Here is a 123328-nt window from a genome sequence, read left to right as displayed (position 1 = left end):
TTACCAGATAAGATAATCACCATCACCAATGATGACAGTGCAGGTTGAGCAAAACATTAACAGTGGCGAATTTTCCTAAACAGACTTTATTTTCCTCTAATCTTTTCCCAATTCATTAGCATCCTACGATCAACACAGAACATGTTTGCTGACTTTTTTATTTTTCTTTCCCCCTCTTTTATGTGTTTGCACTGGTTCGATCACGCACGGTTGGATTGTGGTGCCGCGTGGCCCAGCTACGCACATGAAGTGGCTTTTCTTCTATTTCTTTTTTTTCAATTCACCTCTTCTATTTCTTTGTTTTTTTGAATTCACCATCCTAACTTGCGTGCTTGCCAGTTTTATAGAGAGGGTTTCTTACTCGGCGTTCTTTCTGCTACTTGTATCTCGCCATCCTAATTTGCGTGCTTGCCAATCGCCATCCTAATTTGCGTGCTTGCCAGTTTTATAGAGAGGGTTTCTTACTCGACGCTCTTTCTGCCACTTGTATCTCGCCACATGCAGCTCAACTAAAGGATGGTGAGGGCAACCAATCAGCTAGCATGAAACCAACCAGCATTAGATTTCACCATCGTACTTGCCAGTTTTATAGAGAGGTTTTCTTACTTAGCGCTATTGTTTTTTTGAATTCACCATCGTACTTGCCAGTTTTATAGAGAGGTTTTCTTACTCGGCGCTCTTTCTGCCACTTGTATCTCGCAACGTGTCGCTCAACTAAAGGACGGTGAGAGCAACCAATCAGCTAGTATGAAACAGTGAGGCCAACTAATGAGCTAACATGAAACCAACCAGCATTAGATAGATAGATAGATAGATCATTAGATAGATAGATAGATTGTAAAGGCGAAAAATATTTTGGGAAGCCTCTGGAATCTGGATGATGTGCCTTTTGTTTGCTTTCTCGGTATTTATTTTCTTATGGATATTCTCTAGATTTATCTCAAAGAGGATAGATAGTTGTGAAGTCTCTAGAATTTGTATTTGTCCTTTTCTTTTCTTTTGGCTATTTCTTATGTTTAATTTTCTTAAATTTATCTCAAAATTTAACATTGCCATATGGCTCAATAAGATGGCTCGAAACACAAGCTAGTTTTGGAAAGATAGAAACTCAGCATGTCTTTTGACGCACTTATGCTATAGCCTGTCCACAATGTTTCTGTAATTAGGAAGTAGAAATTTTGAAAATTGTTATAGAATAATTTTCTTTTGTTAAATTTTGAAAATCTTTTAAGTTTTCTCTCCTTTTTATCTGAACTATTTAGGGTTCCTTTGTAGAGTAAAATTATAATTGTATTGTCTATTAATTGACAAAATAGGTGACAATACTTTTAAAGGCATTTGTTTGCAAATGTATAGAATTTTTTTATGAGCTAAAGAATTTAATATAAGTATCTATGTCCGAAAAAATATACTTGTTGATAAAAATTATAGTCTAACCGGGCTCCACTGATCTATACCTAATATTTTGTTTCTTAGTAAAATTCTTTTTAAGCCCCATCAATCCTTCTAGATTATTCTCCACTTCTCCTTTGCATTTTATCTTCTCTCTGTGTGTAAGCTACAGCATCTAGTTCTATTTTTTTTCTTAGTCCTGTTTGATTATCTTTTTGCCCATGGATGCTTATTTCCTTTTTCTTTCGAGCCATGTAGGACTCTGGAGATGGTTCAGCACCTCAGCACCGTTACCATGTTTTTACGCTTATTTTTTTCTCTCATATAATTTCAAGATTTATTTGCAATGTGAAAGGTGCCACGTGACTTAATCATCGTTTGCATGCACAGCCAGCATTAGAAGATAAGATTATACCCCGTACAGATGTACAATAATTACCAGCGATCAACATTTACTGCTAAATAGATATTGCATATGGGCCATCTATATAGCGCCTTTATATGGGCCGAGCAAGTGACCTAGTAGGCCTCACGTTAGTGAGACTCCGAAGGAAAAAGTACACCGGAGGTTCCTCAACTTGTCATCGAGATACAAAATTGTCCCCCAACCGTAAAACATATTTGACGTCCCTTAACTGATCAAATCTGGTTACAATAAGTCCTTCGGTGGTTTTGACCTCGATTTTATCTTACATAGCGCATGAGTCAGCGTGGAACCCACGTGTCGCTCACATGTGAGCCTCTTATTCCCCTTCACTCTCCATGTCTCTTTCTCTTGTGTCTCCTCGACAGGAGCTAGGCAAGGCAGGCTGGTGCGGTGGGCGGCGGCGGCATCGTCACCGCGCTCGATCTCGACCAAGCGTCAACGCGTAAGGAAGAGCGGCGGCAGCAACCAAGTCTGCATTCGCCTTCCTCCCGACGGCGGGGAGCGGCTGAACCACGGGATGGTCATCGTCACGCCCCTTTTTCCACCACGACACCATCACCCCCACCTCGCCGGCGACGACAACGACGAACTCCCTCCACCCTTCCCCTTCCCCTTCTGCCATCTCCCTCCTTCGCCTCTCCCCACCTCCGCCGGGCTGCCGCCGTGCTTCCCCACCGCCGGCCGTCGCGACGCCGTCCTCCTCTTCTCCCGCCTCGCCCCATTGACGTCTGCGCCTCCCCGTCGACGCCCGACAGCTCGGTGCGGGGGAGGTCTTGGCGGTCGACGTCGAGGCCGCGGAGGGACTTGATATGGGAGCGTGGTCGACGGAAGCGCCGCTCTCCTCGAAGGCGGCTGCGCCGCCGCTGGAGTACGAGATGCCGTCGATGACGTGGGGTGTTGTGATCTAGGGGGGAAGGAGCAGCTCGTCTCCCGCGTGCTCGCGCTTGACTTCCTCCGACCCTGCCGGCGAGCTCAAGGCCGTCGAGCTCCCCTCCTCCCTCGTGGTGCTCCAGGAGTAGCTCGACTTAGTCCTCGCCTCGGCCTTTCCACCGACGGCCTCTCCTCCCCGCCTGCTCCCTCCGTAAGAACGCCTCAAGTTCCTCCGCGGCCTCGACGTTGACCGGACCTCCCCCGCGCCAGGCTGCCGCCAAGCTTCCCCATCTTTGGCCGGCTCCTCCTCTCCTGCCTAGCCCCGGTGGCCTCCTTCCCAACCACCGGCCGGCTTGCAGAAGAGTGAGAGAGAGAGAGGAGGAAAGGAGAGGGATAACGTGGCATCCTGACATGTGGGCTCCAGGTGGGTTCCATGCTAACTTAGCCACGTAGGATAAAACCGGGATCAAAACCATCGAATAAATTATTATGATCGGTTTTGATTAGTTAAAGAGACACCGTATATGGTTTTGTGGTTAGGGACCGATTTTATAAATCGATGATAAGTTGAGGGACCTTGGTGTACTATTTCGTCCTCCGAAACACCGCCCATTTTGTTAGGTTGACCACTTATTATGTGGGACCCACGTTACTCGGATTGACTGCTTTCACCTCAGCACACTGGGCCCTACCGCGCACAGAGCAGTGAGTGACCCAACAGAAGAAAACCACGCGATGATGCCACGTTGCCACGCACCCAGCTGGTCAGTCCTATCCGAAACCTGATTCCCACCCAAACCCCTAGCTAATCCCATCCCCACCACCACCACCACCACCACCACCACCATGGCCGCCGACGAGCTCGCCGCCGCCTCCCACTCCTCCTCCTCCCCCGCCGACGAGGACGACGAAGAGGGCACCGACAGCGACGGCTCCAACCCCGACCACGCCGCCGCCCCCCACGCCCCTCCGGAGCCCACCGCCGCGATTCCGCCTCCGCCGCCGCCGCAGCCGCAGCCTGGGGCGGGGGCGGAGGACTCGAGGCGGCTGTTCCAGCGGCTCTGGACGGACGAGGAGGAGCTCCTCATCCTGCGCGGGTTCCTCGATGTCGAAACATGAATTCGGCAATAATAAAAGGGGGTAGCGCACGAGACCTAAAAGTGGATGGATGCGAAGACAAAGGATTTAGACAGGTTCAGGCCCTCTCAATGAGAGGTAATACCCTACTCCTGTTAGGGGATTTGAATCCGCCGAGTGTGTATTGATCTGACGATCAGGTTGTGTCATGCCCCCTAGAGGGCCTCCTGCCCACCTTATATAGGATGGGGGGCAGGATTACAAGATAGAAACCTTAACCAATACGGTATCGGTTTCCTAAATCAGGACTTTAGGCCGTTCCGTAATATACAAGGAAACGTAACACCCAAGTCATGATCTGTTACATATTACATAGATATAAGTTATCCCCTATAACTAGTCGGATAACCATGCCGTGTGGGTATGGGGTACCCATAATCTCCACAGTAGCCCCTGAGACCTTCGCAGTCGAAAAGATAATCTTCTCTCGAACCAGATTACTCCAAAGCCGAGTGCTTCAATCATCTTTGTCATGGTCTCCCGAGTACTTTTACCAAATCTGAAGACTGTGGAGGGCTGAAAAATAAAGTCAGGTGCACCGACTAGATGCACCTAATAGGTGTAGCCCCCGACAATGTGGTTAATTGAACAAACCAAGCATATAGTCAAGGAATAAATAATCCAACCAACCGAGTGGTTTTGATAATCGTAATCAACCAAGTGACTTGATATCAATATATAGCATATGCGGTGTGAATCCTCCAAATAACATGATCCGGGTGATATACCAACTGCTTTGTAAAATATGATGAGTGATATAGCAAAATAGCTATAAAGAAGCTTGAATGCTGTGAATAAAGAAATTTCCAAAGTATTGGGCATACGCCATGCGCACACTGCTTTAACAGATGTGCTTAAGTCCCTAAAAGACACATGGTTTCACCACACCTGGAAATATATGGCATATGTGGTATAACATCCGAGTAAGTAAACTCATAAAGGATTTACCAACCGCCTGAAAAATGACCATAATATATAATCAGCCTAAGCCATAATATTGGTCAATAAAAATGCACACTTACGTGGCAAAAAGCAATGATATTGTATCCAATCAATTGCTTAAAAACCCAAACAGCACCATGACTATAAAAAAGTCAGCGGGCCAGCTATATAAAGCTTTACTGTTTGACACCTTTTAAGATGCATTGTACCAACTCCTAAAAAGTTAAGTAACTGCGGTATAAAAGGATTTTAAGGTATTGGGCACTTGATCACGCGCACTTTGGCCTAAGCAAAAAGTGCCTAAGTCCCTAAAAGAACGTGACAGGCCACACCTGAAAATATGGGCTGCAGACATATTAGGCCTAGGCCAAAACATATGCCTTCGACACCCTTTAAAGGATGACGCATATAACATGCTCCCGAGTAATAAATCTTCCGGGTAATATAGACCAAGCGTAGCTCATATGAATAGCTTCTGATCTGAGTGGTTATCCCTTATGGGATACTCCAAAATAGATGTAACAATTGAATCCCGACTGGCGCAAGTATTCAATTGATAACCCTTACGGGGAATAATAAATAGTCCAGTCTTTGAGCATATAAAATAGACCCATGATCATGAATTCATGTTGCATGTATCCGGAGCAAGTCCAAATTGAAGATATAATACTTGTATTTGAGCTAGTAAGCCCCTGAGCACGTAGTCACAATTGTTCATTGATGGTAGCTGACGCAGTTGGCATAGAGACAAGACAACCAATATAGAGAGAATATTGCCCACCAGAGGTGGCAAAAATATTGGTGGTAGTGAAGATAGTGATACCAATCAAAAGTAATGAAGTCGCATAGCCATGGAGGCGAAGAAACCAGTCGGCGGCAGACAGATCAACTAACAATGAAGATGAAGGAGCCCAGCGATAAAGTTGTGTAGCCATGGCAGCAAAATAATCAGTCGGTGACAGACGAGGTAGATCAAAGGTGATGACAAAATCCACCAATCATGAAGATGAAGAAAATAGTTGACGACGACAAACGCAACCGACATGATGAAGATGACGATGTCGGTGATCCAGCCAATAGCAGTGTAGCAACCAATGATAATGACAAAGACGCTCATCAGCATTTGCATAGTAGGTCAACCGTGAAGGTGAAATAATAAGTCGGCGAAAACATAATCATCCATTAGCAACAGCGGAGATGTCAGGGTCGATGAAGCAGAGGTGCTGGTGATGATGTCAGTGATAATAATCCATCAAATTAATGTTATAGCTGTTGTAGATGCTTTACTTGGAGGAGAGTTGATATTGTTGCCCAACTCGTCTAAACCGAAATATTTGAAGTTGTTGAAGTAGAATGTCTGCTCCGAAGCAAAGATGAAGATAATGACTCCTGGAGTTGACTCGTGGGTTGATGAATTGATTTCTTCAGCTTGACATAAAATTTGTCAAATTTTGAGCCTTGTATTTGTGTAGCCCCCGACTCTTTGATTAGTTGGGAAACAACTAAACATAGAGTCGAGAACTGTAGCTTCTTGTCATCTAATAGTCATTGCTTGATTGAAGATATGTGTTGAAGATGTCCAAGTAGAAATCCTGAATATTGGAGAGCCACTTGTTGTAGTAAAATAACACGGCATCGCATGCCGAGATGTCGAGGTTCACAAAGACGTCGTGGTTGGTGAAGTAGCAAAACTTGCGAAGTAGCAGCAATAGAGTTTGCCAGTGCCGAAGATAATAAAGATGAAGTCGCTCCACCATGATGACAAAGTTGTATTGCCGTAATGAAGTGAACACAAGTCGGCGGCAACAGAAGCAAACCGGTAGTGAAGACGCGCAGTTGTGAAGATAAAAGCACCAGTCGGCGGCGGCATAATCAGTCGGCGACGGAAGACGATGATGTCCATCAGTAGTGGTAGCTGTATAAACCAGACGTAGAGGTGAGGGCACTAGTCAGCAGCAGACGAGACGACCGGCGATGAAGATGGTAAGGCCAGTCAACACTGGCAGAATCATGCAGCCATGGAAGTGAAGAAACCAGTCGGCAGCCATGGCAAACGTAGGCAGCTTGTGTTGAAGATACTGATGCCTATTAGTAGTGACAGCGATGTAGCCAGCCGTGAAGAAGATAGCATCAGTTGGCGTTATAACAGGCCAGCCGTGTAGACGGAGGCACCAATCGGCGGCGGCGAAGGCAAGCCGGTCGGTGAAGACGTAGACGCCCAACAACGGCGGCATAATAGGCCAGCCGTACAGGCGGAAACACCAGTCGGCGGCGGCGAAGGCAAGCCGGTCGGTGAAGACGTAGACGCCCAACAACGGCGGCATAATAGGCCAGCCGTGCAGGCGGAAACACCAGTCGGCGGCGGACGAAGCGGCCGGTCGGTGAAGACGTAGACGCCCAACAACGGCGGCATAAAAGGCCAGCCGTGCAAGCGGAAGCACCAATCGGTAGCGGCGAAGGCAAGCCGGTCGGTGAAGACGTAGACGCCCAACAACGGCGGCATAAAGGCTAGCCGTGCAGGCGGAAACACCAGTTGGCGGCGGCGAAGGCAAGCCGGTCGGTGAAGACGTAGGCGCCCAACAACGGCGGCATAATAGGCCAGCCGTGCAGGCGAGGACACCAGTCGGCGGCGGCGAAGGCGAGCCGGTCGGTGAAGACGTAGGCGCCCAACAGCGGCGGCATAATAGGCCAGCCGTGCAGGCGTGGACACCAGTCGGCGGCGACGAAGGCGAGCCGGTCGGTGAAGACGTAGACGCCCAACAACGGCAGCATAATAAGTCTGCCGTGCAGGCGGAAGCACCAGTCGGCGGCGGCGAAGGCAAGCCGGTCGGTGAAGACGTAGACGCCCAACAACGGCGGCATAAAGGCCAGCCATGCAGGCGGAAACACCAGTCGGCGGCGGCGAAGGCAAGCCGGTCGGTGAAGACGTAGACGCCCAACAATGGCGGCATAAAGGCCAGCCGTGCAGGCGGAAACACCAGTCGGCGGCGGCGAAGGCAAGCCGGTCGGTGAAGACGTAGACGCCCAACAACGGCGGCATAAAAGACCAGCCGTGCAGGCGAAAACACCAGTCGGCGGCGGACGAGGCGGCCGGTGGTGATGTTTTGACTGATCCATTCCTAGAGCGTAAGAGATAAGCTTAAAGCCATGAATCCCTTTTATGCATATCTGGATCTGGATCCTGCAGAACAAACATATAGGATGAGTAGTATCTGATATAAATATAATACTCGAGAAAAAATCAAGTATTTTAAAATATTTATAAATATGTATTTCTCCTCTTGTCAATTTTGATTTCCCCGAGCAGATGACTCATTACGTTTAAACACTCTGCCCGACTAATCATAGCCACCAAGCACTGGGAGTCGGCCTAAGCACTTCCCAAACATGCATATGAGTGTCATGAGTTCGTCATTAATGGAACAAAGTTTCACGGATCGGAGTTTACTACTCGGGTACTTTTGCAATTATTAAGAGCAGAAAATAAATTTATCTCATCTCTATGCTTTTGATTTATTCCGAATAGTACTTAGCACCTTGCGTTACTCGGTCCATCCAACGAGCCCCCGGGTGCTAGGAATCGGCCCAAAGGCAACCATCCATTGGCAAACCAAACGGAAAGCATAGGAAGATAGAACTCCATAACTCGATAGGTACTTTTGTACTCAGATTATGTCGCAAGCAATCAAGATAAATATTATGAAAAATATGATATAACATCTGTAGCCCCCGACTCACTACTCAATGGAAGACCAATTGGTGTAGTGAGGCAGAGGAAAAGGAAAAAATATCATATAAAGAATAAAATAAATGATGACTTAGCTTTGTAATATTCCCCTTGGTGATGGCAGAAGTGGCCAATGTGGGAACAAAGTCGTCCATCAATAACAATGAAGACACCAGTTGGCGGCGACGAAGGCGGTCGACGGTGAAAGCGAAGATGCCCACTAATGGCGGCATGATAGGTCAGCCGTGTAAGCGGAAACACCAGTCGACGGCAACGAAGGTGAGCCAACGGTGAGGATGTAGACATCCAACAACGGCGGCATAATAGGCCAGCCGTGTAGGCGGAGGCACCACTCGGCGGCGACGGAGGCAGGCCGGCGGTGAAGTCGTAGACGCCCAACAGCGGCGGCATAATAGGCCAGCCGTGTAGACGGAGGCACCAATCGGCGGCGACGGAGGCAGGCCGGCGGTGAAGATGTAGACGCCCAACAACGGCGGCATAATAGGCCAGCCGTGTAGACGGAGGCACCAATCGGCGGCGACGGAGGCAGGCCGGCGGTGAAGATGTAGACGCCCAACAACGGAGGCATAATAGGCCAGCCGTGTAGGCGGAGGCACCAATCGGCGGCGACGGAGGCAGGCCGGCGGTGAAGATGTAGACGCCCAACAACGGTGGTGTGACCAACCAACCATATAGGCGAAGACACCAGTCGGCGGCGACGGAGGCAGGCCGGCGGTGAAGATGTAGACGCCCAACAACGGCGGCATAATAGGCCAGCCGTGTAGACGGAGGCACCAATCGGCGGCGACGGAGGCAGGCCGGCGGTGAAGATGTAGACGCCCAACAACGGTGGCATAATAGGCCAGCCGTGCAGGCGGAGGCACCACTCGGCGGCAACGGAGGCAGGCCGGCGGTGAAGTCGTAGACACCCAACAGCGGCGGCATAATAGGCCAGCCGTGTAGGCGGAGGCACCAATCGGCGGCGACGGAGGCAGGCCGGTGGTGAAGTCATAGACGCCCAACAGCGGCGGCATAATAGGCCAGCCGTGTAGGCGGAGGCACCACTCGGCGGCGACGGAGGCAAGCCGGCGGTGAAGTCGTAGACGCCCAACAGCGGCGGCATAATAGGCCAGCCGTGTAGGCGGAGGCACCACTCGGCGGCGACGGAGGCAGGCCGGCGGTGAAGTCGTAGACGCCCAACAGCGGCGGCATAATAATAGGCCAGCTGTGTAGGCGGAGGCACCACTCGGCGGCGACGGAGGCAGGCCGGTGGTGAAGTCGTAGACGCCTAACAGCGGCGGCATAATAGGCCAGCCGTGTAGGCGGAGGCACCACTCGGCGGCGACGGAGGCAGGCCGGCGGTGAAGTCGTAGACGCCCAACAGCGGCGGCATAATAGGCCAGCCGTGTAGGCAGAGACACCAGTCGGCGGCGGCGGAGGCAAGCCGGTCGGTGAAGACGTAGACGCCCAACAACGGCGGCTTGATATGCCAGCTGTATGTTGATCTGCTGAATCAACTCATGCATGCATGAAATTTCTCCGAGCAAGCTATAGGCGGCTGCTCCCATGTGCCCGTGGTGGCGTGGTGGCCGCAACGCATCCGTCGGCGCTGCTCCCGACTGAAGATTTGAGCCATCGAGATTAATCTCGCCGTTTCTTCTGTAGTCGATTCCATCACACTTTTCGATGGGTAATTCGACGCAGCCCCTACCTGGCGCGCCAACTGTCGAAACATGAATTCGGCAATAATAAAAGGGGGTAGCGCACGAGACCTAAAAGTGGATGGATGCGAAGACAAAGGATTTAGACAGGTTCAGGCCCTCTCAATGAGAGGTAATACCCTACTCCTGTTTGGGGATTTGAATCCGCCGAGTGTGTATTGATCTGACGATCAGGTTGTGTCATGCCCCCTAGAGGGCCTCCTGCCCACCTTATATAGGATGGGGGGCAGGATTACAAGATAGAAACCTTAACCAATACGGTATCGGTTTCCTAAATCAGGACTTTAGGCCGTTCCGTAATATACAAGGAAACGTAACACCCAAGTCATGATCTGTTACATATTACATAGATATAAGTTATCCCCTATAACTAGTCGGATAACCATGCCGTGTGGGTATGGGGTACCCATAATCTCCACACTCGACTTCACGGCGCGGCGGGGCACCACGTTCGCGTCGCACCAGTACGACACGGGGCCCTTCTACGACGAGATCCGGCGGCGCCTCTCCTTCGACTTCACCAAGAGCCAGCTCGTCGAGAAGCTCCGCCGCCTCAAGAAGAAGTACCGCCTCTGCGCCGCCCGCATGGCCTCCTCCCCCCACGCCGCCGCCGCCGGCTTCGCCTTCAGGACCCCCCACGAGGGCGCCATCTACGACCTCGCCCGCCACATCTGGCCCCCCGCCCTCAAGCGCGACGGCACCGCCTCCGACGACGACGACATCAACCCCGCCGCCGCAGCTGCCACTGCGGCAGTTATGACGCCTGTTGCGATGGAGGATGGTTTCGGCGGAAGCGCCCCTACGCCGACGCCGACGCCGAGGGGCAGGGGAGGGCGGCGCGTCCGGCGGAGAATGGCGCAAGAGCAGGAGGCCGCAGCATTGCCTTCCGCGCCGGCGCTGACCTCAACAGATGGAGCTCATCAGGAGCCGCTTGTCGCGGCCATGGAGAACACATTGCCGCAGATTGCGCAGCTGCCACCGGTGTCGGAGACGGAGCCAATGCCAGTGATTGCCAATGGTGCTAATGAGGAGGCTGTCCGGAGCGTTCTGTCACGTCTACTGAAGGAGTTCATCACCTCATTCGCTGTGGTTGGGCAGACTGGTCCAGGAATGGGCTTAAACATGGGATTTGGGGGTGCTGGATTAAACGCTGATATTGCTGGCCTTGGTTTCGGCATTGCCGGGCTGAACCCTGGGGTGCCCGGTGCTGATAGGTGGAGGCAGCATCAGATACTTGAGCTGGAGGTTTATCTGAAGAGGATTGAGCTTGTGCGTGAGCAAGTCACCGCCGCGCTAGATGAGCTCAGGTCATCGGAAGGTTGATTTGTTCTCTTGTTTCATAGTCCCGTCGATACTTTCTCTCATTAGCAGGGAGTACTTTCAACTTCTTCTGTTGTAGTGTGTGCCATTAGTTGATGCATGTATTATAAAGTTCTGATTGTATACTTGGATCTAGCTTAGCTGCAGGTAGTTGCCCATAAGGTTAGAGGTGAGAACATCGATGTGTAGATGAAATGAGGATCAAAGCTGATCAATACTTGTAGCTCTACTTTATCTTATAATTTGATAAAATGCAATGAAGAGTTTCGAGTCAGGAATTTTATGATCCATATTGTTTTGTTTTTACTTGATCAATCTTAATTGGTTGTTGGTTATGCATTTGTTGGTGTATTGTCAGTATTGACAGAAGGAATTGAAAATCAAATAAAATCACACAACACTATTCAATCTGCAATCATTATTCTATTGTTTTTTTTTACTTCATCAACACAGTTTGCTTCTCTGGATTCCTGAGATGGTACATCATTTTGCAAAAAAATCTTGTGTTTTCTGGAAAACAATAATGCTTTCAACCTTTGTGAAGGTTCGAAGTAAACAGCTTGTGATTTTTTTCTCTGTTTTTTAAGCAAAGGTTGTTGGTGCTTGTAATCTTTGGCAGCTTCTGTCGTTAAGTTTCAGTATCTTATATTGAGCACTTGGTGAAGTTTGCTGAACTTTTTGTGAACATTCCCTGTGACAGATAGTCTGCCTGTTCCATTGGATTGCATAGTGCAACCCAATGTTTTCTTGCAGAATAACTCTGGAAATTGCAACAATATCTTTGCTTGGTATACTGTGCACTATGATGATTGAAGAATCAAATATGAATCAACCATGGAGAATCCATTTTGTTTTCAGAGGAAAAGGAGGAACAAACTAACCAAATATAACATATGCATCATAAAAAAGGTTGGGATCAAATCTGTGAAGCAAGAACTGAAAAGTACATTTGGAATCCATATACAGTGACATAACTTTCTGTTATAAACCAATCATTCTCCTTCAGAGTTTGCTTGCAGGTCCTGGTTACTGGATGACACATTCTCCCCCGGGATATCTCTCCTCATAGTAGCAGCCATAGCCATACCCCCGTGGCGGGCAAGGTGGTGGGCAAGGTAGTGGGCAAGGTGGTGGGCAAGGTAGCGGGCAAGGTGGCGGGCAAGGTGGTGGGCAAATGCCGCGGTCGTGGCAGCCGATGGGAGGGAACGAGCAGGGGGTAGAGCAGGAGCAGGGGCAGCCTGGCTTGAGCTTGACGTTGCACTTCTCGCAGTACTCCTTCCAAGCCTTCTCCAATTTCTCCTTGGCCTCCTTGCAGGGGTCCTTCTTCTCCTCCTCCTTGGGCTTGTCGTCCTCCACAGAGACGATGCACGCGGAGAAGCACTTCTTCCTCAGCTTGCGCACGATGCGCACCGGGTCGACGATCCCGACCACCGTCAGCGTGCACTTCTCCGCATCAATGTCCATGGACTTGATCCCTGAAGAAGGTGGTGACAGCATGTAAGGCCAACAGAAATGCAATTTGCTCTGCAACCTCATGCAGATGACAGGTTGGCTGTGTATGAACAGCCTTCTTCTTCGCTGCTTCAGCTCCAATGCGGAACAGATTAAGGTATGGGTAAAGTGCTAGTAATATTTAGTGACATATCATGATTTTCAATTATTATAAACCATTTTTCATGATTTTCTTGTGCACGTAGGTCACAGCATTGCTGGAGAGACAGGAAGAAATACCCTTGATCGTGGCAACAATCGCCAAAATCTCACTCTTGCATGCTCTGCCAATGAGGTCAGCTTTGATAACAGTTTTCTGCAAGAAATTTACAACGATCAAATCACACGGGACAAATGATTCATGAAAACTAAAACCGATCAGTACGGCCAGCTAATGACTGCAGAACGAGATCTTTGTTTCAAACAAGAACTATCAACATGAAAGCCAACAAGGTCACCACTAACCTTCGACATTGTGGCCAACGCAATCAATCACTTATTGCCTATGCCTGTGTGATGGAGAACAGGAGGTTGTTGCAATGGAAGGGTTTGCAGTTTGCGGAGCCTGTCTAATCTCAAGGTGTTTATATAAGAGGAGCTCACTGCTGAAGTCAACTCGGCAACTGCCATGGCGCCATTGGCTGGGACTAAGTCATGGGGGAACATTTCCGCGTTTGTGTGTACAACATGTGTTGTAAACAAATCTAGTGGTTAACCCGCTGTCACAAAATTCTGCTCTGGAAAGTGCGAACAGGGGGGGCTGCATTTTGTTTGTTTCAGTGCCTAGTCAATCCATTCAGTTGATCATTTTTTAGATAATGATCCATTCGGTTGATAAAACTTTGCGAGATAGCAATGATTAGTGAAGAGGGATTGGGCAGTTCTTGTGCTGGTGAGCAACTATATTATAGCAGCCAGTTGTCAGGCTGGTCAGTCTGCGTTTTCAAGGTTTGATTTTTTTTTTCTTATGTGGAAGTTTCAAAGCAGCAATGTTTTATTCTCGCATATCACCTTCGTGTTCGTGTTCTAGTAGTAGCACACTACACTGACATCACATTGTCTTTATTTTGCTTGATTTGTCCAGGTTTAGCATAAACTACATTTACTTAAGAAAATGACAGGTCGTCAGAGTTCACCGGCTCTGCCTAACTTTTCTCTTCTTCTTTCCCCAGAAAACCAAGCATTTCAGGGATCAGGGTACAATTATCCTTTCTTTCAGCGGTGAAGATGATGCAATTCACTGGGCAACAAACCAACAAGAGGAATAATTTTACGGTACTTTAAAAAAATATGTTAAAGTATCTAAATTTTATACTAATTTTTTTTACCTGGTTAAAGTATCTAAATTTTATACTAATTTTTTTTACCTGAAGATATTTAGCATGTAAAGATACCGAATTTTACACTAGAAAATATAATAGTTACAAGTAATGTTAAAATTATCCAACCAACAATGTTTAGAGGTTCTATAATTGGTCGCACTCATCGTCTGCTTACGGAACGCATGTAAAACTGTTGTGCTGCTCGGAGTAATCAGCCTGATTAGCCGTAACAATAATCAAGAACGGCGTGGTTATTATTAAAAATTAGACACGACTCATTGAAACGATCGTTGCAATCATATCATTTTCTTTTCTTTTCTGCAGGGATCGATCATACTAGTGTTGTCAGTTTTGTCGGATGGCAGAAGAGGACACAGTAAAGTAGACCAGAAAATATTGAAGCCCGGACCAAACCCACGCCTACATAGGGCTCCTATGAAAAGCAGGATTTTGAAAACATAAAAAAAGGGTGTAATTTCAGGCTCAATCCTACCGAAAACAGAAACACAGGAATTTTAGATGAAAATGGAAAACATGAATTTTGATCGAATGTTTGGAATCTTCCAAACAGTGAAGGGATTGAAGAAAATACTATATGAATTTTAGAATCCATCTCTACGGGCCTGTACACTTTGATGCTATTTTCAATCTTTTGGTAAAGTTGTCAAAAAAGTGGCTACATTTAGTTTGTTACTAAATTTTGGTAAGGTTTTTTTTTTGGCATCAAAATGAATAGGCCCAGCAATCCAAAACAATCCAAAGGGCTCCAAAGAAAAATTCTCCATAAGAATTCAATCCTTTTGAATTCCCTACAAAATCCCTTGGTTCCAAAGGAGCTATAGGGATGCAAGTTACTAACCCGATTGAATTCCCTACAAAATCCCTTGGTTCCAAAGGATGCACTAAGTTACTTTTTTTTTTTAGAGAAGGGTATTTTTTACTTGATCTCTAATATCTAGTATGATCCTATGGATTGAGATCAAATGCAGTTGCTATTGTAACTGCACAATAGCAACTGCACACAATCATGGCCATTCGTTTTCAGATCCAACGGCTCTAGATGACTGCTACAGTGCAGGCATAATAGTACATACCTGCTACAGTGTTTTTGCTACAGTACCACTTCATATCCTGGCCTTCCGTTCTAGATCATGTGATGCACATGTAACTGCTTAAGTTACAGTTACAATAACAACTGCACAGGATGTTGATCCATGATCTATGAGTGGGTTAATTGGTCAACCTACTCACACAACTTCTAACCCTGTATTGTCCGACACCAACGGCATGGCTGCACTTGACCTAGTTGCCATGTGCTGGTGGCGAGCCCGTGCGTCTGCCTACTATCACCGGCCCCTGGCTAGTACACTCTAAGCATATACTGTTGCACACTAGGAAACCGAATTGGTGACCGAGCCCAACCTCCAAAGTCAGAACCAAAACACAGCAACCAGCCAAATACTTACTTCCGATCGATCTTGCATTCTTGCACATGTACGTACGTGCACAGGTCAATTAAGAAATAAAATAGGGGAAAAAAAAAGAAGAAGTTACTGCATGTGTACTATCCAAGGATGGACACGAACGAATTACAGAAACGCATATCAAAATCCAACTAGTGAAATTAAACTATTGTATGGAATTCGTAGGCCTGATCCGATCACGAGAGATTATCAAATCTTGGATCCATCCAATCCCAGCTACTTAGAATCAGGATACTCCAGCTTCAGAGTGTCACGGTTAACTTTCTCACCTATGTGTAAGTTACAAAGTTATTACCATGATTTTACATATGGAGAGAATCCTGATCTGGCTATCCAGACCCCGGACACCCTAAGGTCGACATAGCTCGATCGGTGCCTGGAGTTGAAAGTCCATAGGTTGAAACTTATTTTCACCATAATAGACCGAGATAATGAAAAATTAGTACATGCGTGAACAGTATAGATATGTTAGGGTATGTTTGGTAGAGCTCCAACTCTTAAATTTAGCTCCAGGAGTTAGGTTTGAAGGAACAACCTAAATCCAATTCCGCATCTCTAGTTCATTTTGTGAGAACGCTTCACCCAGCTCTACTTCTATTTTAGGTGGATCTGAAACTGTTCGACTGGGCTCTAGCCTTTAGCTTTAGAAGAGGTGGAGCTGGAGCTCAAGTTGAAGCTGTACCAAAGAGACCCTTGGCTACTGAATGATGCAGTGTCCTCCGGATTCTAGGTGATAGCCAAAGCCAAAGGAAGGCGACGGCTTGTAACTGTAACTGTAGGATTTGTAGAAGTAGCAGTCCGGCAGGGAGCACGGGCTGTGGTGGCAGCTCGCCGCGCACACCTTCACGCAGGCGCACTCCGCCTCCTTGCACTGGCACTGGCACGGATCATCGTCGTCCTCCTTCTTCTTCTCCGGCGCCGGCGGATCCGGCTCCTTGGGCTTGTCGTCCTCGACGCTGACGACCGCCGCCGCGAAGCACTTCTTCTTCAGCCGGTGCACGATCTTCACCGGGTCCACGGGGCCCAGCACCGTCAGCGTGCACTTCTCCTCGTCGATGTCCATCGACTTGATCCCTGCATGAATGAAGAAGACGGTGGCATGCCAGGTCACTGCCATATGGGTCCCACTCCTGTAGAATTTGTAGCTTCTTAATTAATTACCTTGTAGCGTGGAGACAGCATGCAAGATGTCTTTCTTGCAGCTTCTGCCGATGAGATCGGCTCTGATCACCGTCTTCTGCAAAAATTGTGTCAAATTGACAGGATACAGTTAATTAAGCATGATCTATATGCTACCTAGCTAGATCGACTTATTGTCATCACACCAGTTAGCTATAGTTTTCTTTTAGGCAAATAATTGATGCAGAGATCGATCGATGTGAAGACCAAACCTTGGACATTGTCTTGATCTGAGCTATGTCACCACCCTTGGGATTTTTGAGAGATGTCGACAGGTGGACAGAAATTCTGTGTAGCTAACCGGAGAGAAAGGGACGTTTGTTCTTGTGTCACTTGCTACTGGAATTTTATGCAGATACTATCTCTGCAAAGTCTGAATACCATTTTATACAATGGCGACCCAGCAAGTCAACTCGACTGGCAAACAATGTATAATGCAACTTGGGCTTAATTAGGACTAATTTGTGATTGTGGTCACTCTGTTCAGCAAGATAGCAACTATAGCCATATGCCTTTTTATTTTCCCTTTCTGAAAAATATGCTGCAAGTAGTCATTTTAAATTTGCTAATTATGGGCTAATTATAGGAGCAAAAATATGGCAAATTGGTGCAGGGATTCATGCATGCCTATGAATAATTAGCTAGCTAAGTGTGTGTATATATATATAGACTAATACACTTTGTTTATGGTCAGACGTATCCAGCCTAGCTATGGTCATTAGTCTGCTTGTTTTGTACAAAACAATTAATGGCAGAGCTACTGTGCTCTAGATGGGATCTAACACAGAAAACAAAGAGGATGCCAACGCAAAAACATGCTGAAAACACGCGCTTTGAACTTCAGGGCAGCATGTGATAAGAGTAAAAGAAAAGAGGAGAGGTGCCGTGTGATGAATTCGATCTCTGTATTAGTTGACTAAAGAAAATGTCAGCAACAGCAGGAGATCAAGTAGTTTCTCCATTCAGGGCCAATAATTTGATGAGATGTCTGCAGTGCCGACCTCTGAACCAAGTCAAATAACACTGTGGCTAGGGGACCATGGGTGTCAGGGTCAGCTCTAGCTAGGTCGTGTTAGTTCACCCCCAACTACTCCTAACTTTCAACTTTCTATCACATCACATCACATCCAAAATTTTTCTACACACGTAAACTTCTAACTTTTATTTTTTCCAAACTTTCAACTTTCCCTAAACTTCTAATTTTTTTCAGAAAGTAAACACAGCCCTAGTTTCCTTCAAGTTCGAGGACGATGAGCGGTACTGAAACCACCTGCGAGGTAGGTCGGGTGATCGCTCGGGCTCTACCGCTAGCGTCCTTCGTCAACAACACACATAAAATTATTGGTCACTAACAAACGTCTTTTATCAACCGATTTCATAGCGATGCCGATGGCATGGCTTCGAGCCAGCACGTTATACATTGCCAATAATGGGTCAGACTAGCTAGTTTAGAGGTTTGCTTTTCACATTAGTTTTATTGACTATGCATTTGTAAAATGAGTTTAGTAAAAGAACTACGATTAAAGAATTACGGTACCGTGTGGTTAGTGAAAAAAAAACAACTTCAAGAAATCATATATGAGGCTCGAAAAGGATACATTTGAAACCATCGTAAACCTTCTTTTTCTGACCAAGAATCATCAGAAGCTGCTTTTTTTGTGACGTAACAATAGTTAGAAGCCGTGATGCAAGCCTTTCGTTTTATTAAAAAACACTCGACCGCCATATAAAAACTAATCAACTTTGGATGCTTGCCAACGTTTTCATGGCTACGTGTCCATATTAATTATATTGTATTGTATGCAGGCCATGCATGAGAACCACAAGTTGGGAGGCAGGAGCTTAATTAGTCAATGGTACTCCGACATCAGTTGGTACTTTGCTGTACCTGCCAGAACAAACCCTTGATTAATACTCCCTCCGTATTTTAATGTACGACGCCGTTGACTTTTTAACCAACGTTTGACCATTCGTCTTATTCAAATTTTTTATGCAAATACAAAAATACTTATGTCATGCTTAAAAAACATTTGATGATAAATCAAGTCACAATAAAATAAATGGTAATTACATAAATTTTTTGAATAAGACGAAAGGTCAAACGTTTGTTAAAAAGTCAATGGCGTCATACATTAAAATACGGAGGGAGTATTTCATTAGAGAAATGCAAATGTATACTGGCTCACAAAAAAGAACATACTTGGGCCTATAAAAAAGAGGGAATATACTTGTGCACTTGACCCAATTTTATGTTTTAAGACCAAGGAGTATGATTTTTTTTTGGGGGGGGGGGGGGTTCCAGGAAAGGACTACATATGATGATTGAGCTGTTACTGAATAAAAAAGAAAACAGAAATTAAACCAGCTATACTTAGTTCAATCTTAGTAAGCAGGTTGATTATGGATGTGCTACCAGCTATCTCCAGTCTTTACAAGTCGGCGCATCGTTGTATTGATGTGTGCTGCTGATTTAAACCCTTCATTATGGTATTTCTTCTTGTGTTGATTTGTCCCAGTTTCCGGGGAAAAAAAGGGAAACATATGTGAGATCTTTCATTTGCATTGTTGCATTGATCATTAATTCCCCTGCATAGCTATGGGCAAATTTTCGGTCCAATTATTGAAGTCATCAAATACTCACCTTAAAAAGTATGGCTTGCCACGATATTTTAGGTAACAAATTTGTTAGCCATAGTTATGACAAACAAAGTTAGGCAAACTTTAAGAGTCTAATAATGTGCGCGCCAAATCTGTGATGAAACGTCCAGGCCGATGATGTTCCATGCAAACAACCGATCAAATCATTATTGCAACCCAAGTATCCATTAATTGGCTTGGCTCCTGATCCATATAAACATTCATTGTCGTATTCTAGGGCCATCAGTTGTTGCACTGGGGAGACATGAATATATCAATGAATCAAAGGGTAGGTTAAGAATGTATCTAATTTCTTTGAAGTAGGTAGGATGTGTTATCTTGGTTTTCAATCTAGTTTGTTTGTACCTTGTTGAGTTTGGAAAATCCAAATTGACATTCTTCTTTTGTCTGGGAGGAAGTAATAAACTCTCCTATAGCCTCTTACTTTTCTACTCATCCTACTGCTGCTCCCCTGAAGCGAGAGAAACAGAGTTCTTTTGCGCTTGTGTGAGATTAAGTGATACTACCTCTAGCATTACTTACATTCATATAAATGTTAATGAATCTAGACATACATATATATCTAAATTTATTAATATATATATGAATATGTGCAATGTTAGAAAGTCTTATAATATAAAACGTAGGAAGTACTGTATATCATGCAAATTTTAGATAATGTAAGCATTATAACTTCCTTCTTTGTTACTCTTTAGTATTCTCCACCAATTGGATATGCACACGAATATATGTATAACGCAAATGATAGGCTTCGAGTGAACTTTTAGTATATGTCTTGTCTTGCTTTCTACTACTACTCTAATTAAAATATCTCAACCAGGAAATTAATTGAATATGCATGCTCTAGTAGCAGCATGGTTTATTCTCGAAATTTAGTAACTTCTTCTCCTTGTTAATAAGCACCGACGTATATTCCTCTTGTTTTTGTTCGGTTTGTCGATCCAGGTTAAGCATTGAATAAATTAACTTACTTGAAAAGGTGAAAAGTGAGAGGCCACCAACACTGCAGAGGTTCCTTCCATACTCCTTTTTCCCTTTAAAAACCAAGCACTATTCAGCAATCATCAGGATGCAAGTTAATTAACTGACCAGTTTTCCTTGTTGAAGTGGGTGAGATCCTTTTGGCCCCAATCTTTGAAGATTCTAATTAGTGGTTACACTCATTATTTGCTTATGGATTGCATGCAAGACTACTGTGCTGCAGTGGACAAAAATAAATTTGATAGTAAGCCGTAACCATGATGAATGACGAGATGTCTGTTGTTAACTGAACAGCTGAGAAACAAGATGCATGAAACGACGATTTTTACAGTCAATATTATATATTTTTCACTCTACAATTTCATTTCAGCTGATAATTTCAAGACTGATGAATGATGAGTGGAGTTTATAACAACTAGGAAGGTAACCCGGGCAAATGCGCAGGTATGTATGTTAACCTTCATTTATAAGGATGAAAAATTAACCGGATTGTTTATACCACAATTTAAAAGTACGACATTGCTCAAATAATTTCTTTGGATAAGAAAGATATAAATAACTAAATACGGTTCTGTATGATATTTTTAATTAAAATATAGTTAATATAGGATGTACTCATAATCTCATTTGTATCTTATGTTTTTTCTTTGTAAAACTAAAGTACTGCAATGCAAATGTGGCGATGAGATCGTGGTGTTTTTCTATTTGTGACGGTAACAGTGTAGAAAATCACTCGGGATATGGGCTCTGAACTAAGAGCATGGCCAAGAGATGCCTAAAAATCTCTCTAAATCTCTTTTTGAGATTCTCTAATAAGGAAGGATTAAAAATATATTTTCTTTCAATAGAAAGTCTATATTTAACTTCTAAAATAAAAATATGGGCATTTCTAAATCTCTTTTTGAGATTCTCTAATAAGGAAGGATTAAAAATATATTTTCTTTCAATAGAAAGTCTATACTTAACTTCTAAAATAAAAAGATGGGCATTTCTAAATCTCTTTTCAGATTCTCTAATAAGGAAGGATTAAAAATATATTTTACTTCAATAGAAAATCTATATTTAACTTCTAAAATAAAAAGATGGGCCTCTCTCCACCCAGACCTTATCAGATAGTGCCATCTAGCTCCGCGATCGCCCATCTAGTGTCGCCCTCCCTATCACCTCTTTCCTTGGGCGACAGGCTGAAAAGATGGAAACTGGGAGTTAAAAGGAGAAGGGAATACCAATTTTGAAAGGAATGTCATGGGAACTGAATGGAGGAGGGACACTATTGGTGATGTTCTAATAGGATCAAACGTGATGAACCCTCACTAAGGATGACTACCGTTTCTAAAGAACGTTTAGAATGTTAAGTGTCTTCTAATCTGAGCCATTTATTTTCTTTTAAAATTCATGCAGTTTTTTCTTAGGAGGGTATAGAAGCACGTCTCACATAACTTACGTTTTTTTTTCACGTAAGTTATGTGAGACGTGCTTCTATACCCTCCTAAGAAAAAACTGCATGAATTTTAAAAGAAAATAAATGGCTCAGATTAGAAGACACTTACGTTTTTATTCGGTGAATACTACGTTCGAGTACACGGGAGATTTATTTTCAATGTTTTCTCATGTGAACGGTAATTCATATTTATACATACACGAAAGATTTTTTTTTTCCAATCTGGGAGGCATTATTTTTTCAATAGATCTAATCCAAATCCAAAACAATTGGTTCACCTATTTAAGTGAAAATAAACTGTTGGATGTTTTACAACTTTATTTTCTCTAATTTATTAAAACACCATGTGGTGGCATATAAGTATTTGTAGAGTGCATGTGATAGCTTGGAAGCGTTTGTAGAAAGTTTAATAGACTTTTAATATATAACAAATTATTTGAGGGCACCAATATATATCAAATTAAAGAAAGTTTATACCGAGAATGAAGCCTCAGAATATAAGTAAGGAAATGACACGGTCTTCGGATCTTCATCATAGAAAATAGATGAAGGAGACACACCAAAATATTTTTTAAAAAAAGATAATCAATCTAACCATTTTTAAAACAATGGATAATACGGCATTTCGTCAATAAAAGATATAACCACTTATTATAAAGTTTTGTCTCAAAAGGAGAAAATCATTTTATTCAACCCTAATTGTAAATATATATATCCGCAATTGACAATTAACTCGATATTTCATCATGTAATATATATTAGTTCCTTATCCTCGTCACACATTTTAGTTAATTCTAGAACCTCCGGCAGTACGTTGTCCTGAAAAAATACCTATACATAAGATTTTAGTTAGTTCTTTATCAAAAACATCATATCATTTTACCAGATTATTGCCATGGACTTTTGTTAAGTTATTTCTCAAAAATATTTAATTTATCCCTATAATCGAATAGATATAATCCGTGCCAATATTTAATTTGTTAATAGCTCCTGGATTTTCCGCAACAATAATAGTACTATTTTTGTACAATGGAGACCCAAGAAGTCAACTCAAGTGGCAACAGTATATAATGCACTATATGGCAACATGGGATATGTCGATCAGTCCATTTTGCAAGTAGCCATGTTTAATTAGTTATGAAAATATTGCAGATAGTCATGTTAAACTGCTGTAGTAGTACTTACTAGTAGTAGCTAAGTTTGGATTTTGCTTCTAGCCAGACGTAACTAGCTTAGCTAGTTAAGTACTCCTATGAGGCCTTTAGTCTGTTTGTTTTATACAAAACAATGCCAAATCTACAGTGTTCTAGATGGGATCGATCGTCCACTGCTTTGAGAAAACAAGAGGATATGCCCACTCAAAAACTTGATGAAAACACGCTCTTGATCTGCAGTTGACTAAGAAAATGTCAAGCAACAACAAGAACTAATAATTCGATGAGCACATATATCTGTGACATTTGTATGGTTACCAAAGAAACAATGCATTTGTGAAATCGTCACTGCAAGCTATGTTTCCCCTAAAAGATGTGTTCTTTTTTCTGACGCAAGAAATAGTCAGAAGCTGTGATGAATAGTACAGTACTTTCATTTCTTTGATGAAAAAAAAATGCAGGGTTGGTTGCCATGCCCATGGCGATGGAGCACGTATGATAGGATCAATAAGTTGGGAGGAAGGAGATTAATTAGTCAGGTAGTACATTAATTTGGTACTTGCATGCAAATGGTATACCGGAGGACAAGTTGGTGCACCTGCCAGATTAATAATTAAACCCTTATAGTATTTCATTAGAGAAATACAAATGTATAGCGGAGTACAAGGAAGAAAACACTTAATTAGGCCTTAAAAAGGACAATATACTTGGCACTTAGTCTCCATTAAGTCTTCAGATCAAGGGTTTCTTTTTTTTTTTTTTTGGTGCCAGGAAAGGAATATGCCATAATTGTGCTGGCTACTGGTATAGGGAAAAAAAAGAAAGAAGAAAACCAGCTATGTTCAGTCCAATTTCAGTAAACAAGTTGATATGTTTATGTTCTAAAAGAAAACAACAACCAACTTCGGTCCAATCTTAATAAGCAAAGTTAATTATTGATGCCATATGATGCGCGCTCGTGAGGAGAAACATACGTTATGAGATTTCTTCTGGGCCGGGCTGGCCTGGGCTACAGAATGTCACAGCCCCATTGTTTGGTTTGTACTTATCTATGACTCTATGTAGACCGCGTACGGAAAGTCTAATGCGCGATCGATCGCGGGTAGCGATCACCACCTCTCACACCTAAAGTCTATATAGCCAAAGTTTATAAATTAAAAGTTTATATGTCCGATTTAAATTTAAATTTGAATTCAAATATTTTTTATAATATTTTTATACATCTAAAGTTTATAGACCTAAAGTTTATAAGTCAAAAGTTATATACCCGTTTCAAATTTGAATTTGAATTATATCCGATTCAAATTTGAATTTGAATTCAAATATTTTCTATATATAGTATTTCTATACATCTAAAGTTTATACACCTAAAGTTTATAAATCCAAAGTTTATAAGTCAAAAGTTTACATACCCGATTCAAATTTGAATTTGAATTATATCCGATTCAAATTCAAATTTGAATTCAAATATTTTCTATATATAGTATTTCTATACATCTAAAGTTTATACACCTAAAATTTATAAACCCAAAGTTTATAAGTCAAAAGTTTACATACCCAATTCAAATTTAAATTTGAATTCAAATTTTTATATATAATATTTCTATACATAAATTTTTCTAACTTTTTGTTTTTTAATTTTTTTTTGTGGTTTACTGTAGTAAGAAGAGAAGAAGGGGAGGAGGAAGAGGGGAGAAAGAGGAGGAGTAGGGGGATGGATGGGTGATCGCTGGGAGCGATCACCCGCCCATTAGGCGTGCCCGACAGCGTACCCTATGTACGTAGGGGTATAGCTGCACTCATGTACATGTGCATATGTAGCCATTCGATTGACATCCCACGGCCAACTCTCCAAGCGTTGGCGATTTTATGAATACCCCCGGCCTCCTCGACTTCAATTTTGCAAAACGCTCCTTACAACCTTCGAATACCCACCCGCCTCCTCCACTTCAATTTTGCAAAAACACTCCTTACAACTTTTTGGATTAGGAGTTGAGGACCAATCCTAATTTTATTTATGTAATTAGTTTTATAAATAGTCTATATTTAATACTCTAAATTAATGTCCAAACGTCTAATGTAACCGGGATTAAAGTTTAGTCGCTGATCCGAACACCACCGACAGAGATGGCGCGGCGCGGAGGCCGCGAGCTCGAGCGGCGTCTCACCTTCGGAGGCGTTGACGACAACGCGAGGGCAGAGACGGTGACAGCGGCACCGCGTGCATCCCCAATCCTGGACCTCGCCGGGCCACCGGCGGAGACGTCAACATCAGATCAGATGCGTGCATCCCCCTCCTCGAGGTTAGCAGCTGTATCTGGAACTCTGAATGTTCTTGCTGTTTTGATCTTTTTGTTTCTAATTTCTTTCTCGCTTCAATAGGGACCACCGCGTCGCTCTCGCACGGACGGCTCGGGGGCGAAACTCTAGCCACCTGCGCCGCCACCTCCCACCCATCCTCAGCACCTCGCCGCCGCCGGAAAGCCAGGCAGCCAGCCGGGAAGGCCGCGGCGGGGGTAAGGCGGCCCGGCGAAACTCCTCCTCGGCGCGGGAGGACGGAGCGCCGCCACGACGGCCGGAGACGACAAGGGAGCAATGGATCCGGTGTTCCCGGAGATGGATCCGGCGTTTGCCAAGGCAGATACGTAGGCGGTGGTAGAGCTTGGTCGCGGGAGCGAAGATGACGGCGGCGGTGCTGGATCTGGAGCTCCCAGATCCAGTTTCGGCGGCGGCGTCCCTGCTCGGTCCTGGCTAGGGAGCAGCCGGCGCGGGCGTCGCGACGGCGCGGGCAGCGGCGCTGGTGGCGACGCGCGGCAGAGGTCGCGGCGGGGCAGGAGGTCGTGACGACGCGGCACGGCGTGGACGGGAGGCCGTTGTCGCGGCGTGCCCGTGCTGGTGGCACGAGGGCGGCGTCGGTGGAGTCTGCGTAAGGAGGAAGCCGGCGTAGGCTGCTTGGGTGCTAGTGGTAGCGGTGGTGACCGACGACGGTCATTGACTAGGCTTGGGTGCTAAGGGGTTGGCGTGGTGGTCCGACGATGGTTGGTGTACACGATGGTTGTGTGGAGCTTTGATTGGGAATCGCTGGCGAAAGCCTTGCCAGGCCATGGGCCGGCATGACGACGACGACGCCATTAGGTGCCGTTCTCCTTCTTGAAGGCGTCGTTTTGCGTTGACCTCTCCTAGCATCAAGAACCTTCCGTGTACATCGATAGTCGGTGGACTTCTGCAATGTCTCCAAAGCCCTACAAGCCTAGGGTGTTTGACGAGGCCTTCGCTGCCTTGCTCCTGTTCTTTGCTCTACGGCGGGTGTTTATCATCCTTTTTGGTTTCTGTTGGGTAGAGTCGGAGCTGCTTTGTTGTAGGGGTGCGACGAAGCTTGGCAACGATGACACACTGCATTTTCCTTATAGGATTGTTGATGCTAGCTTCGTGCAGGAAGTGATTCTTTGGTAGTTTGGGCTGATGTTCTTCATGGGTATCATTTCTGTTTGCTCTTTTTGGCGTTGGAGTAGCATCGCAGTGAGGTCGAAGCTGCTGTGTCACTTGGGTGGCAAGCTTGGCAACGATAACATGCGTTGGCTACTGTGTCGTCTCTATGACAAGCTTGGTCAATGTCTTATGTTGGGCTCCGTCATGGTAGCTTAGGTTAGATTAGTTGTTAGTGTGGTGTTGTAATTGTGGTTTTTGCTCAGTTTTTCCAAATTAACTGGACATTGTTAGGTTTGGTCTCGTTTGCTCCTTAAAATGAGACACCTTTTTCTTAATATAAAACGTCGGCAACGGCCTGACCGTTCGAAAAAAAAAATTCTTTCTCGCATGGTTCTGCTAGCAGTAAAGGCGCGAAGAAGCAGAAAACGCCGTAAAGCTGGCCAGCGATTTGGAGTCTTATCCTTGGCGAAATATGTATGTAATATGTGTGTGGTTTAATAATAACTTAAAGATTGTAAGGGTAGCCGGCGATTTGTCTGGTTTATCAAGCTAATGAAATTAATTGCTATTCCTCTTGAAAGAACTATATTATCGTGGATGTTTGATTTGCATATACTCTTGTAGTAGCTGTGGAAAAAAAAATCTGGTCATTGAGCATTCAGGTTACTTGAGAGTTTTTCAGTGAATGGATTGAGTGAATTGCCAGGGAGCATTCAGATTTTTCTAAAGCGATGGTCGCATGTTGTCAAATAGATCAGAAATAATTGTGGTGGTAGAGCTGCACATCTTGCTCAGTTATGATCACAGTTTCAGTTTCTATGTAGTGACTGCAGAGCTTGTACTTAAGCTGTGATTTTGAATAATTCCTGGGCTAAGAAATGACATTCAATATAACTTTAAAGCATCTCAGTCATATGAAAAAGGCAGACACGGTAGAACAAAATTAGTTCAGAATTTGTACATGAGCATATATGAACTTTGCACTAATTAGTTACTACATTTTTTTCTGGACAATCACAACTATCATGAAAGACCATCTGTTTGCAAATCTTGCAGGGCCGTGGTATTCCTTCCTTGCCACTCTGCTTCTTTACCAGTATTATCATCCTTGCGTCTTGTTCTTCTGCTTCTCCCACTCTGCTTCTTTATTGATTCAATCTGCCAAAAATAAAAGAAGATATGAATGAGTACAATCTAATCTAATCACTTCAGACACAGCAACATGGAGCAACCGCACGCCAACGCCATTTATCTTGCAATTGGTTAGACCTAATTAATCAGTCAGTAGGATCGAATGAGAAGGACTTGATAATACCGCGGGACAGAGGGGGTGTTTTGCAAAATTGAAGTGGAGGAGGTGGGCGGGTATTCGTAAAATCGCCACACTTGGAGAGTTGGCCATGGGATGTCGATCGAATGGCTCCAGATGCATGTCTACATGAGTGCAGCTATACCCTGTGTACGTAGGATACGCTGCCATGAATATAAGTTAAAAAAAATTTAAAACTAAATTTAAAGTTGATTTGATGGTTCTCTCATCATAGTTTATTTTACAATATTTACTTTTAAATCATTAAGGACACGCATATAGAAGTTTCACTTACAGATTTTGCTAATAAGCGGTTCCAATAAACATAAGCATAAACGAAAAAATGAGGCTCCCATGAGCATCATTTGTTTTTCGTGAAATATGGACGACCCGTGACACCAGTCGCCCATAACAACACGATACACATATATACACATAGGTAATTTATTCGAGGTGTTGACCAGAAAGAAATATATATTTACATGGGTGGCGCATCTTAGATGGCCGCCCATGTAAACTTTATTATTCAGGCGGCGTATTGCTAGTGTTCGTTTGTGGTGTTGTCGTTTCGTCTTTCTCCCATCATTACTTCAAGTCTTCAACTACGGTGGTGTTTGAGATAAATCAAGGTGAAAATGAAGTCAACTCACAAAAAAGAGAAAGCCATTAGCGTATGATTAATTGAGTTTTAATTATTAAAAATTTAAAAATAGATTTATTTGATATTTTAAAAGCAACATCTATTACCATCGGTTTTCGCGCGAACTCCTATCACTTCCTCCTCGAAAGATGAACAGTTGGACGACAGTCATGTCCTTCACTACCTTGACGCGACTCCTCAGCTCTCAAGTCACGGCTATTTTTCTACAAAGTGTGTAATGTGAGTTTTCTCAACTTTTGAGTTCTACCATCATGTCTCAAATATATGAGTTTTTTTTATCTATTATACAAATGTTACATCAATGTAAGCAAAAGTTTATTGATTTTTTTATATAGATGGTTAATAGTGTAGTTCTATGAAACCTTAGATTCATACTTGGGGTTATGTATCACCTGATAAAATTTCGGTTGTTTTTGCAACTTGTACCACGATAATGGGCCTGTTCGGTAGGCTTGGCTGCTGCAGCTCTGCAGCTGCGCTGCTGCAATAACTACAGTGGTGTTGACGACTAAATTTGGTAGTACCATGGGTTGGATTCGAAATTGGAAACGAAGCCAATTTGGAAAGAGTCCGTTTGAGAAAGCAGAGTACACATTGGTTACGAACAGCATCGGTTGTCACATAAATTGGCTTAATGGTATCAGCTGCCACATATCGGCTAAGTACCGGATCCGATGAAGTCAAGCCGATGCAACCAGCCTCGAGAAAGTTGGCCCTACGATCGTCGACGGGTTGGTTGAAGCCCTTCACAGCTATTGCCATACAAGGATAGGAGTCCTAAAAAGGGCAATTGTATCTATTAATTAGGGCATTTTCTAGTTTCCTTAGAGATATCTTGGTTATGGTCCACCTGAAGGGCTCATTCGTATTCTATTGTGTTAGAGATAAGAGTCGTGTCCAGCAAGGACCTATCATGTACTTCGGGTATAAATATGACCCGACCCCATGTAATCAAGGGACGTCAGTTCAATACACTTCGGCGCATCGCCACCCTTTTTACTTTCATTGTTTCGACGAGTTTTTGCTTTCGAGTTGGGCTGCATCGGGTTCGATCTCCGACGAAGAGGTAAATCTTGTCATGGTGGCTTGCGTTCTCGGGATTAGTGCTTACATCTTTATGACACTCTAATAATGTCCATGGAAGCCGCTGAGCTATCATATATATAGCATAATCTAGATTGATCTCGCTTTCTAAGCTTCATCGGCTAGCCTCTATCATCGAAAACGGCCGGTAGGCTTAGGCTTCGATATTAAGCTTGATTATGCGGTATATCTACCATCTTGAATGAGCTCTCAACAATTTGATTAGATCTTGTGTTTCTCTTCACGCTTAATGCTGCATCGATTAGGTTCGATCTATTAAAACTGTCTTGAAACGTTCTATCTAATTCTTTCTTTAGCCGCTAACAGAGATAGTATCGGAGTTTCAGCTGATCTTACCTGATTTAGTCGTTTTGCTTCCTTTTTTGGTTCTAGATCGTCTAAATCTGCCCCTTATATTAAGATCCCATCCTCTTGAAGTATATTTAAGCTTCCCATCAATATGCTAGGTCATCACGCTCGCTAGATTGGTCTTAGTTTTTTTATACTTCATCTATGTTGGTATTTCGCTATAATGTGGTATCGGAGTTCTAGCCGATACATGTTAGGTTTACCCCATCGGCTATGCTGTGAATGCGCATAATCCCTACTTTGGAGCACATTTAGATATAGAACAATTTATATTGTCTCGGTGTTGCCACTGATCTGTCCCAATCGCTCGATCTAAGCGTGCCCCATTGGATGTATTACATATCGTTGACATCTACAGCCGATCGAGTAAATCGAACAATCTCCAAGTTTTTCTCTGCCTCTGTCGATCTGACTCAAGTTACATCGGCATGGCCTCGGACGATACGTCATCGGCAACCCCGCCGATTGGCTATCGTTGATGGATTTAACTCTTTGTTGTTTTTCTATCTTGTTGGTTGCAGGATTAAACCATCTGGTTTGCTCAGAACCCGAAGGCAATTATTTTGGACCTGCACTGGAGTTAAGCAGATCTCCCAAACCAGTGCATGTTGATTTTCACGTCAACAAGTGGCTGCTGCAGCTAGCCAACAGCCGCTCTAGCCACTGTAGGGGCCTAACAGACACTATAGGAGATGGAAACGATAAGGAGTGGTGCAGCCGCTGCTGCCGAACGGCTGCGCTGTGCAGCGTAGCCCACCAGGCAACTGTGAAAACGGGTTGCCGAACAGGCCCAATAATAGGAGTACACCCTATGTCACACTATAAGAACATTTTTTAGAGTGAGAGAAAAATAAGAGGGAGAAAAAATTTTTACCCAAGCACCCTTATTAAATACCCCCTCGTCCCAAAAAGAATCATAGCATGAACCTAAATATATGCGTGTCTAAATTCGATGCTAGGATTCGTTTTTTTCTTAGGACGGAGTAGAAAGAGATAGCAGTAGTACAAGCGGGAGACTAGTTGAGAGCAAGATGAAACAAAATATAAATAATAAGTAAGACAATATGATAAAAATTACACTTATTTTAGAACAACAAATAAGTCGCACTAGGAGATGGAACAGGACGGAGGGAGTATGATTTTATAAAATTTATTTATTTATTTAGAAAAAAAATAAAAGGGAAATCTCATGGTCCAATCATTGCGCGATCCATCTCCCGTCTCCCCGTCCTCTCTTCGTCAAGTGTCAACTCCTCTCCTCTCCTCGCGAGTTCGCGCACCGCCTCCGCCGATCTCCATCTCCGCCGCCGTCCTGCTGCTTCCGCCGCATCACATCCCGGTGAGCATCCCTATCCGTCACGCTCACGCGCATCCTCTCTCTTAGCGCGTAAAAGAAGAAGAAATCTCCCGTCTCGTTCTCGTTACTGTCTCCTCCGCTCCTCTCCTTGCGCCGCTGCCAAGACGAACAGGGGGGAGGGCCGGGCGGCGATCTCCATCTGGCGAGCAGAGCAGAGCAGCGGAGGTGAGGGGATCCTGGTGAGCATCCGCGATTCATCTCTCTCTCTCTCTCCTCCACCCCACCGGGACTGGAATTTGCTTGCGTTCGTGAACCCTACTAGCTTCTCTTCTAGATCTGGAAGAAGCTCTTCTCCTCCTCCTTAACTTGATAGCCTTAAACCTCTCTTAATTCAAGTAATAACAGTTTGTTTGTTCACCCAAAAGTTTCCCAAGTTGGATCCGCCCCTGTCCAGCACCCCACCGTCGAGTCCGAGCGACTAATAGTGTTTTTCGGTGATCGACTGATTTTTATAGGCTGTCCGTAGTGGAGCCCGGGCAGCCACCCGACCTGCCCGGGAGCTGTCTCCGCCCTTGTTCTTAGTGTAATTCCCTGGCATTCAGATTCAGGGCCAGTCTAGTGATATTTTGTCTTCGATATTTGTGGAGCAGGTAGAGTAGTCAGCATACCCCTTTCTCGTTGCTTCTTATTAGTTGGCTATGGATGAAGATGTAAACATTTAAGGCCTGGTTTAGTTCCCAACTTTTTCTTCAAACTTCCAACTTTTCCATCACATCAAAACTTTCCTACACACACAAACTTCCAACTTTTCCGTCAGATCGTTCCAATTTCAATCAAACTTCCAATTTTGGCGTGAACTAAACACACCCTTAACTTGTTCTATAGGGCACAAAGGATACAGGGGTGATTAAATTACTCTGTAATTTCCATATCTAGCATTAGTGTAAGTACAGTTGGCATTTTGGCCCAAGACCTATTAACAGCTTTTGAGATTCAGCAATGCCAAGTGCCAACTAAAGGAAGCTATCAAATTGACTATCCTAATGGATCAACTAATACTCAGTTTCATTTAGCCTGTAGGTAAAATTGTAAAAGGCTAGGAACAGACTAATAATTTGTTATCAATATTACTTCCCTAATCATCATCATGTTTAAAAAGCACCAGTTATTTGAAGATGCTGATTGCTGAGTTGAACTGAATTGACATTGGGCAATTTTCCTCAGCCTCTGGCTCATTTTTGTCTTGACATTCTGTTCCCCAAGAAATCATGCCTTAGATATGGTTTTTTATGCTGTTGGCATCTTTTATCATGTGAATTTTGACAATAGTACTTCTCGTTTCTAGCATCATGTCGGATATGAAGGACACCAATGCTGCTGGACCTGAAACTGTTGGAAATCCTGACCCTATGGACCAAACTGAAGATAACTCCATGCCCTCAGCTCAAGAACAGGTCATTTCCTTGGCTAGATCTTATGATATAGTCATTTCATTGTTACCCCTATGCCCTTGTAAATGCAACGTATAGCAACATTACTCTAAATAACTGGCATGGCCAATTTTGTTAAACACACCATCTACTCCTTTCTGTAGGAATTAGCAATCAAGAAGAAATTTGGAGGACTAATGCCAAAAAAACCACCACTCATCTCGAAGGTAATGAGTTTGCCTAGCCTTATTTCTATGTGCAAAGACATCAGCAGTTATTAGTGATTAAATTTCTCTCTGTAATTGAAGGATCATGAACGGGCCTATTTTGATTCTGCTGACTGGGCTCTGGGAAAGGTATCACTTCTTTCTGTGGCATCAATTTTATTCTGGGTGCTAATTACCTGAGTTCCACATTCAACCGTGCTGATATTGATATTCTGACATTTGGCTCTGCAGTCTGGACAGCAAGGCGCTGCGAAACCCAAAGGACCTCTTGAGGCACTTAGGCCAAAGTTGCAGGTATTCTCTTTATACATGTCCATATTTAGCACCTGAAATGAGCATGTTGTTTGCTCAAATTCAGCTCCTCTGACTTCCAAACTTCTACACTATTTTCAAATTTCAAAACAAAGTAATTGCCATCACATTGCTCTTATTTCAGCCAACACGACAACAGCAGCAGCGTTCCAGGCGCTTGATTAACACCTCATCAGAAAACGAGGGTATGCTTTCGTGGTTGGTTTTGCCAAATGGCCTCAGAAAACACTTGTGTATAAGTTATGTAACTTCGCTAACCATCTATTCACAACATGCAGATGGAGACGGTGCTGGTGCTGAGGATATGAACATCAACTGACCTGCTCAGGGAGTGTTCTGTTGGGAACCTCATGATTCAAAGCAGCTCATTGTTCGTGGATCGCAGGGAAGGATATGATGTCTTTGATGTTTCCATAGATATGAAAAGAAATGTTGTATTTTTCAAAGACCGATGTTAATTCATCGCACAGCTTACCTATATCTGTGCCAAATTTCAGCATAGACTAAACCATTGTTTGCATACGGCGTTGCACTCCAGTCGTGCTACGGCCTATTTGTCAATGGATATTTTTAAACAAGTTTGTATTGTACAAAACAGTGGCAAATCTACAGTGTTCTAGATGGGATCATCCTATGCTTTCAGAAAACAATTGGATATCAACTAGGGCTGTCAACGAGCCGAGCTCGAGCGAGCTCGTCTGCCCAAGCTCGAGCCGAGCCTACTGCACCTTCAAGCTTTTAGGCAAGCTCGGCTCGAGCTCGTTCGAGCTCGAGCTCGGCTACCGAGCTCGATCATAAGTAGTATAATATATGTATTAATTATAATATCTTGATAAGTATAATTATTTTCTAGTTAATTACACTAATGAAAGAGTAGAAAATGATTAAAATAAATATATTGTGCTAACACATGCTAATTTATTGTGTAAATAGATACTAATATATATATTTATCGATTAGTTTATTATATTAATAAGGTGAACATGCAATATAAACTATACACGGTCAAGCTCGTCCAGGCTCGGTAGAAGCTCGAGCTCGGCTCGGTAAAGCTCGCGAGCTTTTGCTCAAGCTCGGGTTCGGCTCATTTGGAGCTCGAGCCGAGCTCGAATCGAGCCTAGGACGAGCCAAGCTCGAGCTGCTCGTGAGCCTCGAGCTTTTTTGACAGCCCTAATATCAACGCAAATACTTGCTGAAAACATGCAGTTGCCTTCAGGGCAGCATGTGATTGAAAATAAAAGGTGACTTGTGATGAACTCGAACTGATCCATCAATTGACAAAGGAAAAGGCATAGCTGAAATCGTCTTTCAGGGTCAATAATTATATGAGCACGTATCTGTGACGTTCGTGTGATTGCCAAGGCATCATATATGAGCCTCGAAAAATAATTGCATTTGAAATCATCAGAAGCTGTGATCAACATGTTGGGAGGCAGGAGCTTAATTAGTCGATGGTACATTGGTACTCGTTGACCAAACCCTTAATATTTTATTTGGAGAAAGTGCAAATGTATGCAGGAGTAGTACAAGAATATATTTTTAGTTTAAGACCAAGGAATATTGCATTTTTTTTTTAAATCCGGGTCCCCTTAGGGATAAACGGACAGAAACCACCTCTACTGTCTCCGTTTTCTTTTTTTAAAAAAAAATCAGAAATCCCGAATAGAAAAACTGAATTGGATATTATCAGAATTGATACGGTAATAAATATTTATCAGAATATAAAACCCCTCGAACTGAACTTCTCGAATCCATGAAGAGATGCATCTCGTTATTTTTTAAAAAAATAATAATTCGACACTTCTATTTTTTATCAATTTTAATAATAATACAACTAATTTACGCTTCACTTCTCAGAATAACGAGAACTATCTTCATTTATAACTATTATTAGTATGGCATGGCCTAATAAAAATAGTAATTAGGCAAAACAAAAACATATCTAAAGCACCGCAGTAGAAAAAAAATATCTCCACTCAACTAACCACCTCAGTAGAAATCTGAATAATAGAGAAAGCCAAATCTAAGCAGCTATATATATATATGAGAAGTTTTCATTTCAAAAAGTTTCCGATTGATTTTGGTTTCCGACATACAGTAGTCTCTTACCATATTTGTTTCCGAGAAAAAAAATCTGAATTAATTTCCGTTTCTAGAAATTTCCAAAAAAAATTCTGACCGATACTTTTCGTTTCCAAAGACACATCCAGAAACCAAAAACTTTCCAAACTTTTTTCATTCCTACAGTCCAATATAAAGCTAGCAACAGCTGATTATTTGTGCGCTATTCTGCTGATTAAAACATGTGTTATAGCATGTCTTCTGGGTTGGGCTGGGCCTGGCCGGGATACAACCAAAACAAGCCCCGATGGTTGTATTCCTCATTAATTTGGACCAGTTTTGGGGAGGAAAATAAAAGGAGATGTACTCTCTCTGGACTCGTAAACAAAGTCGTTTTGGAGAGCGACACGGTCTCCAAAACATAACTCTGACTTCTTGTTTATATAAAAATATTTATTAAAAAGTGATATATGTATACTTGTATGAAAGTATTTTTCAAGATAAATCTATTCATATAATTTTTACATTTTCAAACTCAACAACTTGAGAGTTATTCATGATTTATATTCTCAAGGTTTGATTTAAACATGTCCTAAACGACTTCTTTTACAAGTACGGAGGGAGTATGATATTTACTTTTGCATTGTTCGTTTCCCTTTTTTTTCACAATAAGCCATGGTTGATTTTTTGTCCAGTCATGAAACACATCGAGTGTGACAGACTGAAATTGTGATGAAATAATAATCAGAGAGGCAGATGATGCTTCATGCACACAACTCATCAAATCATAGCAGCCCAACCCAATTACCCAAGTATCTGTCGATGGGCTCCTTCATTCATTGTCCTGTTCTAGGGCCATCAGTCCTTGCTATAGGAGACTTGCATCAATCAAGGGTAGGTTAAGAAAGGATTTTTCTTTGAGTAGGTAGGATGTTATATTGTTATCTTGATGTCCAATCTAGTCTAGTTTTTTTTATTCCATAAAGATTAAATATTTCCCTTTCGTTTTCGCGTTAGGTCTGAGACTGAGAGCTCTACTTGGCTGATCATATCCCTTTCTGTTCCAGCAGATTAATTTACAATAATTGGGCCATACAAAGTAATGAACCAATAAAAAGGGGATTTGAGAATTTTGCAACTCCAATAATTAATTGCAATCTAAGATTTGCCAATCATATACTCCCTCCGTCCTAAAAAAAAGCAACCTAGTACTAAGATGTGATACGAATCTGGATATACTGTTGTACTAGGATGTGTCACGTCGTAGTACGAGGTTGAGTTTTTTTAGGACGGATGGAGTATATGTCTATGACGTGTATGACCAGGATCCATAATGTCATAGAAACAAGTTGGATGGCAAATCGTAAAGCATCATATGGGATGGGCATATCTTCAAATTTCTCAATAAAAAGTGATAAAGCCTCCTACTTTTCTTCATTTACACTATATTGCACAAGTGCTCTTTCTTTAACATACAACCATACTAATTAAACTTTGGCTCTCCTGCAGAGAGAAAGAGTTCTTTTGCTCGTGTGAGATCAAAGAAGCTTGTGCTATGCAAAATTGATAATGAAAGTGATAACTTGCAATGTCTGCACCAATTAAACATGCACGCAACCATACGTGCCATGCAAAATGGTAGGAACTGAAGTGAGGGAACATATCTTCTATGCACAAAAACTTCCCGTGCATATGCACACTAATTACCAAATATCATAGAAAATTTCTAACGTGTACTCTTAATAGTATTACACATATCTACAAAGTTTTATATTCAAATTCATTATATTTTAACTGTAACAAAAAAGTGAAATTTTGTCTTTTTTGTTACGACTAAATTATAATGAATTTAAACATGAAATTTCACAGATAGATGTAATACTCCCTCTGTCCACGAATATAGGGGATAATCTCCTCTTAATTTGTCTAAGAATATAGAGGAATTTGTTATACCAAGGCAACAAGGACAGCAGCAAACTGATTCAAGCAGATAAGGCCCTGACAAAGGCATTAATTCTAACATATGGTGCATTTTTAAAAGTATGTGTCCATTTTTTTCTAGATTTTTTTGATATTTGCTAATTGGTGTGCACTGAAATCTTATGTGTATATGATATGTTCTCTTGTAGTGAACTTCAGTTAGCTCAGATAGGCCTTATCTTTCAACAGGAATACAATATGCATTTTCTAGTAGGAACATATGCATTAGGCGTCAGGAGAGGACAGAGACAGAAAGAAAGAAGATTAGTGACATGTGAGCTAACAGTGTCTCATGGAGAGCCATTTCTCTCCAACCATTGAGGTGAAGTGGAAACTAGAGGGCGTTGCATAGCTCTTTATGCAGCACGGGTGCCTCTACCGAGGAAGAAAACCAGAGCTTTCCGTAAAGAACAAAAGAGAAAAACCTCGGTTTCGTCACATCATGTGACTAGTGACAATGGGCATTCTTGATTTCTGGCAAAGGATTAGCTGATCAGTCTAATCGCAAAGACTTGCAGAGTGGTAATCCGCATTAAAGCACTCCTCTCTTAAGTACCCTCTTCTTCCAATAAAAAAAACTAAATCCGTCCTAAAATAAACCAGCCTCGTAAAAAATGGGTTACATTCTAGCATTACTAGTATGTATACGAGGTTGGTTTATTTTAGAATGGAGAGAGTATACATCTGGAATAGTTATAAGTTGGTTTTATTTATGGGACGGAGAGAGTACTTTAGGAAAAAATAATCTCGTTTTGATTTCCATGGTACCCCATTTCTATCCTCTCTAGATTAACCATGCTTCATATATACTCTGATCCCTTGTCCCATAAAACCAATCAAGACATGATGTGACGTTTTCTATTACTATTAATCTGGACATATCCTTGTTCAAATTTATTGTATTAGGAGACGTTGCATCTCGTTTTAGGTTTTCTTTAAACAGGGGAGTATATCTTTACAGATAATTGACACGTCATGTAAATTTAAAATCCACTTCCTCCAAAGATTATACAATATTTAACTACGTATCTGAATAAACAGTAAATAATCAAAAAAATATATCATATATTGGGGTGTTATTTCTCCTTCTAATCATATTTATCTGACGACGGTAAATAATCACATCTATCATGCCAATTTTTTAGGGTGAATAGCTAATATGGTCCCTAAAGTTTCGTTCGGGCTCAGTTTAGTCCTTGAGGTTTCAAATCGTCCAAAGCTCCAAATTAATCATTTGGGTTAATATAGTCCTTGGACCCAGAAAAAGTGCCACGTGAGCATACCAAGTCATCCTCGGATGGAGCGGTATGAATGAAATAACTATTCTACCTTTATATACCATATAGAAAAGAAAGAAAAAAAAAGACAAATGTTTCACACGTGTATGATCGTTCTAGAATTGTCACTTACGATTGCTGCAACCAAGCACTGATCGTATAAATTCCTTTCTCCGCAACAATGTTGGGCCTGGGCTGGCCCGTTATTTTTTCTGTTTGTGTCTTTTCTTTCTTTTTTATATGGTATATAAGGGTAGAATGGTCATTTTATTCATACCGCTGCATGAGAGGATGACTTAGCATGCTCACGTGGTATTTTTTATGGGTCCAAGGACTATATTACCCCAAATAATTAATTTGGAGAATTTGTTTGGACGATTTGAAACATTAAGAACTAAATTGACCCCTAAGCGAAACTTTAGAGACCCTGTCTATTCACCCAATTTTTTACATGAGAAAATGGTTGCCATTGTTCTTTATAACAATGGCTGATTGATTATTTTTCCATGCATGAAGTTAATCCCGCGGTAAGCAGTCAAATAATCTACTGCCCAGCGACCAATCACCAACCCTAAATCTACACACTTTGCTTGACATGAAATCAAGTACACTTGCAAAGCACACACACCAGCAGCCAGTCAGCCTCCTTGACCCACACACACTCTCACCCACTCACAGCTGATGATCATCAATCACTCCGGTAATTAATCACCAGCCTAATCTTTTCTCCTCGTCTCACCCCCTCCCCAGCTATAAGTAGCACCGAGTTCTTCCTCTCTGATTGCTCAACGACAAGTGGTCAACACACATCAATCAATTAACCATCGGCGAGCAGAAGAAGAGCAGAGGCTCAGCTAGCAGGCGAGAGAGATCAGCGAGCAGGATGGCTGGGGCTGCAGGGTCGTCGTGGTCCTCTCTGCTCCTCGCAGCGGTGGCGGTGGCGCTCGCCGTCGCCGCAGCGCCGTCGCTCGCCGGCGACCCGGACTACCTCCAGGACATCTGCGTCGCCGACCTCAACTCCGGTTCGTACATATGATCTGTCCATGTTCTTGGCAAGATCTTAATTTGGTGTGTGTGTGTGGAACTGTGGATCGATTGGAAGCAGGATTTCCCAAACCGCCGGGGCCAGGGTTACCGTGCCCTGGCGGTAAGCACGGTTACTGCCGTGAAAAATCGTACAAAATTTATCAAAAATTTAAATTATTTTTTAAATTTATTTAAATTTAAGGAGGTTACCGCAGTATTTGTATTACCGTACCACGCGGTAAGAACGGTAACCATAGTAAACGCGTGGTTACCGACGGTAATGTAAAGCCTGGTAGGAAGATCACCGATCGACTGCTGCTTAGCCTGCTTATGCATGGTCTTTGCTTAACTGGAGCTGCCTGACGATGGTTCAGATTAAGGCTAGAGATATGCTACATTTTTTTTTTGGGAGAGATATGCTACATTGCTACTCAGCGTTTAATTACTTTCTTTTTTTGTGAAAAAAATAAATTTTCTATGAAAAAAGAGAGTCAGGATCTTTTTTAAGAAAATAAAGAGAATCGAAGCTCGCCAAAGTCGCCATCGATGGGTAGAATGTCTGTAGCAGCTTCGGTTTCGCATTGAGTGTGGTACGAATATACAGCGTGCTAGTACTACGATTTTGTCATGTCTTGCGTAGGCTAGACTCCACGCGCGTTACGTAGTTATTGCTGAATCCAACGCCAACTCATTTCCATGGACGGATGGTGTACTATATATTGCATTTCCATTTCATACTCATTTTCTTCTTAAATTAAAAATGCAATTATCCCCTATATATGCGTCTTCTTGCCTCTCCTTGTAGATCCTGCAAACAATTTGTCGATTGGATACAATTAAGATTGATGTAGTCCATCCAGAAACTAGTTTATTAGAGTTCTTTCAAAAGAAAAAGGAATACTAGCTAGTTATTAGAGCATATTAGGAGTAGCCATCAGTCCATCCATAATCTGCCAATTTATTGTTAGTGCATCTGCTAAAGGCGTCAATGGACCCTGCCTACTGAACGGAACCGTACAGACCATGTGCCCAAACTGCTGCCTTGTAATTTTTGGCCCTGTTTAGATGGGACTAAAACTTTTAAGTCCCTATCACATCGGATGTTTGAAAATTAATTATAAATATTAAACGTAGACTATTAATAAAACCCATCCATAATCTTGGACTAATTTGCGAGACGAATCTAATGAGCCTAATTAATCCATGATTAGCCTATGTGATGTTACAGTAAACATTCTCTAATTATAGATTAATTAGGCTTAAAAAATTTGTCTCGTGAATTAGCTTTTATTTATGTAATTAGTTTTGTAAGTAGTCTATATTTAATACTCTAAATTAGTGTCTAAAGACAGGGACTAAAGTTAAGTCCCTGGATGTAAAAACCACCTTACTCTCGTGGTAACTCTCTTCCCAATACGTCTACGTTTGTACCATGTGTTTCAAAACAAAACAAAACGAAGCCTTGCTAATTCTTACCCCTTTTTCTCACATTGACAAAACTAAAAATGACAATCAATTAAACAAGCCCTAATATATAACCGCAACCACTTAATATTAGGATTAGCGGTTTTATTGAGTTAGTATGAATCAATAAATCGTAAAGTGAACATAACCGGTTATGTTTCTTTCAATGATGGTTTCGGAGATGCTCATATAGGATAGGTTGTATGCATGTGTGCGTGCACGTTCATAGAGGATAAGCATACGCGCATTGTGAGCATGGTTTACAACCGCTAGGTACGATAAATGTAAAACCACGATAACCCCATTAAACCCAAATAAATTTAAAAATAATTTAAATTTTTGATAAATTTATTATGGTTTGCCATGGTTATCGCGGTTACCGCTTGGTAACCACATTTACTGCGGGGGCGGTAACCCCACCCCAGACGGTAAGGAAACCTTATAGTTGTGAGTGCTTACATTTGTGTTGTGTTGAAAAAAAAATTGTGCGAATTGACAAATTGCTCGGTAAATCGGCCCAGTTCAAAAGAAAAAACTCAAACCAAAAAATCCAAATCTCAGTAAAATTCTTTTGACCAACAAGTTTTACCGGTTTTTCTTTGTAACGTAACGGGATTATCATCAATAACAGAGGTGAAGGTGAACGGGTTCCCGTGCAAGGCGAACGCGACGGCGGACGACTTCTTCTCCGGCGTGCTCGCCAGCCCCGGCGCCGCCGCCAACACCACCACCGGCGCCGTGGTCACCGGCGCCAACGTCGAGAAGGTCCCGGGCCTCAACACCCTGGGCGTCTCCCTCGCCCGCATCGACTACGCCCCCGGCGGCCTCAACCCGCCGCACACCCACCCGCGCGCCACCGAGGTCGTCTTCGTCCTCTACGGCGAGCTCGACGTCGGCTTCGTCACCACCGCCAACAAGCTCCTCTCCCGCACCATCTCCCAGGGCGACGTCTTCGTCTTCCCCCGCGGCCTCGTCCACTTCCAGAGGAACACCGGCGACAAGCCCGCCGCCGTCGTCTCCGCCTTCAACAGCCAGCTCCCCGGCACGCAGTCCATCGCCGCCACGCTCTTCGCCGCCTCGCCGGCGGTGCCCGACGCCGTCCTCGCCAAGGCCTTCCAGATCGACGACGAGGAGGTGGACAAGATCAAGGCCAAGTTTGCCCCCAAGAAGACCTAGACGATATAAGATTATAAGGCGACGTATACATTGGAGAGATTTGAGGTTTCAAACTTATCTTAAAATTTGAATTGATTTGTCTGTGATTTGATGATTAACTATATGTACTTGTCGATGATATAATGCCATCTTGATGACACTTATTTGTGTAAGAGCGACATGCAAAATGTAGTAGTAATAGAGAAGTTTCTTGTAATAAGTTGCTGGGGAGAACGATGATGATTTGTTAATGATTAGTACAATCATTTTGGCTGGAAGATGAGGAAGATTCTATCTGTGAACCATATGAAATGCTTTACCTTTCCCTGTTTAGTCCAGCTCAGCTTGATTCGATCATTGCATAGTTGATTAATTTCATGGCTGTCTACTGCTCCTGCAACACTGGAATGTCCGAGGATCACAGCAGAATCCTTATCTTCAGGAAATGATTGAAGTAAAACGTGTCTTCCAGTTACAATGTTTTTTTTTTTAATTACTTGAGGATAACTGAAGTAGTCTGGAGAATCGACATGACAAGTATCTCAGTTGCAGGCTTGCTGCACGTCTGAACTTCTAGGTTGCTGTAATTGCAACCCCAGGAAGCTGAATGAGCATGTGAACCTGCATTTGTTAGCAAAGGTATGTAACATTTGCTTAGCAAAACAAAAAAGAAAAGGATAGTGCTTATATAAATTTCAGATATGGATGTTCTTCAGACAGGGGAGAAGACAAAACGAACATTTCACAATGTCTGTAACAGTAGTTCTTAAACTCTGAACTTGCACTTCTGTTTTAGATCTGGCATTATGCACATTTTCCAAAGAATCGGAAGGATGCATTACTGAATCCTGAGCTTTCAAAAGACCAATTTGGCCAAAAATAAAATGACAGCAGGGGTCACGGACTGAAACTCTGCTCGTCTGAAACTGTACAATTCCTAAAATCAGCCTCCCGTGATGAGCACCGGTGAAACTCCCTTCCAAGAAACAACCACCTGGCCATGACATCGATCATACTCTAAAATCCACATCATGGTTCACAAGAAGGATTAATCATGTCACATCAGGAAGATTCATCAGTTGATCATCTACTGATTAATTTCCTCCCATATGCTGTCCTGTGTAGGATTATTAGCTAAGAGAATGTGACCATGCGTGATGATCCACGACGAGTTGATCGACGACCACCATGATTGATCGAAAGTAAACGGAGAGGCCACATGCATGCGTATCGCGCGTGATCTCTCGTCGTCAACCGCTGCTTGCTTATAAGTATCATGAGAAGAAATGCTAGTTGCTCTTCAGGTCAAGTTTCAGCAGCGAGATGGAGAAGAAGCTGTTGGTCGTCTTGTTCCTAAGCCTGTGCTGCGCGTCTCGGCTCCGCGGCGAGGCGGCGCAGCAGTGGACGTCGGCCACCGCCACGTTCTACGGCGGCAGCGACGCGTCCGGCACCATGGGTAACCTGGACGAACACCTTAACTGCGTGACAGCTTTGATCACCATCCGGCCAATGCGGCAGTGCAGCACGCATCGCTTAGCTGCTTTGATCATGCAGGTGGATCGTGCGGGTACGGCAACATGTACAGCGCCGGGTACGGGACGAACACGACGGCGCTGAGCTCGGCGCTGTACGGCGACGGCGCGTCGTGCGGCGCGTGCTACCTCGTCACCTGCGACGCCTCGGCGACGCGGTGGTGCAAGAACGGCACGTCGGTGACCGTGACGGCGACCAACTACTGCCCGCCCAACTACAGCGAGTCCGGCGACGCCGGCGGGTGGTGCAACCCGCCGCGGCGCCACTTCGACATGTCGCAGCCGGCGTGGGAGGCGATCGCCGTGTACAGCTCCGGCATCGTCCCCGTCAGGTACGCGCGGACGCCGTGCAGGCGCGTCGGCGGCATCCGGTTCGGCATCGCCGGGCACGACTACTACGAGCTGGTGCTCGTCACCAACGTCGCCGGCAGCGGCGCCGTGGCGGCGGCGTGGGTGAAGGGCTCCGGGACGGAGTGGCTGTCGATGAGCCGGAACTGGGGGGAGAACTGGCAGAGCAACGCGTACCTCACCGGCCAGGCGCTGTCGTTCAGGGTGCAGGCCGACGACGGCGGCGTCGTCACGGCGTACGACGTCGCTCCGGCGAACTGGCAGTTCGGGTCCACCTACCAGTCCGACGTCAACTTCTCCTACTAGGCCTGTCACCTGTGCAGGAATTTCTTCTTGGGCCAAATTGGGCTTAGTTCAGGTGTACAAATTAGATGGGCCTTGAAACTCGGGAAATTGTGGAAGCCTGTATTTAGTTTGGGCCGGACGGCGAGGTCGATCTTGATTGGAATAAGTCCACTTTACCTCCCTCAACTCATGGCCGTGTATGAATATCATCCCTCAACCGCAAAACCGGGTATAACTCATCCCCCAACTCTGAAAACCGTTGCAAATCAACTCCCCGGGCGGTTTTGGAGGCGGTTTTGTCCTACGTGGCAATTGACTTGATTACGTGGCAGTTGATTTGCTGAGTCATTAAATGGGACCCACATGTCAGCAGTCTCCACCTCATCTCATCTTCTCCCTCATCTCTTCCCCTCTTTCTCTTTCATATCTTCCTCCTCTCACCTTCTATCAGCAGGGCGGCGACAACGGCGCAAGGGGGACGAGCTCGTCGGTTGGCCACGCCGCGCGCGGGGAGTGGCCCGGCTCGAGCACGCAGAGGAGGCGGGAGGGCGCCGGGGCATCGTCTAAGAGGGGGTCGTGGAGGACGAGGCAACCCCTCCAAGTCGCCGGCCGTCCACGCGTGTGGAGGATCTCGCCGGCAGTGCTCACGCTAGGAGGATCTCGTCGGCCGGCCGCGCGCGAGGGAGGAGCTCGCCGGCCGTCCGCGCGCGGGGAGGATCTTGCCAGCCGTCCTCGCGCGGGGGAGGAGCTCGCCGGCCGTCCGCGCGTAGGAGCAGCTCGCCGGCCGTCCGCGCACAGGGAAATAGCTCGCCGGCCGTCCGCGCGCGGGAGAAGCTTGCCGGCCGTCCGAGAAGGAAGCCACTGGGGATGTCGCCGAGCGCCGGGTTGTGCTGCAGCATGAGGACGGAGAGGCTCCGGCACGGGGACGACGGTGGCATTGCCAGCAGCTGTGCATGGCGGACACCCGCTCCGCGTCGCGCGCACGCTAGAAGAACTCCGCTAGCTTGTTTGCTGCTTGCTCATGTTCTTCGACGATTTCATGGTCTCTGATCTCTGATTTGTTCTGTTCGTTCCCCTTTCTTGTTTCGCGTGATCGCCAGCGTCTTCTCTGAATTCGGCAACCATCATATGCTACTTGTCTTGCCGTTGATCTTGCTGCTCGATTCTATCGCCTCGCCTCCGCTTCTTGATTTTTTTCCTTTCCCGTTTCTTGAAGGGAATCATGGTGACTGGTGAGGGAGAAGATGAGATGAGGTGGAGACTGCTGACATGTGGGTCCCGCTTGATGACTCAGCAAGTCAACTGCCACATAAGCAAGTCAATTGCCACATAGGACAAAACCGCCTCCAAAACCGTTCAGGGAGTTGATTTGCAACGGTTTTCGGAGTTGGGGGATGGGTTATACCCGGTTTTGCGGTTGATGGATGCTATTCATACACGGCCATAAGTTGAGGGAGGGAAAGTGGACTTATTCCATCTTGATTTGATCAAAGCATACACTTGCCACTCTATCTTCGTACCATAGCTACTACTCAAATAATTCGATTAGGAGCCAATATATAAATATTTAATTTCATTTCTTCAATTATTTCTCTTCTTCTAAAATTATAATTCCCGCGCAAGATTCATCGATGTTATGAATTAAATAAAAAGCATGTTTAGATAGTGTTTAAATTTTATCTCAAAATATAATATACTCTATCCGCTTTAAAATTATTTTTTTCAAAATATAGCACTTTTTAGATTCTAAAATACACTTGTATAGTACTTTTACATCCTCCCAAACTTCAAGACAAGACATTTAATGGAGGGCCGACACTCCTCTTCTTAATATGCATAGCATCCTAGTACCTACTACCTCCGTTTCATATTATAAGTAATTTTGATTTTTTTTTTACAAGTCAAACTTCTTTAGCTTTGATCAAATTTATAGAAAAATATAATAAATTTTGTAGCACCAAATTAGTTTTATTATGTCTAACATCAAATATATTTTGATAGTTTCATTTTACCATACTTTTCTATAAACTTGGTCAAATTTTCAAAAAAAAAGGTACTTTAAAAAGTCAAAACAACTTATAATGTGAAATGGATAAGGTAGTATTTTGGGCCAACACTATTTCTTCATTGGTTTTTCTCAAGTTCTCAACCAATCACAAACATATGGAGTATCATTTAATTTTTGTGCCTATTTTTTTATCTCAACCAATCATAATTATATTTTGTTTTATTTTATAAACTTTTTAATCTTCAGTGGTGATTTCTCACGTGGTTGTTCAAAGCCTTGGGCTTGGATCAATTGAGTTACATCTAATAAGCCATAATAAATAAAAATCCAATAAAATTAAAGAATAAGGGTCTGTTCAGGTTGTAGTCAAAATAAACCTTACTAAATTACCAAAATTTTGGTAAGATGGCAATATTGCCAAAATTTTGACAGGATTTATTATGTATTTACCAAATTTGGCAATTTTTTTTTGACAACTTTACCAAAAAAAAAACGGTATGGTTGAAAATGGCATCAAAGTGAGCAGGCCCTAAAAATATTAGCAGTTCAAAAAATAAAGGCTGAAAATAGACCGATGAAAAAACAAATCAACTATAAATTATGTTTCAAATTTTTAAATGTCCATCGCGGCTAATAAGCCAATAGGCAAAGCTAATTTCAAAATTGTAACTGACAGAAATTTTGCTGAATATATGGGTCAATTTAACTACAATAAATTTCCTTTCGGTAAAATTCCTGGTTGCAAAAGGAGTTATTTTTATGTTTTTCACATAGATTATGTTCTCGGCAATGACAAACGCTACTCTGTGTCTCTGTCTCTCAATGTGGCCTGTGGGGCTGTGGGGCTCTACATGGCTATTGTTATATTTTCTTAGACTGGTTAATCGCTTGTTAATTGGATGGAGTAAAAAGGCAGAGTATATAATTATATCTGCAGTTCACCATGCATGCCTGTTTAGAATAACTGGGGGATATTTTTTTTATTCTATCCGATTGACCTGAAAATAATTGTCCATGTTTATGACTTTATATGCTTACCTTGATTTAAGGACGTTTAGCATGTTACTCCTGTTAACTTTTCAAAACAAAACATGTTCTAATTAGTTAACAAGAAAGTGAGAAGAAGAATGTTTGCCACATCAGTAATGCCCTAAGATTAATAAAAAACGACTGTATCTTGATCCACCCATCCAGGATTCGTAAGACATGAGTGGAGTACTTGTAAGTTGTAAACTTCACAATCTGTAATAGTGAGATAAACCAAAGAATCGATCGTATCAAGTTCAGAAAAGAAAACGCTATCTCATCATCCAATCCGTTTGTCTACCGTCCCAACCAAAAGTAGTTTCTCAAATATTATTTTAAGGGAATTGTAGCGGTTCTCAAATATTTGAAACATCCGATACGATAACGTGCACAGGGTGTTGCTTATACTAAAATCTTTGCGTAATTGACCTTAAAATCTCTCGTCTCTCTGAGTGATTGGCAGTTGCATGAAAGCAGATTAACAATTTCTTAAACACCAAGTCGTACCCAACGAACGAACTACTACCTAGCTAGATGCATGGTGTTCATCACGGGTGATTAGCGGCCGTGTTTTCCGCATGAGCATGTTCTACCTAACTGACAAACATTGCATTCTCCATAAACAATTTCATCTCTGCATTATCAATCGTTGTTTTCTGCCAATCTCAAGAATGGCGGTTTCGTGTAAAGAATCAAATCAACGGTTTCAGATGGTACCATTAGGTACGGCCGGCCCTTGAATCATGGCAGAGATCGAATATTATTCTCTCCTCGATTGCCTGCAATCCTCTGACAAAGTGTCAACTCGATACAGTATTAGAACGCATGGAATGTGACATATTAACTAAGAACATAATGCAAGACAGTTGGAGTATTAACGAAGAATGCAATACACTTGAGCAGTGAAAAGCTGACTAATCTGACTTGCCTAAGAAACGCATTAGAAGGAAGGTGGTTTGACTTTAGTTAGGCGTTTCATGAGCCGTCCGATCGTCAAGTAAACGCATTAGATTAGTTTGCTATACTTGCTACTACTAGTACAATGCTCCTGTAGTGTTACAGTGTTACCACTGTAGCTTCCATGATCTGACACAGTATTCGCTAACGTTGAAAATTCACAATGATTTTCTTAAGCATTTCCAGTTTGTAATGCAGAATTTGTGTGATTTCTGAAGGTAAGATCACTAGTGCACACACATGACGACCTTTTTCTGAAGAAACCCAAGAAAATCAAGCCTTTTTTCTGAAGAAAACAAAAGCACGTACGATATATACATATGACATGATCATTACGTCCAAGTGATTTCATCCTGAAATGACGTCAATTTTGAAGGCTGATACTGAAACTATATAAAAGATCGCCGTAACAGGGGAACGCACATGCCACATGAGCACCGGGATTACACAGCAAATGCAGGCCGAGCTAGTCAGCTACTACTAGTTTCAGAACAAATTTTGCTCTTGAAGAAATCAGTTCGCGACACCCAATCATGAACACAACGTGCAGATGCGCGCAAAAGTCAAGATTAGCCAACCATTACACGCTAATCAAGCCCTACTCAAAGGAATTTTAACGGATAAAATACCAGTCGCTTTCTCACTGCAAATCTTCCATTCTGAATATGAACAGCCTCCTGAATTATCAAAGGCACAATCTCTGCCGTTATCAACCGAATCAGTTAGCACGGCAGTTGCAGCCAAATACAGTATAAATACCGAGGTGTGGTGACGCTTACTTCTCCACACAACACAAGAAGCCAGTTACAATAATTTAGAAGCAAAAGAAAAACTGTACCGAGCTTGCATTGCAGTGACGCGACAATGGCGGCCGCCAGAATGCTCGTGCTCCTGGCCTCTCTCTGCGCTCTCCTGCTCACGGCGTCCGCGGCCAAATGGACTCCTGCCTTCGCGACGTTCTACGGCGGCAGCGACGCCTCCGGCACCATGGGTTAGTAGCAAATTAAGCTCAGCTAATCACCATGCATGTGTTAATTAATCTTTTGCAAAGTTTAATTGGCATTTACAATAATGGAGTTTGGTCTCTCTCTCGTCTCGTGTGTGATATCCAGGCGGCGCATGCGGGTACGGCGACCTGTACGGCGCCGGGTACGGGACGCGGACGGCGGCGCTGAGCACGGCGCTGTTCAACGGCGGCGCGTCGTGCGGCGCCTGCTTCACCATCGCCTGCGACACCCGCAAGACGCAGTGGTGCAAGCCGGGGACGTCCATCACCGTGACGGCGACCAACTTCTGCCCTCCAAACTACGCCCTGTCCGGCGACGCCGGCGGGTGGTGCAACCCGCCGCGCCGCCACTTCGACATGTCGCAGCCGGCGTGGGAGACGATCGCGGTGTACCGCGCCGGGATCGTGCCCGTGAACTACCGCCGCGTGCCGTGCCAGCGGAGCGGCGGCATCCGGTTCGCCGTGAACGGGCACAGCTACTTCGAGCTGGTGCTGGTGACGAACGTCGGCGGCAGCGGCGCGGTGGCGCAGATGTGGATCAAGGGGTCCGGGACGGGGTGGATGGCGATGAGCCGCAACTGGGGCGCGAACTGGCAGAGCAACGCGCGCCTCGACGGGCAGGCGCTGTCGTTCCGGGTGCAGGCCGACGACGGCCGCGTCGTCACGGCGGCCGACGTCGCGCCGGCGGGGTGGTCGTTCGGCGCCACCTACACCTCCTCGGCTCAGTTCTACTGATGAGCATTAATTGCAAGCCTATCTCATTTAATTAATCTGGACCGTTCGATGTAGTATATTGTATGCTTTGATCGACGTGGCATAGGATGGAAGAGGCCGCCCACGAAGAAAATTTGGGACTTGTGTATATATCATTGTACCGCACTTTGTTTTTTTCTTTTTTGATTTGCTACTGTACTATACGCACGTAAGTTGTGCTTTTTCTTGTATTTGTATTGGCACATGGAAGTATCGTGTGGAGATTGCTTTAATTAATTCCAGTCAGAAAACATTGAATTAAGCAGTGCATTGTTCGGGGAAAAAACATTCGGCATACTCCCTCTCTAAGAAAACTCAAACCCTAACGTTCCAAGAAAATTTTAAAGAGAGAAAATAAAAACCATAATATCCTTAGTTAATGTGAAAGTTGTATGGGTTGATGGGTACGTGAGAGATATTAAAGTAATAAAATTTCTTGTTTTGCGAATTGGCGGTAGGTACTCCCTCCATCCCAATTTGATCATCTCTTAGCAAAGAGCACAAAAATCAATGACACCAAAATACTCCATCATTTCTAAATTGATTATCATATAATGTAATCCAAAATTTCTTAAATTGATCATTATATAACCACATAATATGGATTTCATCGGAATACAAATAATGCAGCATGAGAGAATATGTGCATCTTATGGCGTAATTGGTATGGTATTTTAATCGATGCATGCATCGTGGGAGAACGTGTGCATGGTGTCTTGATTGATACGATTTAAATTATCATTGGTCTTGGTGAATAAACATATATGATGATCATTTTTGAAATAGAGGGAGTATTTATTATTCTCAAATTAATCCTTATTGGCTAAGGTGCTCTACCGCTTCGTCTTCTGTGAACTACTCATGTTTTAAATATTGCATACCATTGCACCAATAGAAATTAATCTCATTGGTCGGATGCAACACATTCAATGATGCACATTTACTTTTGCACAAATAAACGAAAAGATGATGATTATTTTGGAAGATCTTAAAAACCTTATGGGATGACCAAAATGGTATGGAGGGACTAAAGGGTAAAAGTTGATTTATTTTAGGATAAATTTTAGACGTGAGAAGTTGGTTTATTTCGAGAAGTACGTATAAAACTCCGACCCACTCCACCTGAAAAAAGGGGAAAAGAAAAGCATAGGAAACAGGCCAATTTTGTCAGATCTAACCAGCCCGGCCCAAGCAGTACGCCTCGGCCTCCCGCGGCAAGCGAAAAGGGGGCAAAAGGTTGCAGTAGAATTTTGTTTTCCTTTCACCGTTTTTTTTTTACTTGGATAATATTTGGATTCATATAGCTTTTCATGGCACACATTTGTGCGAAGAGTGCAGTTTGTGGAAGAATAAAGGCAGAGAGGCTTCAGGTTTTACGTTCAGCTGATAGATGTGATTTGTGGGGGTGCTGAAGCTGTGAAGACACTGCTCTCTTTTTCTGCAGAGAAAGGCGCTTAAAAGAATCCGATTCCTGCAGATGCGTACGCACGACCATTGCCATCGTAGTTCGATCATGCCCAAAGGTCTCCGTACTTGCGTTCTCCACGTGCACTGGTTGTTATTTTGAGTTTTGACCGGATAGTTTTTAGAAAATGGGATAAACACGATCTCTACGTCCAATCAAATTTACACAGCCAAATTTGACCGGATATATGTTGTACCAATCTAAACATCTCTGTATAATAATGCACCTACATCATTCATGTATAAATTCTGTTGTTAACGATGGAGCCAAAGCTTTGGATCTGTAAAAATATCACCCAAGCATTTGTTAAAAATAAACATACTGATGAAAACAATTTATATATAGGGTTGCTTTAAAATACCAGATAAATCTATTTTTCAAGTTTGTGACACGCTAATGATTTTTTTCGTGCCCTAACTTTATTTTCATCATCAGTAGAAACAAACGCCACCAAAGTATTAGGCATATGGTGCTTCAAAATTCAGATTAGCTCCAAAATTTAATTAGTCCGAAATGGCCAGCCACTACTTACATCAGCTCAGGGGTGCTTAAGAGTCCAGAAAAATGGTGGCGTCTTCGTCGTAGTAGTGCCCATCCGTCACGTAGTTCCACCTCGACCACCCGCCGAAGTAGCTGTCCCACACGCCCTCCGCCAGCCGGTCCACCCGCAGCGCCGCGAGCTCCTCCTCGACATCGTCGCCGTCGCCGCCGCAGACGGCGGCCAGCCTGCCGGCGAACACCACCTCCTCGCCGTCCTCGTCGACCCCGCGCTTCGTCCACCCGCCGCCGCCGCCCGCGCCGCGGGGCCTGTAGTGCAGGAAGCAGCCCACACGCATGGCGTCGGCGTCGGCGGCGGCGGCGTACACGGTGGCGTTCGCGCCGTCGAACACCTGCAGCACCCCGACCTCCGCCCTGTCGCCGCGGACGAGCACCACCTCCTTCGCCGCCGCTGCGCCGGCGGCGCCCTCCTGGTCCGGCTCCGAGGCGGCGACGAGCAGGTACGCCGCCGCGCAGCAGAGCGAGGTGGACGCCACGAGCGGCAGGAAGAACACGACGACCCTCGAGAGAGCGGTGGCGCACAGAGCAGCCACGGCGAGGACGGAGACGACGACGGGCAGCGAATCGCCGCGCAGGCGCAGCGCGCAGCCGTGCAGCTTGCCGCGGAGAGCTCCGAGCAAAGCCGCCATGGCTGTGGCTTGGCAAGCTAGCTTGCTAGCTGCTGCTGCGTGAGATGTTTTGCGAGGAAATTAATTGTGTTAAGCTTCGCGAAATTGGCCGTGCATGCAATGCGTAATGGTTGGTTTATGGAGGAGAATCATATTCGCTGAGCACAATGTGTCGGGGCATTGCATCATTTGCTTTTTGCAAATTGAGGATAGAAGAATCTTGTACTCAGCCTAGTGCAATATAACACACTGTTGTGTTTAAACGGAAGAAAAGCTAAGGCAGCTTTGATTTGATCAGGGACAACAAATTAAACCCACTTGTGCTGGGCCAGTGAGAAGCTAATGATATGGACCTCTTGGGGACACTTGCTAGACAATGCAGAAAATGGGCTGGTTGGAACAGTCCATTTTGACCATTTGGGCTTAAAACTACACGAAAATCTCCGTCTCTAAGCAACGGGGTAAGTTCACTTTTGATCTCTCAATTTGTTGCCGAGACGATGGACCGCGGTTTGGACGGTGGTCCCTGAACCGCTCGCACTCAGCAAAACATGGTTACAGGATTGCCGTCCCCCGACGATCAAATCATACATTGCCGAGAGGCAGACACAAGCGAGTAGACGTTGTCCTCTCCCAGTCTCCCGTAGGCCGTAGCGATGTGGACGTGCCTCGCTCTCCTCTGACTAGAAGAGGGAGAGAGAGAGGAGGAAGGGAGAGAAAAGGGGAAAGAGAGGGGATCCAACTAGAAGAGGGAGATAAGAGAATCCCATTGTAAAACTTGTTTTAACCGAACACTAACTGACATATCAGTCCTATGGTTTTTTTTCTGTCTTTGTCAATGTCATGTAGAAGCCATGTAGCCAAAACTACAGTCCAAACCGTTTTGGGACGTTATTTGCAATGGTTTTGAAAGTTGAGGGATGCATCATACTACCTCCGTCCCAAAATGTAGCTACCTAGTACGTGATGTAACATCACCTAGTACTACGAATCTGGACAGTAGTACTAGGTGATGTCACATCCCATACTAAATAGCTATATTTTGGGATGGAGGAAGTATCTGAAATTGCGATTTAGGGACGTATTTGAGACTCGGTGATAAATTGAGGGACCTAAAGTGAACTTATTTCCTTGAGCAACCAAACGGTATACAAATACACCGTACTCCAAGCTACCATCATATACGTACAGAAATTGACAAATATGTCTCGATTTGAGTCGCTCAAATCATTGAAAGCGCTGAATTTTCGTTGCACTGTTAGCCGCATCGAGCCATCAATTAATGCTGCCTGTAGGCGATGAACCGCGCGAGGTGTCGCAGCGGCGCGGCGCGCTCGGCGTCGAACCCGTCGAGCTCCGCCTCGGCCATGGCGAGGAGGTCGGCGGCGTACTCGCGGGCCTTGTCGACGCCGAGCAGCTTCGGGTAAGTGGCCTTGTCGGCCTCGACGTCCTTCCCGGCCGTCTTCCCGAGCTGCTCCGATGTGCTCGTCATGTCGAGCACGTCGTCGACCACCTGGAAGAGGAGCCCGACGCAGCGCGCGTACCGCCGGACCCTCTCCACCTCGGCGTCCGCGCCCCCGCCGACGATGGCGCCGGACACGGCGGCGGCCTCGAGGAGCCTCGCCGTCTTGTGCACGTGGATGTACTCCAGCATGGCGAGGCTGACGGGGAGGCCCTCGCTCTCCTTGTCGGCGACCTGCCCGGCGGCGACCCCGCCGGTGCCCGAGGCGCTCCCGAGCTCGGCGACCGCCCGGAGCGTGCGGTCCGCGGGGACGCCGTGGTCGCCGCAGCCGCGCGCCACGTGCTCGAACGCGAGGGCGTGGAGCGCGTCGCCGGCGAGGAGGGCGGTGAACTCGCCGAAGGCGACGTGGTTGGAGGGGCGGCCCCGGCGGAGGGCGTCGTCGTCCATGCACGGCATGTCGTCGTGGATGAGCGACATGGTGTGGATCATCTCGACCGCGCAGGCGACGGGCGTGGCCGCCGCGGCGTCCCCGCCGACGAGCTCGCACGCGGCCAGCGCGAGCACGGGGCGCACCCGCTTGCCGCCGGCGAGGACGGAGTAGCGCATGGACTCGCAGAGCCGCTCCGGGAAGCCGCGCGGCATGGCCCGGTCCAGCGCGTCGTGCACGGCGTCGGCCCTGGCAGACAGATACCGCTGAAAGTCGAAGCTACCACCGCCGACGCCGACGCCGACGTCGCCGCCGTTCAGCTCCGGCGTGACCATGGCGCCCAGGGAGCACCTCACGTCGACGGAGACGGAGCACCCGCGGCGGCAGCGGCGGCGGCACGCGGCCGGCGAGAGAAGAAGGGAAGGGGATCTCTGGAACGTCACGGAGGGGTTCGGGCTTCGTCGGAGGCAGCCGGAGGCGGCGACCTTGGCCACGGCCGTGGATTGAGCGAGGACGTGCATGTCGATTGCTGCGCGCGGGAAGGGGACGAGACGACACGAGAAGGAAGAAAGCTCAGAGTTTGGGGTGAGCTTGGCGGGTATCACTGAGTCGGGGATGGTGTTTAAATAGAGAAAAGTCATAAGGGGAGTAGATGAGTCAGTACGGATTTTAAATTTGAAAGTCAATTTCGAGGTTTAATTTCGCGCAGCCGCCGCCCGGTGGCGTAGGATTGAGCAAGTACTGTCAGTACATGACCTTGTGATCGATTGAATGTTAGCTAAACGGCATAAAAATTAACGAAACAGTCAAAATATTGTGGTGCTCTTTACTGATAATATTATACTATCAGTATAAATGATCTGACTCGTCGATTTATGAGAATATATTAGTGCTTCCCTAAGTAAATGGATTGGGGTAATTTTGGTGTTCATAATATTTTGTTGTTGTTTTAATCGCTAATATACTCGATCTCTAGGCTCTAGCGTAGCATCGATCCGCCGTTTCAGTGACTAACGTGATGGCATACAAGCCTCCCGAAAAAATGATAGCAAGAAATGTAAGGCACACCGCTGCAGCGTCACTCTTCCTTCCTCTAGATATGTCATTGGATATTGTCGAGGAGGATGGATTGGGAGTGGAGGTAACATCCAATGCCATATCTAGAGGAAGGAAGGGCGATGTCGTAGCGGTGTGTGTTCGGGCAAATGGGGAGGCTGCAGCTGTGATCAGATGTGAATGGGTGACGGAGGATGGCAATTGCAACATCAGGAATAATCGCCCAAAAAGCTCGGCCAGCACGGGCAAAAAATCGAAGGGTTTGTTACATATGCAAAATTACAACTCTACCCCTTCCACATCACTATTTCTATGGATGATTATACCCTTCTACGTTTCTATGTGGTAGTATAATTAAATCTGAACCATTAGATAAAAACAGATAAATTGTTTAGATTTGTTTCTACTATCAGTAGAGAGCACCGTAGTAAGAGTCATTTTTTATATATGTATTATTAGTGGAAAAGCGACATGAAAAATAGACTGCATGTTAAAAAAACAATTCTAATTAACTTTATTTCAAAATCTAAATTTTAGATATAACTAATATATCAACAAGGAGACAATAAGAGCTAATTAGTTACATTACTCAAGAGACGGAGGACCGAAGAAGAGGATTGATCATTGGTTCTTCAAAACGTCAGCTTAGTACTTGCTAAAAAGGACATGCAACGAAAAAGTAAGAAAGAAAGAGAGACAAGCTAAGCTTGTACTAAATAATCTACTGTGTCGTACTATGAGCTAAGGCTGTATTAGTTAGAGGTTAGGTTTTGCGGCATGTCGCATAACAAGACATCCTATTAGCACATTATTAATCGAGTATTAATTATTATAAAATTGAAAAGGGATTTTGGTTGATTTTTTAAATGAACTTTGATATAGAATTTTTGTAAAAACCAGCAGTTTAGAAAACATGTTAACACCTAAAAAAAAGAAGAGGAAAACATGTTAAAAAAATTGAGTAAGTTGTAATTTGGAGTTTGAGGTTAGAAGAGGGTCTAAGTGTAGTATCTTCACGGTATGAATAAATGGAAATGACCTAGTAATCCTTCCGATTATGAAAAATTCGGTTAAAATTTTGAAATTCTAGCTATCAATAACTCTCATAAAGTGCTTAGTTTAAAAGAAAATGAATGTATGAGCATCTGATATAATGAATTGTATTGTTCCCTCAAAAAAAATATAATGAATTGTATTCATGATAAATATCAGAAATGATAAATTAATAAGTCGTCGCTCGCGCCACACACATAGGCCCTCTTTGTTTAGGCTTAGGCTTATTGGTCTAGATTTTTAAGTCAGTTTATTGGCTTATATGATTTATAAGCCGGTGGTTTTAATGTTCTAAGTTTAGTGATGAAGTCATACGTCTACCTCATATAAGTAAAAAAAAAGCTTCTCCAATCTAGCTTTTGGCTTAATAGTGTTAGAGTGACTTATGGCTTTAAAAAAGACAAATAAAAAAGCTGCTTGTTCATTTTGGCTTAGACTTTTTGACTTATAAGTTAGCTTATAAACCTAAACACAAGGGGCCATAAATGGATGGTTCGTGTCGGGCGATCGAAGGCCGATCACCTTACGTTGCGTTCGCACTCGGTCGGTCTCTCAGGGTTCCGTCCTGAACCGAGGTGAGCTACTATTATGTTTCGCCTCTCCATCGATTGACCGACCACCCATACGCACACGCGTCGCGCTCGTCCGGTGGGTCCTCTCTGGCCAAGGCCTAAGTCGGACGACGACCCACGGTCCCACGGTGCAGTGCGAATTTTAAACCGGCGAGGTTGCAAACGTGCAATGCATGCTACTGACCTCTAGTAGCTTGTGGCTCTCGGCTGACATCAGTTGAGCATGTGCTGCGGTTTGTACTTCCTCCCTTTCAAAAGGTCTATTAGGTGTATTTCGCTTTTTTGTTTTTCTAAAGGTCTAAAACATATCTCATATATCTGTAAAGTTTATCCACACTAAGTGTAGTTAATGCTAATTCTCTCTTATCTGATGAAGCCACATCACTTTAATTGTTTTTAGCCTTTGAATGATTCATCAAGGATGTAAATTGCATCTCTTTTCCCTAAAAGCACACCATATAACCCAATCATTTATAACATTTAAATAATTAATAAAGGTAAAAGATATATATAATCACATGAAAAAAATCGTAAAGTAGATAAGAAAAAAAATTTTAGAACCCATATCTATTATATTATTACACAATGCTCCCGTAGCAACACGCGGGGTACCCATCTAGTATATTTGCAATCTTTATGTACTAAATTAACTAGGTGAAACCCCACGCGTTACTGCGGGAGTTGAGTACGATAATAAGTAAAAATAATATGTAAAATAGCTAAACAACATAAGATTATATAAATTAATGTGGTTTATGATAATTTAAATTTGAATAATATATAGAATGATGATTCAAATATAAAAGTAAGGTGATATGACTTTATAAAAGAAGAAAAGTACTCGTATAGTTTGGACCGTAGATTAATTATCTAAAGGATAAAAATAATTGAGATGATATGAATTAATGAGAGAAGAAAATGAGAGAGATAAATTGAAACATAGATTGATCATTTAAGCACTAAAAAATTGGTGTGATATGGCTTAATAAAAGAAGAAAGAAACAACATTAACTAAGTAGTTAGTGATGATGAACTATATAGCTACATAGCATATTAGAAAAAATAATGAAGATATAAATTGAAATAATACGTGAATTATGTGCGATGATGATTTAACATGCGTGCATTTTAAAACCTCTAAAATTTAATAAATTATAAATTTATAGATAATATAGCATGTTTGTATGGTGTTTAAATTATTTAATGATTGTTAGTGGATTATGATGTGGCATCTTGTTAGTGGATAATGATGTGGTATCTTTGCATGTTAATTTTTAGAAGTTAGTGGGTTATAACTTTATTATAATAAGAGAGGATTTGTTGCATGCATGTGTATAATTTATTTGGTTTTGTCTTACATGATGCAATGACGGATCTAAGGTCTGGTGATTCTGGAAGTATATTAATTTAACACAATCGATACCATTGACAGAAACAAATACTCCGTAAGTCTGATTTTTGGATGGAGGAAGTATTTAATTAGCGCTGGGTTTCGAATCGAGGTACAAGTCAAGTGTCCTGAGTCGTGACAATCGAGTAGTACTACGTAGGACGTCGCTAGCTGCAGATGGATGGATATCTCTCTCCGTTTTTTTTATGTTGTTGCGTGGATCACGCGGAACACGCGGTCGATCGATCGATTATTGTCGTGCGCGTGCAGGCATAGAATATTGTCGACCGCCGATGCATGCGACAAGGTCTGGGTCGTACGTCGCTGTACGTCCGGTGCTCCACCACCAAAAGGTCACTGTGCACGTACAATTATACTACTCTTCAACGAGCCAACGAGGGTCACTGTAGGCTAGATAGCAGCCTGTACCGAGCAGCACGGGCAGGACAGAATTAGGGCACTTTGAATCGTAGGATTGAAAAAACATATGAATAGAAAAAACATAAGATTTTGATAGGAATGTAAGTATAAAATATATGATTACAAAATGCAGAAAAAACACAGGAATGACCATTTGATTGAACCGTAGGAAAAACGTAGGAATTAGATGAGAGAGATAGACTCAAAGGAAAGTTAGCAAGAGGTTGAAGCTCTTGCTAAATTTCCTCCAAAATCTCTATAGGATTGTCCATTCCATAGGAATTTTAAAGGATTAGATAGAATTCAATACTTTGTTTCAAAGGGCTTCATAGGAAATTTCCCTATAGGATTAAAATCCTCAAAAATTCCTACGTTTTTCCTCCAATTCAAAGGGGCCCTTAAAAGAGAAAAAAGAAAAAGGTGTAGACACCATCACTATAGCTGTGTTATTTTGTTCGAACTTCCCAACTTATCTTGTTTTTTTATGTGCGTTTCTCAAACTACCGAATGTTGTGGTTTTAAAAAAAAATCAGGACAATTTTGTTCTTATCCCTGTTTTAATGTTCAATATTGAGTTTGTCCTTGCTTTTTTTAGGGTTTTTTTTATGCCCCTGATTTTTTAAGCGAAGCCAAGTATTACCCTACCCCTATTTTAGATGGAGATGTTAACTAATGGTATTAAATTTTTAGTAAAAGGACATCCGTACCCTTACTTGCTATTGTATGTTCCAAACTTTGGCATATTCAAATCAATCAACGAAAATTTGATTGACTGTAACGCAGCAATAAGTGGCATAAGCAATAAAGCAAGCACCAGCTCTACATCTTCTTTTCTTGAGCTAGCAAGCAAGCAGCAACTCCTCACCTCTTCAGCAAGACAGTTGGGTGTTGGCGGCGATGCCGTGAGGCTGTGAGAGACAACAGCACGACCAGGGGTAGATCCAACGTAGGGGCAGGGTGGCCTTGAGTCCTCCTACCCTCTCCGGACCTATAGAGCCTCCCTTCAAAAATTTCGGCATGGATGATAGAGTATGAGGTGATCAAAGTCTCTGTATGGCTAGAGGTTGAAGAAAGTGTGAAATTGGGCTGGCGAACGTAGTTGGGCCAGGCTCACTTAGAAAAGGAATTGCCTTAGAAAATAGGAATAAGTTCACTTTGACTCCCTTAACTAGTTGCCGAATCTGATCCGTATCCCTAAACCACAATATTAGATATCTCAACCCCCAACTATTAAAACCGGTACAGTTTGACTCCCTCAGCTGTTGTTGACATGGCGAGAGGAGTAGCCGCAGTGTCGTTGGCATGGCCATGGCCCGTGCGGTGACCGGCACATGTCAGGTGGGCCCACATGGCGGTGGGTCCCACAATATGTATATTTTAACTCTAATGCCACACCGCCACGTAGGCGCCACATCAGCGAAACCGCCTTCCAAAATCGCTAAGGATGCCAAATTAGACCGGTTTTAATAGTTGGAGGGTCGTGATATCCGGTATTGTGGTTGAGAGAGTATGAATTAGATTCGGCTACTAGTTAGGGAGCCAAAGTGGACTTACCCCTAGAGAATAGGTTGCAGGCCCACAGGCCACATCTAGCCCCCAACAGTCCAGCCCAAGTGCCCAAATACCTAATTCCCCAATCCCCAGCCCCAAAGCCCTAGCAGCCAAGGCAGTGAGCTCCCCGTGCGGCGGCGCAAGAGGTGAGCGGCGCGGCGGCGAGGTAACGACGAGCGGCGCAGCGGAACGCGCGCCGGCAGGGCAGCAGGCGGAAGCGCGCGGCGCCGCGAGCGCGAGCAGCCGAGCAGGAGCAGCAGCAGGCCAGCGGCGGCGGAGGCTGCAGGCCGGCGCCGGCGACGCCACGGCAGCACGCGAGCAAGAGGCAGGCCGCAGGCGAGCAGCTGGCCGACGGCTGCAAAATACAAGGTATGCAATGTTTTGTCTCATACTCTCATGTAAAGATTTTGCCTCATGAAGGATAATTTGCGTCACGCCTGAGAAATAACCAATTGTCTTGTGAAGTTGTGATGTATTTCTCATTATTATCTATCTGTTTCCATATGAAACTTCTTTAGAGTAATATTACGCTATTGTAATACTCCCTCCGTTTCTAAATATTTGACGGCGTTAACTTTTTAAAATATGTTTGACCCTTCGTCTTATTTAAAAAATCTAAGTAATTATTAATTCTTTTCCTATCATTTGATTCATTGTTAAATATACTTATATGTATACATATAGTTTTACATATTTCACAAAAGTTTTTGAATAAGATGAACTGTCAAACATGTGCTAAAAAGTCAACGGTGTCAAATATTTAGAAACGGAGGGAGTATTGTATGAGACGTTATGTGCTTATGCAGGTGTTCCCAGCAGGGTTTCAAAAACCGCCGGGGGCCCGGTTACCGCCACCCGGCGGTACGGCGGTTACCGGCGGTAACCGCGGTAACCGCGCAAAACCGCGACAAATTTACAAATCGAAATTTGAATTCAAAAATTCGGGCAAACCGCGCGGTTTGGCGCGGTTACCGCGCGGTTTGACGCGGTAACCACGCGGTTTGGCGCGGTTACCGCGCGATGTGTAATGGGTTGCACAGTAACGGGCCGGCCCATTTTTTTTTCTTTTTCCAATTTTCAAATTTATTCTCCGTTTTGCTCTCAAATTTGAATAAATATTACTCTTTTTTGAGAAATTTCTTCACCATAAAACACTATAAATCAAGCACTACCTTCACTATTTTTTTTGATTTTTTTCTTTTTTTAAAAAAAATTTTGAATTTGGACGAATTTTATTAAACCGTACCGCGCGGTACGGGTAACCGTACCCCCGCGGTACGGGCGGTAACCGCGGTAACCGCGCGGTTACCGCCGGTTTTTCACACCCTGGTTCCCAGTATGTTGAGCCTTCCCAATTTTTCATTCCTGGATCCGCCCCTGAGCATGACGCCTCGTCAACATCGCGCTGCCTAGCAGGGAAGGCCACGCCGAAGCCGTGCACGCCACGATGGTTGGACGGAGACCCGCCGCAGCCTCGCGCCTGCCTCGATGCGTCGCAACGCCGCCGCCGCCGCATCGTCTTGCTGGGCTGCTGCCGCCTCCCCACACCTCCTCCCCAGCCGCCTGCTTGGAGCTGAACCGAGTCGCACGGCCTCCTCAGCTCCTCTCTGCTACCTGGTCTCCTCCTCGGCGCGGCTAGGTCGGGCCGCCGCCTTGCCCGCTGCTCCCTGCCATGTAGCTTGCTCCCCCGCTGTTTCCTGTCGCCAACCTCCAGCCTGCCTCGGGTCAGGGTGCCGCCGACGGCTGCTGCTCTCCGCCACCTGGGCAGCCCACTGATGCCGCCTGTCGCCACCACCGCAAGCACGGGTCGCCGCGCCACCGCTAGGTTAGGGAATATTATTCGAGTCGGAGTTCGTGGAGTGGAGGGAGATAATCACAGTAGTACCAAATTCTCTAAGGGCAAAAAGGTAAATCAATATTTTGAAAAATTATTTTCCCTATTATTTTACCTCAATAACTCTAGCTCCAGTCCCTTCTATCAAAAACAGGGTGAACGCCTCACTCAATTGAAAAAAGTGGGGGTAAAATTAAAACGAAAACCCTAAATCAATATTGGACATGGAAGTAGGAGTAGGAGTAGGAACGAAATTGTCCCAAAAAAATTCTATACGAAAATTGCTTTCAAAATTCATATTAATACTTTTAAAAAAATAATACTTAATTAATTATAAGCTAATGAATCCCTATTTTAGATACTCGAGAGATTTGTTCAGCGGACGCAGCTATGCCTCTGTCAAACCGCAGCCTACGAAATTATGAAAAAGTTCACTTTACATCTCTTAATTTAAAAGTTAGGCAACGCTTCTTGCCAATTTTTGTGGTTGAGTGACATGTTTCTGAACCCATAGTTGAGCTTTATTATGACCAAATTACTACTAGTAAATTACATGGAGCCCAACACCGCTTTCTATTAGGGGTCATCAGTGGCCCGAGGACTAATTTTGGCCCAGATAAACTTCAGCCCAATCCTCAATGAGACCCAAGAAGCAAGCCCATTAAGCAAGCAAGAAGTCAGAAATCGGAAGCAGGCGGCAGCTAGGGTTGGAGTCGCCGCTGTTCCTCCCCTCGCCTCGCAGCCTCCGCCTCTCCTCGTCTTTCCGGCTCAATCTGCGGAGAGGGTGGAGGCGCGCGCGGGCCACTGCCACCGTGAGGCAGCCGCACTCGGGCACCGGGACCTCGGGAACCCTAGCCGGCTGGCCCCGGTTTATTGCCTGCCCCTTCTGGCTGCTAGCGGCCGGGCTGCTTGACGATTTGTGGGTTTCCCTTTCCCATTTGCTCAGGTGAGATGAAATGGTGAACTAGAACTATGATGGTGAAATGAGTCTATGTTTCTTTGAAGTATTTTCCATTGCCAATTTGTGATTTCTGATTTATGAATCAGTGAATGCGCTGCGGAGTCGCTGTTTGTAGGATTTGTAAAACACGAAGATGAATGGGGGTATTACATCGCTTTGTAGGATTTTGTATTTGAACTATATCTATATAATATTGTAATATTTGCACATTTTGAACTTGCTTGTTATAAATTAGTCGATCATTGATGTTATGAGATATTATTGTTATTTAACTAAATTTGTACCTGTATATGAGATTTGCTGTATTCGAAAAATTTTGGTATGTGATTGAACTTGTGAAGTAGGACTAACCAACGAAAATTTCTTGGCTACGCAACCGAGGACTACCAACGTAAAATTCATGGCTACGCCACTGCCCCTGCTGCCTGACGCCGTCGACAATGACAGGATGGTCGTACACCATCGTCCCCCATCACGGATGACGACAGGACCGTGCACTGCTCCGGCCCCATCAGGGGTACAGCCACCCTCAGTGGCGGCGGCAGGATTGGCTCCTTGGTTCCTCCTGGTGTCACCATCTGAAGCCAGACCTAAGGAACATACTAATCCCATGTCTTTCCCATCTACTTGTATCCTTATTATGGCGCCCAAAGTTCTATTAATTGGACTGGTGATGGCTGTCATGGAGATAATGCAAGTTAAGAATTATACCCTAGCCCAGGGGCAAGACATTCTCAAAATTTGTCCGATTTCTCCACACGAAATGTGTACTGATCTTCTGAGTTTCTCAATTAGATCTCCTGTTATAATAGTGTAGTAGATCAGGTAAGAACACCTTATGCTGACAAAACATGTGGAAAGAACACTTTTGAATCCATATCAGTTGTTCAGTTCATAACTTCAGATATTTCTACGTTTAGGAATTATCTTGACAAGTTTGACAGGGTAGCATTTGCATCACTCTTTGAAGAATGTATGCTATAAAAGTTTGACATCACAGACGCCAATAGGAATTGAACAAACACTGATTCACTTTCTTTTTCTTAAAGTTTACAGACACTAAATCATCAAATAGAGGAAGCAATTTAGTGCCACGGTGGTCAAGATGGCTGGGCAGTCTGACCCTCATCTTTCTATCTTCTCACCCTCAGAGGTAATCAAGCCTAAATCAATCCTTTCCTCATTGAATCATTTCAAGAGCAGGGTCTGGATTCATGGGTTCCAAGTTCATTTTGTTGGCCTATGTGCTATTGCAGGTGGAGTTCGTGGCGGAGGATGAGATTGTCGAGATCGTCCCTAACATTCGCATGGAGGCCCTCAACATGATATGCGTGAGTTGCCAGTCCCTTCACTGGCATCTATTTTCATTCATTTCTATTTTTGAATACTCTCACTGTCCACTCGTTTTACCTCACATTTATTTTTGGGTTGCTGCGCTTATCTTTCCTATGTACTTTATGAATGATTAATTACATTATACTCAAAATTCACATGTTTTGCTGTGATTGATCCTCGTTTCACTGGCCAGTTATAAATTCCTTTTGCTGTTTCATTGACTATTGGTTGCTTTTGCTCAGCTCATTTTCCAGATGAGGTTTTCTGTTTTCTGTCCCACATGAGGTTTTCTGCTGTTTGAAGTCTCAATACGTCAAATTTGGTCAACGCAACACTCATACTCACCAATTCATCATATAGGGGGATTTTGGGCCCTTCTTCCCGCAAATTGCAAGCAAAGTGCCTCTTTGGCTCGCGGTTGCACTCAAGAAGCGTGGCAAATGTACCATACGCACACCTGACTGGATGACTGTTGGTAAGTTCCTGCTTGCTTATCTGAGCTGCTTAATCTCATGTTTTATCATAGCCAACATGTTTATAGTATTTGCTGGTATAATAAATTAATAAATCATAAAGAAAGGAGGTTCTGTGCCTAATCTTATTACCAGTTACTAAGTAGTAATGCATTCAACCTACATGACAGATTGCGTAACTATTACTCCCTCCGTCCCATAATATAAGGGATTTTGGTGGGATGTGACACATCCTAGGATAGTCTTAGGATGCATCACATCCTTCCAAAATCCCTTATATTATGGGACAGAAGGAGTATATTTTTCTCCCTGAAATTTCTTGTCTGTGCACTCTTATAGCATTTAATGTCACAATCTAATAGAATAATACTGTTTATATTTGACATGCTTACATGTGTCTTAGATTCTGACTGCCTGATTGCATATTTGTCTGTGCTACTTCTTTACATTTTCATGGTACGCGGTCTGTTCACTCTTTAACTATTTATTGCTAGACCGCTTGACGCAGGTATTAGATGCAGAAAGAGAGTCACCCAAAGAATTTCAGCCATTGCCGTTCCACTATATTGAAATATCTAAGCTTCTCTTTGATCAGTAAGTATTCATATTTCATAGAAACTCTTGTAGTAATTCTATAATAAGAATCTGCAAAACTTATTTCTCTCTCTCTATATATATGTGTCAAGTGCTCGTGATGACATCTCAGATGCATACCTGGTGAGTTACAGAAACCTTCGGAAGAAATTTCCACTGACTAATTGGCTCTGATATTATTTGGAAACAAAATTTTGCTTACTTCTAGCTGCATGTAGGTAAGATCTTTGATTGAGGACATCCGAGATGTCAGATTCCATAAGGTTGAGACTGGTCTGGAGACAATATCTGGCCGTACTCATGCTGTAAAGGTATATTCTCTCCACACTATAGCTACTTTATCTGCCGCTTGTCCTGGCTGCTCAGATTGTGTTGAAGCTATTCCATGTGTTATACCTTTCTTCTATCTACTGTTTGTAGCATTTATTTTTTTAATCAATTTTTTTTGTAGTGTATGTAAACTATAAAACTTAACCTTTCTCATAAGCATCACTAACAAATTAAACATAAAACTCGTCTATTTGTGATGTCACACGATTGTGATTGTAAAATGTAAACTGTGTATGCTTCCATATTCTTACTCAATATTTACCATCAGACTTCTTAAATTATGACCCATTATGATCTTTTTTCCCTGCTTACCTCATGCACATATATATATATATATTTGCATTTATACAGCTAAAAAATCTCTCTGCAATGGAAGTGAATATCGTGCGTCCTTTCATGGTGAGAACTTTACAAGCATTCTATAAGCATGATAGCCCACAGATGATTCAGCAGGCAGATAACACAGGTAGCAGACCAACACCAGTTACAGACCGTGGTCCAAGAGTAAGCCTTCATTTTTTCCACATATGATTTGTTCTCGTTTCCTAGAAAGAGTTGTTTTTTCAATCAAAATTCGCTCTAAGATGATATATGCAAATAGTTTCGTACCAACGGTGCATAATAACTTTCTACTACATAGAATTCAATCACAAAAAAGATGCTTCTCATTTGTTTCTTGAAATCAAGCTTCTAATAACATGTTATTCATTTCTGCGGTGATATTATCAATAAACATTCCTAAATTCCCATCATTTTTTTTTGCAGAGAGATCTAAGGCGCAGGTAACAAGCAGGATGTGTATCTATCCCTTGAAAATTTTACTGTGTGTAGATTGCAGTAAATGAAGGTACTTGTGATCTGTATCTCACTAGCTAGAAGCCAACTGCGTTTCCCCAATTTGTTGTGTGTGTACCAAAATTTTATAGGACTAATAACATTTGACATGGTTTTGTTTTTGAAGAAGCGAAGATAGTAAGATACATCAATTATCTGTCACAAAAGGGAGATTCCTCATGTATTCTGGATGGATGTAACTTATGTGATGTATTTTTACTATTTCTGGCATAACCTAAATTTCCTGACTTTATTCGAGTTATGATTTCATTTTATGCTTGCTATTTTTTTATCTTTTTAGATGCTCTCCTTTTGTGATTTATATGTTGACATTCTATTTCAGATTCATAATCAGATCAGATGATTTTTTTTTCTAATTTGGGTGATTGAATCCACTTACAGTTTGAGTTATGATCACCAATTATAGTGGAACTACCGGGCAAGTAACCCTGTATATTGGAGCACAAAACTTCTCATACACTTGCTCGTTTTTAGGATGCAGTTTTGTTAACATATTATTCTTATCGTCATGTGTCAGTTTGGTCAGCTCCAGATTGGGCAAGAACTGGTACCTTCTCACTGTAAATTTGTGATACCGGGATGCCAGAAGTTGTGCTCGGTTTGTCTGTAAATCTATAATTGATACGGAGTACAAAGTGTTTTCTGAGGTTACTGCACATGAGTTCATTCTACAGCAACTACCATTGAAAACGACGGGGATACTTGATTGTTCTTTGTTCATGCAGCTGCAGGCCAGCAGCCGTCACTCGATATCATATTCATGAAAAATTTATGCGCATTTTACTGTGTTTTTGTCAATCGATCGAGAGAGATGTTTCGTCCGGTGAGGCAGTGGCGACTGCACCAGCTGCCGGCCAAGCACATATATGCATCGTGAAATTTCCGAGAAAGAAAACAACACGGGAGAAAGGTAACAAGAAGTAGGCTGTGTTTAGTTCAAACCAAAATTGGAAGTTTGGTTGAAATTGGGACGATGAACGGAAAAGTTCGAAGTTTATGTATGTAGAAAAATTTTGATGTGATAGAAAAGTTGGAAGTTCGAAGAATAATTTTGGAACTAAACACGGCGCTAGTGGAGGACTAGCTCTGGCATCTCACTGGACCAGGATAGGATTAGGTTGAGAAAGGTCACAAGAACTAGTGGAGGACTAGCTCTGGCATCTCACTGGACTAGTATTAGGTTCTGGTTGGGATCGATTTCTTCTTCCCCTTTGTTGCTTTGAAAAGGGATTACTTTATTTTCTTTGGTCCAACGTAGTGACGCTTGCAGTGTTTACAGTTTGTTTGTTTTTTGCCGAGATGACGGAAGGAGGTCATCCGAATGTTATTAAGATAGTGGAAAAAAAGTTAGAGTTTTTCATCGACAGCCGAAAGGTCTTGCACCCAAAAGCGCACGTTCCTAAATCACGCGCCAACTGCTCGAACACAAACTAGGAAGAAGGGACCAAGCAACAATTTGTTTATTCCATCTGATGACTGCCTCTCCTATATCTAAGGAGAGCTAGCTGTTCATCAGCTGAGACTCCCATCATCTCGCAAAACTACAAGCAGCTCACCTCGCAAATTAACTGTCGGCCATGGCGGCTGCTGGTGAAGCTTCAGGAGGCAGGGACAAGTACCGGTCGTTCATGTACGGCGAGGGAGAGAAGGACACCGTGTGGAGGCTTGGATCCCCTCCAAACTACGACGTCGTCAACAAGCTCTTCGAGGAAGAGAGAACCAAGGTAATTAATTTCACGACGAACACTACTCGTCAGAATTCATAACTAAACGCCGCAGAGATCGAATCAGGTATTGTGATTAAGTTCAAAGCATTGTTGTGCACTTGTCACTAATTAGGAATGGCCAGAGGGGTCTCTGGAGGAGAAGGTCCAGAGGTTGCTGAAGACCTGGGAGATGGAGCTCATCCACAAGGTGCGACCCGAGGACCAGAAGAGCGTCCACTCGCAGAAATTCTGCGCGAGCACCAACGGTGAGAGCTACTCCCTCCGTTCTGCATGTGTGCGCGTGTCTTCGTATTTTAATATTTTTTTTAGATAATGAAATAGAATATTTCGGCCTTCGCTCTGTATTTTAATATAGAAAGCCGTTGACTTTTTGAGATATGTTTGACCATTTATCTTATTAAAAAACATGCATTTATTATCTGTTTTACTGTGATTTGATTTATCTTTAAGCATGATTTAAATATTTTTATATTTGTAAAAAAAATTGAATAAGACAAATGGTCAAACGTTGATAAAAAGTTAACGATGTTATATATATATATATATATTAAAAAACAGAGGTAGTAATAGTTAAATAAAACCATTGGCATGGCTATAGGGATGAGATTTCTGAGCCGGAAGGAGGTGATGGCTATCGGCGGCTACAACGCGTTCCTGCAGACGAAACTGCCGCCGGAGCACCGCATCTATGACCCGGACAATGAGACGCTGGAGTCCGGCATGGCCACGTTCTTGACGGCGTTCCCGCGTGGCTTTGCCATCGAGGTGCTCGACGTCTACAGTGGTCCACCACGGATCGTCTTCAAGTTCCGACACTGGGGGTACATGGAGGGGCCCTTCAAGGAGCATCCCCCCCATGGCAAGCGGGTCGAGTTCTTTGGCATCTGCATCTTCCATGTAAGCTAGAAATATCGTTTTAGATAAGAAAGATAATTACATCTTGACCTTATACATCTAGGATGCACACAGCCATAAAGTTTGAGTTTAATAAAAAGGGAATCTCAATTCTCAATAAGAGAACCCATGTGAAATGAAATTAAAAAGGCTCAACAAGGGATGAAAACCCCTATGAGATGAAATAAGCAAAACATACGCGAAGTCTATAATATGCATTGACAAAAAGCATATTAGTAAAAGCTATAGTTATTGTTATGTATCTTTCTTTTCCAACAGTGACAAGAGGTTTCCAAATACTACCCGTTTGTCTACAATTGCCCGCCATCAGTAACTGGATTTTAGTACCTCTTTTTAAGGGGAGTTATCATTAAAAGTTGATATCCAGCACTTTGAATTTTTTTTACCCATTACCAGCCAGAAAGATTGTAAATTCGGAGTTTTGAACCCTTTTCAAGTCTTCCCATCGATAACCACCACTTATATACGTAGCACTGACAGTTCTGTGTTGGCGATGCGGCATTAGGTCGACGAGGAGATGAAGGTGGAGAAGACGGAGTACTTCTACGAGCGCGGCAATTTCCTCGCGAGCTTCTTGAGCACGCCTGCTGCTGCTGCTGCTGCTGAGGCTGCGTCAGGCTCAGGATGCCCTGTCATGGGAGGAAACTGAAGCAATGGGTAACCAACACAGCATGTCACCCATTCAAATGTCCTACTCCAGATTACCAACAGATCTGCACCTGCTTTTTTATTCCAAGCTATATACTGTAGTAAATAAACAGTCTTGTTTGTATGGTACAAAGCACAAACACCACTTGTGGTGGGTACCTTTAGGATAGTTCTACTTGCTCTTTTGGCATAGAAGAACTAAGCTACACGGCCATGATTTAATCATCAAAGTAGTTATAAGTAGAAGTCTGACGAATAAAAGTTCAAACTTCTTATTTCGAGCAAAATATCCTCCTCCACCTCCATTGTTGTATGGAGTATGCATACAATCTTTACCAGATTTTATCAGAGCACCGTGGTTGATAGCTGCGCATACCAATGCTTCAATCGCTCTTATTCAAAGTAAAAATGTATAAACTTTGTATCATGGGATCCTAACATGTCCCCTGCCGTTGCCCTATTCATTCCTGTGTAAAAGAAAGTTTATGTGACATAACAGTCTTCAGATACTTGTGTCAGATAAGGTAAGAGGTAGGTCGAACAGCTTGTAAGAGATACCTTCATAACTTGGATGTTACTGACAATCTTGTTCTTAAATCCTCAGCAACAGCATCGATGAACTCAACAGTGTTAAGATACTTATCTCGGCTAACACTGTACAATTCCAACAGAATCAATTAAAAGGTCTTGTCTATTATTACTACAGAATAAATAAGAGAAGTAGGAATTACTTTGGCCCATGTACAAGAAGAGCTAGATCCTTTGTCATCTTTCCAGATTCCACTGTTCCCACACAAGCAGCTTCAAGTTTTTGTACAAAATCTAACAGTCTTTTATTGTCATCGAGCTTTGCCCTGTTGTGGTGTGTTCAACAGTCAAGTCACAAGACTTACAACTCTTAATTATTTATGTAGCATACTTAATATTTACAACAAAAAGCAGGAAATATAAGGAGCAGAATAAATTTCTTTAAGAACAGAAACTCTCCCTAACTTTTAGATGACAAAATTTTCTGCTCTGAGCACTAACAAAAGGACTAAAAGATGATGTACTACAATAGAATAGCATTAACCATGATGGGAAAACTGAGCATATAGATTTCATCATTTAGAGCCAAACTAATTAAGTGAAAAGCAAGCTCATCGATCTTAGTTACTATGGTTTAATTCAAGCTCATACCTATGTCCTAGTCCGGTTGTCCAAGCAAATATTGAAGCAATGCTATTTGTACTAGTTTCGCCTCCTTTTTGGTGAACTCTGTAATGGCGTGTGACTGTACCATGAGCAGCTTCAGCTTCAATGGTTCTACCATCAGGGCACACCTAAGGCAATGCAGAACTTATTTGTTAAATTCAGAAGATTAATCTAATCAGAACATATTTTTTAAATAGAGGTTACACCATCAGCATATTGGAATCTACAATTGTTCTAGATAGCATTAACAATTGTTCTACATTTGAACTTTCAGATAAACAGATAACAGTTCAGCAGGGAGAACACTCACCAGAACTGATGTCATTAGACCTAGCGATCCAAAACCTGTACAAGTAAAATCATCCTGCTCTTAGCAAAGACTTCATTTTTCTCCAAATAAAAGGTCAGAAGAGAGTATACACATATAATAAGCAAAAACCTTGAGCAATTAGATCGCTCTGCACATCTCCATCATAGTTCTTGCAAGCCCAAACATAGCCACCTTCACTCTTAAGGGCATAGGCCACCATATCATCAATCAGCCGATGTTCGTACCTGCCACAGCAGAAATGATTAGGACATAAAGGAGGAAAATAAGGCTCCATGTTCCTACAGTAAGGTAGATAGAAGATAGCTGTACCATATTCCTGCATCATCAAACTTGGCTCTCCATTTTGTTTCATAGTTCTCCTGAAATATATCTTTAAACCTGATATATAAAAGTAATATTTCAATATGGACATACATGTCTATTAAAAGAAACAAATAGCATACGACGATTGACTATTGACCTTCCATCGTATTTTTTGAGGATCGTGTTTTTGGTGCTAAGATAAAGTGGCCATCTTTTCTGGTAAGCCATGTTCATGGAAGCTTCAGCGAATGCCCAAATAGACTATTTGCAACAAACATAAAATAGAGGTTGTCAAGTTTAAAACCCTGTTTAAAAATACAGAGTATCAAAATTAAGCTACCCTGATAAAGGGTATCATAAACAAACCTCGTCAGTATTATACATAGACAAGGCTACTCCACCAGCACCAGTAAAGTTGAACACATCCAACTCTATTTGTTCCTCTCTGCCATCTATACCAGTTTTGAGGAGAAGATAGTGTAAGGATGAGTGGATAACATTGACACAAAGGTTAATTTATAGTTAGCAATTTTAGTAAACTGACTAAGCTTATTCCCTGATGCTTGGATATTGATGTGATGACACCACAAATCAGTGAAGTATGTTTACATATATAAAAGCTCTTCTTACTGACAGAAACATATTCTGTTTAAATTGGTCAATATTGCAAGCTCTGTGGCAAAACTGAAACTACTAATCATATCTTGTTTAAATGTCCCTTAGCTGTTTTTGGTTGGTGTGTTATTAGGGATGCTTTGAATCTGGTTTCTTTACCTAATAATCTATGGGAGTGTATGAGTCTGCTCAAAGATAGGAAAAAGTTTAAACCTTGGATCTCTTTAATTGGGGGGGTTTGTTGGGCTATTTGGATCATTAGAAACGACTGGGTGTTTGAAAATATTCTTGTCAAGTCTCCCCTTTATGTGGTTTATAAATCGCTGTCTTTCATACAGAAGTGGCGCATTTTGCTAAAGGAGGAAGACCAGGAGCTGCTGGGAGGATGGTGTGAAGCAATCAGGATAAAGCTGAATCAAGTCAGGCCTCATGTGCTACCTGCATAGCTATAGAATAGCTACTTTAGTCTGAGTTTCAGTTTTTTCTGTAAGGGTGTGGTTAGGTTGGGAGTACGTTCCTTTTGTCTCTGAAAAACTGGTTGTTCCCCAGCTATCTCTTTGTGTTTCTTTTATTTTCCAGGTCTTGTATAAGACTCTGTTTTTGTTCTTGGGCTTTTTTCTAAAGCCGGGTCAATATATTGATCTGCCATAAAAAAAAAACATATTCTGTTCGCTGCTCAGCATTAACATATATCAGGCTATTAACCATTTAATAGGTTCTGAAGTAAATAAACTGACAAGAATGATTACCAAGTCTATTTGCCAATATGGTGGCATATGATGACTATACAAATAATTAAGCCCCAAATTTTTAGAACAGCTTTTCTATAGCCAAAGCCAATGATGCCCATATGAAAAGAAAAGGTAGAAGTCCTTGTCATTCCTAGTAGGATAAACACTAGGGAGACAAAGCTAAATATTAATTTAATCCTGGCTGCTACAAGTTCAGATCTGCAGCCACTATCATGACATTAGCTTTATTGAGACATACCAAATACTAACTTCAACTTCCCAGGACCTTTAATAACTGTATCTGTTGCTCGGTATTGATCACCAAATGCATGTCGTCCAATGCATATGGGCTTTATCCACCCTGGAAGCATAAAAAAAATAGTGTAACTACCAATGAATTCTACTATCGGTATTTTTGATACAGACTTCGTACCAGGTACAAGCCGAGGAATATTCTTGCAGATGATTGGTTCTCGGAAAACAGTTCCTGCAGGAGTCAATTAGTTCTGCTGAAGTAAGTATAAGAGAACAGCAACAGCTGCACTTGATGAAAGTTCAAAATAGAACCATATAGACATGTGACCAATTAAAGGTTTACCATTCAAAATGTTCCTTATTGTCCCATTTGGACTCTTCCACATTGCACTTAAATTAAACTCTTTCACGCGTCCTTCATCTGTAGGCTCATGAATAGTGCGGCCAAAATCAAATTTAAATTGAGTGTCCAAAACTACTTGTTAACACATCATGCTCATCTGTCAATGAGCTCAATTCTGCTGAACATCACCTGGAGTTATAGTTGCACATTTGATGGCTACATTATACCTGAAAAAAAAATAGAATACTGAAGCAACCTAATGTAAACGTTATAATAGAAATCACAAAAAGTAAACATTATGTATTCTAACTGAGACTACAGGGTAAACAGGTTCAGCTTAAAGCACCAATTATATAACAAAAGCATAACTTAGATGGAAAAAAGTAATAGAAGAAATAATGGACCAGAACTGTGACGTCAAACAACTGAGGCTTACAGGCTTACTTTAGGGTCGCTTCTGCACTCTCTATTGTAACTTTGTCCCCAGTAGCGTCACGATTAGGTAGACCTAAGTCATAGTATTTTATGTCCAAGTCCAAGAAAGGGAATATAAGCTGCATGATCAAAACAGATATCCAACATAATTCTTAACGATGCCCGCATTAAGGGATGAAGCAGCACCAAAAGCATAACAAAGTAAAAAAAATGAACATGTAACGTGAAAAAAAAAGGAGCTGCAGAGTACAATGCTAGACAAACAATCATCAAAATCAAGAATAAAAAACATATATTGTTACAAGAACCTGACCTTATCTTTGATCCATTTCCAAATAACTCGAGTCATCTCATCACCTAAGTAAAAAGCACATACAGTCATATATAACCACTACAATCTGAGGTAAGCAAAGGATGATTGGGCTAGCCAAAAGTATGGTATACTTTCTAAATATGCAATTTAAAGTTACTTAAGTTCGATGATGGAACTTTTCAGCACAGAACTTCAAATGAAGCAGAAAGACTGTCAACAGAAAAACTTTTCAGCCCACTTGAACATTGTAGATGATAAGTTCTGAAATTGGCATATGTGTTTACTGATACAGTTCACCTTGGAACTTGTAACTAAGCGATGCTGTGGGTTCAATTTTATTCTTTATTTTTTTACTATATTCTTCACATGAATAATCTTTTCTTTTTTACCAATGACAATGCACTAAAACAGTTATTTTAGATTTACCCTTTAAAACCGACTATTCCGCGCATCTAAGGTTGAACATTTTGTCCTCCCAAGAAGATGGCTATTTAACTAATTTCAGCACACTTTCTACGCCTAAGGATGACTACCACTATTCCTTGTAACACCTAGAATTTCAGAAAGGCCAAGTAGAGCAGCTTTCAGCACATCAAATGTGTTGAACTCTGTTCCCACAAAACAGGACCATTTAGCTAATTTCAGCCGCACGTTCTACTCAGGACGACTCCCCTTCTTCCTCCAAACACCTACAAATTTTAGATCCAGTACGTAGAGCAGCCTAATCCATCCCACCACCAATGGTATAGCAGAACCAAAGCAATCACGGCACCAGACAAGAGGCAAAGGCTCCCCCCGTAGATATCAGCGGAGATAGCGAGGCTAATCACGAGCGAGTTCCGATCGGAAGCGGGGGGGAAGGAGAGGGGAGGTGGGGGTTCTCACCGTCCATCTCGACGACGGGGTTGGCCACGACGATCTTCTCGAACGCCATGGCGGCGCGCGCCCCCTCCCCTCCGCGCTTCTCCGCTCGCGTCGCCGGTAGCTTCTGGTCGTCGGAGTCGGAGACGAATCGAGCTTCTTCCGATCGGAGCTGCGGCGGCGCGCGAGGTGTGAAGTCTGAAGAAGGTCGGACACGGAGCGCGGAGAGAACGAAGCATCATAAGCAGACACGGCGCGGGCGTTCGGCCGCGCCGTCCGTGGACTCGGTCCAGGACGGACTACATGGGCCATGTGGGCCAGTCTTGGCCACGTCAGCTTTGGACCACTATAGCCGTCCGATGATAGGAGGCGGTCATGGCCCGGATTGGGATCCTCAGAATTTAGGGCTTGTTCGGATCGCAGGATAGGAAAAGGAATTTGATGCTATGAAGCATTCGGAACACAAGAATATATAAACCACATGAATTTTTCAATTAGTATTAATCTCATACTCCCTCCATATTTTTTTGTTTGACGTTGGTTAGCTCAAAATTGAACTAACCAACGTCATACATTCATGCATTGAGGTAGTATATTATAGTATAATTAAGCAATAAAATATTAGTTCCCATCTAGTCACTTCAACGTGATTAGCATCTATCCCATGATAGCTAATGAAAAAAATGAGGTGTGAGTGGATGTTTAGAATCTTATGAAATTCCTATGTTTTCACAAGGTTGCTACAGTATTTCTACGAAATTCCTACGCATGGTTCCTATGAACCGAATGCATAAACAGTGCCAAATCCAAAGGAATTGCCAATCCTACAAGAATCCTGTGTAATCCCTCTATTCCGAACAAGCCCTTAGGGTTTTAAATTATTCTCAACCATCGGATTTATAGCGAACGAATGTGATTAATTGCTACATATAATACAATACATCATGAACAGTACCTTGGCACAATACGTTTTACTTTTTATACTGTATCTACAGTAAATAACTGCAAAATTAATATTTTATATTGTAGCGGCAAACTCATTTTGCTATGCGCCTCAGTCTTTAGCCCCTAAAGGCAGAGGAGCCGAATCCTCAGGGCCCTCTGTTCTGTCAGTGTGTGTTTGGTTTAGAAGCGAGATGTGATAGGTTGAACTTGTCCTTGATTCTAGGGATGGTACGATCTCACTCAACTGTTTGATTTATAGGATGGGATGATTCAATTTTTTTTCTTTTTAGTGGAAGGAATGAGGGTGGGATGGGATGTGAAACTTTTGCAGCTACCGTCAGTCCACGTCCAGTTCCGACGACGTGGTAGAGCACTAGAGCTCGACAGCAACCAGGTGGTGGGCGTAGCGGCGGAATCTGGCAGATGAAGGAGGCAAGTAGCTGCTGGAGGAGGGCTGGTGAGTGGCGTGGTTGGGACGAGGAGCGGCATGATGTAGATAGGCGGCCGACTGGCAACTGACGGGCAAGGAGCGGTGTGAATGGGCGAACAGCGGGCAAGGAGCTGCGTGGGCAAGCGTGGAGTGGCACAGCATGGGCGAACGATGCAACCGGGTGAGTCGCCGCGAGCGCGCGGCGATCGACAATCGGAGTGCATAGCGCAGGCGGGCGGTGCAGACGCTCAAGCAGTGGAAGAATAGTGTGGCTCACGCCGTGCACTCGACCCAAGTGGGTCAAGCTTGTTTGCTAGATTTTTGCAAGTGGTTTGGACCTGGATCTAAGAGGAATATTCCTCTAAGCATGCGTTGGGTTGATCTCATTTTTCACGGTGTTTGGTACAGAGACATGCGGGATGGGATGGTCCTTAACAGGGAATATTTCGTTAAGATTCGAGTTGGCCAGGTCTCTTTAAAAGTAGGATCATCCCATCCCTCGTTTATATACGTACTACTCTTACAAATCTACCCCCGGCGTTCCATATTATAAGATGGTTTGTGCACACATCTATTTGATTGGTGAAGGAGCTAGACTCCTGCACGCCCAATAGACCAGGGCGGGAGGTTTTAAGTTTTTTATCGAAAGTTTTAAATTATGAGCTGAAAGTTTAGTCCAAAATTTTAAATTTTAAATAAAACTTTCAGTTGAAAATTCGGTTAGAAAATTTTAATCAAACTTTTAAAGTATTAATAAATGGTAACAATAGGAAAGTAAATTCAAATATCAATCAATGATATTATTTTATCAAATAAAATTTAATTTATATTAGACTAATCTTTAGTTAAATATTTCAAGAGTTGAATCTAAAATACATTTGCGCCTTATAGCGTGTGATAAATGGGGTAATAAATATAGAAGACCTTTGATTGATTCTCCTGAAAATGTACAGTGTTAGCCTAGATAAGTATCTGAAACACTGTTGAGTTCATTGATGTTGTCGCTGAGTGTCGGTGATATGGGACCGGGAGTATCATGACTAGAGGCTTGAGGCAGACACAATCGCCCACGTGGCCTGGCACCTTCGGGGACGTCGGGCCCGAGGGTGAGGTGTCCGCCCTCCTCCTGATTTCCCCCGAGGGGGGGTCGGGCTGCGCTTGCCCTGGCCCCGAGGGCCGGGGCACCCCGACCCCCTTTAGGAAGTCTGCGCCACATATATGGGATAAGTGAGCACAGCTGTGCTCACCTAACAGCATTTAATGCAGTCTGGTCAGGCGTATCACGCTGTACGCAGTGCAGTACGGCGCGTTCCTTTATCCGGTCTGTGACCAGTCACAGACCGGTCAGATCACGGGTTAGGTGGCGACTGGCGGTCTGGCGCACGCCTTGCCCCATCCCGTCAAGACGAAAGCCTCTAGGCACTCGTCTCAAGCCGGAGTTAAGCGTGTTATCTCTTAGAGATGACACGTTAGCCCCGATCGATATATGCCAGGCTTCATCCTAACCATTACAAGCAAGATGTTGTGTGAAGAAGGGCAAACATGCACGTTGCCAAGATTACACGCGGTGGACAAGAATGACCGATTTGTGACCGGTCTGACACTGACCATATCGTCAGCGCACAGCCATGTTCCCACGATGCGCTCACCCCCGGCGGAAGTGGAGGTAGGTGTGGGCTGTCCCATCGGAGCGTCATTCGGACAGCAACCGTGCTGATCTCCGCCCATTCAAGAGAAAAAGAACAGTCCAGTTTGGGAAGAGAAGGGTGCATGTGGTATCCCCTTGAAGTATAAAAGGAGGACCTTGCCCATAGAGAAGGGGCTTTTGGATTCTTTTCCAGATTGTGAGCTTAGAACGGGGGAGAAGTCAGCTCACACTTGTAGCCCATTCATACACAGATCCACCAAAACACAGGAGTAGGGTATTACGCTTCTCAGCGGCCCGAACCTGTATAGATCGCCGGTGTCTCGTGTTTCTGGCTGGCAGACGATCTTTCCACATACAGAGAGAGAGCGAGAGCTTGAGATTTCACCCTAAGCCCCCGGCCGAACTGGCAAAGGGGGGCCTGCGCGGTCTCCCGGTGAGGAGCCACCAGCTCCGTCATCTGGCGCGCCAGGTAGGGGGCTCAGCGTGTGCTTTCTGAGCTCTCAGACTCTTCCGTGTGCCCCAAGTTTTTCTTGTTCAGCCTAATGGCCGAGCAAGGAAAAACACACGACCTCTCGCCGAGTGTGAGCGGCGACGACGGGGAGCCGAATCCGCGCCGTCGAGCTCGTACTCCTCCACCTCCTCCGCGCCAAAGCCCTAAGCAGGGGGAGGCGCTTGAGAGGGTCGACAAATCCGCGGCGTCACCAGCCGCAGGTGATGCAGGAGAACGGCGAGATGGGGAGCGTCGCCTCCTCGTCTACGGCGACGGCAGCACACCTCAGGGTGCGCTTCAGGCTGCTGGCGCGCTCCTACGACACCCGCCTGTCGTCCATGACCCGGAGTCTCCAGCCCAACGATGGCTGGAAGACGTGGCCAACTTGGTCATGACGGCACAGCAGCGCCTGGGTGCTGGTGGACGGTCCGCCACCACCACCAAGACCTCCGGCGCCGCTACCACCGGCTCCGTGTCATCAAGGCGGAGGGCGCGGCGAGCGGCGGCGGCTGCACGTCATTCGGCCGCCACTCCCTCGTCGACACCTCCAACTCGGGAGGATCAGCATGGGGAGCCGGATGCCCGCCTCGACATCGAGCGCCGGCGTAATAACCGGCGTACTCCCCGTGCAACGGAGGGCGCCTCCTCGTCCGGAGTGTCACCTCGACATGGACGTGAGGATCAGCCCTCCGTGCCCCCGGCTGGTGGTGTCGGCTGTAGAGCCTTTGTGGCGAGTCTTCGGAATGTCCGTTGGCCCCCAAGGTTCCGGCCCACCATCACCGAGAAGTACGATGGGAGCGTCAACCCCACCGAGTTTCTCCAGGTCTATACGACCGGGATCGAGGCCGCTGGGGGTGACGACAGGGTCATGGCGAATTTCTTTCCCATGGCCCTAAAGGGACAGGCGCGGGGTTGGCTGATGAACTTGCCACCCGCGTCGGTCCACTCCTGGGAGGATCTGTGCCAACAGTTCACCATGAACTTCCAAGGCACATATCCGCGCCCAGGCGAAGAAGCGGACTTGCATGCAGTACAGCGAGGCGATGATGAGTCGCTTCGCTCGTACATTCAGCGGTTTTGCCAAGTCCGCAATACTATACCATGCATCCCTGCACACGCGGTGATCTACGCGTTCAGGGGGGCGTGCGGCACAACCGCATGCTCGAAAAGATCGCTTCCAAAGAGCCCCAGACCACCGCGGAGCTTTTTCAGCTCGCGGACCGAGTGGCTCGTAAGGAGGAAGCGTGGACATGGAACTCCTCCGGTTCCGGAGTGGCAGCTTCGGCCGCCCCCGGATCCGCCGCTCAGACAGGGCGGCGTGACAGGAGGAGGAAGAAGAGGTCGGTCCATTCCGGCGACGAGGGTCATGTCCTCGCCGTCGAGGGCGCTCCGCGGGCCACCCGAAAGGGGAGGCCTGCGAGCGACAAAAAGAAAGAGGCCGACGCTCCCTGACCTCGGCTACTTGGAAGAGCGAAGGCGGCGCGCGGCCCTTCGAGCCGCGCGCTACCAGCAGAGCCTGCGGCGCTACCATCAGCGCCACGTCCGGGCCCGATCACTCTGCGTCGACGACCTCGTCCTACGCCGCGTCCAAACGCGTGCTGGATTGAGCAAGCTCTCACCAATGTGGGAGGGTCCGTATCGAGTGATTGGCGTCCCCCGGCCGGGCTCCGTTCGGCTGGCCACGGGCGACGGCACAGAGCTGCCTAACCCATGGAACATCGAACACCTTCGTCGCTTCTACCCCTAGTGGGGGTCGGGTGTCAGGTCTTGGGCTCGGGCCAACCCCGCACCCCCCCGGGCGTGCAGGGTTGGCCGGGGGCTTATCTCTTTTCTCTTCCGTATTTCAATAAAAGCATTTTCGATTTCCAAAGGACTGTGTCTGTGCCGTTTTTTCCTTTTGAAGAATCTTGACTTGAAATAAGGTCACTCGTACTCAACCTTGCCCTCGGGGGCTCGGTTCGGTCAGCTAAAATCGCCAAACGGGGCCCAGAACCGAGCCGTGCCCCGGGGCGTGGTGAACTCCGGGGGGGAATCGGCAAAAACCCACAATCGGGTCACCCATAACCCTCGGTCACCACGCTCCCGGCCTGGCCAGTCTCGACATGTGGATCTCCCCAGGCACTAGCCCCGACCCGAGCCATTTGAGGACTAGGACCTGGGCACGAGCCCTTGATCAAGCCAAGACACAGAAGGACCGCGGCACAGACCATCCTCGTCTCATACACACCACAAATAGAATTGACATAGAAATTTCCTCTTTATTTGGTTGCAGATTAAATTAGTCTATACAAGAAGGGGGCCCGAAGGCCTCGGAAGAAGAAAGAAAAAGCTATTCAAGATTGGCGGGGGCCTGGGGGCTCACTCCGACGCGCCCGGGTCACCAGCCTTGTCGTCGCTGTCGTCCGCACCACCGTCGCCGCCCTCCTCGTCGGAGTCGAGGGCGAACGCGAGCCGAGGGGCCGTACCCTCGAAGCTGTGGACGATGTGGTCGGCGGCGTCCCGGACCTGCGCGCGTGCGCCGTCCTCGGTTCCGAAAGGGAACTCTTCCAGCGCCGCCCACGGGGAGAAGTCAGGGTCCGAGAGGCCCCCAAGCCGAACGGCGGCCCAAGGCCCCCGACGGCCGGAGTTGGCCCTCCGCCTGCTTGTCCGACGGTGTCAGGCGCCCCCGACCCTCAGGATAGCCTCGGGGCCACTGCGGGAAGGCCGCGCCTGTCGCCCTCTTACCCCGAGGATATCGGCGCAGAAGCCGAGGGCGCCCCGCGCTGCCTCTCGGATGAAGAGCGCCCTGGAGATGCGGCCCCTAGCGAAGAGGATCGGCCCCGCCGAAAGGTGCAGCGGCCCGTCTACTTTGTTAGTGAGGCCCTCCGGGACGCCAAAACCCGATACCCTCGGGCCCAGAAGATGCTATACGCTATTCTGATGGCTCCGAGAAAAGCACCATCACCATATCTCCAGGCGAAGCAAATCGGCTCGCCCAGATTCGTGCGCTGCTCAGGTAATGTGGCAGTCTTGAATAGACCGCCCATTATGGACAACCAAAGTTACCAATACCAATATGTATGGACTGGGACCGTTGGGGATTTTGCCCAACTATGCAGACCGGTCCCACCTGTCACCAGGCTTTAGGAGTGGCGTCACACCTGACCGCTTCCCTTGGGAAGGGAAATTGCTCTGGCATAACGCCGGGGGCTACTGTCGGTGATATGGGACCGGGAGTATCATGACTAGAGGCTTGAGGCAGACACAATCGCCCACGTGGCCTGGCACCTTCGGGGACGTCGGGCCCGAGGGTGAGGTGTCCGCCCTCCTCCTGATTTCCCCCGAGGGGGGGTCGGGCTGCGCTTGCCCTGGCCCCGAGGGCCGGGGCACCCCGACCCCCTTTAGGAAGTCTGCGCCACATATATGGGATAAGTGAGCACAGCTGTGCTCACCTAACAGCATTTAATGCAGTCTGGTCAGGCGTATCACGCTGTACGCAGTGCAGTACGGCGCGTTCCTTTATCCGGTCTGTGACCAGTCACAGACCGGTCATATCACGGGTTAGGTGGCGACTGGCGGTCTGGCGCACGCCTTGCCCCATCCCGTCAAGACGAAAGCCTCTAGGCACTCGTCTCAAGCCGGAGTTAAGCGTGTTATCTCTTAGAGATGACACGTTAGCCCCGATCGATATATGCCAGGCTTCATCCTAACCATTACAAGCAAGATGTTGTGTGAAGAAGGGCAAACATGCACGTTGCCAAGATTACACGCGGTGGACAAGAATGACCGATTTGTGACCGGTCTGACACTGACCATATCGTCAGCGCACAGCCATGTTCCCACGATGCGCTCACCCCCGGCGGAAGTGGAGGTAGGTGTGGGCTGTCCCATCGGAGCGTCATTCGGACAGCAACCGTGCTGATCTCCGCCCATTCAAGAGAAAAAGAACAGTCCAGTTTGGGAAGAGAAGGGTGCATGTGGTATCCCCTTGAAGTATAAAAGGAGGACCTTGCCCATAGAGAAGGGGCTTTTGGATTCTTTTCCAGATTGTGAGCTTAGAACGGGGGAGAAGTCAGCTCACACTTGTAGCCCATTCATACACAGATCCACCAAAACACAGGAGTAGGGTATTACGCTTCTCAGCGGCCCGAACCTGTATAGATCGCCGGTGTCTCGTGTTTCTGGCTGGCAGACGATCTTTCCACATACAGAGAGAGAGCGAGAGCTTGAGATTTCACCCTAAGCCCCCGGCCGAACTGGCAAAGGGGGGCCTGCGCGGTCTCCCGGTGAGGAGCCACCAGCTCCGTCACTGAGGATTTAAGAACAATATTGTCAGCAACATCCAAGTTATGAATGTAGTACTCACAAGGCACAAAGTTGTTCTCCCTGCCTCTTATCTCTCGTGATAACTACTCCCTCTATTTTAACGTTTAGGTTTTGAATAAATCATACATATGTGTTTTCTATATTTGTCCAAATTCATATGAACATTACTAAATCTAGATGAGAGATGAAGGATTAAAAATGAAGGGATTACATGCTATGAATATATAATTTTTTTTAACAAAACCTTTGTTTCCACGCATGAATGAATAGGGCAAGGACCAAGGACATTGAGGTTCATGTGATTCTACTACTAATCGTAAAGGTACTTTTATATATTTGTGCTTTGAATTTGCTTAGTGAGATGCTGCAGTCGGAAAAATGACTATTCCTGGATTTAGTTGTGAAGTAATAGCGCCCTCTTGACGTAAAATGAATAGTAGAGACATCAGGTAAAGCAGTTGGGATAGCCTGTGAATTTTCGCCCTTGCTTGTCTTGTCCCAAACCCAACTCTTTCTTTTAGGCATGTAGAAAAAGCTGTTCCAGAACTATGAACCCTAGCTATTGATTTCTTATAAGCAATTAAGCATCCTCCGACCCAGTGAGTGATTTAATTGTAAAGTTTTTTCTCATGTCTGCTATGCTAGCTACTGATTTCTTATAAGCATCCCTGACCCAACGAGTGATTTGTAAAGTGCTTTTTTCTCATGTCTCCTATGATACTTGGCTGGCTTGATTTGGCTAGCGGAATTGTTTCAGGCAAAGGAAGGATTTTATATGTACTGGGAAGCGCGGTACCATACTTAAATGGGTGATTGAGCATGGTACGTGCAGCTATCAACCGGGATGCTCCGATAAATTAAGTTCGGTAAAGACAGTATACAATATACATGCACATGCTACATGCAACAATGGAGGATTGGAAGTCAACAGGTGGTGGATGTTTTGCTCGAAATAAGGTACTCCCTCCGTCTAATTTTAATTACAACCATAAGTTTTACTTTAATCGTTCGTCTTATTTAAAATTTTTTTATAATTAGTATTTTTTATGAGATGATAAAGCATGAATAGTACTATACTCGTGACTTATGTTTTTATATATTTTTTTTAATTTTTTTTAAATAAGACGGATGATCAAAGTTAAACGCGGAAAACCATAGCTCCACTTAAGATGGGACGGAGGGAGTAGAACTGATATTCATAAGACTTGTACTTTGCTGGCTAAACCATGTCCATGTAGCTTAGTGCCATGCCAAAAGATCAAGTAGAACAACTCTAGCTACATGTACCCACCACCCATGTGGTGTTTATACTTCATACCATACAAACAATGAGTCTTTATTTATAGTACTACTAATAAAGGAGTAGCAATGTAGCATGAAATAAAATTAAAAGCAGGTGCGGATCTGTTGGTAATCCGATACATTTTCAAATGGGTGACATGTTGTGTTGGTTCCTCAGTGCTTCAGTTCAGTTAATTTCCTCCCATGACAGGGCATCCTGAGCCTGACGCAGCATCAGTAGCAGCAGCAGCAGGCGCGCTCAAGAAGCTCGCGAGGAAATTGCCGCGTTCGTAGAAGAATTCCGCCTTCTCAACCTTCATCTCCTCGTCAACCTAATGCCACACCGCCAGAACCTTGTCAGGGTTACGCACTTCTAAATCCAGGTGACCAATATAAGGTCTTGTTATCAATTGGAAGGTATTTTAGATTTCAATTTCTAATGATAAGTATAAACTCCCCCTTAAAAAGTTAAAATACAGTATATACTGGCAGCTAGTAATTGTAGACAAATTAGTATGTACTACTCCTTCTATTTCTAAATATACGACACTATTAACTTTTGGATATGACGTTTGATTATTTATATTATTTAAAGATTCGGAGTAAATATGTAAAAATAGAAGTCATGCTTAAAATATATGCTTATAACGATAAAACAAGTGAAGACAAAATAAATAATAATAACATAATAAGTAAAGATGATTAATCAGACGTCATGTTTAAAAGTCAATATTATCATATTTTAAAAACAGAGATAATATTTTGCTTACATGGAAAATGCAAATGCCGAAAAACTCAACCCGCTCGCCATGGGGCGGGTGCTCCATGAAGGGGCCCTCCATGTGCCCCCAGTGCCGAAACTTGAAGACGATCCGTGGTGGGCCACTGTAGACGTCGAGCACCTCGATGGCGAAGCCACGCGGGAACGCCGTCAGGAAGGTGGCCATGCCGGACTCCAGCGTCTCCTTGTCCGGGTCGTAGATGCGGTGCTCCGGTGGCAGCTTCGTCTGCAAGAACGCGTTGTAGCTGCCGATGGCCATCAAATCCTTCCGATTCAGAAACCTCATCCCTGACACGGTAATGGTTTATTATTATTATTATTATTAGTATTATTAATACTACTACTGCACGTACTCTCTGTGCGTGAATATAATTGATGAGCACTCACCATTGGTGCTGGAGCAGAATTTCTGCGAGTGGACACTCTTCTGGTCCTCTGGTCGCACCTTGTGGACGAGCTCCATCTCCCAGGTCTTCAGCAATCTCTGGACCTTCTCCTCCAGAGACCCCTCTGGCCATTCCTAATTAATGACAAGTGCACAACAAGTCAACAATGCTTTCAACTTAATCACAATATCTGCTTCGATCTCTTCGGCGTTTAGCTATGAACTCTGACGAGTAGTGTTCATCGTGAAATTAATTAGTTACCTTGGTTCTCTCTTCCTCGAAGAGCTTGTTGACGACGTCGTAGTTTGGAGGGGATCCAAGCCTCCACACGGTGTCCTTCTCCCCCTCGCCGTACATGAACGACCGGTACTTGTCCCCGCCTCCTGAAGCTTCTTCACCAGCAGCCGCCATGGCCGACAGTTAATTTGCGAGCTGAGCTGCTTGTAGTTTTGCGAGATGATGGGAATCTCAGCTGATGAACAGCTCCCCTAGATATAGGACAGGTGATGAGATAAGATGGAACCAACAGATTGCGATTACTGCAAACGTCACTGCCTGGTCCAAATTAAAGAAAGAAAAGCAATTAATCAAATCTCTTTCCAAAGAAACATACAAATGATCCCCAATCCAAACCTAATCCATATATATTCCCATACTAGCTTGTGACCTTTCCCTGTGTTGTTTTTCCTCTGAATTTTTTTTATCCATGGCGGCTATGGGCTGTGCGCCGCCGGTGCACGTGCTTGGCCGGCGGTTGGTGCGGCCGCCGGCCGCCTGCAGCGACGCCTCACCGGACGAAACATCCCCTGTGATCGACTAACAAAAGACGCAGTAAATTAAAGGCGCATAAAATTAATTAGGCAATACACAACCTAATTATCAACTACTCCCTCCGTTCAGAACACGGTTATTAAGAAAGTATAGAAATGAGTGGTGGAGGGCGTTGTAATTGGATGAATAGTGAAGGTAGGTGGGAAAAAGTTAATGGTGGAGGGTTGTGATTGGTTGGGAAGAGAATGTTGGTGGATAAATTGGTTATATTTTGAGATAAATCTTGAGGGCTACAAGTTATATTTTGGGACGGAGAAAGTACTGCTTAACGAGACTGAAAAACTATAGAGCTACGCACCATTTCAAACGTCGTGGCATCGCTCTGCATATATAGGCCCCCATGCGACTCGTAGTGGACGCAGGATTTTAGGGCTGAGTAATTCGCTCAGCAAATATAGATAAAATTCATCAAAAAATATATAAAGATAATGCAGCAGGAAAAGTGCCCGCCGGATAAGTGAACTTATTGAGGAAAGAAAAGCTGAGAATGAAGTATTAGCCCCAGTTAAATATATACATATATAATATACCTACGTATATAAAATTTTATTCAGAATTTTTCAGGTTTTCACGTGAATACCCAAAAACTTTGTTTTCCCATGTAACCTTTTCTTCATATTGCATAGTCGCAAAATCGTGCAGATAAGTCCACGCATGCTTGTGTGTCACTAGTACATAAACAATTTTTTCAGACGGCCAAAAGAGATTTTCGTGTGTGGGCCTCCAGCCCATCTGCTCGGAAGTGTATGTGAAAATCATATTTTTTTTATACGGGTGGCACAATTTTCGTGTGCGGGTGCTTATGTCGTCTGCACACAAAAACAAAAATCCAGGAAAAAATCGCAAAAAATCAAAACGCCCGTCGATGCGCGCTCGCCGCCCGCTGCCACTGTGCTTCTCCCGCCACCGCCGATGGATCCGCACGGATCCGAGCGGGGACAGTTGTTGCCAGCTTGCCGCCGGATCCGGGTAGAGCCCGTCCACCCGCCGACATCGTGCTCCTCACGCCTTCGTCGCCGCCGCCCTGCTCCTCCAGCCACCGCCGCCGCATCCGCGCGGATCTATGCGGGGGATGGCCATCACCGCCGGATCTGGATGGGGGACAGCCACCGCCCCTCGCTGGCTTCAACTCCCGCTGCCCCACGCTAGATCCACAGTCGCCGGACCGCCACCGCGCACCTTTCGTCCGACTGATTCCCACTGTCGCGAGCCCACTAGCCACTGCTGCCCGTCGCCATGAGCCCGCCTGTCGGCCGCTGCCGCCTAGGAGGGGAGTCATGAGAGAGAGAGGAGTATGGGGAAAGGAGGTGAGAGAGAGGATTGGTGATAAGGATGACTTGAAAAAAAATTAAAGTGCTAAGAGGGACAGAGGAGGTAACTCAAACTTCTAGGTGAACCTTTAAGAGGTCCGCTTGCGAAAATATATTTTCCCGTGCGGCCACTTAAGAGGCCTGTTTGGAAAAAAATAGCTCTATTTTCGTATACGGCTCCCTAAGAGGTATGTCTGCGAAATAGATTTTTGCATGTGGGCCTCTTAAATAGCCATGTGCGAAAATGTGGGTCGATTATTGTAGACACAAATCCTTATGGTTCGCCTGTAACTTATTGGGGGTGCTCGTTCAAGAAAATTATTTGTGCAGTAGTGTGTGGGAGTCTAAGCTTGTGTTTGTTTAAAATTTTAGGCGTAGCCAAATAGCTACACAAGAAACGAGAAAATCCATTAGAATATAATTAATTAAGTAATAACTTTACAATTTTTTTAAAGTGTGGTGCTAGGCACATTAAAAACTTCTTACTAACAAAAAAAAATCTAGATTCAAGCATAATGTGACACCCCAGTGTTCGTAAAAAGTTTGCTAAAAGAAAATTAGTACGCATTTCATTTTCCTTTTTAATATGATTTTTTTTATATTTTTTTTCGAGAAACTTGCATTCAATAAGTTTTGCAAAGAAAAACACCATTTATAATTCAAGAAACGTGCTCGCATAAAACAAGTGAATGCCTAGGCCAAAAAGATCTAGAGAACGTAGCTTAAAGTAGGGCTTGCCCACTAACTTCCACAATTGCATAAAGGATATCATATACTATCACTGGTGGAGAAATCGTTTTTAGTCCTGGTTCGTAACTCCCTTATAGTCCTGGTTTTCAAATCGGGACTACGAATCCGGGACTAAAGATCCCTATCTTTAGTCCCGGTTCAAATATCCGGGACTAAAGATCGACCAACCGGGACTAAAGATGGGAGCGGGCAATAGTTTTTTTTTTCATTTACTTACTATTTATTCTCTAATTTATTTTCTCCCAAATTAGGTGGGATGCATATTCCTAAATCAAACCCTAAAATCAAATTACCATCCCAAATACACAAATCAATCAATCATATACACTACAGATTATACATCCCAAATCAAACCCCAAATCAAAGAAACATCCCAAATACACAAATCATGTACATCTCAGATCCATACAATGAGATTCCAAAAAAAAAATTATACATCTCAATCCATACAATGAACCACAGATTATTCATCTCAATCTATACATGGATCACAAATTCTTTGAAAAAAAAAGAAAAAAAACGAAGCAAAGCCGCCGGCCGGCTGAGCCAGCTGCCGCCTCCCCTCCTCCCCGGCCGCCGCCGCGCCGGGCCGCCGCGCAGCGCTCCGTGCTGGCCGCTGCCGCGCTGACCTTCGCCGGCCGGGCCGCCCACCCCCTCCTGCTGCGCATACTGGATCGAGTTGGGAAGAGGAGTTGGGAAGGGATAAGAAGGAAAAGAGATAAGGAGGAAGGGAAGAGATAAGGATTAGAGATGGAGGGAGAGAGGAGTTGGTGTGGATGAGAAAATAGTGGATGAGAAAAGAGGATAAGTAATAGGGATTATATAGTGCGTTTTGATCTTTAATCCCGGTTCGTAACTCTAACCGGGACTAAAGATCCTGGAGGGGCCTGACAACACCTGACAGCATATGAACCGGGACTAAAGATCACGTAGTACCTTTCTACTTATAAACCAGGACTAAAAACCATCTTTAGTCCCGGTTTTTACTGCATCCGAGACTATTGTGTTTTTTGGTCGACCAGACAAAGATGATTTCTCCACTAGTGTATACAATACCCTAACGTGTGTTTGCAGGTACGTACTATGATATTTGATTGGTGATATCTTTATGATACTGGTATGATAAAGTATCACAGTACCTTTAAGATACGTGGTTAGCTAGGTGTGGCCCATATAAGTTTCGGAGTAGGTTTTAGCACTAGCGCTCAGTCCTGATAGGACTATGAAATATAGATGGTGATGGGTCTAGATTTTTGAGCTAAAATTATTTAGGAATAAGTTCACTTTGACCCCTTAACCAGTGGTCGAATCTGTTCCATATCCCTGAACCATAATATCGGATGTCTCGACTCACAATTATTAAAACCGGTGCAGACGGCAAAGGAGGAGAGAAAAAGAAAGAGAGAAGAAAGAGAGAGGGAGGAGGAAGAAAGGAAGGAGAGGATGATTGTGGATCCCACATTTTTTTGTGTGAATAATAAATAGGTCCCATATCCTATCTTACTATAAAGTTGATGTCCACTAACTCCTAAAGCTTAACATGCAACCATACCACATCATCACCCACTAGCAATAATTATATATTTAACCTCATGCAAGCATACAACATCATTTATAATCTATAATCTATTTAATTCTACACATCAACATACAAGTATATCTAATCATCACCCTCACATCATTTCCATAATAGTTTAACAATTATATCTATCTTTTTGTAATATTTAACATATACTTATCAATATATTCCACATTAAATCACGGGTATCATTTGTTTGTTTTATAATAAGTACTAATAAACCCTCGCATTTCTTCTTTTTTTTGACTCCTAGCTTGATTGTCGAAAAAATATATTGAAAATTGCTTAGTATTCCCGCAGCAAAGCGCAGAGAATCACTCAGTATATATTTAATTCTAATGCCATACAAATGCCACATCAATGCTACATTGGACGAAGACCAAATCAACATCTCTACGTATGCGTCACGTCAGTGAAACCATCCTCCAAAACCATCGAGTGAGTCAAATTGCAGTGGTTTTAATAGTTGGGGGTCGAAATATCCGGTATTGTAGTTCATGGATACGTATCAGATTCGGCCACTAGTTAAAGGAGTCAAAGTGAACTTATTCCAATTGGTTAAGAGCTGAGGTGGAGTGAGAAATGGCCTAGCTAGGGCTCTAGCCCATTGCCACCCCTAGCCACAACCCATGGATCATTTCACAATGCAACTCAACCCTGTTTCTTTTTTATCCTTTTGGGATTAACTCTTAAAACCTACGGCCTATGCGAGCTGCGATACGTGTGAGGGAGAGATCATCATCAAGGTGCACTGAAGCTCATAAGCCACACCTGCTGGGAGAAGAGCGATCGCTTAGCCTTGGGCTATGCTGTTGCACGATATTCCGTGCTATAATCTGGTAATCTCGTCCTTCATTTAAGGCTAATTACCTGTTAATTTTGTTCTCGTCCATGTAGTGCAGTGCAGAGTACATCATGCCCCTGTTTTTCCTGCTGAAATTCTGAGATTAGGATTCTTTTCTGGACATAATTTGCAGAGTACAACATGCCTTTTTGTACTTGCACTCATTCTGTCTCCTCTCCTCTCTAGGAAAAGAGATGCTTCTGGTGTAGGGATCATACCACAATCACAGAGACAGTAGCACGAAGGTCTTCAGCACAATGCACAAGCTTAGGGCGCAATTAGGCCTAGTGATTGACAGAGTACAGGCAGCCATATAATATCTGAATTGTCAAGAACTCATTGCAGGTTCAGTTAAGAATGGGCTGCGCTTTGCAGGAAGTAGTTCTGTGTTTGATTCTCAATTCTTCATGTAATAATATTGTAATTGGTCTAGTTAAGTCATCAAGCTAGCTAGTTTCTTCTGCTCCATACTTGAAAGGATCTCATCAGATCAGATGGGGAGTATATATCAAATTAAGCTGAAGAACACAATGTCAACTGCATAAGAACACATGTCACGCTGAGCCAAATATGAGGGCGATCGGTAGCCTTAATTATTGGCACGCTTAGCATCAATGACAACACAATTGTGTTGTTAAAGCTGCAGCAACATCAACCGCAAGACTGTTTTAAAAGCTTATTAATTTGCTCCTAGACCAATGTATGCCGTGCATCGCAGACGATCCCGGTAACATGCTAGACTGCAGTTCTTCTTTCCCTTAAGCCAGCATGCAGAGTTCCTTCAGCTGCTGTCTAAACAGGCAGCGCCGACAAAGTGCCCCTGGAGGGAAACGACGACGGCTAAATTATTTTGTTGATCAATCGAAGAGTAGCACACACTAGCTATCGCTAGCTCTTCACGTAATTAAAAGTGCCATCATTGTTACTGTAATTCCGGTGATTAGTCAACTGCCACGACCAGATTAATCTACCTAATCTTCAGGGCGTGTGCGATCGATCGGCAGGCATGCATGCAGCTTTGCCTAATCACATGTTCAGAAACCTGGAATTCAGAAGACACGCACACAAGCTAGCTAGCCAGCCAGATCGCCATTGCAAGCATGCTTAAAGTTGATCAGCTTGTGGTGGTGATCGATCAGCAGCTAGGTAGCTTGCGGAGTCCACAGCTATCCATCCGTGCGGCGCACACTCCCTCCCTGCACTCCAGGCTTTTGCCGTGCAAATCAACCATCTGCATCTGCATATGACCTCTGACTTTCGCCTCTCGCGCCTTTTCTACAGCTATAAGCACTCCTCCCCCGCCATTTTCCTCCCCCATTTTCCTCCCTCCACACAGGCGTTCGCCAAGCAAAAACTTCGTACACCACGCATTGCCGCCACCGCCGCGCTCGCCACCACCACCGCCGCCATGAGAACAGCCGCGGTGCTTCTCATGGCGCTCGCGCTCACCCTCGCCGCGGCCGGGACCGGGACCGGGGCCGAGCTCGAGACGGCGGCCATTAGAAGGAGGCAGAGCAGGTTCCTGGCGAGCGCGAAGAACTCGCCGCCGCTGTCGTACTACGACTGCAAGAGGAAGCCGCCGTCGGTGTGCCTGGAGCCGGGGAGCCCCGGGGCGACGTGCTGCAAGGGCGCCTGCGTCGACACCGGCTCCAGCTTCGCGCACTGCGGCAGCTGCAACCACGTCTGCAAGTACGGCGAGACCTGCTGCGGCGGCCACTGCGTCGACCTCCTCAGCGACCGCAAGAACTGCGGCGACTGCTTCGTCCGCTGCCCCAGCAAGAAGTGCAGCTTCGGCCTGTGCGACTACGCCGGCTAACCGGCCGGCGACCGGCGACGACGGCGGCGGCGGCGGCGGCGGCGTGTGCATTCATGTACGTGGCGTGCATGCGATCATCGAGGCAGGAAATGCAATACAAATTCGTTCCTACACATCCATCAGAGAAATAAAAAAAATGGCAGTACGTATATACGACGTGAGTGCATACCTATTATATATATACTCCAAATTGTTTTACAAAATTGCAATTGTTGAGCTCCTGAAACAAGTATACATATACGAAAAAAAAATGATAAAAGTTATACAAATTTAAGGATCTACGGTGCGTCTGTTCGTCTCATTATTTATGTGTTTCTTATTATTGTTGGACTACATATATATAAGTGGTCTTATGGTATCAATAAATCGAAATAATGTGTTGTAACTTATTATATGTTTTTTTGGGTACGTGTACAGCTTAATTACATGACCTTACAGAGAAATATTATATGGATTCTTTTTTCCTGATATATTGTGAATAAAAGAAACATCTCCAATTAATGGATCTGTACTTAATTAATCATTATATTAACTCATCCTTAATTTAATTAGTTACGATGATTTTAATTTTTTACTAGCTTTTGTGTGCTACTATATCTCTGCTAAAAAATGTAAGGGATTTTGATTTTATATTTTGGGACATAGCTAGGTATGTTGATTTTTAGAGGGCTATGGCCGTTAATTCTCAAGATTGACAATTGATTTCTCAGAAATATTTCCTTGATCAATAGAAAACCAATATAGTGTAAAACCGTTGCTCAGAAATATGAATCATGTCTATATAACTTTTGTGTTTTTTTGACAAGGTATTACTTTTAGAAACCAAGCACATACTCTTGTAATTTAACTACTGATTGATATAAAATTTACAAATTTTAATTATTTTTAAAATTAAAATTCTCTCTATAGAAATCAACTAATTTAGTATAACTAGGTTAGTATATATAGGGAGTTGTGAAATGTCATTGGCTTAATATGTACGACTGCAGTACATTCGTGATTACGTGGATCACAAACTGGTCAGGTTGACCTGCCTTCTAGCTGTCGTTATATATAGCTTTTGTTTCTTTGGTATTTTCAGCATTAGTCGATGCATTTGAGCTCTTAATAAAAAACAGAATGCTTATAAAGTTACAACTGGAATGTGGAAAGCAACTAGCTAGTTACTAAACACCAATTTAATTAATTAATCATAATCATATTACTCATTTGCATGTGCTATTTATTTTTTTAAAAAAAACATTTGCATGTGGCATACATTCTTGCATTGGTACATTACGTGTCTGGACACGCACGGCAGTCAACTTTGCTGAATTTTCTACTTATTTGTTCTTGGGTTTTGGACCTGCTAAACAGTAGCATATCTATCTAGCTAGTCTAGCGTAAGAACCAAACAAAATTAGATTGATAATCTGGTTGATTGGTCTTTGATCCTTTTACTAAATACAGATACATCCTCTTTTCTGAAGTTGGCTGTGTATATCAGTCTCACGATGTAGAGGCAGATTATTCCATTATCTAAAAAAATAATCCTCTTTTCTGAAAGTTACTTGGCATTAAGTTTGGCTGATTTTCAGCAAGAATAGTACTGAAGATTATGTTTACCTACATAACTTTTTTGTATTTTTCAGAAACTTGGAATTTAAATTACAGTATGGTGGGCTGGCTCATGGTTAATTAAGGCATTCGCACGTATCTGAAAATCTTATTAATCTGCTAGCTTTTCTCTGCTTTCTAGCTTATTAAGGTTTTTTTATATATGTATATATAAGACCAACTTATTAGTTATAAAAATTCTTATAAACATATGCTGCAGAAAACCATTTTTTGATGAGGTTTCTGGCAGGAGTATTTACAAAACCACATGTGCATGCCTGCATGGTAATTTCAGTTTTAATATGAAGAAGTTCGCACAAAAAATTAATATGTATAAATTGATCATTAAAAAATGGTTATGAATTAATATTATAAATTGATCTTAAACTATATATTCGTATTGTAATCTGTAGCTGATTTTGAATTTACAGAGTTTGATTTCAGGATTAATTTTGGGGTTTTCTTTATCTCATTTTCACTACCCCATTTCTCTTTTCTTGAAAACTACCAGAGATTGCTCTTATTTAAGACACATATATAAGAACCAGAAGATTGATTTTTTTTAATTACCAAAAGTTTAATCAACTAAGTAAATTCTACTAATGTCAATTATGATTAACCATATTGGGCTAAGCATATGAGTACATAACCAAACTAGCAAACACAATATGTTGCGTAGAATATTTCTGTCATAGAAAATTTGAAAAGAAATGACTTTTTTGCAGCTAATTAAGTTGTTGAATGTACTTACTCCTACTTTACAGTAGTTGTTAGTTAATTAACACGCAGTCAAAGTGCTAACCACATAGCCTGATAGTCAGACATGGCCATGGGTTAATTAGTGTACAATTTGTACTAGTTGACTTTGACGTACTCTTTGATCTTACATTTCTCTTCACTTAAAGGCAGTTTTCGTCTCTTAATTTCCTTCTGCACTCAAAGTGTGTCAAGTTTGGGCAAGTGTTTCTTCAGAATTCATCCGGTCCAATAATATTATATTCTTTTCCTTTTTTTAATTTTCTCCGATACCCTTGCACGTACGTACTACGTACTCCTAACAAATGCGTGCCCTGCAGGCTTCAAAAAGGAATCTAGCTGCTTGGAACTGAATTAAGAAATCTTTACGCCGAAATGCTTAATTTGATCTATGTTTATGCCAAATTTGACCAGTGCGATTCACACTTCATTGCGTATGTTCATGCCAGTAAAGCATATATGCATGCGTACATCAAGCGTAGCGTGCGATCAACGACCGATAATTAATCAGAACGGCGTACGTGTACGTGTGATTAACTGTTAACTGCATGCACGTACAAAAGTATGTAGTACTCCTACAAATTAAGGTAGGCACGAGACAAGAGAGACGACACGTCAACACGCATGAGAATCCAGGCTATTTCGATCATATCATGCATCGATGTTGATCGATTGGGTCTAGCTCCAAGATCACTCTATCTCATCACCCTGTGTGTGAAACGACCTATTTCGTAGTACGTGTAATTAACCTGTACATAACGTACGGCCGATTACGTCTAAGCTGTTAACCTGGAGGACACATCATTAAGGCTGCAATAAGTATTTAGTATAACTGTAAACCTTCATGATGATTAACTAACGGATCAAGCTGCTAAGTGATAGATTCAGAAAGAAATAGCATGAGGACCTGAAAAAAAGAGCAAAGTTTTATAGCCTATTTTCCATCTATATATGACAAAACAATTTGTGTACGCTATGTGGGGCTCTCATGATCCCCACACCAATAGCATAGGGTTGAGAGGGGTGGCTAGCTCGCGCGTACCCGCTAGGACGATAAGTCGCGCGCACGCGGACCTTCGTTTTAGTAGCGCTTAGCGCTTTTCTCGAAAGAAAACAACGCGCATGATGCTATATTAAAGTGATTAACGAATTGAAAATGCTACAGTAATTTCTCAATAAAAAATAAAAACAATTGATTTTGAAATTTTGAGTTAAAAGGTTTCAAATTTTGATTTGAAAATTTTGAAAATACGATTTGAAAGTTTTCAAAATATCAACTTAAAAGTTTTCAAATACTACTATGAGTTAAAAGTTTTTGAATTTTGAGTTGAAAGTTTTCGATTTTTATATGAAAATTTTTTAATTTTGAGTTGAAAATTTTTAAATTTTGAGTTGAAAGTTTTCAGATCTCGAGTTGAAAGTTTCAAACCTGAGTCGAAAGTTTTCAAATCTGAGTCGAAAGTTTTCAAATCTGAGTCAAATGTTTTCAAATCTCGAGTCGAAAGTTTCAAATCTCGAGTTGAAAGTTTTCAAATTTAAGTTGAAAGTTTTTAAAATTTGACTTCAAAGTTTAAATCTTAAGTCAAAAGTTTTCAAATGTAACTTAAAAATTTTCTATCTATTAGTAATAAAGTCTCAAAAAAGAAAAAAAATCTTTCATTAATTATCATCATTACCCTTAAAGAGTTAGTTACGTTAGACATGCCGCTATGAAAAAAAAAATCTTGATCAGCGCTGGTGGCACTGCGCATACAGGCCGTGTGGGCTAGAAGTGCTCGCTCGCGGCGCGTACACGCAAATTAGGAATCCTGAGTGAGCGTTGAGACCCCACCGTGCCATGCTGGATCCGCCCTAACTGTTAGTATTAATTGATTGATACAGGCGGCGCAGGCGGCCCATGTACGCACGCACGATTGCTTCTTACGAAAACAACACAGAACGATGAAAGAACGCATAAGATTCGCTGCATTGAGATGAGTGGAGTGATTCCGGCGTCTTAATCTTGCACCGCAAACTATACGCTCATCATATCATCGAGGTAATTAAATATGCTGGATGTGTAGTTCGGTTCAAGTAGGAGTAACACACAACACAAACAAGAAGCATTTCAAGTACCCACATTATTTACTGGCGGAGCTAGAAATTACTAAAGAGTAGGGCTAAAGTAAAACTTAATTAGTGAGTTGTTTATCTTTTCTTAAATTTACATTGTGATATAACATAATTTAGCCATGATTTTGGAGGTAGGCCTAGGGCTCAAAGCCTTAGCTGCCCTACGCCTGCCTCCGCCCCCTGATTATACGTGTTGACATGGCGGGGAGTGGCTCGTCTCCCGTCCTTCAACCCCACGGCCCAGTACTGTATATCGATGGCCCACTCGGCCCGACCCGTCCCGGCCCGTGTCCAACACAAACTGGGCTTAATTCCCAGCTACAAGTCTACTATACCCCGAACGGCGAACACAACGGAAAGAATCAACCAATGGATGAATTTACCGCGAACATGGCCGATCGAATATGCGTCGTCTGTACCCGTACACATACCTAACCGCATCAGGAGGACGAACACCAACACGGACCAAAAGTACACCCAAGAACTCGGCTTAGCTCCTTTCCTTCGCCAGCAAGTCCCAAACTCCATCGCTTTTTGAGCTTAGCTATCACTGTGAGTTGTTCTTAATCCTGGGAGAGAGGCAAGCAAAGAACAAATCCGATCTCGTTGCAATGCGCCGTGGACGCATATAAATTGGGAAGCCAAGTCCCAGCTTCTGAAAGCATCAGGGGAATTGCAGTTGATCTCGGTACTAGAATTATCATCAGCGAGATTACCCCAGTTCGTGTTAATTAATTAGCAGGTACTAGCGAGGTTGCAGAGATGGCCGAAACCCTGAAGCCCGTAGCCTTGCTGCTGCTGATACTCAACCTCTGCATGTACGTCATCCTCGCCATCATCGGCGGCTGGGCCGTCAACATCTCCATCGATCGCGGCTTCATCCTAGGTAACGATACAAGATGCTAAATTAAATCTTTCCGTCACTATCTTCCCGCTGTTTGGAGTTATGTTTAGTCGTTGTAGTTTTCTTTAGTCTTTTTAAATTTTGCTTTTTCTCCCTTCCCCTAATATAAGTTGGTTTGTCTGATTGCGTTGTGTACTTGTGTAATATAATTTTTTTCTTCTAATATATTGGCGTGCAATCCTTTTGCGCTTTCATCAAAGAAAAGTTTCTCGTCAGTATAGGGAATTCGATCATTTCGTTCATTGGTGAATGATTTAATTTGCAGGCCCGGGATTGCGGCTGCCGGCGCATTTCCACCCGATGTTCTTCCCGATCGGCAACTGGGCAACGGGGTTCTTCGTCGTGTTCTCGCTGCTCGCCGGCGTCGTCGGCATCGCCTCCGGCCTCGTCGGGTTCAGCCACATCCGCCACTGGAACTACTACTCCCTGCAGCCGGCGGCGACCACCGGCCTGCTTGCCTGGGCGCTCACCGTCCTTGCCATGGGGTATATATTTACACTTACATGATTTACTTGAGAGTTTGATGACGATGTAGAATAATATTAGTATCTTTCGGTCAAAGTTAAATTGCTTCAAGTTTGATTAAGTTTGTAGAGAAAAATAATAATATTTTTAACCTAAGATAGATTTATTGTGAAAATATATTCAGTTATTGATTTAATGAAACTAATTTGGTATTATATATATTACTATATTTGTCTACAAATTTAGTTAAACTTAAAGTAATTTGACTTTTACCAAAATTAAAACGTCTTATAACTTAAAACGGAGAGAGTAATAATAACACAAATTTGGATGCCCTTGTTAATTCGATGGATTTTGCAGGCTGGCGTGCCAGGAGATCAGTCTCGACAGACGCAACGCGAAGCTGGTAAGATGATCTCCCGGCCATATCAATTCTTCCCCCCATTTCGTCAGATTAATTCTTTCAGAATGGTCTGTGAATTGAAACCTTGGGAGTTTGGCATTCAGGGAACCATGGAGGCGTTCACGATCGTCCTGACGGCGACGCAGCTCTTCTACGTCCTCGCGATCCACAGCGGGAGCCGCGGCCCCGTCCCGGTGGAGCGGACACACGCCGTGGCGGCCGGCTACTGATCGATCGCCGGCGATTCGATTCGATCGGCGTACGTGCGTGTTGGATGGATGGGCATCGCCATTGTGCAAAGGTGAAGACGCAGACGTACGCACGTAAGGGCGTAACAAGTATTCAAACGGGGGCCATGCATGCATGCCTGTCACGATTCACGCGCGAGTTGTGGTTTGTGCTTTAATAATTTCCTTTTGAAAGTACGATTCTTTGAGTGGAACTGGGGTGATGAAATGGTGATGATTCGTTTGTACTGGAATATTCCTTTGGATTTGTTGATTGAATTCAAGTGTCTGGAGATTCAATTTGTTAAACATCTTGCTCAAAATATACTTGCGGTCGCCCGTGGGAGATCAGCTCCTTTGCTGCGTGCAATCCAATCCGCTGGATGACCGTTAGATTAGAAATACTCGGTCTGGATTAAGACTGATAAGCCCTAATGCCAGCTAATGGGCAAAATATGCTTCCCCTTTTGACACAGTGGCCGGCACCCTCGCTTGATTGTACGAAGAAACTAGAAAGCCGGCGGTCAAACAAAGCCAAAAATCACATGGCACACACTAAATGACACGAATATTAAGGAAGAATCTAATATTAAATAATTAGAATGGATGAGACTTTAAATCCAGATCATCAGCCTATCACCTTGTGGAGCTAACCGGAAAACCCCTAGACGTTTTTCACGGGGCACACACTAGCAAGTCCCATGACCTCCGGTTCACGAAAATGACATGTTACCGTGGGAATTTGAAAAATTACATACAAGCTGTACTATAATTATACAAGTTATGATATAATTACACTATTATTGTACTGTATATTTACAGCTGACAAAGTTTTGGGAAAAAATTATCAACAAATATATAGCAAAACTATTAAAACATACGTTTGTCGGCCTGCCCTACTGAACTCCGGCCCACTGGTAGTCTGGTTACCTCAAGATTCGGCCCAAATTGATCCAACGAAATCCGGATGAGGCCCATTTGTTGGCCCGCTAATGTTTGATTAAAAAAAGGCGAATTTGCTAATTTCACCTCGTGTGTTGCCTCTCGATCTCTCTCGGGTCGTTGCCGATCCTACACTATAGGAGAAACTGCATCTTTAGTAATGAGTAAAATAATCGGGAGTAAAGTTGAATTCGGGTGAATTTTTAGTTGAACCAGCTATTGTGGATTTTGAACAATCTAGCAAAGATCATTTTTCTCCAGTAGTGCTCGATGGCACGCCCCTGGCCTCTCCCGTCCCAACCGCAGCGGAAAATGCCCCGGCCTCTCCCGGCACGACGCGACGTGCACAGCCACACGCACCGCGGCCGCGAGGCACTAGCTACAGCCGTCGCCGGCCGGTGGACCTGTGGAATTTAGTAGCCCCACGACACCGCGCGCATCGTTCGTGCCGCAAAGGCCCGCAACATTGTACCCCCGGCACACGCGCGTCGATCGGTTGAGACGTCCAGCCAACCAGCGCAGCTACGAACCGATGCCTCTCGTTGATCCGATCAAGCGAGCGCGGACGCTGGACGCTGGACGCCCCACCTCGCGGCGATGCGCGGGGAACCAACCCGCGTCGCTCCTGCCAATTCGCGTCTCCATCACCACCACCACACCACCAGATGTCACGGATGCCCGGATTCTATGCGCAAATCGCCGGGAAAACGAACGGATCAGAGCAGAGCTAGCATGGTGCGGATCGAAACCGAGCTAGGATGCATGCATGCACGATGCTGGCGAAATAATCTGCGCCTGTCTGGCCTATAACTGGAGGGATAGAAAGCACGGTGATCTCGGAGAATATAATCCATCATTAATTCTGTAGTACACCCATGCATTCTCTCCCAGTTCTGGTCGGTATCGGTTCCTCGTGTCGACGAAGCTGACCGTGATAACTTGATCACGTAGCTACATTGACTCAGCATGCAGCGCGTCAGCTAGGGGAACAAGCCAACAACTTGTTCTCCGATAGATCGACCAACCGGCCGGGGCGGCAGGCTAGCCGTGCTTTAATTTGGGCATACGTATATATCGATCGATCGATGCATGCTCTTGCTTATGCTTTCGCTGTTCAGGATATGGTTTCAGATAAGCTAAGTAGGTAGCTAGGCAGTATCTCCTGCTGGCTGCTAGCTTTAATTTGTGGATCGATCACCTCTAACATTGATCGGAAAAGAAAGGGGGTAAAGCGCGCGCAGAAGCCGGTATTAGTCATTAGAGTATTGTCACCAAGGAGCGCTTTTGTAACTTCCTCCCTCCAGCTGTGGAAGCTTTGCATGTGTATGCAACACTAGCACTATCTTTTGATCAAATCTGTTGTGACCTTTGGTCACGAACAAGATCGGGAATAGGCCGAAAAGAAGTGTTTTCCTGTCTATTCTTAGAAATAAGCTCAAAACAACAAACACAACCTTTGAGGATTACTTTTATATTAAAAATGTCTTGTCTTGCTACAAGTATTTGACCGGCTTTTATAGCATACGATCTTACATGTGACATTACATTTCTGCCCTCATGGGCTTTAGTGAACTTCCTATAATGCCCTTGCCATGTCAGCAACCCTAAGGATATTATGATACATTCTCAGGGTCATTATAGTCTTTTGGCTCTAGCTGGCAAGAGTGGTTGGGAAGTGGCCCCTACAGAATCTTCTATTCGACTCATTCTTAGCTCGAAATACGTTTTTCCTTCGAGTTCTCTAGCCGAATGTCTTCTATGCTTAGGGGCTCACACGTTCTTCACCAGCTTCCCAGCCGCCAAGGTTCACCTGTCATGTATTTAGAATTCATCTCCAAACAAGATAGGTTACATGCAAATGGTGAGAAACAAACTCAGGTACGTCCTCCCACTCAAGAGTGTTTTCCCACTCGAGAGTATTTTCCCCCTCGAGAGTGTTTTCCACCAGGGAGTGTTTTACTGCTCGAGAGTGTTTTCCCACTTAAGTGTGTTTTTCTGTTTTATACTTAGAAACTTTCCAGGAATTATCGCTTTGGTGTTTTGACCGGATAGGAGGAAGGGCGTTGGCCCCCTGCTACAACAAAATCCATCGTTTTTTTCATGGGGTTAGATCGATTTGGTGCTAAAATGGGGCCTTGCGTGCCTGATTGCATCCACCGATGCAGCGATCGATCGCCGACCGATCAACACTTAAAACTGAGAGAAAGGGGGTCATGTGTGTTAGTGTGTAGTTATCAGTTCCAGATGAACGAAAGATAAAACTCGTGGGCTAAAAATCCGTGGATCAATTAAAGAATTAACTACCTTTTCAATTAACTCGTGTTCTCCAAATAAGAAGCCACACATAGTTTCTTAATTGCGTGCCTTTTGGCGCATTTTCGAATCAAACTACTCGTAGATCTGCTTGCGCATGCACATGATGGCAGGCATGCTGATGCCACAGTTAGCTAGCTAGCTGCACGCGCCCACCACTTATCACTAAACACAGGCACACAGCTATATACTGGAGTAGTACTATGCACTGAAAGCGTCCCATGAGAGAAATCAAAACAACACGTGAAGATAATACACGGAATTAAAGAGCGAGATCAACAGAGACAAGTGTACGAGTGCACGACCGCGCGCGAGGCCGCGAGTGTGCGACACCACCTAATTTCGATTACACACTTATTATTCGGGGATAAGCCAATTTGTAAACGAAAAATAGTTTATAAATAAAACTTTTATATACGTGTTCTCAGTGATATAAAAGCAAAAGCTAAAAAATAAACTTCGGTGAAAACATCCAAAATCAACTTCAATTTTAAATCTAAATATTCAAATTTTAACTAATAATCACAAGCGAAACAATGAGAGGCCCTAATAAAACATAGTATGTGGTACGAGTTCACAACAGTAGGAGAAATGGACACGGGCAATATATATGCTCAGATGGCCGGGCTCGAAATCTCCATGGCCCTGTTTGGATCCGGAGGGCTAATATTAGCCCTCCGGAATCTTGATATTTTAGAGTATTAAACGTAGATTACTGACAAAACTTATTCCATAATCTCCAGGCTAATTTACGAGACGAATCTAATGAACCTAATTAATCCATGATTTTTTTGCGGGGAAATCCATGATTTGCTATAGTAATCATTTACTAATCATGGATTAATATACCTTGTATATTCATCTAGCAAATTAGTACATAAAATTTATTAAATATTTTTAAATGGTAAGATTCTGTATGGTTAAATTTTTAGTCCCTTGAATCCAAACGGACCCCATTACTCGTCTAATTAAGTACAACTACAAGAATCCACGAGACGCACATTTTGCCGCTTTGGTGCAGTGGATGTAACCCCGGGGAATTGAACCGCCGCCGAGACAGCACAGCTACCGGTGGCCCCGTCCCCTGCATCATCCGCTTGCTTTTTGGGTTTTGGCATTTCTGGGCAACTTGCATTGGTAGTGGTACGGGGAGGCAGACGCATCGCAGATTCGCAGGTCCGCACCCCTGTGCCCGCCTCTGGCCGGGCACCGTGGATGCTCGGCGCAACGGCTGCTGATGGCCTCACGTTCCACGTCGGCTCGATCTGCAATCTGCAGATCCTTGCCTCCTTTTGCTTTGGCATGCATATGCTTCGTTCGCTCGTTGATTGCGGTTGCATGGAACAGAAACACTGTAATAGATCAGCCTCATTATCGATTAAGCTGATTGATCACTACTGGAGAACTGATCTTTGCTGGATCGGTTAAAAATCATAATAGTCCTGGTTCCTAAAAGAACTGGGACTAAAAATATCATCTTTAGCTCCAGTTAAAAACCGCACAGCTATTCTATGATGTTTAGTTCTAGTCGAAAAAGTGCACGCCCCCTACTCTTTTTATTCCCGGTTAGAGGAGACTTAAAAATTGGTGCATAGTATATAATCTATCGGACTTATCCTCTAGGAACCACCTCTTCCCTTATCCTCCTCCTCTCTTTTCTTATCCTCTCCCTTTCCTCTCTCTATCCTATCCTCTCACGCGCGATTGCGGCAGTGGGCAAGCGAGCGGCAGACGCGGGGAGGCGCGGCGGGCGGCGGCGCAGAGGACTGCGCGGCAGGCATCGATCGGCGCGGAGGGGCTTGACGAGTAGAGATGCATATTTACTCCCCGAGTATTTAAACCGGGACTAAAGATCGTCATCCTGGATTCCTTTTCCGGGTTTGCAGCACATAACTATTGGGGGTTACGAACCGGAAGAAAAGAGGCATTCTACAGTTGTGGATCTCCCATGCATTATCGATTTGTTGGTGCACGTACGTCGTCCCGGGCCGGCTAAGAGATTGAAGGCGCGTACGTGTTTCGTTTCGTTTGGTTAATTAATTTCCGGCCGGAACCTAACACTTCACCGAACGAGGAGAACGCGATACACTGGTGTATACACACACATACGGCCGGGCCGGGAGTCGGGGAGTGCTGGCTCACAGGTCGCGCGCACAACTTGTGTGGTTTGTGCGGCCTCCACTCCACCTCCGCCTCCGCCTCCGCCTTGAGCCATGCGGCAGCGGATGATCTTTTTCGGTACACATGACACAACCAAAGGTGTGGGTGTGGGTGTGGGTGTGTGTGTCCGCGCGCAACGGCGCGCAAGCGTACGATGTTGACACGAGTAAAAAGAGATCGAACTGAGTGCGTGCGTTGGTTTTACTGGGCCCCACTCCGACGAGGAATCCACGTAGGATCACTACGTACTTGCTGGGTACTACTGAATTCTCTCCATCCTCGCTCTCTAGTTCTGTACCGTATATATACCATTTCCATTTTTTTTAATATGGCAAACTTATATTTTTTTACGTAGAATTTGATACCTTCGATTATTATGTATCTATCTCGATGTACTAAGAATTGTCGAAGTTTCTTTTTTTAAATAGATGATGTTATTAATTTTTGAACACACGTTTAATTATTCGTCTTACTAAAATAAATTAGGTATTTATAATTTATTTTGTTGTTAGCTATTTTATTGTTTAAAGTATTTTAAACATAATTTATATCTTATGCAGTTATACAATTTTTTTAAGTAAGATACCTAATCAAATGTGTATCCAAAAATCAACAACATTATCTATATTAAAAAATGGAGTAAGTGATTTTTATCTGTCGCATATGTACATAGAAGCCTCCCGCTAACCCCATTATGTAGCTTCGGTTAAAACAGAAAAAAAATTATAGGGAGATTTAAATACTCGTTATCATAAATATATGGCATATATAACAAGATTTGATCAAACGATTTGAATTGTTGACCATCAAACCGGTATTCATTTTATATCATCAGTTGAAAAATCTAGCTAACCAGTACTATCACCTACCACTTTGAGATAAAAAGTTTGAGCAACTAATTGTTCAACCTAAGCATAAAACAAATTTACAAATCAAAAACGACATTATAAGACTTAAATATAAAAGTATTCAAGCTGATACAACATTAAATTAAATCCATATAGACTAGCAAAGATCACAATGAAAATAAACAGCAATTACACATTATTTAGTATTTTAGTTTTAGCCTTTGATAGTACAATTTTAGGTGATTGAAAAATTTAAAATGTTTAGACGTCCGAAATCTATAGCTGATACATTTTTCTTGTGGATGACAGAGGCCATCTATAAATGCGCACAATACAGGGGTAGCAACAAAGGTTTTGCAGGTTTTATGGTAGGTAGGTCAAAGCCTTCTATCAGCTGAATTGACCAATAAGTGATCTGCTTTGACCTCTTGATTCCATTGTTCAGTCAAATTAAACTACCGTTACAATATATATTATTAAAATTAGAGAATTTTATTCGCATCTTCATTAATAATTAATCCATTAGTCCAAATAAATTAGTTATTTAGGGAATCCAACGAATTAAAATTACTTGATGGGATAAAAGCATCAGATATATTAAAAGCTTAAGACAATTCACAGACTTTTGATACTAAAATGTTTAGTTTTAACCAAAGAAAACATAAAAATGGTTATACACACACACACACACACACACACACACATATATATATATATATATATTTGTCTTGCAAAGTACTATCATAATATATAAAATTTATATATACTACTTATATGTTCCAAAATATAACTATTTATGAACTCGCCGTCCCCCCAAACAATTTGTTTAAGTATAGAATCATCTAATTAATTAGTAGGTAATTAAGATAAGAAATACTCCTGTATTAGGCTCCGCCGTTGGACGATACCTACAAAAGTCAAACGTGATAACAGGTACTAATTTGACATTTGACATGCGTGTAAAGACTACAAAAGGCGAAACCTCCACATATTACTGCAACTTTGCAACGGTGCTACTGGCTGTATATATAAGCCTAACTAGAAATCTCGTATATACGTAGCCATGCAGGGCGACCTGTTTTTTTTTGACAAATTGACCCTTTTGGAAAACTTATTTCGAAACTAACCCCTGCCAAAAACTTCAACCAAAAATAGGCCGTCGCCTCAGCGCCAAACACATTGGCGCTGACGTTGGCCGTGTCAGCGCCAACGGGACTGGCGCTGACATTGTGCCACCAAATAGATAAAGATATGCCACTTCCACACTTCATCCCCACCCATATTATCCATCTAATAATCCATCCTTAGCCAACTATTATCAAACCACGTCTACAACCAAAACAATGCAAAATATCCAATAAAACTTTGGGGAACTTAGGGTTTATAGAGGGGTTTACCTTCTCTTCCGATCCCAAACTCAATGCCGCACAAATCACCTTCGATTAGAGAGGTTTTTGGGGGAGATTGGGCGAGGAGAACGCGGTGGCGACCGAACCCTAGGCGGGCGGCTGGGGAAAAAACGGAGGAAGAACTGGCTGGGGCGGCCTCGGCCGGGCTCTAAGTAGCCAAGGTCAGCGCCAACTTACTTGGCGCTGAGGTTGGGCACCTCAGCGCCGAAGCGGTTGGCGCTGAGGTAGCTGCCACGTCAGCTAGGGGATCGGCCCGGCCGCCACGGTGGCACAATGTCAGCGCCAGTCCCGTTGGCGCTGACACGGCCAACCTCAGCGCCAATGCGCTTGGCGCTGAGCCGACGGCCTAGTTTTGGTTGAAGTTTTTGACAGGGGTTAGTTTCGAATTAAGTTTTTGAAAAGGGTCAATTTGTCAAAAAAACGGCAGGGCGACTCTACACATTTTTCGCAACTTGAAGCAATGTGTAACTGCGTACGTCCCCGTCTCCTTTCAGGTCAAAATCGCCACCATGATTCAGGTATTCCGATCGCTTTTTGCTTGTTTCATGGCAATTTTATCGTGCAAGGAAACTACCCTTTTCTTCCTCCAAATGCGTTGAACCAAAGAAGCAATTCAGAATTTCAGATGGCGGCGAGTAACTTTGTTGTGTACAGATTTTACAACCAGCTGGATCCACTCACATCCCCACCATTAGCTTCCTCATCTCTGCAGATTAATTATATATATATATGCGCATGCAAATTGCAAAGTGCAGAACTGCAGATAGGTTATCCTGCTGGCTAGCTAGCTCTTCAGTCTGACTGAAGCTAGCCAAACATCGTTTTCTGATAAGCCTGTTTGCTGAATATACATATATTCGGCACGGATAGGACGGTTTGATAATATATATCGCCAACTGCGCGTTTAAGTTTTTACTACCTAATTATCCCATCAAGTGCTGTTTGTTTGGTCACTCTACTCAGGTCGTGATCGAGCCGTATATATGACGTGTGCACTAACTCATCACCAGAAATCTTCTTAGAATCTCCTAATCCACATTATATATATATATATATATATATATATATATATATATATATATATATATATATATATATATATATATTGCTATGCAGATTCACCATTCAGGCCCTCTCTAGAAATAAAAACAAATGCACATTTTCAAATAGTTCATTAATGTAAGAAAATCTCTATTTTGACACCAAGCAATTATTACCATTTTTTTCTTATATTTCTCATGACTTCCTGAATCTGCTGCATATACATCCTGTGCATTATATGCAAGCTTTTCAACACACCAGTCACCACTTGCCTGAATGCTTATCAGCACGGTCAATCCTCACTGAATGCCCAAATTTGACAAGTGATGAATCAGAGACTCGATCATTACTAGCACACAATCATAGGACGTGCTAACCGTTTTTTTGGTCCAATTCCACTGCCGGTGAAGTAGTTGCCATTGGATTTGGAGAGATAGGATAGTATATCTCATATCTGCAAGTGATCAAAACCTCATCTCTGTCTGTCACACTCCGTGTACATGCAGAATTGCAGAGGCCACAATGCGACGCCAAAGTGGACATGCTAGCTAGCTTGCCTGCACCTGCATATTTTGCTGCGTGCTTTAGTTTTCCATCGGTTGTGTCTCCGCGATATCAGGCAAATTAAAAGAAAGTCGCCGGCGACCGGCCGGCGACGATGACTCCGACGACGACTCTGGAGTCGAGGTGCGCCGTGCTGTTGCTGCAAGCGCTGATCATGGATAAAATTTCCGGTATATATATACACGGCGTGATTCGACCTTGTTAATAATTAGGTTATGTACTAATCGGTGGATTTTCTGATCGATCAGCACAGAGATCACCTTTTTGGGGGAGGCTTGAGAGTGAGTTGTACCTAGTAGCAATTTTAATCTGTCCGATGGAGAAGTGTGGATAGATTAATTAACTACTATTCCCTCTGTCCCAGAACATAAGGGATATCTCATCCGTCCAAAATCCTTTATATCTATAGAAGGGAGTAGTAGCTGTACGACGATGTGATCTTTTCTTGTTTAATTGGCTACAGTTTCCCAGAACATAAGGGATATCTCATCCGTCCAAAATCCTTTATATCTATAGAAGAGAGTAGTAGCTGTACGACGATGTGATGTTTTCTTGTTTAATTGGCTACAGTTTCTTAACGAGCACGTAGCGGTACCAGTGGTGTTAATTTCATCCATTTGCTAACTGGTGGAAATAACGCTTAGTATGTAGTATAGTGCTAACTCCTTTCTAAAAATAGGAAAAAAAATTCTATTTTACTCATTCAAACTATTTTACCGGATCACTTAACCCTTAAGCTATTTTCTTTTGCTCATTTATTCCCCTAAACTATTAAAGGGTTTAGTTTACTCTCGTTATTTCTCTCTGTCCTATATATGCCTCGCACTAAAATTTAGTAGGGTTGTTAGGTGCATTACAACTTATTATCTCTTATTAAGTATTCTTTTTACCAAGGTTTGCAATTTTGCATGGATTGGAAGCACACACCGAGACATATTTATTTAAACATTGAGATTTTAAAATTTTAGCGAACAGTTACGGAAAAAGATTAAAAATATTTCAAAACATTGACAATGGTGTCATCTATGGCTAAACAATTGCATATTGAATTACGAATTGTATAAAGAGAAAAAAAGAAGAAAAATGGTATTAAGCTGCTAATTGAATAGTTTTTAATAGCTCAGGAGGGAAAACGAGAAAAAAATATTTATGTGATAAGTGATCCAACAAAATAGTTTGAGAGAGGAAAGTGAATTGTTTAAGCTATAGAAAGTGTATTACACTAGCTTTTTATATGATCTCCACCATTATATATATTGACCATTAATTTAGTTCATAATATATTATTAACAATTGCAAAATTAATATCGTATAAATTATTTTTAAATACGAATATAAAGGTATTACATCCATCAAACTAAACACATATTTTTACTTCAATTGTTAGTAATAAATTTTATATAGTGAATTTTCAAGAAACAAAAACTTTTGAGAGTGAGAGAGACGGGGGGCAGGGAATGGATATGCAATATATTTTAGAAGGTTGATTTTATCATCATTGAAAAAGTATTGAGATGTATCATATTTTCTAGTGTAAGATTTGAAACGAAGGTACCAAAAAATTTAGTGTAAAATTCAGATACCTCGAGGTACTAACCTCTATAGTGAAGAATTAATGTTCAAACATTGTAGACAACACTAGCCAAATCAGAGCAACTGGGCTAACTAGCTCCCAAATCAGAGGAAACATAAGCCAAGAATAGTTTCCCAAAGTACAAGCCCAGTCTCTACCACAGAAGTAACCTGCCCACATTGCATAGGCATTCTTCTTTCACATCACAGCATAATTCATCTTTCAGCTAGCTGATCAACCTATTTGCTACCCCAAAAAAATAAAAAAGTAGAAAAAAAACCCCAGAATCAATTAAAACCTGCAGGAAACAACCACCCTCGGTTACCGCCTCACCCACATGCACCCTGGCTTCACAACACTAGCCGTCACAGTGTCACGTACCCCCCTATAAATACCCATCTCACTTCCAAAAGCTTAACACGACGCAACACATTCTCCACTGACATTGATCGATCGATCGATCGAGTCGAGTCGCCATGGATACCTCGTCCCGTTCGCTTAAACCCTTCGCCGCCTCGTCCATCGACGGCGGCGTGGCGTCGACGAAGCCGGCGGCGGCGCCGGTGGTGGCGAGGTTTGGCATGCTGACGCGGTTCCACGCGGGGTACTTCCGGATCAGCCTGGCGCTGTCGGGGCAGGCGCTGCTGTGGCGGACGCTGAGCGACGCGTCGACGGACCCGCGGGCGCTGGGCCCCGTGGTGCGGTCGCTGCCGTCGGCGGCGTTCGTCCTCCTCTGGTCGCTGGCGCTGCTCACCCTGGTGGCGCTGTGCGCGCTCTACGCCGCGCGGTGCCTCCTCCGGTTCCCCGCCGTGCGCGCCGAGTTCAGGCACCACGTTGCCATGAACTACCTCTTCGCGCCGTGGATCTCCTGGCTGCTGCTGCTGCAGGCGGCGCCGCCGCTGCTCCTCCGCCCCGACGCGCGCCCCTACCGCGCGCTCTGGTGGGCGTTCTCGCTGCCCATCCTGGCGCTCGACGTCAAGGTGTACGGGCAGTGGTTCACCCGGGGGAGGAAGTTCCTGTCCATGGTGGCCAACCCGGCCAGCCACATCACGGTGATCGGGAACCTGGTGACGGCGAGGGCGGCGGCGAGGATGGGGTGGCACGAGGGCGCCGTCGCCATGTTCGCCGTGGGCGCCGCGCACTACCTCGTGCTGTTCGTCACGCTGTACCAGCGGTTCCTCGGCTCCGACTCGCTGCCGGCGATGCTCCGCCCGGTGTTCTTCCTCTTCTTCGCCGCGCCCAGCATGGCGTCGCTCGCCTGGGACGCCATCTCGGCCTCCTTCGACACCTGCTGCAAGATGCTCTTCTTCCTCTCCCTCTTCCTCTTCGCCTCCCTGGTAATTAAGCTAGCTCTCCACAGCAAAAGCCTCGCGTTTACGCCATTATATTGCATTTGCACGCAAACGCCGAGGATGAACGTGATGAGTCAGCATGGCATCCGATCCAAACCGTCCCATTTTTTATCCAACGCTCAAGATAAATTCCATTTCTAAAGGGTAACTCTACCATTTTAAAAAATATCGAGAGGTATCTTATTTTAAATAATGTAAAATTTTAGTATCATATCTCTATCTCTACTATTATAAAAAATTGAAAATATTTTTATCGGTGTTTTGGTACGTCATCTTTGTTTGAGTCGGTTTTTAATTTTGTTTGCTTTTAAAAATACAAAAGGAGTCGGATAAGAAATTTCTTTAAAAAAACTTGCAATCTAATTTGAGACAAAAGTCAGACTCCTAATTACAGCTTATGATTTTCTAAAAAAAAATATAAGTAAATTCTTACAGTGAATTTCACCATATCTAAATCGTATAATAATAATAATAAGATTAAAATAACATTTACCCGTTGCAAAGCACGGGCATTTGTTTCTAGTATTCTTAAAGATCATAAAAATTCTCATTTCTAAAAGAACCACAGCACCATGTGCTCTCCATTGATCCAAAACTTTCAACAAAGATTCCTCCTTTAACCCCTAGAAATTAGGATGCATTTGACAATGAAAATAGAAGTCCTATATAGATGCATGATATAGGTAGAGTTTATAGATATTGCGAGAGAAAACTAAAGGATGGGGGAAGAGAAGTGGGGGATGCGCATTTTCTCGAAATGATCAAATTCTGCTCCATCCATTTCGCTGAGAGGTTCTTTTTTCCCTCAGCTTTTTAGCTCTGCATCTATCTATCTCCTTTTTGCTTTTCGTTTTCATTAATTTTAGTGGCTGGGAAAGAACTGATCCAACTAGGATCGTGTAGGACTGTAGGATACCACTAGGGTGCCACGTATGCTGATCATCCTCTTTCTCTAAAATATATATTTATGCATGTGTGTGTATCGTGCCAGTGCCTCCAGACTCACGGCCAACTAATCATGCTTAGTTAGCAATTAAGCCATAAACAATTCTCTTTAGCTGAAAAAAAAGACGAATCTTTAGAAAGCAATAATGCATGTCATGAAGCATGGTTAATTATTTTTATTTTAACTTAAAAACAAAATAAATGAACTAATAGCTTGGATATGATGCAGGTGTCGCGGCCGACACTGTTTAAGAGGGCGATGCGGCGGTTCAGTGTGGCGTGGTGGGCGTACTCATTCCCGCTAACGGTTCTGGCGCTGGCGGCGGCGGAGTACGCGCAGGAGGTGAGGGAGGTGGCGGCGAGCGTGCTCATGCTCGCGCTCGCCATCCTCTCCGTAGCCGTCACGCTCGCTCTCATGGTATTCACCGTGCTCCGCACCAACGACCTACTCCCCCACGACGACCCCTTCTCCTGCCCCCCTCTCGCCCGCTAGCTGGTAGCCTCAGTACTACTACTTCAACCTAGCTCCTCAAAGTTCAAAACCATAGAAAAGCTATGGGGTTGTCCGCACCAGTTCTACTACGACCAGTAGGGACCACCGTAAAAGTTGTCACGGACGAACAGAGGCTCTACACCTAGTCACCTACATGGCTACATTGTAACATACACTTGTGTGTGCATGTATATATAGTACAGTAGCTATAGATTTACCAAAGAGAGAGATATGGGTGTAAATTTGCTTGGGAAGATGGTGGCGGCCGACCGGGTGTGATAGGGTCGATGTAACGATTCATTTTGGGCGTCAGTTGCACATATGCTGGAATTGGAATGATGCCGACTGGGAGTTCGTCCGGCTCCCCCAGGGCGGTTTCGGTTGATCTCGAGCGTACCAGAAATTATTTTTGCCCGAATATACTCTCGGTTTAATTTCTCCTGCAAAGTGAAAAAACATATATACCCATTACCCAACTATGACAATGACAAGCTGACACGCACGCAGGGGCTTAGCGTACGAGAGGCCCAGGTAGCCCCTGCATGCCTGAGCAAGCAATTCAGCTAGTGATCACCTGATCTGGACGGCCGTTGATCTCTACCGGTCATTCTCAGGTGATTTGCTGATCGCAACGTGTGCTTGCAGCTGCTGCGAGCTGAGCTGAGCATCGATTGTGTGTTGCCAATTGCCACGGCAACAAACAAGACACGTACGGATTAGATTGAGATTACGTACATACTGAGAGTATATATACGTTCATCTGTTTAAAATAAACTTAATCTTTATATACGAATCTAGCTAGACATTCGTGTATATAAAAGCTGATCCTTTTTGCGCCGGAAGGTGTATATATATGCTATTGCTGTTTTGCTAGGTAGCTTAGGGGGTGTTTAGGAGAGAGGGGCTAAACCCCCTAATTAGGTACGTATAGTACTGTAGTGGCGAGCAGGAGGATAGATGGATAATGATTACTGATTAGTACATGTGATCGAGGAGGTCGTACCAAAAGTACCGGCTCGTACGTCCTGCTCGCCATACAGTTGCGAGATGGACGGCTCGATCGATCGACTGTAAGTGATAATTAATAGCTTAATGCTCTCCTTAATCATCATGATCATCTTCTTTTGAGAAGTCTGTTCGGTGCAAGATGTAGTGGCTAGAGTTGGGTACAGCTAATAAGCTACTTCCTCTGTTTTATAATATAAGACTTTCTAGCATTGTCCACATACGTATAGACATACAGTGGACAATGCTAGAAAGTCTTACATGGTGAAACGGAGGGAATTAGCTAGCTTGTTTTCAGGTGACAAAAGACGGCCTTGCATTTGCATTGCATGGCAAATTATTCAGACCCTCGTTTTGGATCATGGCCATTCAAATTTTTCGCTGGAACCTTTTTGCGGCAATGAAGGGCACAGGGGTCTTCTAGAGCACAACATATATATCCTGACCTGTATAACAATTCCGGGGCTTATAAGTGCCTATGCATGGTTTGCCAAGATTAATTATAACCATCAATTTTAGGTCGCCGATCTCCTGTTGGATTGGTCACTTAGTTAGGTCAAAGATATATGGCTTAAAACCCCATGGGGCCTAGCTAGCCTTCCACAAAGTGGCAAGAGCACTATATATATATATATATATATATATATATATATATATATATATATATATATATATATATATATATATATATATATATATATATATATATATATATATATATATATATATATATATATATATATATATATATATATATATATATATATATATATATATATATATATATATATATATATATATATATATATATATATATATCAGTTGATCAGTATATATAAGTAGTGGGTGTAACTGCGTACTAAAGCTATATATACTATATATGACAGCTGTATGTACATGCACGTATATATCAAAGCTTTATACTAGTGAAATTTTGCGGTGCAAACGCCCTGTCTGTAAAGTGAATTCTTGGGATATTCCAAGATTCCTATGAGAAATATAGTACTTCCTCTTTTCCAAAATATAAGAGATGGTTACAATTAGCGTGATATATAAAACTAGTTTTTGACTTTTAATTTATCAAGTAATTAACACTACTGAGAAACTCATCTTTAGTCCTGGGTTGTAAACCGGAACATTCAATCCGAAACTAAAGGTCTTTTTATTTCTTTTTTTCATTGTTTTTTTTTTGCTGCTTGTATCGGACCAAACAATCCATCCCTAAATACCTAAAAAGATATGCATCGATGCATCGCACAACAACCAATATAATCAACCATTCCTTAGGTAATTCCTTAGGATTTATACAAGAAAAAACTAGCACATCAAGAACAACCGCTAGGGAAGAAAAGAAACATGGATCCGCTCATCTCAACCAAATTCCTAAACGGCGAGCAGCGAGCGTGGACGGAGCCTCCACGGGGAGATGGCAAGCGGCGGGTGGCGGTCCATCGATGAAGCACCCCGACCGAACACCACATCGGGAGCCGAACTGAAAAGAAAAATGCAAAATCCTGCGAACCAAAAACTCGGATCGAGAACAAGAACGTGACGACTGACAAGATGAGACGTAGTATAGGAGAGAAGACAATGTACCTATCGTCGTGCGCCGCCCTGCCTCCGCACCCTAGCCCGGCCCCCTCTCCTTTGCGCTCTGGGCCATGTGGAAACGGCGGGTGAAGATACAGAGGAAGCCCTCTCGCCGGGGGCACCTCCTCGCTACTCTTGGCCACGGTGGTCGCCGTCATCCGTCGTCATCGAGGACGGAGGGAAGGGGGGAGGAGGAGAAGACGGCATTAGAGAAACGGGTGGCGCCGCCAGGGAGAGGAGGAGGAGGAGGGGGAGTGGCGGCGAGGGGTAAGGTAGGAGCGAGAGGGATGCGGAGGAGGAGCGCGCGCCCGCCGCCCGCCGTCGCCGTAGTCTCAACCATATGAAGAGATCGAGGGGAGGGGGAGGAGGAGGGCGAAGCGGGGGTTCTTTGTCTCAGCCGTGCGAAGAAGATAAGGACGACGAGGAGATAAGCCCATGCGGCTCGGCTATCTCGTTCCATTTTTTTTATCTTTACTTCCGGTTGGTATAAACAACCTGGACTAAAGTGTTTATCTTTAGTCAAAGATCATTGGTGGCTTGACACGGCTCGACAACAATTAAACCAGGACTAAAAATGATATTTAGTTGGTGTGTTTACCAACCGGGACTAAAGATCATAAAGTGTCGTTGGGCTTATAAACCAGAACTGAACATATTCTTTAGTCCCGATTCCTATTCGAACCGGGACTAATGTGATTTTTGCCATCCGAACAAAGATCAGTTCTCCAATATTAGTAATTTTTTACCTCCAAATACCGGAGATATCAAGAGATACTAAATTTTACACTAGAAAGAATGTGATACCCTTGATACCTCTTTAAGAACACTGTAAAATCACCTTTGTAGAACATAATCATAGGAAAGTACATTCGAAACTCAATTCAATGATATTATTTTCAAATACTCCTTTTGTCCAAAGAAAAACTTAAATTCTGGCTAGCTAGACAGTGGTGTATAGTTTATATTAAACTAATTGTTGGTCATATATTAGAAGAGTTAAATATTAAAATACATGTACCCATTATATTTTTAGATGGAGGTAATAATAAACTACTTTTATGAAAGCCACACAAAAAAATTATATTAAGTTTATTTTATTATATTTAATTGGTGTATAACACAACCACTGGAAATAAACATGATATAATCAAAGTTGGTCGATGGTCATTGATATCCTCCTGATGTATTTTACTTAGGCTAGTTTGGTAAGAAACACCCAGAATCAGTGCTTAGAAATGTAGAATTAAACTAAATAATCTACTTTACAATTATCACCTTAGCTTTATCTTTATTATGGTAAAAGTGGAGTCATCCATTCTCCCCACCCTAACCATTTCACTTTCCCATGTAAAAAAAACTCACTTTACAATAACCAATATTCTCGTGTGAAAATCAATCCACCAAATAAACCAGATAAAAAAAACCCAACCTATATATAAAACCATTCCTATGCATATTCATCCAGATCTTATTGGAACGCATAGGCATGGCAATAGTGGAGAACAAAAAATGGAGACTGTTTTTACTTCCTCGAGGGGATGTCCCTTCGCCTACATTTTCATCTAAAATACAATATAGATAATTATTAAAAAATATAGGTATATAGTACATTTATCGTAAATTTATTTTAAAATTTATCATAACTATCCCCTTTAGGTGAGAAAACCATTTTTTTCAAAAAAAAAAAAACTACACATACATGCAATTATGCATACAACGCGTTGCCTTATTGTCCAGAATTCGCCAGCTCTTCCCCAGTTTGATCACGTGATTTGAAACAAAAGTTTGATAGATGTTGCTACTACTACAGGCGGCAGGGTCCTTGTGCAGCTCCAGGATTACAACCACACAGCACAGGGGAAAAGGCAGCTAACACCCCTATTTTCTTGGAAGCTAGTCAAGGCCAGCCTTTTCAACAATTTTAGCTCGTACACCATTGCACAAACTGACGAATTGAATCAGCTTAGGACAAATTTCTTCAAACTGACAAATTAATCGAGCCCTACCTCACCGACACTGCCAAACTAGAAATTGCTTTTCCATCTAACTGCTGGCTTTGTGATTGTGAACGTTCGAGTTTCAGAGTCAGCCGCCAAAATTAGTACACGCAAGCTTCGATAACGTTTTGACTAACAATAGACAGAAAAAGATCCAAGGAATAAAATAGTTTCATGCCTAAATTTCTAATATTATCTCTAATCTGGATATTCAGTAGTAAGTTAGTAACTATGCGGTTGTTTTCTGATGTTACCTCTGAAACTACTAGTAGAATTCTACCTTCTCTGAAAAGTAAAACCTCATGGAAAATACTACACAAAAATGAAAGAAACAACAGTGAAATTAACAAAAGGAATTGGATAAACAGTAGCAGAATTAAATTAGGATTGGCACGCCCATTAATAAAAAGGGTGGTGTTCATGAGCGATGACTCTGCCTGCCATTCACATGATCCAACCAGTCCCCATTGATTGGGGCCAATGTACTTTCTTTTTCCATGCAATCCTGCCCAACTGCTTGCTCATCGAGACACCTGTGCTTCTTCTACAGCACTCACATGTGTGTCCAATCTCCATGATGTTCACATCACATCGCCACAACTTGCTGATTCCAAAGCAGCTGAGCCCATGCAGCAGTGAAGAAGGCCTCCTCATTCATCTCTGTTGCTTCCGAGCTGAGAACAGCTCGTTCATACAGCCTCATGCAGTGACTTTTGTTGTTGTTCTCTGTTGCCCTTTTTGGAGAGCTTGATTTTTTGTTCATTTCTTGGGTTCAGACTTCAGGGTTCACTGAATTCTTCAAGGGGAATATAGTTTTTTTTTGCATATAGATATAGTCATCAAGGGCTCAAAGTTGCAGCTGCTGCTTGGTTCTTCAGGATTGCAAGATGCATACTACCATGGTTGCACTCTACATTACAATCTGCTCTATCCTGTTCATCGTGTCCAAGATGCTCATCTCCTTCCTGCTCTACAAGAAGTGGGCTCGCAAGAAACGGATCATCGAGAACAGCCTGACAGGTTAAAAAAAAACAGAGATTAATTCTGACTTGTTTTTCTTGCTGAATTCTTCTCTGTTGATGCGAATGATCAATTGATCATCACGTACTGTAGGTGGCAAGATGGTGATGTTCAGGTCGGCGGCGATGCAGTCGCTGAGCCCCAAGTCGTTCCTGACCATGATCATGGGGCTCTCGAACAAGGACATCATCGGCTCCGGCGGGTACGGCACGGTGTACAGGCTAAGCGTCGGCGAGAAGGCGGCGTTCGCGGTGAAGAAGCTGAGCCGCGGCAGCGCCGAGATGGACCGGGGGTTCGAGCGCGAGCTGGACACCATGGGCGACATCAAGCACCGCAACATCGTCCCGCTCTGCGGCTACTACGCCGCCCCGCACTTCAACCTCCTCATCTACGAGCTCATGCCCAACGGCAGCCTCGACACCATCCTCCACGGTACATATACACATCAGAACTCGAAGCAGCTATGGCGATTTTGTCCATGGAAATCCTGAGTTCTTGATGTGGTTGCAGGGAAGGAGGAGACGAGGAGGGCGCTGGGGTGGGAGGCGAGGCACAAGATCGCGGCGGGGGTGGCGAGGGGGCTCGCGTACCTGCACCACGACTGCATCCCGCACGTGATCCACCGCGACATCAAGTCCAGCAACATCCTCCTCGACCACAACATGGAGGCCAGGGTCTCCGACTTCGGCCTCGCCACGCTCATGAAGCCCAACCATAGCCACGTCACCACCGTCGTCGCCGGCACCTTCGGCTACCTCGCCCCAGGTCCGTCTCCGTCCGACCACCACACCTCACCTCGCCTCATCACCAGCTTCTCTGAACCACTGTCAGTCATTTGATCGAACATGTTGTGTGCGTCCCAGAGTACTTCGAGACCGGGAGGGCGACGACGAAGGGCGACGTGTACAGCTACGGCGTGGTGCTGCTGGAGCTCCTCACCGGGATGAGGCCGACGGACGAGTCGTTTCTTGAGAACGGCACGAGGCTAGTGACCTGGGTAAGATCACACAGCTCCAGATTCTATATCCGCGTTAGATTTAAAGTTTGTTTGTTAAGTTATAAAGTTTAAAATCTTATATTTCATTTAAAATGAAACAAAATGATTTTATCTAAATATTATCAACGTAATCACATACTCGAATTCATATATTTGTGAAGTTAAAAATACCCAGTTTAAAAGATTTTAGATCCAGAGCCGTGTCAAACAGAACTTAAAAGCTTTCCATCCATTTCATTTCATGTCGTACACACATCATCTACAGTGTTTTGTTGCTGAGACTGATCATTCATTAGCAGTGACCAATCATCACCAGGTACTACAAACCACAAAGTCATGCACGATCAATGAATAATTAAATACGCGTATACTAATTATCTGTCAAACGTACTACTATTGGGCCTAATCAACGAATCATTAAAACAAGATAATAACGTGATTAATTAAGTTTGTAACATACCAACATGGGTAATCGGTGTGTACGTGCAGGTGAAGGAGACGATGGAGGAGAAGAGGGAGGAGCACGCGGTCGACAGCGCGCTGGAGTCGTCGTTCCCGGCGGAGGAGGTGAAGCTGGTGTTCAAAGTGGCAGACAAGTGCCTCGAGTCTGAGCCCTGCAACAGGCCAACCATGGCTGAAGTTGTCAAGCTGCTGGAGCAAGCCAAGAACACTACTGCATGATCGGTTGATTAGCACGTGTATACGTACAGAATATCATGTACTGTATACATGTGTTCATACAGTATATACATAGTAGGTCCTTAGTTTAGTTAGTTGAAGACTTTTTTTTTTCACTCAAGTGTTGTTTTTGCGCAATCCAGTTCTCAGATCGATGTTTAAGGCGATTGTTTTCTGGCGATCGAGCTACCAAAGATTGTATAAGTACAGGAAGCAAACTTTGCTAGCTGCCATGATAGTGAGCAGATTATTTGTGTACCAAAAACTGCCTGGTTTGGGATTTTGCATAAGTTTGATAATAGTTAGAGACAGTTCGATTCTGTCAGGATTCACAAATCTTTCCAGTGCTCCAAACGAGCCTTAATCGCTGAGACCTTCCCACAGATTGTGGCCCAGGACTCGAGAGATGAGGAAAGGAATAAGTTCGCCTAACGTAACTCAACTTTACGTCGAGTCTGTCTAAGGTCCCTAATATCTAATATCAGAAATCTCTACCCCTAAATTATATAAAATTGTGAAAAATAGGTCTCATTCAGTATATATGGGCAGTTTCGCTAACGAGGAATCCTAGTCAGTCAAAAAAAATTAAAAAATTTATCGGGCCCACATGTAAGCGAGAAGAAAAGAAGGGAGTAGTGCCCTACCTCCCACTACTCTAGCTTCCGGCGACAGCTGTTTTGACCACGCGCACCGCCGCCACATTCGAGCCCGCCCCCACCATAGCTTGGTGTGCCGGTGGTGGAGTGCCGCCGGCGCCGCGCGGACATTGTCGTCGCCGCAACTTGGAAGGGCTTCCCCTGGAGTACTCCCTCAGCCCGATCGGCATGCAGGGACGACGACGAGGAAAGGGGGAGAGAGGAGTCGACGGCCGATGAACAGCGGGCGACGGGCAGCAGCACCCAAAGGTTGCTGGCGACAGGCAGCGGGAGACGGGGCACGAGTCCCTCCCAGCAGCACCCAAAGGTTGCCGACCACTACCAGTCGCGTTGCCGCGGGTCGGCACGACAGCGACCGCCGGGCACGGCCGCGTACCACAGGCACGACCCTACTAGACACCCTTCAACTCCACCACCTTATGCCCCTCGTCCAGCACGAACAACCCTCTCTCCGCGGGTCTTGGCTTGCAGACATGGTTGCCACAACCGCCCTTTCCCCCCTCTTCGGATGCCACTCCTCCTCCTCCCAGTCCCACCCTTTCCCGTTGTACCTTGACGCCGTCACCGAGCACCACGAGTAGAGGAGCAACAACATCAGCAACGGTGCCTAGATTCCATCCCATTCACCTGTATGGGGCTAGAAATCTAGGGACGGCAGCGGCGGGAGAGAGGAGATGATTGAGCCAAAATGGGAAAATCCCCTCTCTCGGTCGCCTCCCGGGCCTCGTCGCCACCGAAACAAACCTCGCGGGTTGCGCCTGCCGGCCATTGACTCCGACGAGGACCAAACATCGCCGCTCTCGGTGTTGTGCCTCCTCGTCGGTGGATCAACTTCACCGCGGCAGCCCACCACCCGCGCCACCGCCCGCTACTCACCGTCCCCGGGTGGCAACTACTCACCGTGCCTGACAAGGCCACGTCCATGCTCACGCTAGCTGAACAGGCCTGCCACTCCACCGCCGGCCGCCTCTCCCCCACCTGCTACTGCACGCCCGCTGAGAGAAGAGAAGAGAAAAAGAAAAGAAAGAAGAGATGTGGGGCCCACACCATTTTCTCTCGCTTACATGTGGGCCTCACTTGTTTTTTTTCTATTTTTTTGGGAATAGCCTTGACATGTGGGGTCCACGTGGGTCCTACTCGTCACTTTAGCTAAAACCGGACACTATATTGTCTGAGATTTCAGGTACATCGTTTTACAAATTGAGAGACACCTTATATTTGGTATTACGGCTCGATGATGTAATTCAAACTCGGTGTTAAGACGAGAGACTTAAAGTGAACTTATCTCAATCGTTTCTGACCATCACGCGTCAGAGGCTGAAATGCGGGTCACACTTGGGCCAAATGGTTTGATGCGTTGCTGTCTTTGCTGCTGGTTTTGTTCGGCCTCTTGGGCTTCTGCTCCCTTGCATGAGCTGCAAGACTGAAAAAAATCGTAGTATTAGTAGTAGTGCGTGGAAAATGAGGTACAGTAGTAAAAAATAATTTTATCCATGGGCTCCTCCAAATAAGGTTTTGTGCACGGTAAAAAATGGTTTTTTTTCTGACGGCTAAAATCAATTTTTGCTAGCGACTAGGCTAACCACCTGCGACAAAAGGCCAGAGAAAATAAAAGGTCTTCACAAGCAACTCTTCAACCATCAGCGACAATTGATTATCGATGGTAGCTATGTTACGTGGCCGCAGACAATAATCGATTTTTGCGGGTGCGTGTTACGTGGGCTGCCAGTGACAATCAATTTTCACTAGCGTATGTATTAAGCCGGCCACCTGCGAGGCTTATTTTGGTTCAAAAAATTGAAAATATGCATTGCATTTGCTCTCTAACCACCAGCAAAGAAGTTTTGAAAAAAAATTGAAAATATTCAGATGCAGTAGCCCTGTATTCCCAATCCACATTGCAAAGCAAATCTAAGAACAAAAACATATCACAATACAAATCCATATATCAATGAGCACAAATTCCACAATAAATGGTTTTCCCAATTAGCCTCCTCTACCAGCACATCTGCCGTTGTCGCCGTCACTGG

General features: G+C 44.0%; 17 protein-coding genes and 2 long non-coding RNA genes across 28 annotated transcripts; 12 read left to right on the top strand and 7 right to left on the bottom strand.

Moving 5' to 3' along the window:
• Window positions 1–9826: 9826 nt before the first annotated feature.
• Window positions 9827–11826, top strand: LOC4327221 (probable transcription factor At3g04930). The gene has a single exon (XM_015789219.3). The coding sequence runs from the start codon at window positions 10544–10546 to the stop codon at window positions 11537–11539; it is 996 nt and encodes a 331-aa protein (XP_015644705.3). The 5' UTR covers window positions 9827–10543; the 3' UTR covers window positions 11540–11826.
• Window positions 11827–12360: 534 nt separating this feature from the next.
• LOC107277149 (heavy metal-associated isoprenylated plant protein 43) lies at window positions 12361–13588 on the bottom strand. Its single transcript, XM_015786886.3, has 3 exons — window positions 13493–13588; window positions 13268–13343; window positions 12361–13011 (listed from the first exon to the last, which is right to left on the bottom strand). Exons 1-3 carry the CDS (start codon window positions 13499–13501, stop codon window positions 12563–12565), a joined length of 534 nt encoding a protein of 177 aa, XP_015642372.1. The 5' UTR covers window positions 13502–13588; the 3' UTR covers window positions 12361–12562.
• LOC136354974 (uncharacterized) lies at window positions 13009–13353 on the top strand. Its single transcript, XR_010738920.1, has 2 exons — window positions 13009–13145; window positions 13234–13353. It is a non-coding gene; the product is annotated as an uncharacterized lncRNA (long non-coding RNA).
• A 2496-nt stretch (window positions 13589–16084) lies between the features above and the next one.
• On the bottom strand, window positions 16085–17351 carry LOC107277158 (heavy metal-associated isoprenylated plant protein 2). The gene is made up of 3 exons (XM_015789879.3): window positions 17225–17351; window positions 16995–17070; window positions 16085–16907 (listed from the first exon to the last, which is right to left on the bottom strand). Exons 1-3 carry the CDS (start codon window positions 17231–17233, stop codon window positions 16531–16533), a joined length of 462 nt encoding a protein of 153 aa, XP_015645365.1. The 5' UTR covers window positions 17234–17351; the 3' UTR covers window positions 16085–16530.
• Window positions 17352–31300: 13949 nt separating this feature from the next.
• Window positions 31301–33992, top strand: LOC4327220 (uncharacterized). Of its 7 annotated transcripts, none has more exons than XM_015766991.2 (8): window positions 31301–31436; window positions 31567–31619; window positions 32740–32848; window positions 32989–33051; window positions 33133–33180; window positions 33283–33345; window positions 33488–33548; window positions 33642–33992. In XM_015766991.2, the coding sequence occupies exons 3-8, from the start codon at window positions 32744–32746 to the stop codon at window positions 33680–33682; spliced, it is 381 nt and encodes a 126-aa protein (XP_015622477.2). In that variant the 5' UTR covers window positions 31301–31436; window positions 31567–31619; window positions 32740–32743; the 3' UTR covers window positions 33683–33992. The 7 variants fall into 7 exon arrangements, with proteins under 7 accessions (XP_015622477.2, XP_015622481.1, XP_015622483.1 ...); XM_015766995.3 differs by having other exon boundaries at window positions 31567–31633; XM_015766997.2 differs by having other exon boundaries at window positions 31559–31619.
• A 5472-nt stretch (window positions 33993–39464) lies between these two features.
• Window positions 39465–42669, top strand: LOC4327219 (germin-like protein 5-1). The gene is made up of 2 exons (NM_001409058.1): window positions 39465–39703; window positions 41803–42669. The coding sequence occupies exons 1-2, from the start codon at window positions 39565–39567 to the stop codon at window positions 42345–42347; spliced, it is 684 nt and encodes a 227-aa protein (NP_001395987.1). The 5' UTR covers window positions 39465–39564; the 3' UTR covers window positions 42348–42669.
• A 937-nt stretch (window positions 42670–43606) lies between these two features.
• LOC4327218 (expansin-A9-like) lies at window positions 43607–44778 on the top strand. The gene is made up of 2 exons (NM_001409056.1): window positions 43607–43782; window positions 43881–44778. The coding sequence occupies exons 1-2, from the start codon at window positions 43650–43652 to the stop codon at window positions 44510–44512; spliced, it is 765 nt and encodes a 254-aa protein (NP_001395985.1). The 5' UTR covers window positions 43607–43649; the 3' UTR covers window positions 44513–44778.
• A 4470-nt stretch (window positions 44779–49248) lies between these two features.
• LOC4327217 (expansin-A8-like) lies at window positions 49249–50351 on the top strand. The gene is made up of 2 exons (NM_001409055.1): window positions 49249–49473; window positions 49595–50351. Exons 1-2 carry the CDS (start codon window positions 49347–49349, stop codon window positions 50221–50223), a joined length of 756 nt encoding a protein of 251 aa, NP_001395984.1. The 5' UTR covers window positions 49249–49346; the 3' UTR covers window positions 50224–50351.
• A 1448-nt stretch (window positions 50352–51799) lies between these two features.
• On the bottom strand, window positions 51800–53017 carry LOC4327216 (uncharacterized). Its single transcript, XM_015787959.3, has 2 exons — window positions 52239–53017; window positions 51800–51986 (listed from the first exon to the last, which is right to left on the bottom strand). The coding sequence occupies exon 1, from the start codon at window positions 52891–52893 to the stop codon at window positions 52255–52257; it is 639 nt and encodes a 212-aa protein (XP_015643445.1). The 5' UTR covers window positions 52894–53017; the 3' UTR covers window positions 51800–51986; window positions 52239–52254.
• A 958-nt stretch (window positions 53018–53975) lies between these two features.
• LOC9272383 (geranylgeranyl pyrophosphate synthase 7, chloroplastic) lies at window positions 53976–55387 on the bottom strand. Its single transcript, XM_015758678.3, has one exon. It carries the CDS (start codon window positions 55280–55282, stop codon window positions 54152–54154), a length of 1131 nt encoding a protein of 376 aa, XP_015614164.1. The 5' UTR covers window positions 55283–55387; the 3' UTR covers window positions 53976–54151.
• Window positions 55388–63329: 7942 nt separating this feature from the next.
• On the top strand, window positions 63330–67448 carry LOC4327215 (DNA replication complex GINS protein PSF2). Of its 3 annotated transcripts, XM_015758709.3 has the most exons (10): window positions 63330–63583; window positions 63685–63741; window positions 64648–64751; window positions 64855–64929; window positions 65294–65408; window positions 65901–66000; window positions 66093–66123; window positions 66219–66311; window positions 66682–66834; window positions 67096–67448. In XM_015758709.3, the coding sequence occupies exons 3-10, from the start codon at window positions 64704–64706 to the stop codon at window positions 67114–67116; spliced, it is 636 nt and encodes a 211-aa protein (XP_015614195.1). In that variant the 5' UTR covers window positions 63330–63583; window positions 63685–63741; window positions 64648–64703; the 3' UTR covers window positions 67117–67448. The 3 variants fall into 3 exon arrangements, with proteins under 3 accessions (XP_015614195.1, XP_015614187.1, XP_015614179.1); XM_015758701.3 differs by lacking the exon at window positions 63685–63741 and having other exon boundaries at window positions 64655–64751; XM_015758693.3 differs by lacking the exon at window positions 63685–63741.
• Window positions 67449–68327: 879 nt separating this feature from the next.
• Window positions 68328–73525, top strand: LOC4327214 (pathogen-related protein). 2 transcript variants are annotated; one of them, XM_066306722.1, is made up of 5 exons: window positions 68338–68909; window positions 69025–69157; window positions 69511–69809; window positions 70333–70484; window positions 73257–73525. In XM_066306722.1, the coding sequence occupies exons 1-4, from the start codon at window positions 68763–68765 to the stop codon at window positions 70474–70476; spliced, it is 723 nt and encodes a 240-aa protein (XP_066162819.1). In that variant the 5' UTR covers window positions 68338–68762; the 3' UTR covers window positions 70477–70484; window positions 73257–73525. The 2 variants fall into 2 exon arrangements, with proteins under 2 accessions (XP_015614171.1, XP_066162819.1); XM_015758685.3 differs by lacking the exon at window positions 73257–73525 and having other exon boundaries at window positions 68328–68909; window positions 70333–70762.
• Window positions 70529–76070, bottom strand: LOC4327213 (cytosolic isocitrate dehydrogenase [NADP]). The gene is made up of 16 exons (XM_015758671.2): window positions 75881–76070; window positions 74996–75039; window positions 74692–74801; window positions 74437–74474; window positions 74248–74325; window positions 74083–74136; window positions 73909–74010; window positions 72670–72755; window positions 72461–72564; window positions 72310–72378; window positions 72109–72224; window positions 71980–72014; window positions 71655–71797; window positions 71207–71329; window positions 71034–71129; window positions 70529–70942 (listed from the first exon to the last, which is right to left on the bottom strand). Exons 1-15 carry the CDS (start codon window positions 75927–75929, stop codon window positions 71036–71038), a joined length of 1245 nt encoding a protein of 414 aa, XP_015614157.1. The 5' UTR covers window positions 75930–76070; the 3' UTR covers window positions 70529–70942; window positions 71034–71035.
• Window positions 76071–84989: 8919 nt separating this feature from the next.
• LOC4327212 (pathogen-related protein) lies at window positions 84990–87240 on the bottom strand. Its single transcript, XM_066306937.1, has 5 exons — window positions 86790–87240; window positions 86384–86677; window positions 86124–86256; window positions 85726–86024; window positions 84990–85287 (listed from the first exon to the last, which is right to left on the bottom strand). The coding sequence occupies exons 2-5, from the start codon at window positions 86531–86533 to the stop codon at window positions 85147–85149; spliced, it is 723 nt and encodes a 240-aa protein (XP_066163034.1). The 5' UTR covers window positions 86534–86677; window positions 86790–87240; the 3' UTR covers window positions 84990–85146.
• Window positions 87241–92745: 5505 nt separating this feature from the next.
• On the top strand, window positions 92746–93716 carry LOC4326764 (stigma-specific STIG1-like protein 3). Its single transcript, XM_015789829.3, has one exon. It carries the CDS (start codon window positions 92845–92847, stop codon window positions 93250–93252), a length of 408 nt encoding a protein of 135 aa, XP_015645315.3. The 5' UTR covers window positions 92746–92844; the 3' UTR covers window positions 93253–93716.
• Window positions 93717–98354: 4638 nt separating this feature from the next.
• LOC4326763 (membrane protein PM19L-like) lies at window positions 98355–100024 on the top strand. The gene is made up of 4 exons (XM_015787317.3): window positions 98355–98602; window positions 98886–99105; window positions 99446–99491; window positions 99593–100024. Exons 1-4 carry the CDS (start codon window positions 98479–98481, stop codon window positions 99716–99718), a joined length of 516 nt encoding a protein of 171 aa, XP_015642803.1. The 5' UTR covers window positions 98355–98478; the 3' UTR covers window positions 99719–100024.
• Window positions 100025–110985: 10961 nt separating this feature from the next.
• On the top strand, window positions 110986–113740 carry LOC9268673 (S-type anion channel SLAH1). The gene is made up of 2 exons (XM_015766524.3): window positions 110986–111902; window positions 113092–113740. Exons 1-2 carry the CDS (start codon window positions 111042–111044, stop codon window positions 113353–113355), a joined length of 1125 nt encoding a protein of 374 aa, XP_015622010.1. The 5' UTR covers window positions 110986–111041; the 3' UTR covers window positions 113356–113740.
• Window positions 113741–115608: 1868 nt separating this feature from the next.
• On the bottom strand, window positions 115609–116351 carry LOC136353659 (uncharacterized). The gene is made up of 2 exons (XR_010737037.1): window positions 115957–116351; window positions 115609–115874 (listed from the first exon to the last, which is right to left on the bottom strand). It is a non-coding gene; the product is annotated as an uncharacterized lncRNA (long non-coding RNA).
• Window positions 116352–118382: 2031 nt separating this feature from the next.
• On the top strand, window positions 118383–120907 carry LOC4326761 (receptor-like serine/threonine-protein kinase At1g78530). Its single transcript, XM_015775525.3, has 5 exons — window positions 118383–118967; window positions 119061–119399; window positions 119478–119732; window positions 119831–119964; window positions 120454–120907. The coding sequence occupies exons 1-5, from the start codon at window positions 118835–118837 to the stop codon at window positions 120643–120645; spliced, it is 1053 nt and encodes a 350-aa protein (XP_015631011.1). The 5' UTR covers window positions 118383–118834; the 3' UTR covers window positions 120646–120907.
• Window positions 120908–123328: the final 2421 nt, after the last annotated feature.

This window comes from Oryza sativa, chromosome 1 (genome assembly GCF_034140825.1).
Source record: "Oryza sativa Japonica Group chromosome 1, ASM3414082v1".
Classification (NCBI taxonomy): Eukaryota; Viridiplantae; Streptophyta; class Magnoliopsida; order Poales; family Poaceae; genus Oryza; species Oryza sativa.
This window is presented reverse-complemented; position numbering and strand designations above follow the sequence as displayed.

Excerpts from the sequence above, each read along its gene's own strand:
- LOC4327220 (XM_015766996.2), top strand. The coding sequence starts at position 32,744 with ATGTCGGATATGAAGGACACCAATGCTGCTGGACCTGAAACTGTTGGA. Across the intron at positions 33,052-33,132 it reads AACCACCACTCATCTCGAAG|GATCATGAACGGGCCTATTT; the intron begins GTAATGAGTTTG and ends CTGTAATTGAAG. Across the intron at positions 33,181-33,282 it reads CTGACTGGGCTCTGGGAAAG|TCTGGACAGCAAGGCGCTGC; the intron begins GTATCACTTCTT and ends TTGGCTCTGCAG.
- LOC4326764 (XM_015789829.3), top strand. The coding sequence starts at position 92,845 with ATGAGAACAGCCGCGGTGCTTCTCATGGCGCTCGCGCTCACCCTCGCC.
- LOC4327216 (XM_015787959.3), bottom strand. The coding sequence starts at position 52,893 with ATGGCGGCTTTGCTCGGAGCTCTCCGCGGCAAGCTGCACGGCTGCGCG.
- LOC9268673 (XM_015766524.3), top strand. The coding sequence starts at position 111,042 with ATGGATACCTCGTCCCGTTCGCTTAAACCCTTCGCCGCCTCGTCCATC. Across the intron at positions 111,903-113,091 it reads TCTTCCTCTTCGCCTCCCTG|GTGTCGCGGCCGACACTGTT; the intron begins GTAATTAAGCTA and ends GATATGATGCAG.
- LOC4327218 (NM_001409056.1), top strand. The coding sequence starts at position 43,650 with ATGGAGAAGAAGCTGTTGGTCGTCTTGTTCCTAAGCCTGTGCTGCGCG. Across the intron at positions 43,783-43,880 it reads CGACGCGTCCGGCACCATGG|GTGGATCGTGCGGGTACGGC; the intron begins GTAACCTGGACG and ends TTGATCATGCAG.
- LOC4327213 (XM_015758671.2), bottom strand. The coding sequence starts at position 75,929 with ATGGCGTTCGAGAAGATCGTCGTGGCCAACCCCGTCGTCGAGATGGAC. Across the intron at positions 72,756-73,908 it reads GAAGTTGAAGTTAGTATTTG|ATGGCAGAGAGGAACAAATA; the intron begins GTATGTCTCAAT and ends AAACTGGTATAG. Across the intron at positions 72,379-72,460 it reads CTCAAAAAATACGATGGAAG|GTTTAAAGATATATTTCAGG; the intron begins GTCAATAGTCAA and ends TTTATATATCAG.
- LOC107277149 (XM_015786886.3), bottom strand. Across the intron at positions 13,012-13,267 it reads GATTGTTGCCACGATCAAGG|GGATCAAGTCCATGGACATT; the intron begins GTATTTCTTCCT and ends CACCTTCTTCAG.
- LOC107277158 (XM_015789879.3), bottom strand. Across the intron at positions 16,908-16,994 it reads TGCTGTCTCCACGCTACAAG|GGATCAAGTCGATGGACATC; the intron begins GTAATTAATTAA and ends TCATTCATGCAG.
- LOC4327214 (XM_066306722.1), top strand. The coding sequence starts at position 68,763 with ATGGCGGCTGCTGGTGAAGCTTCAGGAGGCAGGGACAAGTACCGGTCG. Across the intron at positions 69,158-69,510 it reads ATTCTGCGCGAGCACCAACG|GGATGAGATTTCTGAGCCGG; the intron begins GTGAGAGCTACT and ends GCATGGCTATAG. Across the intron at positions 69,810-70,332 it reads TTGGCATCTGCATCTTCCAT|GTCGACGAGGAGATGAAGGT; the intron begins GTAAGCTAGAAA and ends ATGCGGCATTAG.
- LOC4327221 (XM_015789219.3), top strand. The coding sequence starts at position 10,544 with ATGATCTGTTACATATTACATAGATATAAGTTATCCCCTATAACTAGT.
- LOC4327215 (XM_015758701.3), top strand. The coding sequence starts at position 64,704 with ATGGCTGGGCAGTCTGACCCTCATCTTTCTATCTTCTCACCCTCAGAG. Across the intron at positions 64,930-65,293 it reads AGGCCCTCAACATGATATGC|GGGGATTTTGGGCCCTTCTT; the intron begins GTGAGTTGCCAG and ends TTCATCATATAG. Across the intron at positions 66,312-66,681 it reads GCCGTACTCATGCTGTAAAG|CTAAAAAATCTCTCTGCAAT; the intron begins GTATATTCTCTC and ends GCATTTATACAG.
- LOC4327219 (NM_001409058.1), top strand. The coding sequence starts at position 39,565 with ATGGCTGGGGCTGCAGGGTCGTCGTGGTCCTCTCTGCTCCTCGCAGCG. Across the intron at positions 39,704-41,802 it reads CGTCGCCGACCTCAACTCCG|AGGTGAAGGTGAACGGGTTC; the intron begins GTTCGTACATAT and ends CATCAATAACAG.
- LOC9272383 (XM_015758678.3), bottom strand. The coding sequence starts at position 55,282 with ATGCACGTCCTCGCTCAATCCACGGCCGTGGCCAAGGTCGCCGCCTCC.
- LOC4327212 (XM_066306937.1), bottom strand. The coding sequence starts at position 86,533 with ATGGCGGCTGCTGGTGAAGAAGCTTCAGGAGGCGGGGACAAGTACCGG. Across the intron at positions 86,257-86,383 it reads TCGAGGAAGAGAGAACCAAG|GAATGGCCAGAGGGGTCTCT; the intron begins GTAACTAATTAA and ends GTCATTAATTAG. Across the intron at positions 85,288-85,725 it reads TCGGCATTTGCATTTTCCAT|GTTGACGAGGAGATGAAGGT; the intron begins GTAAGCAAAATA and ends GTGTGGCATTAG.
- LOC4327217 (NM_001409055.1), top strand. The coding sequence starts at position 49,347 with ATGGCGGCCGCCAGAATGCTCGTGCTCCTGGCCTCTCTCTGCGCTCTC. Across the intron at positions 49,474-49,594 it reads CGACGCCTCCGGCACCATGG|GCGGCGCATGCGGGTACGGC; the intron begins GTTAGTAGCAAA and ends TGTGATATCCAG.
- LOC4326763 (XM_015787317.3), top strand. The coding sequence starts at position 98,479 with ATGGCCGAAACCCTGAAGCCCGTAGCCTTGCTGCTGCTGATACTCAAC. Across the intron at positions 98,603-98,885 it reads CGATCGCGGCTTCATCCTAG|GCCCGGGATTGCGGCTGCCG; the intron begins GTAACGATACAA and ends TTTAATTTGCAG. Across the intron at positions 99,492-99,592 it reads ACAGACGCAACGCGAAGCTG|GGAACCATGGAGGCGTTCAC; the intron begins GTAAGATGATCT and ends TTTGGCATTCAG.
- LOC4326761 (XM_015775525.3), top strand. The coding sequence starts at position 118,835 with ATGCATACTACCATGGTTGCACTCTACATTACAATCTGCTCTATCCTG. Across the intron at positions 119,733-119,830 it reads CTTCGGCTACCTCGCCCCAG|AGTACTTCGAGACCGGGAGG; the intron begins GTCCGTCTCCGT and ends TGTGCGTCCCAG. Across the intron at positions 119,965-120,453 it reads GCACGAGGCTAGTGACCTGG|GTGAAGGAGACGATGGAGGA; the intron begins GTAAGATCACAC and ends GTGTACGTGCAG.